This window comes from Eschrichtius robustus, chromosome 14 (assembly GCF_028021215.1).
Source record: "Eschrichtius robustus isolate mEscRob2 chromosome 14, mEscRob2.pri, whole genome shotgun sequence".
In the NCBI taxonomy this organism is placed as follows: Eukaryota; Metazoa; Chordata; class Mammalia; order Artiodactyla; family Eschrichtiidae; genus Eschrichtius; species Eschrichtius robustus.
This window is the reverse complement of record NC_090837.1, coordinates 26963353-27094931: the sequence shown is the minus strand read 5'-3', so window position 1 is coordinate 27094931 and position 131579 is coordinate 26963353. Positions and strand designations below refer to the sequence as shown.

General features: G+C 52.0%; 3 protein-coding genes and 1 pseudogene across 5 annotated transcripts; 1 reads left to right on the top strand and 3 right to left on the bottom strand.

The window, feature by feature from the left end:
* Positions 1-17741: 17741 nt before the first annotated feature.
* SNAP29 (synaptosome associated protein 29) lies at positions 17742-30984 on the bottom strand. The gene is made up of 5 exons (XM_068563229.1): positions 30634-30984; positions 25827-26023; positions 24958-25043; positions 23422-23520; positions 17742-20626 (listed from the first exon to the last, which is right to left on the bottom strand). Exons 1-5 carry the CDS (start codon positions 30868-30870, stop codon positions 20469-20471), a joined length of 777 nt encoding a protein of 258 aa, XP_068419330.1. The 5' UTR covers positions 30871-30984; the 3' UTR covers positions 17742-20468.
* Positions 30985-31234: 250 nt separating this feature from the next.
* PI4KA (phosphatidylinositol 4-kinase alpha) lies at positions 31235-127452 on the top strand. Of its 2 annotated transcripts, none has more exons than XM_068563728.1 (55): positions 31235-31428; positions 53711-53827; positions 56703-56796; positions 59361-59449; positions 61792-61864; positions 62401-62660; positions 63138-63204; positions 65628-65776; positions 67316-67381; positions 69421-69517; positions 70613-70804; positions 71153-71253; positions 71811-71940; positions 72671-72803; positions 73789-73884; positions 74245-74428; positions 74842-74945; positions 76749-76917; positions 78645-78695; positions 93687-93795; positions 94124-94260; positions 94434-94567; positions 96827-96909; positions 102221-102291; positions 102367-102491; positions 103542-103623; positions 103777-103860; positions 103957-104046; positions 104537-104656; positions 106264-106356; positions 106790-106946; positions 107172-107299; positions 111872-112030; positions 112305-112456; positions 113635-113742; positions 113874-114037; positions 114940-115059; positions 115152-115231; positions 115321-115514; positions 116384-116474; positions 116783-116950; positions 117154-117207; positions 118760-118880; positions 120374-120503; positions 121313-121383; positions 122466-122538; positions 122617-122687; positions 123281-123390; positions 123810-123914; positions 124004-124129; positions 124466-124586; positions 124761-124920; positions 125530-125619; positions 126079-126162; positions 127076-127452. In XM_068563728.1, exons 1-55 carry the CDS (start codon positions 31282-31284, stop codon positions 127125-127127), a joined length of 6336 nt encoding a protein of 2111 aa, XP_068419829.1. In that variant the 5' UTR covers positions 31235-31281; the 3' UTR covers positions 127128-127452. The 2 variants fall into 2 exon arrangements, with proteins under 2 accessions (XP_068419829.1, XP_068419830.1); XM_068563729.1 differs by having other exon boundaries at positions 31270-31428; positions 113910-114037.
* LOC137776854 (WW domain binding protein 1-like pseudogene) lies at positions 41519-42605 on the bottom strand (annotated as a pseudogene).
* Positions 82904-92272, bottom strand: SERPIND1 (serpin family D member 1). Of its 2 annotated transcripts, none has more exons than XM_068563591.1 (5): positions 92252-92272; positions 88627-89522; positions 85637-85910; positions 84055-84199; positions 82904-83649 (listed from the first exon to the last, which is right to left on the bottom strand). In XM_068563591.1, the coding sequence occupies exons 2-5, from the start codon at positions 89504-89506 to the stop codon at positions 83458-83460; spliced, it is 1491 nt and encodes a 496-aa protein (XP_068419692.1). In that variant the 5' UTR covers positions 89507-89522; positions 92252-92272; the 3' UTR covers positions 82904-83457. The 2 variants fall into 2 exon arrangements, with proteins under 2 accessions (XP_068419692.1, XP_068419691.1); XM_068563590.1 differs by lacking the exon at positions 92252-92272 and adding an exon at positions 90055-90174.
* Positions 127453-131579: the final 4127 nt, after the last annotated feature.

Genomic DNA, 131579 nt, shown 5'->3' with positions numbered 1-131579 from the left:
TTATGGGATTTCCCGAACCAGGGATTGAGCCTTGGCCCTCAGCAGGGAGAGTGCAGAGTCCTAACCACTGGACTGCCAGGGAATTCCCATGCCCTGTCATTTTAGGTTGAATTCACTGAGAAACATTATCAAGTCTGTAGCAAAAGCTAATTTCCAAGGCCATTAATTATTCAGTGATGATGGTTTAGAATGGTGCTCTGCTGTGAAAAATTTCAGCCTTGGCTCTGGACTGAAAAAAACTGCAATAAAATTTGACCACTGCTAAGCCATCAAACTGCTGTGTGGTGGGGCAATTCAGGCTATTCAGCTTCTAATTCTAACAAAAATTCACAGATCTGATGATGGATTAAAAATAACAGCAAAGGAAGTTTGCTGTGGGTAACTGTAGTTCAATAACACATGATAGATTCAAATATTTTCCGCAAATTAGCTCCTGATAAGTAATTTGAGTACAATGAATAACCATAGGCTCTAAACGCCTTACATTTTCTAGAGCTTTATAAATTTGTCCAAGTAAGCCTCTTTCTGCTTCACACATTTTTATCTCCAGCAAACGTAACACATCTTAGGAGATTCCCCTTCAGGTTGTGTCTAATTAGTGATTTCTCATCTTTTCTGAAAATATTCTTGCCACTAGTTCTTCCGTGCAGACTCTTCAAAGAGACTTTTTCTTTTTTAAAGATTTTTCCTGATGTGGACCATTTTAAAAAAATTTTTTATTGAATTTGTTACAATACTGCTTTTGTTTGTTTTTTAATTAGTCATCAATTTTATACAAATCAGTGTATACATGTCAATCCCAGTTGCCCAATTCAGCACACCACCATCCCCACCCCACCGCAGTTTTCCCCCCTTGGTGTCCATATGTCTGTTCTCTACATCTGTGTCTCAACTTCTGCCCTGCAAACCGGCTCATCTGTACCATTTTTCTAGGTTCCACATACATGCGTTAATATACGATATTTGTTTTTCTCTTTCTGACTTACTTCACTCTGTATGACAGTCTCTAGATCCATCCATGTCTCAACAAATGACTCAATTTCGTTCCTTTTTATGGCTGAGTAATATTCCATTGTATATATGTACCACAGCTTCTTTATCCATTCGTCTGTCGATGGGCACTTAGGTTGCTTCCATGTCCTGGCTATTGTAAATAGTGCTGCAATGAACATGGGGGTGCATGTGTCTTTTTGAATTATGGTTTTCTCTGGGTATATGCCCAGTAGTGGGATTGCTGGATCATATGGTAAATCTATTTTTAGTTTTTTAAGGAACCTCCATACTGTTCTCCATAGTGGCTGTATCAATTTACATTCCCACCAACAGTGCAAGAGGATTCCCTTTTCTCCACACCCTCTCCAGCATTTGTTGTTTGTAGATTTTCTGATGATGCCCATTCTAACTGGTGTGAGGTGATACCTTATTGTAGTTTTGATTTGCATTTCTCTAATAATTAGTGATGTTGAGCATCTTTTCATGTGCTTCTTGGCCATCTGTATGTCTTCTTTGGAGAAATGTCTGTTTAGGTCTTCTGCCCATTTTTGGATTGGGTTGTTTGTTTCTTTAATATTGAGCTGAATGAGCTGTTTATATATTTTGGAGATTAATCCTTTGTCCGCTGATTCGTTTGCAAATATTTTCTCCCATTCTGAGGGTTGTCTTTTCGTCTTGTTTATGGTTTCCTTTGCTGTGCAAAAGCTTTGAAGTTTGATTAGGTCCCATTTGTTTATTTTTGTTTTTATTTCCATCACTCTAGGAGGTGGATCAAAAAAGATCTTGCTGTGATTTATGTCAAAGAGTGTTCTTCCTATGTTTTCCTCTAAGAGTTTTATAGTGTCCGGTCTTACATTTAGGTCTGGAATCCATTTTGAGTTCATTTTTGTGTATGGTGTTAGGGAGTGTTCTAATTTCATTCTTTTACATGTAGCCGTCCAGTTTTCCCAGCACCACTTATTGAAGAGACTGTCTTTTCTCCATTGTATATCTTTGCCTCCTTTGTCATAGATTAGTTGACCATAGGTGTGTGGGTTTATCTCTGGGCTTTCTATCTTGTTCCATTGATCTATGTTTCTGTTTTTGTGCCAGTACCATATTGTCTTGATTACTGTAGCTTTGTAGTATAGTCTGAAGTCAGGGAGTCTGATTACTCCAGCTCCGTTTTTTCCCCTCAAGACTGCTTTGGCTATTCAGGGTCTTTTGTGTCTCCATACAAATTTTAAGATGATTTGTTCTAGTTCCATAAAAAATGCCATTGGTAATTTCATAGGGATTGCATTGACTCTGTAGATTGCTTGGGGTAGTATAGTCATTTTCACAATATTGCTTCTGCCAATCCAAAACATGGTATATCTCTCCATCTGTTGGTATCATCTTTAATTTCTTTCATCAGTGTCTTATAGTTTTCTGCATACAGGCCTTTTGTCTCCCTAGGTAGGTTTATTCCTAGGTATTTTACTCTTTTTGTTGCAATGGTAAATGGGAGTGTTTCCATAATTTCTCTTTCAGATTTTTCATCATTAGTGTATAAGAATGCAAGAGATTTCTGTGCATTAATTTTGTATCCTGCAACTTTACCAAATTCATCGATTAGCTCTAGTAGTTTTCTGGTGGTATCTTTAGGATTCCCTATGTATAATATCATGTCATCTGCAAACAGTGACAGTTTTACTTCTTCTTTTCCAATTTGTATTCCTTTTATTTCTTTTTCTTCTCTAATTGCCGTGGCTAGGACTTCCAAAACTATGTTGAATAATAGTGGTGAGAGTGGACATCCTTGTCTCGTTCCTGATCTTAGAGGAAATGCTTCCAGTTTTTCACCACTGAGAATGATGTTTGCCGTGGGTTTGTCATATATGGCCTTTATTATGTTGAGGTAGGTTCCCTCTATGCCCACTTTCTGGAGAGTTTTTATCATAAGTGGGTGTTGAATTTTGTCAAAAGCTTTTTCTGCATCTATTGAGATGATCATATGGTTTTTATTCTTCAGTTTGTTAATATGGTGTATCACATTGATTGATTTGCGTATATTGAAGAATCCTTGCATCCCTGGGATAAATCCCACTTGATCGTGGTGTATGATCCTTTTAATGTGTTGTTGGATTCTGTTTGCTAGTATTTTGTTGAGGATTTTTGCATCTATAGTCATCAGTGATATTGGTCTGTAATTTTCTTTTTTTGTAGTATCTTTGTCTGGTTTTGGTATCAGGGTGATGGTGGCCTCATAGAATAAGTTTGGGAGTGTTCCTTCCTCTGCAATTTTTTGGAAGAGTTTGAGAAGGATGGGTGTTAGCTCTTCTCTAAATGTTTGATAGAATTCACCTGTGAAGCCATCTGGTCCTGGACTTTTGTTTGTTGGAAGATTTTTAATCACAGTTTCAATTTCATTACTTGTGATTGGTCTGTTCATATTTTCTGTTCCTTCCTGGTTCAGTCTTGGAAGGTTATACCTTTATAAGGATTTGTCCATTTCTTCCAGGTTGTCCATTTTATTGGCATAGAGTTGCTTGTAGTAGTCTCTTAGGATGCTTTGTGTTTCTGCGGTGTCTGTTGTAACTTCTCCTTTTTCATTTCTGATTTTATTGATTTGAGTCCTCTCCCTCTTTTTCTTTTTCTTTTCTTTTTTTCCACTGCCGGCAGTGTTGGTTTATTTTTTTTTAATTTTTCTTTATTTATTTAAATTTTATTTATTTATTTATTTATGGCTGTGTTGGGTCTTCATTTCTGTGCAAGGGCTTTCTCTAGTTGCGGGAAGTGGGGGCCACTCTTCATCAAGGTGTGCGGGCCTCTCACTATCGCGGCCTCTCTTGTTGCGGAGCACAGGCTCCAGACACGCAGGCTCAGCAATGGTGGCTAACGGGCCCAGTCGCTCTGTGGCATGTGGGATCTTCCCAGACCAGGGCTCGAACCCGTGTCCCCTGCATTGGCAGGCAGATTCTCAACCACTGCGCCACCAGGGAAGCCCTCCCTCTTTTTCTTGATGAGTCTGGCTAATGGCTTATCAATTTTGTTTATCTTCTCAAAGAACCAGCTTTTAGTTTTATTGATCTTTGCTATTGTTTTCTTTGTTTCTATTTCATTTATTTCCGCTCTGATCTTTATGATTTCTTTCCTTCTGCTAACTTTGGGTTTTGTTTGTTCTTCTTTCTCTAGTTTCTTTAGGTGTAAAGTTAGATTGTTTACTTGAGATTTTTCTTGTTTCTTTAGGTAGGCTTGTATAGCTATAAACTTCCCTCTTAAAACTACTTTTGCTGCATCCCATAGGTTTTGGATCGTGGTGTTTTCATTGTCATTTGTCTCTAGGTATTTTTTGATTTCCTCTTTGATTTCTTCAGTGATCTCTTGGTTATTTAGTAACGTATTGTTTAGCCTCCATGTGTTTGTGTTTTTTACGTTTTTTTCCCTGTAATTCATTTCTAATCTCATAACATTGTGGTCAGAAAAGATGCTTGATATGATTTCAATTTTCTTAAATTTACTGAGACTTGATTTGTGACCCAAGATGTGATCTATCCTGGAGAATGTTCCGTGCGCACTTGAGAAGAAAGTGTAATCTGCTGTTTTTGGATGGAATGTCCTATAAATATCAATTAAATCTATCTGGTCTATTGTGTCATTTAAAGCTTCTGTTTCCTTATTTATTTTCATTTTGGATGATCTGTCCATTGGTGTAAGTGAGGTGTTAAAGTCCCCCACTATTATTGTGTTACTGTCTATTTCCTCTTTTATAGCTGTTGGCAGTTGACTTATGTATTGAGGTGCTCCTGTGTTGGGTGCATATATATTTAAAATTGTTATATCTTCTTCTTGGATTGACCCCTTGATCATTATTTAGTGTCCTTCCTTGTCTCTTGTAACATTCTTTATTTTAAGGTCTATTTTATATGATATGAGTATAGCTACTCCAGCTTTCTTTTGATTTCCATTTGCATGGAATATCTTTTTCCATCCCCTCACTTTCAGTCTGTATGTGTCCCTAGGTCTGAAGTGGGTCTCTTGTAGACAGTATATATATGGGTCTTGTTTTTGTATCCATTCAGCAAGCCTGTGTCTTTTGGTTGGAGCATTTAATCCATTCACGTTTAAGGTAATTATTGATATGTATGTTCCTATGACCATTTTCTTAATTGTTTTGGGTTTGTTTTTGTAGGTCCTTTTCTTCTCTTGTGTTTCCCACTTAGAGAAGTTCCTTTAGCATTTGTTGTAGAGCTGGTTTGGTGGTGCTGAATTCTCTTAGCTTTTGCTTGTCTGTGAAGCTTTTGATTTCTCCATCAAATCTGAATGAGATCCTTGCCGGGTAGAGTAATCTTGGTTGTAGGTTCTTCCCTTTCATCACTTTAAGTATATCATGCCACTCCCTTCTGGCTTGTAGAGTTTCTGCTGAGAAATCAGCTGTTAACCTTATGGAGTTCCCTTGTATGTTATTTGTCGTTTTTCCCTTGCTGCTTTCAATAATTTTTCTTTGTCTTTAATTTTTGCCAATTTGATTACTATGTGTCTTGGCGTGTTTCTCCTTGGGTTTATCCTGTATGGGACTCGCTGCGCTTCCTAGACTTGGGTGGCTATTTCCTTTCCCATGTTAGGGAAGTTTTCGACTATAATCTCTTCAAATATTTTCTCTGGTCCTTTCTCTCTCTCTTCTCCTTCTGGGACCCCTATAATGTGAATGTTGTTGCGTTTAATGTTGTCCCAGAGGTCTCTTAGGCTGTCTTCATTTCTTTTCATTCTTTTTTCTTTAGTCTGTTCCGCAGCAGTGAATTCCACCATTCTGTCTTCCAGGTCACTTATCTGTTCTTCTGCCTCAGTTATTCTGCTATTGATTCCTTCTAGTGTAGTTTTCATTTCAGTTATTGTATTGTTCATCTCTGTTTGTTTGTTCTTTAATTCTTCTAGGTCTTTGTTAAACATTTCTTGCATCTTCTCGATCTTTGTCTCCATTCTTATTCTGAGGTCCTGGATCATCTTCACTATCATTATTCTGAATTCTTTTTCTGGAAGGTTGCCTATCTCCACTTCATTTAGTTGTTTTTCTGGGGTTTTATCTTGTTCCTTCATCTGGTATATAGCCCTCTGCCTTTTCATCTTGTCTGTCTTTCTGCGAATGTGGTTTTTGTTCCACAGGCTGCAGGATTATAGTTTTTCTTGCTTCTGCTGTCTGCCCTCTGGTGGTTGAGGCTATCTAAGAGGCTTGATGGGAGGCTCTGGTGGTGGGTAGAGCTGACTGTTGCTGTGGTGGTCAGAGCTCAGTAAAACTAATCCACTTGACTGTTGATGGGTGGGGCTGGGTTCCCTCCCTGTTGGTTGTTTTGCCTGAGGCAACCCAACACTTGAGCCTACCTGGGCTCCTTGGTGGGGCTAATAACAGACTCTGGGAGGGCTCACGCCAAGGAGTACTTCCCAGAACTTCTGCTGCCAGTGTCCTTGTCCCCACGGTGAAACAGAGCCACCCCCCGCCTCTGCAGGAGACCTTCCAACACTAGGAGGTAGGTCTGGTTCCGTCTCCCCCGGGGTCACTGCTCCTTCCCCTGGGTCCTGATGCGCACACTATTTTGTGTGCGCCCTCCAAGAGTGGGGTCTCTGTTTCCCCCAGTCCTGTCGAAGTCCAGCAATCAATTCTCACTAGGCTTCAAAGTCTGATTCCCTATGAATTCCTCCTCCTGTTGCCGGACCCCCGGGTTGGGAGGCCTGACGTGGGGCTCAGAACCTTCACTCCAGTGGGTGGACTTCTGTGGTATAAGTGTTCGCCAGTCTGTGAGTCACCCACCCACCAGTTATGGGATTTGATTTTACTCTGATTGCGCCCCTCCTACCGTCTCATTGTGGCTTCTCCCTTGTCTTTGGATGTGGGGTATCTTTTTTGGTGAGTTCCAGCGTCGTCCTGTCGATGATTGTCCAGCAGCTAGTTGTGATTCTGGTGTTCTTACAAGAGGGAGTGAGAGCACGTCCTTCTACTCCACCATCTTGGTTCCTCTCTCTCCTTTTTTTTTTAAAAGTAAATATCTGCGTGGCGGCGGCTGCTTTCGGCCTCGGCGTGCATCACTTGGTGGGGCGACCACGGCGTGGACCGCGGGGGCGGCGGGCGAGCCGGGAAGCCGAATGCGTCGGGTGCCATCTGCTCCCACCCGCGGTCCCGTCGGTGACAGAGCCGCGACCTGCGTGGGCAGCGCCTCCAAGACCCGGCTGAGGTGCCAGCTCCGGCCGACGTGGACTCTCCAGAGCACTTGGTGACTCCTGCTTTTGTTTTTTTATGTTTTGGTTTTTGGTCTGCGAGGCATGTGGGATCTTAGTTCCCTGACCAGGGATTGAATCCACACCCCCTGAATTGGAAGGTGAAGTCTTAACCACTGGGCCACCAGGGAAGTCCCAAAGAGGCTTATTCTTTGGTGACATCAAACTCAGCAGTGACACCTCATCAAATAAAAGCAACTGGACAGTATTGGTGACATCTATCAACTCACTGATAATCAAGGAAAATCACTCACAATAATTTGTCTTGTTTTTTGTTTTTGTTTTTGTTTTTGTTTTGCTGCACCAAGCAGCTTGTGGGACCTTAATTCCCTGACCAGGGATCGGGCCCACGGCAGTGAAAGCGCCAAGTCCTAACCACTGGACCGCCAAGGAATTCCCTGTCCTGTTCTTTAATTGACCATTGATGGTGTTCCCAATATCCTCAAGTCTTTGAGCAACTTTCTCACTGAATGTCTAAAGCAAGTTTATTTTATCTGGATACCTTTCTTTGGCTGCTAAAATCAACACAATTCAATTAGCATCAGTAAGTGGCTCTCTCTGGCTAACAAATCAGCCACTTGGAAACCCACTTTGGTGGCAACCTCATTTTCATTTTTTATTTTTGTGAAGAAATTACAATGAGATATTCCATTTGAAATTTTCTATTTTTTTTAACTGTTGGTTTCCTCTGAGTTGGGAATACAGTGACGACTGCTTTAGTCTAAGTTGATGTATATTGCATTCTTTTAGCACAGATGGAGTGTCATTGCATCATCAACCCAATGTTTTGCTGTCGACTTCAATAACAAAATAATCTACACTCCACTTTACCTTAAAATTGTGATATTCAAAGTCTGATTTTCTTCTTTTGACCATGGATGTGCACTGGCAATAAAAAAATAAGATGCTGTGGGACAGTGATAACGTGGCATTCAAAACGCTGTTGAGTCATCACTGCAGAGGATGAGAGCAGCTCACCCGGCCTCTGTCACACTGCTCAGATCTGCCATTGCAGTGCAAAAGCAGCCACAGATGACATGTGGCTTTATTCCAATGGATGTGAGTGTAGCTTTTTTTTTTTCTGAAAATTTTATTTTATTAAAAAAATTTTATTGGAATATAGTTGATTTACAATGTTGTGTTAGTTTCAGCTGTACAGCAAAGTGAATCAGTTATATGTGTATATATATCCACTGTTTTTTAGATTCTTTTCCCATATAGGTCATTACAGAGTATTGAGTAGAGTTCCCTGTGCTATACTGCTATACAGTAGGTCCTTGTTGTTTGTCTGTTTTATATATAGTAGTGTGTATATGTCAATCCCCATCTCCCAACTTATCCCTCCCCCCCTTACCCCCTGGTAACCACAAGTTTGTTTTCTACATGTGACTCTACTTCTGTTTTGTAAATAAGTTCATTTGTACCGTTTTTTTTAGATTCCTCATATAAGCGATATCATATTTGTTTTTGTCTGACTTACTTCACTTGGTATGATAATCTCTAGGTCCATCCATGTTGCTGCAAATGGCGTTATTTTTTTCTTTTTTATGACTAATATTCCATTGTATATATGTACCACATCTTTATCCATTTATCTGTCAATGGACATTTAGGTTGCTTCCATGTCCTGGCTATTGTAAATAGTGCTGCAATGAACATTGGGGTGCACGTATCTTTTCAAATTATGGTTTTCTCCAGGTATATGCCTAGGAGTGGGATTGCTGGGTCATATGGTAGTTCTTTTTTTTTTCATTTCTTTCTTTTCTTTTTTCTTTTTTTTTGTCTGCACAGCACGGCATGTGGGATCTTAGTTCCCTGACCAGGGATTGAACCTTTGCCCCCTGCAGTGGAAGCACAGAGTCTTAACCACTGGACCGCTGGGGAAGTCCCTGTTTGTAGATTTTTTTTTTGATGATGGTCATTCTAACTGGTATGAGGTGATACCTCATTGTAGTTTTGATTTGCATTTCTCAATTAGTGATGTTGATCATCTTTTCATGTGCTTTTTGGCCATCTGTAAGTGTAGCTTTGTGCATGAAAACTTTATTTATGGGCCCTGAAATTTGAATTTCACATACTTTTGTTGTGTCATGAAATATCCTTCTTTTGATTTTTCTTCTCCAACCACGTAAAGACGTAAAACCATTCTTTGCTCACAAGCCACACAAAAACAGTCAGTGGGCTGGATTTGGCCCATGGATTTGCCATCTTTAGACCAAAAATCTTCCATATTGAATGTGTGCCTTTTGTCCTGCTCCCAGTATGACCCAGGATTTCTAATAGATATTCTTTTCCCTGAAACAGACCCCTGGTTACAACTACACACCCCTGATAAATACATTCAGTACTGGTTTGCTTCTTACTCCATCTCTATGTCTGGTCAGTTCTCTGTTTCACAGTATTTATCCCCAGACAGCCTGGCACATGATTCCTTGTTACATCCACAGCACCATCAACACTCATCCCAGACGGAGCTCCCTCATCCAGGTATAGGATTACATCCACAAGGACTGACTTGAGCTACCAGAGTTAGGTTCTAGAACACAGAGCATGGGCCAAATATTACCCACACCTGCAACACAAAACTACTTCTCTAATCCCTTGTTTCATCTGAGACTGAGGCAAAAAGCAGTGATTCTTAACTCTTGCTAACATTTCATCACCTGGGTGGCATAAAATGAAAAGCTCAGGCCTCATCTCAAGAGACTAATTTAATTGAATTGACATGGGGAGACCTGAGTACTGTATTTTAAAAAATATGTAATGCATTCATATGGTTCAAATACAAAAATCATACAAATGATATTCATTGAGAAGTCTTATTCCCGCCCTATCTATCTTGGAGGTCCCTGTGTTTTACCATTTAAAAAAAAAATTTTACTTATTAAGGCCACCCCAGGTCTTAGTTGTGGCACGCGGGATCTTCATTGTGGCATGTGGGATCTTTAGTTGGGGCATGCAGACTTAGTTGCAGCACACATGTGGGATCTAGTTCCCTGACCCGGGATTGAACCAGGGCCCCCTGCATTGGGAGCATGGAATCTTACCCACTGGACCACTAGGGAAGTCCCTGTTTTACCATTTTTATTTGCCTCTTGTGTATTATACGAGTGTTTCTTTATGCAAGTAAAAAGAAGAGTATTTTTATTTTCCCCCATTCTTACACTAAAGGAAACATTTTATCCACTCTTCTGGATCTGGCTTTTAAAAAAATCTAATAAGATATCCTGGAAATATTTCCATATCAGTATGTAGAGAACTTTGTTTGTTTTTACATTTGCATGCTATTCCATTGTGAAGATATACCGTAGTTTATGTAACCAGCCTCCATAGACAGATATTCAAATTATTTCCAAACTTTTGTTGTTATAAACAATGTCACAATGTATAACTGTATTTGTACGCCTGTAATTTCACATGTATACAGGTGTCTTAATCTGTTTGGGCTGTTAAACTACCGTAGACTGGGTGGCTTATAAACAGAAATTCAATTCTCACAGTTCTGGAAGCTGGGAAGTCAAGGATCAAGGTGCTGGCAGATTCAGTGTCCGGTAAGGGCCCACTTCCTGGTTCCTGTGTCCTCACATGGTAGAAGGGGCAAGGGATCTCTCTGGGGTCTCTTTGGTAAGGGCACTGATTCCATTCATGAGGGCTCCACCCTCATGACCTAATCACCTCCCAAAGACCCCACTTCCAAATACCATCATCATATTGGGGATTAGGTTTCAACTTATGCATTTTGGGGGGACACAAACATTCAGTCTATAAGAGCAGGTCTTTCTGTGAATGAATTCCCAGAAATGGGACTGCAGATTAAAGGATATATGCACATCCACAGATATGGTCAAATTGCTCTCTGTAACGCTTGCACTATTTTGTCCTTCAGTAGTAACAGAAGAGAACACCTGTTTCCCCACAGCTTCATCAGCAGTGTGTGTCAGACCAGGCTGGGTGTATGCAACAGTGGCTTCAATGGCTTAACACAAGAAAGGTTTATTTCTTTTTTTTTCAGTGAAAGGTTTATTTCTGACTTAGTCACAGACAGGGCATGTTCCTCTGAGCATCGACTCAGCAATCTAGGCTGCTGGAAGCACCACGGTCCCGAGGCTACACCAAGCACAACACTTGAACTTCTCACTATTGCTGAATTGAGGAGCAGAACTGGAGAGTCTCTTTAGCTGATGTTTCATCCCAGAGGAAGTCGGTTAATTCTGCTTGCATTTTACAGACGAGGATGAGTCACATGACACGCCTAAATGAAGAGAGAACAGGAATTGCATTCTCTCCATATTCTCAGAAGTAGAGGAGAACCGGATATTGGTGTAATTATATGTCCAACTTTCAGATTCTTGGAACCTGATAGGTGGAAAAAATGTTCAGAGTAGTTTAATTTTGCATTTCTCTTATTAGGAGTGAGGTTGAGAATCTTTTCATATGTCAGTATTTTCTGAAGCCCCTAGCTAATTCTAATGTGCATCCTGATTTGTACTTCCTGGAGATTTCCTGCTCAGTTTTGACTTTCCATCTGAGAGAAATATCTTTTCCCTTCCACAGTGAGTAGGACAATGGTGATTGACTTGTCCTGCAGCTGAAACCCTGCCTTTTAAGTAATAGTAGTAGTTTGATTCTCATTCTAAGATAACTTTCAATCCACAATATAGCATTTATGCCATACTTAGGTCCCATTACGGGAGGCAGGATGGCCATTCTGTAATAGTGAGAGCCAGAACTAGAGATTTTTGCCTGAAAAAAACTAGGACTCTGGCTTACCTGCTGCGAGAGTCTTGCATCACATCCTGGGATTACCACCTATATTTGAGGGACGAAGTTTCTTAAAATAGCTTTTCCTTGTGCTCTCATCTCTATACGGGAACATCCTTTTATTTTTTAATTTTATTTGAAGTTTTTGTTATTATTTTTTTGGCCACACCTCGAGGCTTGTATGTGGGATTTTAGTTCCGTAACCAGGGATTGAACCTGGGCCCTTGGCAGTGAGAGCGCAGAGTCCTAACCACTGGACCGCCAGGGCATTCCCAGGGAACATCCTTTTAATGATGTAGGCGGTGGACAGAAAACTTCAATCCCTTTCCTCACACAAAATGAAACCCTCAAAAGCTAGCCTGAAAGCATGAACACTTTTTTTTCCTACTCAGGTCCCTCTTTACACATTTTAGTTTCCTACCCATCATAATAGCAGTTCCTCTGAACATCTTGGCTTCTGAAAATGAAGACTTCGTTTTTGTTTAACACCCCAGATCACCTAGGATCCTCTTAATTCCCAGTGCAAATCCTATTAAAAAGCAGTGATGACTCAGCTTGGGGTTCAACCCTCCTGCGATTAGGCAATCAGATGGCTCCATTCCTGCAGCTCTAGAATGACTCAGTGACCTTAGGAGAATTTACTCACCATGGACTCATAACCATCTTTCCTAGGCCAGCTTTCTGCTGTGATGATTAGAAACCCTAATTCAAAATAGTCAAAGCAGTAAGGGTATCTGTCATTCCCCATAACACAAGGACTGTAGTCAGGCAGCTCAAGAACCAGGATGTCCAGACCCTGGGTGTGCTTCTCTGATTTTCTTTCTTCTTTTTTTAAAAATAGATTTATTTATTTTATTTATCTATTTTTGACTGCATTGGGTCTTCATTGCTGCACACGGGCTTTCTTTGGTTGCAGCGAGCGGAGGCTGCTCTTCGTTGCAGTGCATGGGCTTCTCATTGCGGTGGCTTCTTGTTGTGGAGCATGGGCTCTAGGTGCAGCAGGCTTCAGTAGTTGTGGCACACGGGCTCAGTAGTTGTGGCTCACGGGCTTAGTTGCTCTGCAGCATGTGGGATCTTCCCAGACCAGGGCTCGAACCCGTGTCCTCTGCATTGGCAGGTGGATTCTTAACCACTGTGCCACCAGGGAAGTCCTTCTCTGACTTCCTTGGTCTAAATACCTTCAGATTTTGGCTTCATCCTCTGGCTGGTGGCTAGGTGGCTTCAATTACCCCAGGCCTCACCCAATCCAGTCATGACGAGGCCCAGTGGAGGAAGGACTGTTGTTCCTTTGTATCCCTTTTTAAGAGCAAAGAGCATGTCCTCTGGAAACCTCCAGAGAGATTCCCCTTCCCATCCCTGACCCATGACCCATTGGGTCACATTCTCATTCTTAAAGCGACCGGGCAAGAGTGGGCCACCCTTGCCTGACTTGCACTGAACAAGACTGGGGCTTTGGCATCAGGAAGAAGAAAAATGACTTCTGGGTAGATATTCAAGCAAACCAGACTAAAACTGCCCCTTACTGGAATTCAGGAAAGAAGCCCTTTCTAAGATCCTGAGATAATGGACTTTTAGGGGGTGAATACACTTGGCCCATGTGTGCTGAGCATCTTCTGGGAGCTGGGGGGTGCAAAGGTGAAAACCACACAGCCCTGCCTGGTGGCCCTTAGTCTACAGGGAACTAAGCACCAAGAGATCTTCTGATTTTAACCTGGCTTCTCCAATAGCCTTCCTGCCGGGAGGGAATGGGCTTTGCAGTGGTAGTGAGAATTTCACTCCCCCTCCCCAGTTTAATTGAGGCATAATTGATACATAACCTTGTAATAGTTTCAGGTGTACAACATGTTTCAATATATGTATATATAGTGAAATGATCACTGTGATAAATTTTTTAAATTTATTTTTATTGGCATGTAATTGCTTTACAATGTTGTGTTAGTTTCTGTTGTACAATGAAGTCAATCAGCTATATGTATACCTATATCCCCTCCCTCCTGGACCTCCCTCCACCCGCCCCATCCCACCCATCTAGGTCATCACAGAGCACCGAGCTGAGCTCCCTTCATCATGATAAATTTGGTTAACAGACATCACCTCATATAAGTTTCAATTTTCTTTCTAATTTTTTTATCCCCTACTCCCAATTATCCCTCTCCCCCCATTTTTTTTCTTGTGATGAGAACTTTTAAGATTTATACTCTCAGCAAATTTCAAGTATGCAACATACAAATACACAATCCAGTGTTGTTAAGTACAGTTGCCATGCTGCCCATTACATCCCCAGAACTTAGTTATAACTGGAAGTTTGTGCCTTATGACCACCTTCACCCATTTCACCCACCCCCATTCCCCACCTCTGGCAGCCACCACTCTGCTCTCTGTTTTTATTTTGTTATTTATTTATTTGTTTTGGCTCCGCCACGTGACTTGCAGGATCTTAGTTCCCCGATGAGGGATCGACCGTGCCCCGTGCAGTGGAAGCACCGAGTTCTAAACACTGGACCACCAGGGAAGTCCCTGTTTTTGTTTTGTTTAGATTCCACATATAAATGAGATCATACAGTATTTGTCTTTCTGTCTTATTTTACTTAGCATAATGCCTTCAAGTTCCATCCACTTTATTGTAAATGGCAGGGTTTCCTTCTTTTTTATGGGTGAATAATATTCGGGTGCATGTGTATCTCACATCTTCTTTTTCCATTCATCTGTCGATGGATACTTAGGTTGCTTCCACATCTTGGCTATTGTAAATAGTGCTGCAGTGAACATTGGGGTTCAGATACCTTTTCGAGATAGTGATTTCGTTTCTTTTGGATAAATACCCAGAAGTGGAATTGCTGGATCATATGATAGTTCTATTTTTGACTTTTTGAGGAACCTCCACACTGTTTTCCACAGTGGCTGCACCAGTTTACATTCCCACCAACCGCGCACAGGGGTCTCCCCTTTTCTCCACATCCTCACCAACACTTTTTATTTGTTGTCTTTTTGATGACAGCCTTTCTGACGGTTATGAGGTGATATCTCACTGTGGTGTTTATTTATTTATTTTATTTATTTTCGGCTGCACTGGGTCTTCCTTGCTGTGCGCAGGCTTTCTCTAGCTGCGTCGAGCAGGGGCTACTCTTCGTTGCGGTGCGTGGGCTATCCATTGCAGTGGTTTCTCTTGCTGTGGAGCATGGGCCTTAGGCACGCGGTCTTCAGTAGTTGTGGTATGTGGGCTTAGTTGCTCCGTGGCATGTGGGATCTTCCCGGACCAGGGATCGAACCCGTGTCCCCTGCATTGGCAGGTGGATTCTTTTTTAAAATTTTTATTTATTTATTTATTTATTTATTATTTTTGGCTGTGTTGGGTCTTTGTTTCTGTGCAAGGGCTTTCTCTAGTTGCGGCGAGTGGGGGCCACTCTTCACCGCGGTGCGCGGGCCTCTCACTGTCGCAGCCTCTCTTGTTGCAGAGCACAGGCTCCAGACGCGCAGGCTCAGTAGTTGTGGCTCACGGGTCTAGTTGCTCCGCAGCATGTGGGATCTTCCCAGACCAGGGCTCGAACCCATGTCCCCTGCATTGGCAGGCAGATTCTCAACCACTGCGCCACCAGGGAAGCCCCGGCAGGTGGATTCTTAACCACTGCACCACCAGGGAAGCCCCTCACCAGCACTTTTTATTTGTTATCTTCTTGATGACAGCCTTTCTGACAGGTGTGAGGTGATAGCTCATTGTGGTTTTGACTTGCATTTCCCTGATGACTAGTGATGTTGAGCACATTTTCATGTACCCACTGGACAAGAATTTCACTTGTCTGTGTGAAGGCCCTTCTGGCCTTCGTTTTTTTTTAAAGCCATTCATTTACAGAAACCTGCTGAGTGCTTGCCCTGTGCTGGGCACAAGCTCTGGAGTCCCATCGACTTTGCAGCTTACACTCCAGCTTAAATTGTTTGACAATTATATTTCTTGTTGTAAATGAGTAATTATGGCCTTCTAGCTCATTTTAAAAGTCGTTTTGGGGAATTCCCTGGTGGCCCAGTGGTTAGGACTCGGTGTTTTCACTGCTGGGGCCCGGGTTCAATCCCTGGTCAGGGAACTAAGATCCCGCAAGCCGCGGGGTGCAGCCAAAAATAAATAAATAATAAAAAATAAAATAAAATAAAAGTCATTGTTACTTTGGCGAGTCTCTGTAAGAAACTGGCCCGCTCTGGCCTGTGGGCCTGGAACCCCGACTTGGGGCTGTGGAAGTGGTATCATGTGCTAGCTCCCCTAAAAGCACTGTTGTTGTAACCATGGTGGGAGCCAGAGCAGGTTTTTAAGTGGTGGGGTGGCATGATTAGCACCAGCCTGTCTCCAAGAACTGAAACTTCAAAGTAAAACGTTAAAAAAAAAAGTCAATCAAACCCTAGCAGAACTTGATTTTGACTTAATTTCTAAATGGCCTGGAGGTGCCCCTGGTTTGAGGTTTGTCTCTGGCCTCTGTGGGTCCAAAGCCCTAAAAGCCGCCTCTGTGGGGGAAGCAGTGTTGTGCATGTTCATGCGACTTGCTTCACTCCTGGCTCTTGGCCTACTTTCAAGTCGGGTCCTGCCTAGACTTCGGGAGAATTCTTCTGGGAGAATTTGAGGCACTAAAGTGCAAAGATCCACATCAGTCATCCTCTGCTCTGAGCGCCAGGGCCAGCGCCCACACTTCAGCCTGGTGATCCAGTCAAGGAGCCAGACCCTCTCCCGAGGCCTCAGGCCAGAGCTCTGGCTTCTCACTCGCCTTCTTCGGCTCTGCTGGCAGCCCCAGGCAGGAGGCCTGCTCTGGAACTCCAGCCACGAAAGCACCTGGTGACTCCAGGGCTGGAAACCCCACTATTTATAAAAGTCTATAGGGGGGACTTCCCTGGTGGCGCCGTGGCTAAGAATCTGCCTGCCGATGCAGGGGACACAGGTTAGAGCCCTGGTCCGGGAAGATCCCACATGCCGCGGAGCAACTAAGCCCGTGTGCCACAACTACTGAGCCTGAGCTCTAGAGCCCGCAAGCCACAACTACTGAGCCCACGTGCCACAACTACTGAAGCCCGCACGCCTGGAGCCCGTGCTCCGCAACAAGCGAAGCCACGACAATGAGAAGCCCGCGTACCACAACGAAGAGTAGGCCCCGCTCACCGCAACTAAAGAAAGCTCGTGCGCAGCAACGAAGACCCAACACAGCCAAAAATAAATAAATAAATAAATAAATAAATAAATAAATAAATAAATAAATAAATAAATAAAAGTCTATAAAAGGTGTTAATTACTAGGGTCCTTCTGAGTCCCCATCTCAGCTGGGCCTTTGACAGCCCTTCCCTGATGATCCACCTCTACCGTCCTCTCTCTCTGTTTCCGCCAAGAAGATAAAGGCTGTCAGATGTCAGGTCCCTGCCACCCCCCTCCACATTAATATGTTGAAGCCCTAAACCCCCAGAACCTCAGAACGTGACATTTGGAGACAGGGTCTTTACAGAGGTAATTAACTTAAAGTGAGGTCATTAGGGATGGACACAGGGAAGACGATGTGAAGATACTGTTTGGCCTGTGAGCCTAAAACATCCAATCTCTGGCCCTTGAGGGTGTGCCAAGCCCTGAGCTAGACAGCGTTGCAGAGGCGCCGGGAGGCAGGACAGATGGGTTGACAGGCTTTCAAGAAGCACGAGACGTGGCAGCCAGGACCAAACACCTGAGGACTCAACAAGGAGGGTCCCCCCCACAACCAGCTCTTTGAAAAGGACCTCACAGGAGGCAAAGCTCGATTAAAAAACAACTTCACATTTTATTTTAAGGAATATGGTCATTTGTGGAGTTGAAGGCATGAAGTACAAGAGCTGCTCTGACACACACTCTGAGCAGAAGCCCCTCCCGTGTGCACTTGTAACGACTCGCTCATCGTTTTGTACACATTTCACCCATCAGAGCTGAAGATGCTTAACGACATTGGTAACTTTAAAAATTCTGCAGAAAAGGCCTATGTAGGCAAGGTATAAGATTTTTACTAAATTGGTGTGGTGTACACTTAAAATCACATATTCACAAAAAGAAGTTAAAGAAAGAGAAATTAAAATGCACTTATGTACTTCCATTCTTGCCACCTGAGGTAAATTCAGGTCTCCTTTCCTATATAACGCAAAAAAGACGTCCACGAGGCAACCTGCCACTGTTAACTACAAATCACTACGTTAGAAAGTTCCTCCGAAGGAGAACGCGCTTATTGTTAAGTTAGGAGCACACTTAACATGTAACCAACCTTGAGTTAGAAAAGCCACTCTTTGGAAGGCACAATTTGTTTCCAGGTCGACCGTGGAATTCCAGATCTGTCTTCCGGACCCCATGCGGCAAGAAGGACAACCCCAGCCGGGCACCCCTGTGTCTCCCTGACACGTGTGTCCAGAGGGCAGAGTTTTCCTCTGCTCACCGTCACCACACGCAGGTCCTGGAGGCTCCTCTGGTCCTCCTTTGTTCTCTGAGAGTGTGAGCAGCTCTGCTGTGTGAAGCAGCAGCCACTGGCCCTCAGTGGGTGCGGGAGCAGGTGGGGACCCGGCAGAGATGCTGCCCAGCACGAGGATGAGACAGGCCCTTGGCCCAGGCCTTAGAATGAGGGATGTGAACAAGAACAGAACCAAATATACGGGGAGACGTGTGCGAGGGAAACGTTTCTAGATGAGTGAGGACAACTCTCCCTCCACAGCTTGGGATAAAAAAGGGGGTGGTGGTGATCGGCTTCATCAATCCAACAAAAGACACAAAATAAGGTGCTACTTTGCTTCAAATTGGTTAAATCACTAACTCCATTATGTGAGAGGAGGGCTGCAGACAGTGTTTGGCAGTGGCCTTTGTCTGTGTTTATTCGAACGGAGAAGCTCAGGTCTAGGTGTGCTGACTAATCTCCACGTGTCTATGCCCGAGGGTGAGGAGCAGGAACAGTTATCCTGACACCCGTTGAGGAAGGCGGCGTCATGGAGGAAAACCCGGGAACGATGCCGGGTGGACAGGCACCCCCAGGCTGCCCTGCATCCTGGTGTCACACTTCGGAGCAGCCTTTTTGCTGGAGGCCCTGTGAACTCATTCAGTGTGGGCCTGGTGGACATGTAAAATTTTTCCTTTTTCCAGTTACCAGGAGAACAACCATGATGGGCTCGTGATAAGCAGATGTGGGTCTGATTATCTTCCACAGCATCCGCACACCCTGTGACATTCCCAGTGATGTGGGTCAGACTCGCAGGGCGGCTGGAACATGACAGAAAGTTGTGTCTGCCCACGTAGGCCGTCATGTTTTTAGGAAAGTCAGGCATTATGGGATGGAACTTTTATATTTGAATTGCTACATAAACGCTGCTGCATTGCTGCTGCCCCTTAAAGACGTTCCTTTGCTTTAAGGGACTTTGTTTATATTCTACTGAACCAAAGTGGTGAAGGTCACTATGCCGGGGCCAGGTTTCAAGGTGAAAGGCACTGTGATTTTAAGGTTTCCAACCTAATCTGTCTTATTAAAATCAGTCCCTTTCACCATCTTCAAAATATTTTAATTTATTTGCTTTTAAAAAGACCAGGACCTCGTGGCTTCAATTATTTTGTTGGAGGTACCAATGTAAAGAAATTCTTTTAAGTACAGAAATCAATTTTAATTAGTACTTTTAAATGATTCTCTTTTTTTGTAAAATGAAGAGAGAACAAGCTAGGCCAGGTAGAATGATAACGTCTGGGCTTTTTTTAAAAGCCATATCCTTCTGTGCACAGTCAGCGTCATTAGTGGAGTTCCAGTCCTAAAACTGGGGCCAGAGAATCAAGTGATGGGTCAAGGCATGTTGCCAGCAGCACAGAAGAGTGGGTGGGAATCCTGGATGGGCCAGGGGACCCCAGGCACCGAGTAAACATGTTTGGATGGGGGCCTGGTCCAGGTGACCTGAGGGCAGAGAGCTTGGTGGAGCACGTTTGTGTGATGCTCCTCTCTCACGCTCTGCAGGCCTCAGCCAGCTGGCCAGGGAGCCTCCAGCCAGGGCAGAACATGTTCCTAACCCCGTGCAGGGGCAGCGGGGCTCACCCAGCTCCCTATGTGCTTCCAGGCGTCACAGTGAGCAGGGCTGGTCTGAACCCCCTCCTACTAAAATCAAACGCCTGCCAAGGGGCTCAGAGCATCACAATGTGCTTGTGGGGGTCGTGGGGAGTAGGATGCCTAAAAACGCGGGTCACATGGCCCTCAGTGCTCTGCCTCGCGGAGGCCTGGGGACGAGAAGCACAGCAGACGGAAGCAGAGGCCGGCATGACCACCACTCTGCCCGCACACCTCCAGTCAGGGCCCTCAGAGAAGTGGGGCACACGCTTTCTCTACAACAAAACCTCTTTTGAGACCCACTCTGTTACAACATTTGCAAACACATGTGAAATCACATTCTAAAGTAATAACTGAAATTTCTTGGGAGTTTAAAAGAAGACCTTCCAAATCTTTTCATCACGATGGAGTGGAAATCCGCCTCCGTCTTCAAAGCTGCCGAACTTTCCTCTCTGTGCTCTTGATGTTGATGTCTAACTTGTCCACTTTGGTTGTGAGGCGGTCAAGAATGTCGTCCTGCTCCTCAATCTCCGTCTGCATCCCCAGGGCGATGTGCTTCAGCCGGCCCAGGCCCACGGACAGCTCATCTGCGGGACAGGAGAGCACACACGGGCCTGAGCCAAGTCACAGCATCGGGACCTGCATCCCCAGATGCTCCCCCCATGGGCTTGGCAGCACTGTGGTCACTGACCCCTCCTCCCTAGAAGACAGGCCAGATGCCAGGGCGTTGGTTACATGTTCCAAAACATGTGCAAGTGAAGAGAAAGCAGTAGCGCTTAACAGGAAAGCCACTCCTCCCTGCTGCCCACCGGGACATCCACTGTTAGTACACGGTGTTTATTTTAGAAATTCATATAGAGCCACACACCTTTCAGCTGCCTTTGAACCTTACATCCCCAGCTCTCTAAAGCTGGGTAAAGCACAGGTCCAGAGTGGCAAAGAGGAAGATCCCCATTTGGAAACACATCTGAGATACACCTCAGGCTTTTCCAGTGTTTGTAATAAGTATTTCCCTTCTTTTACAAAAAGTTGTAAAAATCAATCTCAATTCATTTTTAAGAGGAATAAGGTCTATAAGGACATGGTCGGCCTCGAGTATGTGAAGCGCTTCCTTAGCACAGTGACAAAGAAAGAACTGACCATGAGTGGGGAGGAGACCAGCCGAGGGGCCCGGGGTCCCCTGATGGGGCTGTGCAGACCACAGAGGGGAGTCGTGACATGACTGACTCTGTCCAGATGAATATAAAGCCCCTTCCCTGGGTGTGTGTGTGTGCACGTGTGTGCCCTGAATGTGTATGTGCATGTGCACAGGGTGTGGGGATGGGGTCACACCCAGAGCTGCTTTCTGCCCTTTTACTAGGAAAGAGCTGGGGGAAAACAGAAGAGGTGGTGCTTTGTAAGCCTTTTCACTATGTTAAAGATAAAACATTAAGTGAAAAAGGTCAAAATACACAAATAGTTGGCAATGGCACCACAAATCTAAGCAGAATCAGATTTTTTAGAAATGGTCTTCCTGGGACTTCCCTAGTGGCGCAGTGGTTAAGAATCCACCTGCCAACGCAGGGGACACGGGTTCGATTCCTGGTCCAGGAAGATCCCACATGCCACAGAGCAACTAAGCCCATGTGCCACAACTACTGAGCCCGCGTGCCACAACTACTGAAGCCTGCATGCCTAGAGCCCGTGCTCCGCAACAAGAGAAGCCACCACAATGAGAAGCCTGTGCACCACAACAAAGAGTAGCCCCCGCTTGCTGCAACTAGAGAAAGCCGGCGTGCAGCAACAAAGACCCAATGCAACAGAAACAACAAAAAAAAAGAGAAAAAAAAAGAAAAGAAAGCCTGTGCCCATGTCCCATGGACACTGACAGCTGTAAGGCCGCCCAGGTCTCAGGGAGCTGCTGGCAGCGGGGACGGCTTGGGACCCGCAAGGAGCTGCATTGGGGTGAGAAGCTGGATCAGGGAGGGCCGCCTGGCAAGGGACCGCCAGCAGGGCCAGGCGTCCAGGAGGGAGAGGGACCTGCCCGGGGCGGTGGTGTGGCCCCATCAGCAGGGCCCGTGGACGGCCGTGCTGGGGTCCCCTGCGCTGCTCTGTGTCCCGCTCACCCTGCCCGCCCCACTGCACACTCTCAGCCTCTGGGATGGGCTGTCCTAGGTCTTCTTCCTGCTGCACTCCCTGCATTCCTGAATCTCGCCCCCTGCATAGGTCTTCCCCCCAGCAGGCACCAGTGCCAGCCTTTCTTGGTGGGGACACCTTTGGTGGGGAGGACGGGGGGCCCGCCAGCCCCTGTGTTTCTCTGGAGTCAGGCCTGGCAGATGCACCCTCTGCCTGACGCCTTCGGCTCCAGGGCCGAGTCCAGAGGACAAGGAAGCGGTGACCTCCGGGGTGCCCCTGGGCTCCGAGGGCAGAGAGCAGTTGGGGTTCAGGGTGGAGAAACAGAAGGAATGACACCAAAGCAGTCGTCACTGCTGGACGGTGGAATCTGGGTGTTGGTTTCCTTAGGGCACTTGCCTAACTTCACAGTTTTCTACAATGAGTCTATGTGCTGAGAAACAAAGCTTAAATGAAGGTTAAACAAAGGATGTGGGTCTGGCTCACGTGCTGTCTGTACCAGTGGCCCGGGCTGCTGGAGTGGGCACTGCCCTGGGAGAGCTGGGGGCCCATGTCCCCTGGGAGGAGGGAGCAGGGGAAGCATTCCTTTCTGTCTCACCCTCTTTGCCATCCCCTAAGGGGGAGGAGGGTTGACAAGTGACCTGGGTGGCCATGGGAGAGGTTTCCACACAGGGAGCAAAGGTCAGAGGGGGCTGCTGAGGGGCCAGCTCCTCCACCCGGCTGCAAATAACCCCCTCCTCTCTCCATTCTCGCCTTCTGGGCCCTGGGTGTAAAGTAGGGACAAAACTGAACTTCTCCTGTGTTTCTGGAGACTGGTTAGGGAGACACCAGAGAAGCCAGCAGGTATATGGTTACGACAGGGCGCCTTGGAGCCCGAGGCCCAGGAAGCAGGGGGCCTGGCCACGCGGCCAAGGTGCTGCTGGCCCCACGTATGCCTGACCTGCTGGGCTGCCTCCCGCGAGCCTTCCAGTTTTGTTCACCTGACCCTCCCTGAGCCCAGGGCACACGGAGAAGCGGGGTGGCACAGCCGGGTGGTGAGGGAGGTGGGCAGAGCCCAGGCTGCACGGGGCAGTCCCCAGACCCTGAGCCTGTCGCTGTCACCTCCCAGACAAGAGGTGGGGACGGAGACAAGCGGGCAGACCCCAGAGAGGGTGAGGGGCTGTGATGTTGCACACGCGTGTGGGGGTGTGTGTGTGTGTGTGCAGGGGTGGACACCGGGGGGCCCCGGCGCACGCAAGCCGTGGTGCTGGTGGTGGTGCTCTGGTCTTACCGAGGTTGCTGTCGATCCTCTGGTGACAGGTGCGCAGGTGCGGGTTCCTTGGGTAAGCCTCGGAGCTCAAGGCAGAATCGGCCCCTCCAGGGATGGAGTCTGAGTTGACAAAGAAACACCGGGAGGACGGTTATCTGACACACTTGAAATGCCGCTTCACAAAACTCATCTTTATCTGGAAAACGGGTGGAGGGACTAAGGCGGTCAGTTCTGAGGCCACCGAGAGAGGCAGGCGGGGGACGGGGAAGGGGCGGGAGGAAGACGCTTCCTGAGGGCAGCCCCTCGGAGATCAAAGAAGCCCAGTCTATGGGTCACCTGGTCAGACACGGACCCACGAGCTCAGGAAAGAGATTCATGCACGTAATGGTATGGCAGTTGGAGCAGCCACCATGCAAACCCACACAGGCTCCGGAAAAAGAAACGTTAAATGATGCACATTTGCCCCCAGAAATCTTCCCTGAACCTCAGTTTCCAAAGGCACACAGAAAAGCCCTGTCACCCAGGTTATGTCTTCTGGGGGCCATCTCTTTCTAGACTTGGGGTCTCTCCTTCAGCATGGCCTACGGAAGCCCCTCAGCGCACAGTCTTCTCCCGCTTCCTCCGCGGCTTTCGCCTTCCCAGATCAACCTCCGGGCCCTCCTCCGCCAGGCCTCCCCTCGGCTGTGCCCACAGGCGGCACAGGAACCATCTGGCTACTTCCAATGTGCCTGGCTCTCTAGGGGTCGACAGAGCCCCCAGGAGGCCTTGATTCCTTTCCAGATGAGGGATGTTTCTGGGCCCATCATTTGATATTAACGGGACGATCTGACACAAAACACCTCCTATCTCACACTCTTTGTCCACACGGCCGCTTCTGCGCCCACTGGGCCTCGGGGGCTACGTTAGCCTCCTTCTTGCGCTGCAACAAAATACCACAAACCATCCTTCGGTTCTGGAGGTCAGACGTCCAAGCTGGGTCTCCCTGGCCTCAGACCCAGGTGTCAGTGGGGTTGGTTCCCCTCGAGGCACTTAGGGAGAATCCGATTCCCGGCCCCTTCCAGCCCCTGGAGGTCAATCCTTAGCAGCAGCCCCTCCTCCACCTGAGAGCCAGCTGCCCGGCACCTTCAAACCTCTCACTCCATCACTCTCTCCTCTGCCTCCTTCCCACTTGCAAAGGACCTTTGTGATTTCACTGGGTCCAACCGGAAAACCCAGGATAATCTCCTCACCTCAAGTCAGCCGATCAGCAACTGTACTTCCCTCTGCGACCACGATTCCCCTTTTGCCACGTGACCTGACATATTCCTGGGGCCTGGGGATTAGGCCGTGGATGCCCGGGGGTTCATATCCTACTCAGCATAGGTGTTTCCCCGCCTGAAGATCTCAGAGCTATACAGGCCAGGCTCCCACTTCCTTATCCCTCCCTCCACGGGGGAGCAGGGCTGAACCCGCCATAACGCACACCCCCAGCTCCCTGAGAGAGGCACCGGGGCCCCTGACGCCCCTACCCAGTGCAAGGTGTCCCTGCAGAACCCGAGTGTGGGCAGGAGCACTGACCTGAGTCATTGAGCTTCCTGAGGTTTGGGTGGCTGGCCTGGTACTGTGCCTCCTGGTCTTTACTTGTACTTACGGCTTCTTTCAACCTTTGGATAAAAGTTACGAGAAAAAGAAAACTTTTAGAGAGGAAAACCACCTGTGACAGTGCAGTCTTTTCTAACAGTGCCCACGTGAGAAAATCAAATGCCTCTTCTGACCAAGATACAAAGCCAAATGAATATTCTAACTGCAATTATGAAAACACTGAATAAGGGGAGCAACCTACATTCTTTGTGTTACGGTAAGCAAGGTGTAGATTTTCTGTAATATGGTGATATTGTCTTTATAATAAAAGACAGATACAATGACCTGACATATGAGCAACAATCATGTTTTAGCAGAAGCTGAATTCTTTTATGTTTGAACACATGACATTTATATGCCGGCCAAAATTGCAGTATGATTTTATTATACCTCTAGCCAAAAATTTTGAGGAAAATAATCTCTAATTTTAAAATGATAATCAATGGGCAACTTGAATTAGATATGGGGAAGTTGGACATGAAGACTTTTTAAAGCAAAAATTCTGTGAAGTGAGTCACATCTATACTGATTAGAGTGAACATTCTCTCTTTCAAATTACCAGGAGCAGTAATTTACGGAGACCCAATTCACGCAGAGTTTGCAGACTGAACAGCGGTCACATCCACACAATCAAGAGCAGTGGAGAACGCTTCTTGTTTCAAAATGTCTTAAGACAAATCCCTCCCAGTGAGTAACTTTCAGGGTCCTTTGGTCCCTTTAAGGCATGAGAAGTGTCCTGAAAGGCTCGGCTACCCGCACTAAACCCCCCTCTGCTGCTTTGCTCCGGGCAGCTGGGCACCGCTCACCTGCTGCTAGGCTGGGGGGCGAGGGTGCCATTCTGCACAGGTGGGGTCTCTGTGGGTTTGGATCTGAAGTAATTGACGAGCCCCCCGAACACACTCTTGATGCTGTTGATGTGCTTCTGGCTGGTCTTCAGATCCTGCTCCATCTTGTCCACCATCTTCTCTGTGCGCTCCAAGGCCCCTCGCTGGCGCACGAGCTCCTGGGGAGGATGAGACGTGATGGAATTGCACCTTCTGTAGCTCCCCGTCACCCGCAGAGGCAGGCTCTCTGTAAATCCTCAGCCAGCACTTGGGGATGGCGCAGCCCCCACCCCAACCTGGGTCCCGCCCGAGCTCTGGAGGGGAGGTGCCGGCACTAAGTGTCTCGTCCTGATTGCGATTAAACTCTGGTTTTGAACAACCAGCAGGCAGAGGTCGATCTGGAGTCGATATGCTGAATCTAGAAACTTGAGATTTACCCCCATCAATGTCGCTCCCCTTCCCAGGGAGCATGACACACATATACACCAGCAGGGACGCAGGAGCTGGCGGGGAACATGCTCGAATGCGGGGCTCCGTCCCGGCAGGAGTGGCAGTGTAGAGTGGTCTTAAGTGGCAAGAGAACCACCAAGGGCAAAGGCTGGTGCCCCTAGCTGCATGTGCAGGCTGCCTGGGGCCCCTCACACCGTGTGTTCCCGAGAAAGGCCTTGTCTGGCTCCTTGCCCTCGGATTAGCCTGACGAGTGACTTTGCTTCCCTGAGTCCTCAGGCCAGCCTGACAGTCTGCACCAGCAATGTGGTTTACAGGGTGGGGGGCCTTGAGCCACACAGCGTGACCTCTGGAGGGGCTGGAGACTCCAGTCAGCCAGGCGGGCAGCTGTGCCTCCTGGATGTCACACGTCACCATGGGGGGAGTGGAGGCTGCGCACACAACTCCACAGAGAGGGGACAACGGGAAGCTGTGCTTGCTCTCCCGGACTCTGACCACCAGCCTGTCTCCCTTGAGGATTTTAATCTGCATCCTTTTGCTGTAACAAACCACAACCGTCAGTATAACAGCTCTACTAATTCTGAGTCCTTCTAGGGAATTGTTAAACCTGAGGGTGCTCTTGGGGACCCCACAACACCTCTAAACAGCACTTCTCACTCTCAGAGACAGAAGGCTGCAGAGCAGACAGCCCCTGGGCTTCCCCAGCACAACTCCTGGTCAGCAAAGCAAGGTCCCCCAGACACCATGGCGGCCACGGGTGGACATTTTAGGAAGGAGCAGCAGACATGGCCAGATGCCACGGCGCTGGTGTGGGATGTATGACCTGCCTGGATGGTAAAGACCCGGCCTCACAAGGTGCCTCGTCACAGCTAAGGAGCCAGCAAGTTTGATCCTAGAACTTTTCAACAGTCGAATTCAATCACTGATACTTTATAAAATCTACTGGGAATTACTTAACCGAGCAGCTGTCCGTCTCCCTCCGTCAGCTTTTGCTTCAGGATAGGGTTGTGCTAAGAACTCTGGCTGCATCAGAACCAGCCCGGGCTGCCTTGGAGTGGAGGCTCCGGTCAGTACAGCCCCTCACCTGGAGAGGGGAAGGGTCTGCCCAGAGGATGAGGGCACCACCCCAACTCACGGGGACACCCAGAACAGAGGGCTGCGATGGCCTCCGTTCCCAGGCTGGAGAGGTGTCCGTCCCCCTGTGGTCCACCTCTGAAGGCCCAGCAGGGTTTGGCGATTGTCGAGTGCTGGAAAGACTCAATGAGGTGAGGGGGCCCTGCACGAGACCGTGTGCAGGATGTGCTGGCCGGGCTGCTGAGAGCATCCTGGCCCGACTCCCTTTCCGCTGATGCTAACCAAGCTGGCCACTCAGGCCCTCGTCCAAGGTTTGTTGCTGGACTCCCTGAACTGAGACCCTGGGCCCCACAAAACGTCACTGGCGCGTGCTCAGCAGCCAGAGCGGGCAGGCGGTCTCCCTGGCCAGGGTGGTGAAAGGGCACATGAAGACTGCGTCCACATGGGACACAAACAGGCAAATGCCCAGCATTAGGGGACTGGCCGCAGAAACAGAAGTCATCCACTAGAGGGACCACGACGCAGAAAGAGCATGGGACTTCCCTGGAGGTCCAGTGGTTAGGACTCTGCACCTCCACTGCTGGACTGGGCTCAATCCCTGGTCGGGGAACTAGGATCCCACAGGCCACTTGGTGTGGCCAAAAAAAACAAAAGAGAAGCGCATCACGTGTTGCTATGGAATGCCCTCCACCTTGTCAAGCAACGTGCAGTGTGGAATATACAGAACACTTCTGCTTAAGTTAAAATAAAAAAAAAAACCAAAAACATAAGTATAAGCAGGTTTTTATACACAGAGTATCTCCACAAGGACACTGCAGGAACAGAAGGTGAGTGGCTGGGGGTGGGGAGGCAGCGGGTGGGAGGAGCCTTCACAGCCTTCTGTATCAACTCAATTTTGAACCCTGTGACTGGATAATCACTTCACAAAAATTATACCTTAGGGAAAGAAAAGAAGAAACAAATTAAGCCTGAGAAGTGGAAGAGCCGTGTGGCCTACAAGTCTCTATGGTTCTGCACTGTGCTCCCCAGGCCGGCCCACCTCTCCTCTATCCTGTGGGGTCAGGACCTGAGGTGAGAGCCTTCCAGAGAGGTGAACCCTACAAGTTTCTCAGGAGAAGGGCAGCTCTCCTTCACTAGAGGTGACCTGACTAAGTAACTTTCCCACTGCTGCCACGCTGGGCCTAAAAAAGTCAAGTCCTCACCGTCTAAAACATGTGTCCTGTTTCGGCACCTCTCAGCTGGGTATGTGACGGGCACCCGTCTAAGTTAGGAGGTTAGTTTAGCAGTGATTTGGGTCTGCTGGGACAGAGCTCACCACCACCACCCCCCATCCCCCAGGGAAATGAAAGAGCGATGAAAGGGATTCAAAGACAGTAAGACAATTTGGAGATTACGGGGTGGGGTGGAGACGGGGGTGCTGACCATTCCTGCCTCCCAGGGCCTCCAATAATTGAGAACTGATTCAATCCTGGATAAAATTCCATGTGTAATCACACTGATGACAGAGCCTGTCACCTGCTCAGTCATGATCATACCGTACCTCTCACAGCAACACCTGGCTTGGCCATGCCAAGCCTCACGGCCTGAGGTGCCACTCTGCCTTTGCTCTCATGATCCCCATCATTGGAAAGAAGGAACTTTGGGGGCAGCGTGGGGTTTGTCACCACAATCCTTATGAAACAACGTCATCCTCTGTGTTTTTGGCACTCCTGACCTGCCCTCTGACTGTACAGGGTCCTAAGCTCCTCCTCCAGGCCCTTTCCTGGAAGGCTTCCTGGGCGACACTTTCCTGCTCAGCAGCTGCGGCGCTGAGCCAGTGCCTTTGTGTGACTCTTCTCTTCCTTGGGAACGTCCCTCCTCCTCCTCCTATCTACACCTTAGCCTTAGTAGCCAGATTCCAGGGTATCCTCTGCCACAGTATTCTACTTTCTGTCACTCTGATTTCCTACTTCACCCGTTCTCAGTTGCCAAAGATGTCTTTTTTTTTTTTTGGCTGTGCTGCTTGGCATGTGGGATCTTAGTTCCCTGACCAGCGATCAAACCCACGTCCCCTGCATTGGAAGTGCAGTCTTAACTACTGGAACACCAGGAAAGTCTCCAAAGATGTCTTTTTAAACAGTTCTTAGTTGGCTTCCTTGGGCCTGGGACCCTTAATCAAGTGACCCCTCCACCTGGGCCCTAAGACCTCAGGCAATCCTCCCAAATCTAAGTCAACATTTTCCGTTTAGACTGGAATGTAGGAATCCAGTAGACACAAGCAAAACTTCCTCAGTGAGGCTAAAGACAGGCAGGTGGGCCACTGAGGGATCTGGTGATAAGGAGAAGTGGGGAAGGGAGATAACCCAAGGAAGTGGTAATGGGAGAATGATGGGACGGACCTCAAAACTGTCCAAGACTGTAAGTGACCAGGTCAGAGGGAACTTTGCCAGAGAAAAGAATTACGAAGAGACCCAGGGAAGAACATGATGCTTTAGCTTCCAGAACTACAAATGCTTAAGATGAATTATTTTTAGCTGATATAGCAATCACAGGTTATTACATTTTAAAAAACTTTCTAAAGAAATGCCCAACACAACTGTTTCATTAGTACGCTGAGGCGAGAATGTGGTGCCTAAGAAAGCACAGCTCTTACCCAAGGTCCTACTCTCTGAAACCATCTATGGACGTTAAGAAGAACTGCAGAAGCTGAGCTGGGACGGCAGACTGTCACAGACCGCCCCTGTCTCTCTAGGACATCTTCGTTGGGATCGGGAAGGAAACGTAAGGCCCTAGACTCGACCAGACTCGGGCTCCGGCGCACTCAGCAGTGTCCAGGCAGACAAGACCTTCACTCCCCTCCTGGCGAGGCGGAGGAGCGCTCAGTGCCAGGAAGAACCCAAGGCCCATCTCCTCGGACGCTTGACACCAGCAGGCACAGTCCTCGCTGGGTCACTCCAGGAGGAAGGGCTGAAGCCACGGGCCAGACTTCTGTCCAGGAAATGTGTAAAAGGAACAGACCCTCCACGTCCCTAACCCGGGGTCTGCTGTCTAGAATCCCTACTTACCTGGACCGGACAGCGTGGAAATGACCCCTGACGAGGCGTAGAAAAACAACAACTCTGTGGACTAAGCTCAGGAGATCGCCAGGGGCAAACTGCCCCTTTCGGGTGTGAAAACGCGCGTCTCTACGTAGCTAACAGATTGTTACCGACCGTCCAGTCACCAAAGTACAAGACCCGTCCTGGCTGACCGGTGGAGCCCCCAGGAGTCCCGGCGATCGCGGACTCACCTCGGAGGAGGCGACCCCGATCCTCTCGGACTCGTACATCAGGGACAAGGACCTGCCGGTGCTGGCGGCCGTGGCCTCGGCCCGGCGCAGCACCTCCTGCCGCAGGGCCTGCTGCCGGTCGGCGGGAGCGCCGGGCCAGTCCGCGAGGTCGCGCTTGTCCGTCCACGGCGCCGGCCGGACGCCCTCGTCCTCCGCGTCGTCGTCGAACGGGTTGTAGCTTCGGGTGTAGGCCGACATGGCGCCAGCGCTCGGCCTGGGGCAGGCGGGAGGAGCCGGGCGCGGCCGAGGCGAGGAGCGCTCTCTGACCACGGGGCAGCTACCGTACCGCAGAGAACCTACAAAAACTCCCGTAAGCCCGTAGCCGGCGCCGCGCAAACTCCTTCCGCCAGCCGCTCGCGGAGGCCCCGCCTCGGAGCCGACCATCGTGCCCCGCTGCGGGGGGGGGGCCACCCGGCGCGCGCGGCCGCCGCAGGCCGCACGGCTCCCGGCCCCCCCACCCCGGCGGTGGATCTGCCCGAGGCCTCGCCCCGCTGGCGTCGGCAACAGAGAGGTCACGTGGCGGGGAGGGCGGATGAGGCCGCGCCTGCGCCGTGAGCTCCGGCAGTCGCGATCCCGGTGAGGGAAGCCGGCGGGCGGTTCCGCGGGGCGATGATGGCGGCGGCCGCGGCCCGGGGAGGCGGTGGCGGCGGCTCCGGCTCGGGCTCCGGCGCCGGCGCGTCACGGGGTTTCTATTTCAACACGGTCCTGTCGTTGGCCCGCTCCCTGGCCGTGCAGAGATCGGCATCCCTGGAGAAGGTAGCTCGGCGGCTGGGCGCGGGCTGACAGGAGGAGGGGCCCGGGGCGCGGGAGGCGGGGCGGGGGTCTGCGGGAGGCCGAGGGGGTTCCGGCTGCTGGGGGCGCGGGGTGTTTTTGGGGGAGGAGCCGGCGTGGCTAGGTGCCGAGGGCCGGGGCGCTGGCAGGCGGGGGTCTGGGGCCCGTGTGGCGGGCGGGCGGGGCCGTGAGCTCGGGCTGGCTGAGCCGCGGGGCCGCCTGGTGACACTGCCGGGCGGGGGCGGCGGCGAGGGGCGCGGGCAGAGCCGAGGGCCGGGGTCGAGCCTGTGGTCGGCTCCCCACTCGCCCTGCCTTGTGTTTCGTGACTCGGGCGATGCCGTTCTCGGGGAAGGGGCGCTTTTCCGCGCTTTGCCCTCAGTGGTGAAGGGCGGGTGAAGCCGAGTATCTGGAAGCGGTTTCTGAGACGCACATCTGCTGCGCATTGTTTTTCTCTGAGACTAGAGGGGGCGTTAGACCGGCTGAGAGAGGGTGTTTGAAGAAAAGAACTCAGGCCCCGGGGATTCCTTATCTTGGGAGAAAAGTGAAAGGCAGCCTCAAGAGTGCCTGGGACGGTGGGAAAAACGCAGCTTTTGGAGTCGGAACGTCCCTGCACCGTCACTGTATGTCGTCTTAGACGTTCCTTCAACCCTCAGAGCTTCTGTGACCTTATCTGTGAAATGAAGCGGTTCTTGAGCATTAAATGAGTTCAAGTAGAAAGTGCCTGGCCCAGAGTTAGGCTCAGAGTAGGTGGACAGTAAAGGGCAGCTTTCCTCCCCCACCAGGGCGTGATGATGAGTGAGCACCGAAGGGATGGGATTATTCTTCCCCACAGCTTCCTGGCGGATGGAAAGAACGTTGTCTGACAGCAGAAGAGCGCTTGGGAGTGGTTTTGTGGCTCTGGTGAGGGAGGTGAAGCTGAAAGGCTGTTGCACGCACCTTGGCAGAGTGACCTGGTTCTTCCTTGGCTTTGTAGGTTCTCAGACTTGCACAGTGAGCAGGTCTTGGGAGACTGATGCCAGCCTGACTTCTAGTCAAAGGAGGAGTACAATAGAATGGAAAGAATATGGATTGTAGCCATAAGATCACCTGAATTTAAATTCTGTGTCATTCACTTACATTCGTGTGAGTCTGGGCAGGTCAGTTCGCCAGTCTGATCCTCTGCTTTCCCCTGCAAAATACAAGGGCCATACTTGATAAAAGTATTGCAAAGATCGACAGAATGACATGAATAAAGGGAGGCAGGTGGGTGCCTAATGAACGATCACTGTTATCACTGCATGAGCCTGAGTGATGGACCATAGTGCTGCTTTATGGAATCAAATCCATGCCAGCTAGTCAGCACATTCTCTTCTTAGGAGGAGGACCAAAAGTTGTATCAGAAGTTTGCTTGCTGGACTTGGAGAAGAGGGTGCAGGGAATTGGATGATCTTGAAGAAGAGGGTCCTGCGGCTCTAGCAGTGGCGGCACCCTTCCTCACTCAGTAACTGAAAAATGCACCTTCAGCTCAGCTCGCCTTCTTCAGTCTTCTTCACTAGTCACAAGAACATTCTGTAACTGCAGCATAGTTTTGTATCTTATGGTAATGCTTGGGTAGTCAAGATTACACAGTGTTTTACAATTAATTAATGCAGCTTTTAGGTTGGGCTCCCTAATACCATTCAGTTTCATTGGCTCATTTACAAACCACAGCAGCAAAGAGTTAACAGAGCCCGGGCTGCTGTTTTTTTAAAAATTAAAACTAGGCTATTATTGCCAGTTTCTTTATTTTTTTTTAAAAAAAATTAATTAATTAATTAATTTATTTTTGGCTGCGTTGGGTCTTCGTTGGTGCGTGCAGGCTTTCTCTGGTTGTGGCGAGCGGGGTCTACTCTTTGTTGCAGTGCGCGGGCTTCTCACTGCGGTGGCTTCTCTTGTTGTGGAGCATGGGCTCTAGTCGCATGGGCTTCAGTAGTTGTGTTGCGCGGGCTCAGTAGTTGTGGTGCACGGGCTCTAGAGCACAGGCTCAGTAGTTGTGGCGCACGGGCTTAGTTGCTCCACGGCATGTGGGATCTTCCTGGACCAGGGATCGAACCCGTGTCCCCTGCATTGGCAGGTGGATTCTTAACCACTGCGCCACCAGGGAAGTCCCCGGGGCTGCTGTCTTCAAAAGGGCTTGCTCGCAAGGTTGGCCCTTGGCTGGCATCGGGAACTTTGCGCTTGAACTGTTCCTTCCATTCTTTAACTGATCAGGATGGTTCACTGTGTCTGACTCTGTGTAAGCAGCATGGTTTACGGTGAACACCTGCTTTCCTTTTGGGAATCTGGAATTTTGATGGTTGCTAGGCAGGCAGTGCGTAAATGACCAGCCCCCAGTAAAAATCTTGGCACAGACATCACTCTCGTGTTACGGCGTTGCTTGCTGCTGTAAGGGGTGTGTGCTTGGGGTGCACCCTCACAGGAGGGAGAGACAAGAGGAAGCCCTTGCACAGCTTTCTCCAGACTCTACCTGTGTCTGTTTCCCTGGCTCAGATCCTTTCACTGTAATGAAATTTATCTGCGAGGATGACTATGTATGTGTGTGTGATCCTGAGGACCCAAAACTACTTCTTTCTCAAGAGGAGGTTTCTGTAGGTGGCTGATTGCATCGGAAATATGTAAATTCCTCTTGTCCTCATCTACGATTTTGAGACTTGATTATACTTGGGATCACTGTTACTATTTAGTCCTATACTGTATGTCTGCTTGCTGCACTCCCCTACTTTAAAACAGTTGATGAGAAGCCCTTAGCATTCCTAAGGGAAAGATTCTTGAGGTTCTTAAGAGTAAAAGAGTTTCTGAGTACCCACCTGGGATAAGAAAGCTGGAGACTTAAGCGGGGAGATGAGTGTTGAAACCCCCCACCCATTTCTTTGTTTTCATTTCTCTTTCTCCTCCCGTTTTCCAGAGAAGGCAGAGGACTGAGTGGGGCCTGATGCAGATAGGGTTGACCCGAGGAAGGCTGTTTTCTGAGCTAGACCTGACACCTCAGCTCAGACATGGGAGCTCAGGCAGCCTGGCATGCTTTCAGTGGCACTGGGACACATTAATGACACAACTTACCCTATCTTTGTCCCTCGGCATGCCACAGTGGGGTTGACTTATTCCATTCACCCACCCTAACCCCAGGCCATGAAGCCAAGCTTATCACTACTGAGTGCATTTTACCTGTCCTTAATGCCTTAATTTTTCTCTTTCATCCAGAAAACATTTATTGAGCACCTATTGTTAATTGGTATACATTAGGCCAGGTAAATAAGAAACTCCTAATTTGGTTGCTCAGGTGACCAGCAACAAGTCAGTTTTGCTGTAAGTCCCCCATGTGCTCTTGTGCCCCAGGTCTGGTGACCAGACTCTTGCCGTGTTCAGGTAGCCAGACCCAAGGGCCCTGGTCATCTATTCTAGGATCCTTATCTGAGCTTTGACCTTTTCCTGTTAGGCTGCCTCTAAGACTGGAGTCCCAGCCCTGAGGCTCTCCCCTGGGATTGCAGCCCACCTCTGAGCACACCCTCCGTGAGGCCCACTCAGGCCTCAGTCCTCTCCCTCTGGGGGAAAGAGGAGAGGAAAAAAATTGAGGAGAGTCCTGCCTACATTGAATCCATCTCTGATTTCCATCTGCCTGTCCATCTTTTGCCCTGCTTTCCTGGTTCTTGCCTGTCTTGAGAATGTTGCTGAGCCGCCCCTGCTGAGCCTCATCCTGGCTCTGCCTGGTCATACTCCTCTGTACCCTGGAAGTCAGGGGACCTGTTCCTGCCTCTTCTCGCCGGGCCTGTGCCGTACTAACGGACCCTGAGCCCAGGACGTGGAGAGTTCTAGGCAGAGCTGCAAACCAGGCAGCATTCCGTGCCCTCCTGCTCCTCTTCTCACCCTCAAGAGGCTTTGATCAGACTCCTTCCCCATTTCTGAAAATACTCTCTCTCTTCTTCAGTTAGGGTGCCAGAATCTTGAGGTGTTTAGCTAACTATTGACCTGATGTTTAAAGGGCACTGCGGCGTTAGGGACGGGCTGGACTCTCCCTGGTGGACAGGTGTGCTTCAGGAGATGCGCTGGGTAACTCCTATAAGTAACTGGAGGAATGTGTGGCCAGGTGCTTAGGACAGTGGGCTTTCTGGAGTTCATGGTTATCCAGTTTGTCCTTTAGAGTGGTCTGCTGTGGAGTGAAAATCCTAGTATTGGCATTTTTTCAGCATCACGAAGCTGAAAATTTCCCATCCTGCTCCCATTCCTTTGTGAGGCCATGTTAAAAAACAAAACAAAACAAAACAAAAACACGGAGAGGAGAGAGAATAAGCTTCGGCAGAGGATGTTCATGTTGCTAGAACCAGTGTTATTAAATCAACTCTAAAATATTTTAGGAAGAAATTGGAAGAAGAAAAATATCTTACCTGTAATCAAGCCCCATTAACTGTATTAGTTTTCTGGGGCTGCCATAACAAAGGGCCACCGTGGCTTAAACAACAGAAATGAATTTTCTCACAATTCTGAGGCTGGAAGGCCATGATGACGGTGTCAGCAGGGCAGGTTTCTGTACAAGCCTATCTCTTTGGCATGTAGATGGCCGTCTTCTCCCCGTGTCTTCACATGGTCTCCCTCTGTGTCTGTCTGTGTCCTAATCTCCTCTTCTTAAAAGGACACCAGTCAGATTGGTAGGACTGGCCCTCCCTCATCACCTGATTTTAACTTAATTACCTCTTTCATGACCCTATGTCCAAATACAGTCACATTCTGAGGTACCTAGGCGTTAGGACTTCAATATATGAATTTGATGGAGGACACGATTCAGCCCATGACATTAACCCATCAGCACTGTCATTTCTTAAAGCTCTTTTTTAGTTTTTAACCATATATAGCTATGTTCACTTTATTGCTTTTTGCAAAAGTAGCCCATATTTATTATTTTGATGGTGGCAGGTCATTTTTTGCGTTGGCAGATCATACTTAAGCATTTCTCTGTTTAGACTTTCTAGTTTTTCCATGTAAAACAACATGTTTGTACACCTAGCATGTTGTCTTCTTCTGAATTACATCCTTGTGTTAAATCACTGATGGGTCTTGATGTTTACTGCCCACCTGTTTCCAAAGGATTGTACTTAGTTGTGATAGCATCAGCAAGACACCTCGTGCATGTTTATCTGTAGCTTCACAAGGTTGGATTTTGCTGTATTTTTTCCTGCCAACTCAGTCAGCCTAAAAGGTACCTTATTCTTTTGCGCACAAGATAATGATATTGACCGTGGTTGGCTATTTATATTGTGAATTAAACAAACAGCTCCCAAGGCAGAATTGCTAGGATCATGTGATGTTGCCGTGTTCTTGTTTTCCGTTATGTGGAAACTTGAATGTTCTGTGTTCTCTTCATGCTTGCAGTCCTGCTGCTTGAGCACTGACTCCTGGCTGTGCCCACTCTGGGTCTGCTAGGTGTGCACACAATCCTGACCCTCAACTAACTTACAAATTAGTAGCAGCAGTATTAGGTGCAGGGCTGGCCAGTGTCTGTCCAGAAAGGAGCTGGTGGTGAACTGTGTAGCTTTTCAATAAAAATACCCTGGGAGGATACTTAGCTGTTTTGTACTTTGCTGGGGTGGGAGTGGGAGGTGCAGATAATTTCTGATTTGGGCCCCAAACCTTTTCTCCATGGCTCTTAATAGGTTTGTGAAGAATGTAATAGAAGGTAAAAAAGTGAAAAGTGCTCCGAGAAAGCAAAAGTATTGGGAGGTTACCCTCAGTTGAGATTTTAAATAGGGATGGCTTGGAAGCCATGAGGATGGGCATTTGCAAGTACTAAGCGCATTGGCGAGGGAGGGTCATTTCAGATGGAGAGAACAGAGAGCACAGCACAGAGGAGAATGAGAAACAGCAGGTGATAGTGTTTGGCGGAACAGAATCTGTTTAAAGAGAAGAGTGGAGATGAGGCTGGAGAAGAAAGCAGGTGACCTTGTTTGTGGTCCTAGACTCAGAGTCTGTATCTAATTGGTGAGACAAGGAAGAGCCCGTGGATGTTTCAGGGCCTGAGGCTGGTGTGCATTAGGAAGCTGATTATGGCTGCGTTGTTTGTGTCAGTGCCCTAGGGAGAATCAGGAGTGATGTGTCACTAGCTGTCTGCTCCCCCAGAGGGCAAAGATGTTCTATTTCTGACTCCTCACTGTGGATTGTCTTTTCTGCTGTCAGTGTTTGCCGTTTGCATCCAGTGAAAATGTGGTTGCCTCCAGTCCCTTCCACCAGCAGCTGTTCCCATCATGGATTTTAGTTGCTGAAATGTTTCTGTGTACTTATTTTCCTGGTTTCTTTTTTTTTTTTAATTTATTTTATTTATTTATTTATGGTTGTGTTGGATCCTTGTTTCTGTGTGAGGGCTTTGTCTAGTTGTGGCAAGCGGGGGCCACTCTTCATCGCGGTGTGCGGGCCTCTCACCACTGCGGCTTCACTTGTTGCGGACCACAGGCTCCAGACGCATAGGCTCAGTAACTGTGGCTCACGGGCCCAGCTGCTCTGCGGCATGTGGGATCTTCCCATACCAGGGCTCGAACCCTTGTCCCCTGCATTGGCAGGCAGACTCTCAACCACTGCGCCACCAGGGAAGCCCTTCCTGGTTTCTTATTTATATATTTTTGTATTTGCTTCTCTCATGAAAAAAGCTTGGCCTTTTGTGAACATTGCCAAGCCAACCAGAGCCCTACTTTCCTTTGTGTGAAAACCTGATGCGTAAATACAGGTTTGAGGCAAAACCCCTCAGGTCTCACTTGCATTTATTCGTTGAGTCTGAGAGGCTCTATCTTTGCTGTGGAATCCATTCTCTTTTGAATGTTTCCGTTTAGAGCTGGTCTGGAAGCCGGGATTCAGGACAGCCGAGGGTACACCATTATGAAAGCAAAAGATGGTGACCTCATCCATCCATTCATTCATGCACTAAGTTTTTGAGTGCCTGCTGATTGCCAGGCAGTGTGCTGGGCCCTGGACGGGCGCCTTGGAGGGACAAGTAAATAGACATGATCTTGCTGTCATGGCGTTTACCATGGAGAGAGACAAACAGCCTTAAACAAAGAACTACAAGTAAATATGATTTAAAATGGTAACAAGTGCCATGAAGCAAAAGTAAATGGTATAAATGGTATAATTTTTTTTTTGGGGGGGGGATTGACTTTATTTGGGCTTCTCACAGTGGTTAGAGCCACTCCGTCTTCAGAACAATCACAGCACAGGAAATGCGTCACCGAGGCTGCCCAGAAAAGTCTGACCAGCTGAATCTTATTGCTTAAAATACACATATTCACAATAACTGATAAAGGGTGATGTGCCTCACACGGGAATGTGTATTTGCAAATCTTCCGAATGTAGCACCAAACCCTCGACCAGCCCCTTTCTTCTCGTTCACCTGGAACATCAGACTCCCTCAAATCTCCCTGGCTCCCTCACAAGTCCTTCAGCTCCCTACTTGCGTCTTTCGTCATGCAGGGCAGCCTCATGTAGCAGGGGCCAGACTGTGACGCTGGACTCGAGCCCAGCTCCACCCACTGTGTTTTCTCCTCGTGCCTTTCGGGTTGGATGCTGCAGTGAACCCAGCATTAAACACATGGACCAGTTCCCCACTCTGACTGGAGAAGGAATCCTGAGAGGGCCAGAATCCATCCCTTCAACCAGTTAACTCAAGCAGGATTCATTTTGGTAAAACTTGATCTTCTTTGAGACACTTCAGTGAGTTGTTTGGGATAAAAACAAAAAACAAAACAAAAAAAGGTGGCAGGAAAAGCATCTGAGGGCTGCTGGCACACTCCTGCCCACTCTTCACCACACACCGGCCACGCACTGGACCTCAGCAGAGGGAGGTAAGCCCTACAGCACTGCGGTGGCCACCAAACCCTCTTTGCAATTCTGGGCAGGGCTGATGTCTGGGCCACAGCCAGTCTGAGCTTGACACTGAAGATCTAGTCCAGTTTCTGTCTGAGGTTCCACCTTGGCCTTCTGTCCCGAGCAGTTGTGGACACCCCCGGGGGCTGACGCCGAGGGCCAGGAGCAGCTGAGGGAGGCAGACAGGCTCAGAGCACGTTTCCGTTTACAGGGAGCAGAACACAGGCCTCTGTGTGTCCATGGAGCAACGTGCAAATTGCAGTGATGGGTAGAGTAAAACCTCTACTTGGAGCACCACATCTCTGGCAAACGTGGGGACTGCCGCCGACAGCGCTGCTGAGTACACCCAAGTGCACAGACATTTGCTCAGTAAACAGTAAATGCATAAAATAAATTACCTTGAGAGGGCTGCGCCTGCTCCAAATGTGTGGGTAATGTGAGCTGAGTGGCTGCTGTTCAAAGTGTATTCACAGGAAAACAGGGCTGGGGGCTCACACACAACGGACAGACACACACAGGTTATCCAAAAAGTCACTGTATACGGACTGCACTTTGTTCAACGTGGATTTTGGTTTTGTGGACTCCAAACTCAGACACTCGTTCACCTCACAGCCTTGGATTTGTCTATTTTGGGTATATGTATATATATATATATATATATATATATATATATGTGTATGTATGTATGTACGTGTGTATATATACACACATATATATACATGTGTATTCATATATATACTTTCCTTTCTTACCGTAACATCAATGCCTAGTCTGAATGTCATCGTTCAAGAGTGGGGGAAGAACCAAACTCTTCATATGAACAGGGCTGGACAGGGGAATGTTAGCTTCGGCAGTTTGCTTTTTCCATTCACATTATTCCTGTCAGAGCTCAACTGGTTTTTGAAGCCAAACTACAGTGATAAGAATCCTGGGGCCCTTCAGGATGGCTGCCTTCACCCTCCTACCTGGGCCACTTAGACACTTGACATAGGCTACAAAAATTAGTTACCCCATTCAAGGCGGGGCAGAGCAGGGAAAGGGCAAGAAAACCACAGATAACCAAGGCATTTTTTCCAAATGGTCAGTTTGAAAAAACAAACAGATAAACAAAACAACTTATTGAGAATCAAGAGAAAATACTGTGTGAGTCAGGCTGCGGGACCACCCTTTCTCAGGACCCACAGCCTCCTCATTTGTTCGTAGAGAACAGTGAGATGTGAAGGCCGGCAGATGTGTGCTTGGGGTGGGGGAGGGTACTGATCACCTGTGGGCACAGATCAAAGGGCAGAGATACGGAAAGTGCACCTCTATCTGCTGCCACAGTGCGGGGCCTCCTGCTCACCCACAGAAGTTCCAGAAATAGCCCCCACCCAAGCCTGCACACAAAACATCTCCTTCTGGCTCAACTGTAGCCAGGATTTTGAAGGCCAAGTTGGGAAAAAGCCACAAATTTTCCTTTTCCAAAACAGAATTCTTGCCTGCCCATTGGTCAAGTTCTTATTTTCAGCTCGCTTTTGTTGTTTTTTTTTTTTAAAAGAAAAAAACCAAAGAGAAGGCAGGTGTAATATTCCACACTTGAATCAGTCCGCGGCCAGCCAGAACCTGCTGGGAAGGGATCCCTCCAGGATGCATCGTGCCACCTCGATCTCGTCACCTGGAATTTGAGAGCACAAGCCCTTTACCAACCCACCATGCAACCGCCGGTCAGCTCTCATCCTCCCACAGGAGGAGCCTAGTTCCGGCTCCAGAGACACTGGCAGCAAGGGGCGACAATCCCCGGACCTCTGGGGGCTTCACCCAGGGCTGAGACGTGCCACCTCTCTTGGACTGAGATGCGGCAAGGTTCTCGTAAACTCACACCAGAACATGAATCCACTCCATCACCAAGAGTCGCCTCAGGGCACAGTCTCATCCCCTCCTTGGGGGCTTCTGAAACACACATATCTCTGACCCAAGCAGGTAGTGAGACATGATGTAAAGGGGGACAGGGTGGGGTATTAGGAATGAGTCACAGGACAACTTCTCGGCCCTCCACGGCACTGTGTTTCTATGGGGGCAAGGCACCCACACCCCAAACTGTACCCGGAGATGCAGGAAAACGCAGGCGCAGAGGGGAAAAAAAAAAATTAAGGAACACAGTCACTTAATGCTTCTCTCATGGTTCTCCTGTACCCTGGTTGCGTCGCCAAGTTCTCGAGTGCAGGCAGGGCCTGCTCTAGCTGGGGGAGCTGCTGCTCTGGGAGTCTGGGGAGTCCTGCTCATTGATGGTGTTCAGCAGCAGGCAGGCAGGCAGCCGCGGCAGGTGGGGGTGCCCGGCCAGGCCTGCTCCTCAGAGGGCTGGCAGAGCCCTTCCTCCTCGTCGCCAGGGAGCCGCACGTGGCAGCTGTCGCAGAAGTCCAGGGGCCCGTCCAGAGCATCGTCGATGAGCACGTTGAACTCTTTGAGGTCGTCATCATGGTGGCCCCAGTTGTACACACACACCTCGTTGCCCGAGTCACCTGTGAAGCCGTGTTTTCTGCCGGGTGTCTTGTCTTTGCTGTCAGGGAGGGCGCCGCCCTGCTCGGAGCTATACTCTTTCAGCAGCTCCTTCTTACATTCAGAATCCTTGTCCAGGAAGGTCCCAGGGTCCACCTCCCCCAGGCCGGCCACAGAGCCGCTGGGCTCCATCCCAGGGGCTTTGGTGGCTGCTGGGTCTGCTGGCATGTTGGAGGGCTCAGGGTCAGCGATGCTCGGGGGTCGCGTGCTGCTTCTGCTGGGCCTGACAAGGGGCTGCTCTGAGCCTCCTGGGAGCCCCTGGTGGGATTGGCGCCCGGGGGGCTGCCGCCTGTAGGGCCACACTGTGTAGGCAGCTGCTGCTGCTGGAGCTGGAAGGCACTGTATGGTGGGGGAGGAGTTGGAGGTCGGTTCACCACTTCCTCATAAGGAGGTAGTAAATAGTTTGGCAAAAACCTGAAATAAAATGGCAGCGCTGAGTAATTGTGGGCTTCCCAGTAGGCTTTCAGGTTGATTTCAGGTTGCTGCTGTTGGGCCTGAAGGCGGTGCTTGGCTCGGTGGTGGTGGCACCCGCAGCAGTAGCTCAGGATGATGATGGTCCACACGAGCCAGAACCACCAGAGTTCATAGTAGTAGTTGCAGCACTGAGACTGTTCACAGCAGTGTCCTGTGTCACAGATGTAGCTTTGATTGTTAGTACCCACGCAGGTTTCCTTATCCTGCAGGGGTTCAGCCCTGGCTGACAGGGGGCTGGACAGCGCCTGGAGGAGCAGGTGCGCCATGCCACCCAGGAGCCTTCTCCTCTCCATCCCCCTCCCGCTCCTGCTCCTCCACCACCACACTGCCACCTCCCTCCTCCTCCTCCCTCTCCTTCTCTTCCCTCTAAATGGTATAATTGATTTACAATGTACACCTGAAACATTGTAAATCAATTATACTTCAATTAAAAAAGTAAATGATGTTGGTGAATTTTATCTCAATTTAAAAAAAAGGTAAATGGTATGAGGAGAGGTAAAATGGGCTCCCAATTTATAGGGGGACCAGGGAAGACTTTATTTTTTTATTTTTTAAAAATATTTACTTATTTTATTTATTTATTTTTGGCTGTATCGGGTCTTAGTTGTGGCACATGGGCTCTTCATTGCGGCATGCTGACTTCTCTATCTCTAGTTGTGGCGTGCAGGTTTTCTCTCTCTAGTTGAGGCGCTCGGGCTTAGTTGCCCCTCAGCATGTGGGATCTTAGTTCGCCAACCAGGGATTGAACGTGCGTCCCCTGCATTGGAAGGCGGATTCATTACCACTGGACCACCAGGGAAGTCCCTCAAAGAAGATTTTAAACAGAGCTGAAGGAGGTAGCTGATGAAGTGTGTACAAAGGAATTCTCCTAGCAGAGGATACAGATTGTGCAAAGGCCGAGAGGTAGGAACATTTTTGACTCATTTGATGACGTTAAAGTAGGCTGTAGTGGTTATAGCTTGGGGGTGGGGGTGGGCAGGACGTGAGCACCCAGGACAGGTCGTGGAAATGATGGTTGACTTTATCTTAAGAGCAGTTTAACAGTTTAATAGCCTTTAGGGGATTGGTGCAGAATTTAAAATACTAGTAATAAGTAAAGTAAAATGTCACGATTAGCCTGTAGATGGGAATATTTGAGACCAGTTTAAATAGATTTGTGAAAATTACATTTAGTATGAATATTAAATATTGTTTTTTTAGATGTCTTTTCTCACTTAGGAAAATTGTCTGTTAGATCTTTTGGGGGGACTTATATAACTATGGGATCATAGGATATTGGACCTTTTTTCTTTTCTGTTGATAATATAAGCCTTTAAAGATATAAATTTCCCTCTAAGTGCTGCTTTAAAAGCATTCCACAAATTTTAGTATGTTGTGTTTTCTTTTTCATTATGTTCAAAATATTTTCTGATTTCCCATAGGATTTCTTCTTTGACTCAGAGGTATTTAGAAGTATGTTGTTTAATTTCCAAAAAATTGGGGAGTTTTATAGATGTTTTTCTGATATTGATTTCTAAGTTAATTCTGTTGCAGTCAGAAAACATACTTTGTTTGATTTCAGTTCTTTTAAATTTATTGACTTGCTTTAAGAATCAGCATAGGTAAGATATATCTTGGTGAATTTTCCAATTGTACAAGAAAAGAATGTGTATTCTGCTTTTGTTGGGTGGAGTCTCCTATAAATATCCATAAGGTCAAGTAGGTTTTTTAAGTCTTCAGTATCTTTACTGATTTTCTATTTGTTCTATCAATTACTGAGAGAGGAATGTTGAGGTCTCCAACCATAATTGTGGATCTGTCGATTTCTCCTTTGAGTTTTGTTAATTTTTGCTTCATGTATTTTGAAACTTGGTTCTCGGGCTCATACACATTTATGATTGTTATGTCCTTGTCATCAATTGACCTCTTTATAATCATGAATAGCAATATTCCTTATTCTGAAATCTACTTTGTTATTAATATAGCCACTCCACCTTTCTTGTTAGTGGTGTTTGCATAGTATGTCTTTTTCCATCCTTTTACTTTTAGCTTCTGCCTTTACATTTAAAGTGATTTTCCTGTTGACAGCATGTAGCATGCTTTTCCAGTCTGAAAATCTCTTCCTTGTAGTTGGATTTTTTAGACCATTTACATTAATGTAATTATTAATATGGTTGGATTTAAATCTACCATCTTGATATTTGTTTTCTATCTGTCCCATCTGGTTTTTGTTCTCTTTTTCTTTTCTTGCCTTCCTTTGGATTAATTCAGCATTTTTTGGTATTCCATTTTATCTTCACTTTTGGCTTATTAGCTATAGATCTCTCTTTTTAAGTGGTTGTTCTAGGATTGAAATATGAATCTCTTTAATTTATCATAGTCTACCTTCAAATAACATTATACCACTTCACTTATAGTGTAATAACCTTATAACTGTAATTCGATCTGGCCCCATTTTTTTATGATTGCTGTCATAGATTTTTACTTCTATGTTATAAACTCCACAATACATTATTATAATTTATTTAAATAATCATAAAATATGAAAAATATGTGTATTCATATATACAGTATTTTCAGTTCTCTTCATTTCTTTATGTAGATTGATGTTTACACTTTATTGATTTTTTCTTTTTTTTGGGGGGGACACACCATGAGGCATGTGAGATCTTAGTTACCCGGCCAGGGATTGAATCCGCACCCCCTGCAGTGGAAGTGTGAAGTCTTAACTACTGGACCACCAGGGAAGTCCCCCTTACTTTATTGGTTTCAACATTTCTTATAGTACAGGTCTGCTAGTGTGATTAAGTCTCTCAGCTTTGTCCTATTTGAAAAAGTTTTTTTTTCAGCTTCATTTCTGCTGACTATAGAATTCTAGGGTGGCAGCTGTTTTTATTTTAGCATTGGTCTATATATCTGTCCTTACCCTAGGACACTGTCTTGATTACTATCACTTTGTAGTAAGTTTTGAAATTGGGACGAGTGAGTCCCCAAACTTTGCTCTTCCTTTTCAAGATAGCCTTGTCTGTTGTGGGTCTCTTGAATTTCCCTGTGCATTTTAGGATCAGCTTATCAGTTTCTGCAAAGAAGTCACCTGGGGTTATAATAGGGATTGTGTTGAATCTGTAGGTCAATTTGGAGTATAATTGCCATCTTAATATTAATTCTTATCATCCATGGTCATGGGATATCTTTCCATTTATTTAGGTCTTTACTTTCAGTGAGGTTTTGTAGTTTCTAGAGTGTAAGTTTTGCACTTCCTTTGTTAAATTTATGCCTAAGTATTTTGTTCTTTTGATGTATTGTAAATGGAATTAATTCATGATATAAAATTCACCATGGAATAATTTCTTAATATCATTTTCAGTCTGTTCATTGGTACTGTACTGTATAGAAATGCAATTGATTTTTCCTCTATTTCCTTTATTGTGGTAAAATATACATAATTTAAAATTTGCCATCTTAATCACTTTTAAGTGTACAGATCAGTGATATTAAATACATTCATAGGGACTTCCCTGGTGGCACAGTGGTTAAGAATCCACCTGCCAGTGCAGGGGACACGGGTTCGATCCCTGCTCCGGGAAGATCCCACATGCCGTGGAGCAACTAAGCCCCTGTGCCACAACTACTGAGCCTGTGTGCCACAACTACTGAAGCCCGCATGCCTAGAGCCCATGCTCGCAATAAGAGAAGCCACTGCAATGAGAGGCCCGCGCATCGCAATGAAGAGTAGCCCCTGCTCGCCGCAACTAGAGAAAGCCCGCGCACAGCAACAAAGACCCAACACAGCCATAAATAAATAAATAAATAAATTTATTTTAAAATAAATAAATACATTCATAATGTTTTACTACAATCACCACCATCCATCTCTAGAACTCTTTTCATCTTGTAAAACTGGAAGTCTGATTAAAGTTGATTTTTCTATATTGATTTTGTATCCTGCAACTTTGCTGAACTTATTTATTAGGTCTAATTTTTTTTTAGTGGATTATTTAGATCAGCGGTCCCCAACTTTTTGGCATCAGGGACCAGTTTCTTGGAAGACAATTTTTCCACAGACCGGTGTGGGAAAAGGGTACGGTTTCCGGATGATTCAAGTGCATTATGTTTATTGTGCATTTTATTTCTATTATTATTACATTGTAATATATAGTGAAATAATTATACAACTCACCATAATGCAGAATCAGTGGGAGCCCTGAGCTTGTTTTCACTTGCCACTCAGTGATGGGGTCTTGATATGAATCTGCGAGCAATTGATTTATTATGGTCTCTGTGCAGTCAAACCTCTCTGCTAATGATAATCTGTATTTGCAGCCGCTCCCCAGCACTAGCATCACCGCCTCAGCTCCACCTCAGATCATCAGGCATTAGATTCTCATAAGGAGCATGCAAGCTAGATCACTCGCATGCGCAGTTCACAGTGGGGTTTGCGCTCCTGTGAGAATCTAATGCCGCCGCTGATCTGATAGGCGGCGCTCAGGCGGTAATGCAAGTGATGGGGAGCGGCTGTAAATACAGATGAAGCTTCGCTCGCTTGCCTGCCACTCACCTGCTGCTGTGCCACCCGGTTCTGAACTGGCCACGGACTGGTATCGGTCCATGGCCTGGGGGTGGGGTACCTTTAGCTCACGTCATCTGCAAATAGAGATAGTTTTTTCTTTCCAATCTGAATGGCTTTTATTTCATTCTCTTGTCTAATTGCCCTGACCAGACCCTCCAGCACAACACTGGGTAGAAGTGTTGAGAGTGAACGTCCTTATCTTGTTCCTGATCTTGGGGGGAAAGCTTTCCATCTTTTACTATGTACAATGTTGGCTGTGGGTTTTTGATAGATAATCTTTATCAGGTTGAGGAAGTTCGTAGTTTGTTGAGTGTTTGTTTTTTTCTTTTTTTGGCCACACTGGGAGCATACAGGATCTTAGTTCCTCAACCAAGGATCGAACCCGTGCCTCCTGCCATGGAAGTGTGGAGTCTTAACCACTGGACCACCAGGGAAGTCCCTGTTGAGTGTTTTTATCATGAAGGGTGTTGAATTTTTTCACATGCTTTTTCTGCATCTATTGCAGAGCTGGTTTTTAAACTTTGTTAGGGCAGGTCTGAAATAGCTTTTGCGACAGGGGTAGTTTAGCCCCATTGCTGAGGTGTGGCCCTTCGAGTTCTCCACTGAATGCTTTGCGGGTTTTTTGCTCTGGCTGGGAGTAACTCAGACTCCTCTCAGCTCTGTAAGAACCCAGGAACCATTCATCTCACAGTTCCTTGGTTGTTTTTTGCCCAACATCGTGGAGTATTACCCTATCCTGGTCTGTCTTAGTATATTCATCAAAGACTCAGGGGAACTCTTGCAGATTTGTGGAGCTTTTTTTCTGTTGAGCTCTCTCTTCTCCAGAATTCCCAGCTGCTTTTAGACTTCCAGTACTCCCATTTCTGTCTCCTCAGCTTAGTGAGACCAGCATGATCTGCTTGGAATGCCCTTCCCTGTTTTGTGGTCCAGGATGCATCTTCTGGCAGAAAATCAGGGCAGCAGGGCTCACCTTGTTTCCTCTCCCCCAAGCATTTCAGTCCTGTGCTGCTTTCCCCGTGGACGAAACCAGTGGTTTCATGTATTTGTCCATTTTTCTGTTGTTTTATGGTAGGAAGGTAAATCCAGATCCTGATGTTCTCTCATGGCTGCAGGTGGAAGTTCTTGGCTCACCGGATTTTATTGCTAGAGCAGACATTGCAAAATTCTATCTGTTCATCCTTTTATACCTGGGAAAGCTGAGGCTTGAGGGAGATGATTTGTCAGTTTGCCAAAATCGGCATAGTTTTAAGACACAAGCATCATGTCACAATCACCTTTGTCTATCATGCTCGCTCTGAGTCACTTAGAAAATGTTGACTTATGTTCAGTGTTCTCTAAGGGGGCAGGGCGTAGGAGAATGACAATTAAGAAACAGATTTAACAACAACAAAATACCACTAATACTTAAAGCATAATCTTCAGTTCTCAGGGACTTTTGTTTCTCCAGGAAGACTATTCCCAGAGGTTTCAGATAACAAAAGTTGCATACTTAAAAGTTTAATTGGCCAGCTTATAACGCTATTATTGTAGCTTAATTTTGACCTACATACCCGACCTACACCCACTCTCATGTTGAGTTCTCATCTGTGGTGTTCTGCCCACTCATCCAGACTTGTGAGGGCATCTTATTTTCTCTAACTTGGTTCAGCATTTCCTTACTTTGGCAGTAAATTCACCTCAAGGCATCTCTCTTAACAGCCTTGGGTTAAAGTACTGTCAGGGCTTCTCACAGTCTAAGGAAGTAACCTCTGTTGCCTCCTGTGGTCTGTTCCTTACTGGCCTCCTCAGAGTGGTGTGCAGAGCCAGCCCCTCTGGATCCTTTTCGTAAATGGGAGCAACCCCAGCCGTCTCTTTCAGATTTTGAGCTTAGTGACCTTTTATAATGACAGGCTCTTCCCCCCATCACCCCAAAGAAAGAAAACTACTTGTTAATTTGTTGTAAACTTCTGAAGAAAATTATTCAATGTTATTTTTTCATTTTTTCTTCATTATAGCGTTCAAGCTTTATTCTGCATTAGAACTTTGACCTCTCTGTGCCTCACTTTTGTAAGCCGTAGAATGGGGATAGTTAATGGGGATGTGGTGGGCACGTGACCAGGGGACACAGTCCCGTCTGCAGGGGGCGGAGGGTAAGTACACAGGGGCTCCAAGGTAAGACATGAGAAGGGCAGGCATCTCAGCCCAGGGTTCTTGGTGGGCTCCTGAGAGGTGTGAGGGGACAGACCTGATGTCCAGAGCAGCTTGACAAGCAGGAGAGGGGGAGCTGTGTCTTAGAATGATGGGAGGGTTTTGTGGGGAGACGAGGCAGGTTGAGAAATGCTGCAGACAGTGGAGACCCTGGAAGCGGCCTGACAGAGGTCCAGGCTGGGTGTCGGTATGTGGGAGGACCTCCCTTGCCAGGCTGCACATGTGCGTGGAGTTTGTGTCGGAGTTGGGGGCCAGCGGGGGTGCATGAGCGGGGGGACAGAAGTCGGGGGGTCCAGGGAAGTGCCTGCTGCCTGAGATCATACTTAACCCATCAGGGCCAAGTTGCCCAACCTGTGAAGCAGGATGGCACGTGATCTCCTGAAAGTGGGCGCTTGGCAGCCGAGGCCGCGCCCTCCCCCGGCCTCTGCCTGGGACCCTGCCTGTGATTGGGGGTCGTCAGTGGCCCTCAGGCCTGGGGCCGAGCGTTCTCTCAGTGTGGGGGTTGGGCCTGTGTGTGCTGCGTGTTTCCTTAGGGAAATTTTACCAAGGAAAGCTCAATGTCACAGTCCAGTATTTCCGTGATTTTTTTGCTAATGAAGTAATTTAATCAATTTGGTTTTCGTTTACACAGAGCTGTGGAGCATTTTCAAGGCTGCTTTGTGAGATTGAGCTTGACGTGCCTGGGCCTCCTGTCCCAGGTGGCACCGGCCTGGGTCCCCACCCAGCCATCCCTCTCACTGCAGCCACGCGCCTGCGTCAGGGCCAGATAGCTGCATCACCTGCTTTTTAAAAACCTTCCTACTTAGACTGAGACTCTTGGGAAAGTTATAGTTAAGTAGCAGTTGCTTTGCTGATATTAAGATGTTAGAATTAAAGAAGTTGTAGCAGGACTGTTGTATGCAGAAAACATCTACTTCGTTTAGTTGACCTAGATTTTCTTTCGGTTTTATGTTACTTCTTTGTTCTTGGATTACCCAGATTCTATCCATTGAAATATTATACACTCTTCACTTATTTTCTGAGCTCTAAGACTATAAGTATTATTGTCCTTTTAGAAATAAGATTTGCATTAGTGGCAAAATTGTTTCTACTATTTAAAAATTTTTTTTTCTGATTCTGCAGTTAACAGTATTCCTTACAGAAAATACAGAAAAGAGTAAAGAAGGAAATAAATATTGCCTGTAACCTGATTAATTTTTATATCTTTCTAGATAGGCAGTCCAGGTTTTGAGTTTTGTTTACAACTCTGTGACCAACTGTATTAGTTTCCTATTGCTGTTGTAACAAATGCCCACAACCTTAGTGGCTTAGAACAGCGCAAATTTATTGTTTTATAGTTGTTTAGAAGTCTCACTGGGCTAAAATCAAATAAGTGGGCTTGTCAGCACCATTTGTCACACATAGTTCATGCTAACTACCTGGTAACTGGAGTGATCGACTGTGTTAGCTGATTGGCTTCATCCTCCCACCTTTATGACAGGAGGTGGTTTTGCAACTTGGAGCCTGGAGCCCATGGAACTTAGGCTCCTGTCCTCCCCAGAGATGGGGAGATGGGCGCTGTCTCCCTCGATGTGTACATTCCAAAGAGGTGGCTCCCCAGGTCCTCGAGAAGGACATTCCTAAGTCATAAAGCTCGCAAAGTGCCAATCTAGTCTTCAAAACAATTTATGCACCGTTCCAAGAAAGGAGGAAATCCTTCCTTTGGCAAGTCTTCTAGTGTGAGTTCTCAAAGAAAGAGAAGGAGAGGGACAGCTCTTCCCTTACTTTCAACCAGGAGAATTAACGCCTCTTACATGACCTCATCTCTGGTCCTCACCTGGGTTGTCTGTCCCCCTCTGGAACGAGGGCAGGGCCTGGTCCGAGGTTCACTCTGCATCCACAGTGCCCAGGGTGGCGCCTCCCTCAAGTAGTGCCCAGTGAACAGTGAGTGAATGAGTTAGAGGCGTCCTGCTTCCATCGACCCTCATAGGAGCCATTCGAAGGCCGTTAACTGATGCACAGTGGCGTGGACTATGCCCACCACTTGCCGTGGAGCGAGTCCTGAGCCCAGGTGAGGGCTGTGCCTCCGTACCTGGCCCCACGGGGACGCTGTATAGATGGGAAGCTGAGGCTCGACGTGTCGCCTGGTGACTCTGGGTCTAACTCCAAAGTCCAAGTGCATTTCACTTCCACAGAAAAATACAGCATGATCCTTACCCTGCCCCCCCAAAAGCCTCCAGGGACAGAGGACAGGACTGAGAGCACGAGCATATAAAGTCTTAGGCTTGTCTGTGTTGATGTGTGGGACTGTTGAAGGGTCATCTTTTCTGTAGTTACAGCTTTTCCATATTTAGTAATGAGGTTGGGCCAGTCCTGCCACGTTTCTGAGTCTCACTTTGTCCTCCAGCCTTGGGGTCCCCCCCAGGTCTATGTTGCCCGGGGTGGGGCCTGTGGGAGGGCTTCCACAGGCCTCGGGTCAGTGCCGGCTCAAGGGTCAGCTCTGGATCTCAATGGCTCCTTCTGATATAATCCACCTTGTGGTGGATTTCTTATTTGCAGGCGTGTTTCTTGAGAGACTTGACTGTCTGTTATGTGAGTGTGAGTCTCTGCAATGATCACTCTACCGTGCTTGGTCTGCAGCTCCTTCGTGTTTTATTTCCCCTGATCGTAAAGCATGTTCTCCCAGTGACGAGGGGGAAGTTCGACTTCCGTTCCTCTCTTGCTCGTTGCTGTGTGCTCTTTTGCCTAAGCATTTAATCACACAAGCATGGATTCCCCCTCATGTGTATATATATATTTTTTTTTTTAAAAAAATAAATTTTACACTTTTATTTATTTATTTATTTATTTATTTATTTATTTATTTATTTATTTATTTATGGCTGTGTTGGGTCTTCGTTTCTGTGCATGGGCTTTCTCTAGTTGCGGCGAGTGGGGGCCACTCTTCATCGCAGTGCACGGGCCTCTCACTGTCGCGGCCTCTCTCGTTGTGGAGCACAGGCTCCAGACGTGCAGGCTCAGTAGTTGTGGCTCACGGGCCTAGTTGCTCCGCGGCATGTGGGATCTTCCCAGACCAGGGCTCGAACCCGTGTCCCCTGCATTGGTAGGCAGATTCTCAACCACTGCACCACCAGGGAAGCCCCTATATATTTTTATTTTAACCTACTGTATGTTTTTTCTGATTACACAAGAAATATTTTCCTTTTGAACATATTTTGGCAAATATAAAAAAGCATGAAGAAGAAATGTCTCACCTCTGGTCATCCTATCTCTCAAAACTATTAACACTTTGATTATATATATATATACACACACATATATATACAGATATACATATATGTATATTTTGGGCCACGCCTCATGGCTTGCGTGATCTTAGTTCCCCGACCAGGGATTGAACCTGGGCCACGACAGTGAAGGCACTGAGTCCTAACCACTGGACCACCAGGGAACTCCCTGATGTATTTTCTTCCAGCATTTTTTCTGTATGTAATTCAGATCATTCCTTTCGTGAGCTTATAGAATTATAGAACATTTAGAACGTTGTTCTGTGTCACTGCTTAGTCATAGAAAAATGCCATTTTTAATGTCTGTAACTTTAGGTTAAACTTTACAAAAGCATTGTTTTTGTAGGTCAAAAATGGTTGAATATCAGCAGTTAGGGTTTAACCTAATATTTGATCAAGTGGTTGATCATGATTATTTTCCTAAATGTTAAGTGTTTAGATTGTTTCAGAGTTTCAATTAGTATACACAACACTGGGGTGAAAGTATTTTACATAATCTTTGCCAGTTTCAATTTGTCCTCTTGTATTTGCCCCTTTAAAATCTGAAGGGAACAACAGCAAATTACTTTCTATAAAAAATTACAGTGGTAATTGACTGATGCATTTTCAGGGCAAATGGCAATCACTGGCTTCCATTTCCTTTGCTATTAGAACATCCCACCAGACCACGTGAATGTCAGTGAGAGACTTCTCATTGGGTCCATGGGACAGCAAGGTTAGGGCCTCCTGGTGTATCTTAAAGCTCTCTTCAGAGCTTGCTCTGGCAGAGATTTTCAAGATTGGCATCACCTGATTTCCTTTTCATAATAAATCCTGATTTTTAGTTCTTTTATGACAGACATTTACTGTTGGTTTGTTCTGACGATAATCCTAGTGTTTCTGTTTATTCAGGAAATTGCTGACTGCCTGCCTGCTGCCCTCTGCCTGCCACCATGCCACGTCCAGTAACAATATATATTGTTTACTGAGCACGTACTGTGTGCCCCGCACAGTTCTGAGTGCTTTACACACATTTAATGTTTAAAGAGCCCTAAGGGGAGGCCTTGTGACTATAGGTAGCTTACCTGTAGGTTTTCATAACCTGCTCATGGGCACCACTGGGAAGTGGGGACCCTGGACTGCCCTGACACCTAAGGGCAGACGTTAGCCATCGTGCTTTACCGCCTCCGTGGACACAGCCTTTCAGCTCTTGGTCCAGGTTCCTTGGAGGGGTGTGTATACCATCATTACAGAGGCTGGAGGTGTCCTTTTTATGACCTTTTGATTGGAAAAAAATGACTTATTTGTTGTATATATTCGCTGGGCTTTTTGGTACTGGTTTATCTGAGTGTGGGTTTATATATTTTTAAGCTATGGGCTTTGTTTGTTTGTTTGTTTGTTTGGTCTCATTTTCTAGGTCCAGAAGCTGCTGTGTATGTGCCCAGTCGATTTCCATGGCATCTTCCAGTTGGATGAAAGGCGGAGAGACGCGGTGATTGCATTGGGCATTTTTCTCATTGAATCTGATCTACAGGTAGGACTTGGCTAAATTAAAAGTGTTTCTGCGTGCAAAAGAGGGTGCAGTTAGGGTTTAAGTTTGTGCCTACTTTATTCTCCTAAATCAGGCCTAGAGGAGCGCTCGCGAACCTACCTGGTGGAAGTGGTCAGCTGAGGGCGAGTGATGGGGAGGGGGCAGAACTGGTGGGAATGAGACCTCTATGGACATGTCCTCAGGAAGGTGCGGTTTTTGTTTTCGCCAGAAAGTTAGAGTGCTTTGTGAAGTAACCACGTACCCTCCAGAGTAGACTTGATTTTAAACCTCAGGCAAAACGCTCGGAGACTCAGAGTAACCACTTCTTTTCCTTCCAAAAGGACAGTGTTCTTTGAGATAATTGTGATATAACAGTCTTTTTCAAAACTATGATAGATATAAATTGTTTTAGAGCACATGTTAATGTGCCTTTTAAAGGTGATTTACAAACCAGTGTTGTCACTACAACAGAAAATGGCCATTTTTTACCAAGGCTAATTGAAGCAAATGCTCAGTCACTGGATACAGAATCTTTTATCTGTTTATTTTCATCATTGCCGAAAATCATTTTTTAAAATTCTAAGTTTAATCGTCCTATGTTAAAAAAATAAAGATGTCAGCTATTTGAATTTTTATTCATCTAAAAAAGTTAGCTTGCATGTCCTGGAAATTTTACTTCAATAAGAATTAATATTTTTGACAGAGTATTTATACATTTGAAAAAAAATAAGCATTTTAATTTTAGAGAAGTATTTCAAAAATTAAATAGGTTATCTGATCAAGGCCACACGAAAAACCAAGATTAGATGCATAAGCTGCATTTTAATTCTTCTTCTTCCTATTTATTTATAAATGTGAAAATAAAGACAATCATTTTCTATTTGCCAGGTCCTATTTAAATTTAAATATAAAAATAAAGGGAGGAAAATAAATTTTCAAAAAAAAAACCTGTGTAAGAAACTACTGCTATTCGAATGAGTATTACTTGAAACTATCTTTGGCAAACACATCACTTGCTGGATTTACCTGTGAGCCCCTAATATGTGTATCGGGTTTTTTCAGATGGCAGGGAAGAGATGAGTACAAGTTACTTTTGTTGTGGTTTGGGTTCCGGGTCAGGGGTTGGCAGGGGTGGCAGCGGCTGTCCCATGGGACTCACAGTCGGCCTGATCTTCCCAGGAAGCCGGGGGCCTCACGGACACCAGGAGAGGAGCCCGGTGTCTGCCGGCCCCTGCGCCTAGGGACCAGCTTTCTCGTGATCCACCTGAAGTTTGTGTTCCTTTCCTCCATCCCGGGTGGGCGCTGGCACTGGCCTCCTTCGTGCCCAGTTAGTGGGCTGCCCTGGCGGCAGCCGTGGCCAGAGTAGCAGTGGTGGTGACAGCATTGCAGGGTGTGTGGGGAAGAGCCTGGGCCGCTCCCTCTCTGCAGGGTCTTGGTGTGCGGCCCCTTTGGGGTCTTGTGTGTGTTAGTACACCAGTTCCCTGGGCAATTGTTGCACAGGAAAAATGGTTTTGTTTTCACTAAAGAAGGTTCTCTATTTATTTTGGTTACCTGCTGTGGCATAAAAATTACCCCAAAGTTGGTGGCTTAATTACCCCAAAGTTAGTTGGTTTTGTTTGGCGGAGGTTTTTGCTCATGAATCTGCAATTTAGCCAGTGCTCAGAAGATCCCAGTCTCTGCTCCATTTGGTGTCATCTGGGGTGTCTCAAAGGCTGGCCCTGGAGTCACCTGAAGGCCCCTCCCCCACATGTGTGGGGTGATCCTGGCCGCTGGCTTTACCTTCTCTGGGGCTCTTGGCCAGGACCCTTCTATGTGCATGGCCTCCCCGTGTGGCCTGGGCTGTGTCACTTTGTCACAGCATAGTGTCTGGGTTGCAAGAGTGCGTGTCCTGAGAAAGAGCCGGGGGAAGTGGCTCTGCCACCTCTGAGCTAGCCTGGGAAGTCAGGCTCGTTCATTCTACTTTCTACACGCAGCTATCCCTCGGCATCTTCGGGGGATTGGCTCCGGGACCCCTTGCAGGTACCACAGTCCGAGGATGCTCCAGTCTTCCATATAAAATGGTGTAGTACTGTCGGCTCTTTGTATCCACGGACGTGGAACCCTCGGATACAGAGGTCTGACTGTACACTAGAAGCAAGTCACCAAGGCAGCCCTGTTTTCAGGGGACGCGAATTTGACTCTGCCTTTTGGTGAAAGGAGTGTGGCAGAATTTGCAACCATGTTTTCAAAGCTACATGTTTTTTCAGCGTTTCAGAACATCAGATAGTGTCCCCTTCTCTGGAGCACACTTGTCCTTCACGGGGGCAGCCGCATGTAGGGAGATAGCCAGGAGAGCTAGTAGTGGAAGGTTATGAACTCTATGCTGATTGGCTAGTTTGGAAACTAGATGAAAGTAATTTTTCCATTGGCTAACATTGGCTATAAAGTCTAATGCTCAGTTTGAGAGGAGCAGAAGGAAACATGAAGCCGAAAATTTAAGAAAGGAAGGGAAGAGCACAAGGGCCGTGAACAACAGAAAGAAGCATCACCAAGTTTGTAAGCTGCTCTCCAGTCTGGAGGATGTGGTCCTGAGGTTTGGGTTTGGGGACTTTAAACACCTGGCAGGAGGCAGTTCTGAGTGTGTGCACACGTGTCTTCTTCTGGAGGCCAGAGCCAGGCTGGACACTGAGCAGCAGAGGGCAGGTGTCGGCCTTCCTGTTGGCCGGAGGGACGCTGCCCGCCATGTGCAGCAGGAAGGGTGCGACGCTGTGCAAACGCCCTTCTCTGAGATGATCAGGATGTGGATGTGCTTTGTTTTGGGCTCAGTCTGTGCTAAAAAGCTACCAGTCGTGTACTTAATTAAATGTAATTTTTTTTTTTTTTTTTTTTTTTTTTTTAGCACAAAGATTCCGTGGTTCCTTACCTTCTTCGACTTCTTAAAGGTCTTCCCAAAGTGTATTGGGTAGAAGAAAGCACAGCTCGGAAAGGCAGAGGTAGTTTTGCTTAAAGTTTCCCTGAATGCGAGGAAGCGTCTGTGTGTTCCCCGTCTGTGAGGATTGAATGTTTAATCACACTAACGCGGCAGTTAGGATGCTTCTAGCTGGTTCCACTCCTGTGCCTGCAGCACTAGCGCTTTCTCACGTCGCCCAGAGCCCTGGGCGGGACGAGCGGGGCTGAGCAGGACCACAGGGACCCTCAGGAACCTTTGCTCATGTCCCATTGGCTGCCCTGGGTCCCCTGCTGTCCCTGAGCTGGTCTGTTGCCTCAGATGGAGAGGCTCACCCTGCAGTGAGATCAGTTCTCCAGATGGCTTGGTGGCTGCCCAGAAAGGAGGGCTGAGATGGGAGTTTGGGACTCAACCACCATGTCCACTGTCAGTAGTTTTATCACTTTGTCGATGTTGCTAAATTTCCACTGAACTTTGCATCTTTGCAAATGGAATAAATTCATGTGTATTTCTTTTTAACTTGTGTTTGATACTGATCTCTCTTTAAGGTCAAAGAGAAAGTTAGATAATCTTTTCTCTCTTCCCCTCCACTGCCCTCCCCTCACTTCCTCCCTCCTTGCCTTCTTCCTCCCGTCCCTCCCGAAGTATTTACATAGGTCCCCTACATGCCAGGCATTGTGCTAAACGCTTATAACACTCATGATCTTGTAAACGGATTTCCCAAGACTCCAAAATCAGCTTGGAAGATCTCCAACATTTCAGAGTTCATGACCCATGAGACTGAAGTTTCCTTGTAATCTCTCTCTCTGAGGTCCAAGGCCCCCACCTTCAGATCTAGCGGGGGGTTGGTGCCTGCAAAGAAGGCCCTTGTCCTTTCTGTTGGTGGCATGGCCTGAATTTGTCAGGTGGGCTCAGTCTGCTGGAGACTGGGCTGTCCTTATGAACATCCGCTTGTGCCTGCCCGTGTTCCTCTTGCCCTTTGGGTTTTCAACATTTCTGGTGACTTAACTGTACCTAAAGCTGACAGACCCCAAATTATGCAGGTGTCCTGGAATTTGAAAGACTACAAATTAAATAGACCATTGCTGAAAAGTGAAACATCTGTGTCCACCATTGTTATCTAATTTGGGGAGAAGTAGAATACTAGAAAGTGTTGATCCTATTTCATTTCAAAACAAATATCACTTCTATATACTTGGACTCATTCGAATGAATTTTTTAGCATTATTTAAACATTGTTAGGGACTTCCCTGGTGGCGCAGTGGTTAAATATCTGCCTGCTAATGCAGGGGACACAGGTTCAAGACCTGGTCCGGGAAGATCCCACATGTTGCAGACCAACTGGGCCCATACACCACAACTACTGAGCCTGCGCTCCAGAGCCCGCGAGCCACAACTACTGAAGCCTGCATGCCTAGAGCCAGTGCTCCGCAACAAGAGAAGCCATCACAGTGAGAAGCCCATGCACCACAACGAAGAGTAGCCCCCACTCACCGCAAGTAGAGAAAGCCCGCACACAGCAACGAAGACCCAATGCAGCCAAAAATAAATAAATAAAAAATAGATAAGTTTATATAAAAAAAAAAATTGTTAGAGATATATAAATTTCCAATTATTGGGTAATATTTCAGTCTCCTAGTTTCTATTAAGGCAATATCACTTATGCTTTGATAAACCCCATAGCAGTAGTTCTTAAAGGGCCATCCCTGGACCAGCAGCATCAGCACCCCTGGGAACTTGTCAGAAGGTAGATTCTCAGACCCCACATTGGAGCTACTGAGTTAGGAACTCTGGGCCCGGGAGTCAGGCAGACTGCATTTCAGCAAGCCCTCCCGGTGGTTCCGGCGACACTCAAGCTTGTGAAGGACCTAGAGCTGCGTCTCAGAATCACATGTGTGGAAGTAGACACGCAGCGGTCGTCTGCTCTGTGTGTGTGTGTGTCTTTGAGTCAGTGCTCAACTTTCAAAATTGGTTAAATGTTTAATAGTGATCGGACCTCCTTGGCAGCAGGTCTAACCTTCCCAAAGTGCACTTGACAGAAGAGGTGCTTCACTTGTGGTCTTTTGTAGTGCTCCCTTCTTGACCTTGAGGCTCTGCTCCTGAGAATCTCCGTACTGGCAGGCTCAGTCGGGGAAGGGCTTAAAAACCTACGAGGAGTAGAGCACATCTCTGGGTGCTCTTCTGAGGATTTTCTCCACCTGTCAGAAGAAAAAAGGAAAAAAAAAACATTAATTCAGTTTAAAGTGATAGTAATTGGTATTTGACAGTTAGCCTCCATGAAACATCTCCCATAGTCTTACCAAGATTGATTTCCCAATTTTATTTAGGTCGGGAATAAAACATGGAATCTGTCATGTTGAGAGGCTCTGTAATCTCAGACTATAAATTGGCTCAGCAAACATTTCAATTTCTTGAACCAAAACATTTTATTACAAGGAAGGCAGGGGTGTTTCTCAGCAAACACGTTGGGCCCGTATCTGTTCTCTGGAGGCTCATCCTGAAGAGGGCGGCCTCCACTGTAAGCAGGTCCTTGGCAGCCGTGTGAGAGGGAACAGCCAGATGGGGTGGCTGGTCAGTGTGATGATCCGATTCCTGTCTTTCTGCTTCCAGGCACCCTCCCGGTGGCCGAGAGCTTCAGCTTCTGCTTGGTCACTTTGCTGTCTGACGTGGCTTATAGGGACCCTTCCCTCAGGGATGAGGTAAGTGTGCGTTGACTCGGTGTGTGTTTCTGTAAGATCCGAGGGTCCCAAAGTGATGACAGGACAAAAAAAAAAAAAAAAAAGGGATTGGATTGTTTATGTTGATTTATTTCATACTGTTAGTAACACACATGAGAAATGTTAAATCCTGCTTGCAGTGCTTAGTCCCCTGCTGACCTCCTGAGTCTTATCTCGTTCAGCTTTCCCAATTGCCCTGTGAGGTGGGCAGCAAAAGGCCACGCGTCCTCCTGCCTCCATGCTGGGGACTGCCGTTCATAGGAGAAGATTTTCTGGAAAGCTGGAGCCGTTCCTTCAAGTGCTCCAGTGTTTTTAGTTTTAGTTTATTTTGTTGGAAATGTTACTTAAATGTATTTCATATTTCTCTCCTTTTATTTATTTATTTATTTTTGGCTGCATTGGGTCTTCGTTGCTGCAAGGGGGCTTTCTCTAGTTGCAGCGAGCAGGGGCTACTCTTCATTGTGGTGCGTGGGCTTTTCATTGTGGTGGCTTCTCTTGTTTTGGAGCATGGGCTCTAGGTGCACGGGCTTCAGTAGTTGCAGCACGCGGGCTCAGTAGTTGTGGCTCGTGGACTCTAGAGCGCGGGCTTAGTAGTTGTGGCACACGGGCCTAGTTGCTCCACAGCATGTGGGATCTTTCTGGACCAGGGCTCGGACCCGTGTCCCCTGCTTTGGCAGGCGGATTCTTAACCACTGCGCCACCAGGGAAGCCCCCCTGTATCTTTTTTAATTTTTAAAATCTCTTTACTTACTATCACACTGTAAATTCTGTGTCCCTATTTCTGCCATTATGTTGGTCTCCACCCTTCTTTCTTAGTTTAGGTTCTTTATTTACTTGTGGGTTGGCTAAAGAGGTAACTAGATATGTTAGAATCACATAGTATTTAAAAAGCTAACAGGGGGCTTCCCTGGTGACGCAGTGGTTGAGAATCTGCCTGCCAATGCAGGGGACACGGGTTCGAGCCCTGTTCTGGGAAGTTCCTACATGCTGCGGAGCGACTAGGCCTGTGAGCCACAATTGCTGAGCCTGCGCGTCTGGAGCCTGTGCTCCGCAACAAGAGAGGCCGCGATAGTGAGAGGCCCGTGCACTGCGATGAAGAGTGGCCCCTACTTGCCGCAGCTAGAGAAAGCCCTCGCACGGAAACGAAGACCCAACACAGCTATAAATAAATAAATAAATAAAAATAAAAAATTAGAAAAAAAAAGCTAACAGGGCTTTTCTACCAGTAACACCTATTGAAATAGGTCACCACAGAGGATGGTGGCATAACTTTAATATGTGAAATGGACAAAACATTGCTTTCCAGGTCCTCACTGTTCCTCATCATTTGACACTAGCAAAACGTGAGCAGTTTGGTGATGAACAAGTCACCTCAGACCAACTTCATTTTTCCGCCTGGATTCCCCAAGACTGGAAGCGGGGGAAGTGAGAGGGACTCGGTCTGGGTGCTCTTCATCAGGGCCTGGACCACGCCTCTCCTGACATCCTTGGTCAGCAGTGTAGCCGAGGGCAGGGTTTGCAGAGCCACCTGAAGGACCACCCCAGGGGCACCCGGCAGGAGTCTCTGGTTGCCTGCCCCCTGCGGTGGAAGCTGAACAGCTAGGACCAGCCAGGACCGGGGATGAAAATCCTGAAAGCAAGTCAGTCTCGTCTGTAGACGATTTGGATGCCAAGCTGGGAATCGAGGACCCTCGCGGTGAACTAAAGCTTATGCCCTGAGCTTTTGTGGGGCTCAGTGACAGGCAAAAAAATAACAGCCCTGTGGGTGGAGGGGCACAGCTTGAGGCAGCATGTATGAGAGACACTTAAGGATTTCATTTCTCTGTGAGTTCATGGAGCCAGCAGTGTGAAGGGCTGCTGGAAAGCCAGTGTCACGTCCACAGACGTCTGGGGTCCGTGCTGATTCTGGTGATTACTCGGAGATCCCCAGCATCCCTGGAATAGTAGTGTGTTTTGTCTGAACACTGCAGTTGGAGATGGCTTCTTACACACTGAGCTACAGTGAAGTCAGGCAGGCCGTCAGCAAGGACTTGAATCATAAGGAACGGATGGAAAGAACCAGGGGTGTTGAGCTGTGAAGAGAGATTGGGGGCCTGTCACCTGTTTCCAGAGTTAGGCCTGTGGACCAGCCAGAGAGGGAGGGTTCTGTCCGCAGAAGGTCTGTTGCCTGACCCCTCGGCAGAGCTTCCGTGCAGGGGGTTATGGATCAGGTATGAGGTTGGACAAGAGAATGTCTAAAGCTTCCTCTAGTTCTGAATTAATTTTGTGATATTTATCTGATTTTGTTTATAAGTTTGTGTGTTATGTTTCCTTGGCTATTCCAGATTTTAGAGGCGCTTTTGCAGGTTTTGCATGTCCTTTTGGGAATGTGCCAGGCCTTGGAGATTCAAGAGAAAGGTATGTTTTTCTTTTTATTGTTTGTGATTTTCCTTCCCCTTGCTTTTCCCAGTCTTCAGATTTTCTGTTCTTTGCAACCAGTGTATCTGGTGGACGTGACCTTTGCTGCATGTTAGCTGAGAGGCCGCGTGGGGTCGTGAGCACAGCTCTGCTGCCTGAATGCTGGGCCACTTCCCCCTCTGGGGCTCGGTTTCCTCACCTGTAACATGTCTGAAGGTCATTTTTCCTCTGGTGTGAGGCTACCAATCTGCTCCCAGAAGGACTTAATGCCCTGATTAAATCCTGTGAGGGAGCCTGCTCAGGTGACGTGGCTGAGGGACTGATTTGGAGGTGCTGTGCGTGGTTAAGACCTCCCGCCCACGGGCCGTGTCTGCAGCCGTGGTTGAGGATGGATGGAAAATACTGCCGGTCAGCGCCTGGGCTTGCCCCTGTTGCCATGGCTAGTTCTGGCCCTTGGTCTTGCTGGTGGGGGGGCCCTGAGATGGGTGGCCCCAGGTCCCCGGGCGGTGCCGCCACGGCTTCCCTCTGCCTTCCAGAATACCTCTGCAAGTACGCGGTCCCGTGCCTCATAGGAATCTCCCGCGCATTTGGGCGTTACAGCAACACGGAAGAGTCCCTCCTGTCCAGGCTCTTCCCCAGAGTACCTCCTCATTCCCTCCACGTCCCCGAGGAGCTGGAAGGTGTGCGGAGGCGGTCCTTCAACGACTTCCGCTCCATCCTCCCCAGCAACCTGCTGGCGGTGTGTCAGGAGGGCACCCTGAAGAGGAAGGCCAGCAGCGTGTCCAGCATCTCGCAGGTGGGGCCGTGCACCCAGGCGGACAGGGGACGGGGGCTTGTTAGGTGCCCACTCGCATGTAGTTTGAGGGAACTTGGGGAACGTGAAAGGTTCTCATTAGAGTTCTCTTTAATACAAAGGTTCCCTTGTCCTTTTTAAGATTTATAAGTGAGTCATCTCCTGGGAGGTGAAGTGTTTGGGCGCCAGCTCTTTTCTGAGCGCAAGACAGTTGGTGCCTGTAGAGAATATGTAATTGACTCATGGAGAAAGACAGGGACACGAAACACTGAGAATAATCTGGCTCAGTCATCGGGTGTAGAATATATGGCTAGACACAAGAATTTAGAACTACAGTAGAGAACCTGTAGCCAGGGTGGGCTTCAGCGAGGAGGTGGGGCTGAACCAGGGCTCTGGCCAGCAGAGGGAGCCTTGTCTGAGACGGATCTGACTGAGGTCTGACTGGCCTTTCTTACCTGTGCGTGTGGTTGTGTGTTTCAGGTCAGCCCTGAACGAGGGGTGCCCCCTCCCAGCTCCCCTGGAGGATCCACCTTTCACTACTTCGAAGGTGGGCTTCGCCTTTCTGCTGACCGAGCCCCCAGCGGGGAGGTCCACAGGGCCTTCCTGTGCTGTGAGGATGCTAACACAGACACTGCTGTTGTGCATCTTGAGTGTCAAGCTTTTAGAAAGCATTTATTTTCTATTTTTGATTAAACTTCTTAAACTTGAATCTAAAAATATTTCAAACAGAGAGAAAAGTGCAGACAATACTATACAGGACCCCAAATGCCTGCCATCTGAATCTTAGTACATTAACCTGTGAAAGCACTGCTTTTCAGGTGGAAATACTAATGGTGGGTCCTTCTCTTGTTTCTTGTTGTTTAAGGTCATTAAGCGCATGGATAATGTTAAAGAACATAGTAATGAGACTGCATGTAGTACCTTATGTTTAATGAGTAATACTTTCTTTAGAGCTTTGCTGTTCACAAAGGACTTTCAGGTAATTTACTGAATTTGATTCGTGTGACAGCTCTGTGCAGTGTCAGACACTTGTTACAATAGCCTTCACTTTCTCCTCGAGGGAAGTAAGATGCAGATTGTGGGTAAGAAGTGGGGAAACAAGACCTCCACGCCTCATGGCACTGTCCGTTCCATTGTCAGTGACACCCCTGCGTAAATCCCAAATCTTACACCTGTGGTCCCTGCAGCTCCGCCTTTTGCCTCCTTTTGTGTCCACCACGCACTGGGTCAGCCATGCAGGACGTCATCCTCATGTCGTGGTGTGTGTCCGGGACACAGACTTCTTGCCTTCTTTTATGACTATCATTATTTTTACAATAAACTGGTATGTCCTTAAGGTGAACGACATGATGGTTTGATATACATAAATGTGGTGAGATGGTTACTGCAGTCAAGCCGTTAACTGTACATCTCCTCACATAGTCACCATTGTGTGTGTGCGTGTGTGGTTAGAGCACCTCCTCTCTCAGCGCATTTCTAGCATCCAACATGGTGTAATTAGCTCTCTGGATTCAGCCCGCATAACCGTCATCTCCGCATTTCCCCACCTCCCACCCCTGGTCACCACACTCTCTGCTCCCATGTCTTTGAGTTTTTTAGATTCCACGTATAAGTGAGATTGTGCAGTTTTTTTCTTTCTGTGGCTGGCTTCACTCAGCATAATGCCCTCCAGGAATATTATTCAGCCTTAGGAAAGGAGATCCTGCCATTTGTGACAACGTGGATGAACCTGGATGTGATGCTGAGTGAGATAAGCCGGTCACACGGGTGCATATATAATGGAAAATACATGGAGCATGTGTGTTCATGCACATTGTATATACACATGTTTTATGTAGTTTTCACACACATTTCATGCACACACACACACCCTCTTCCCACCTTCTTCCCACCTGCTCCCTTTAATCTGGCCTCACCGCACCCCCTGTCCAGCTACCTCTGTGGCTTCACCGTGTTGGCCTCCAGCGTCTCAGCTCCTCTCAGTATTGTTGCGCCCCCCCCCCCCCCCCCCCCGTTGTAAGCTGCCTCCCGCTGTCATGGCTCTTAACCTGTAAAAAGGTGTAATTATTTTTTTGTTGTTGTTCTCACATGTCTGGGTGGAAAATATTAGGACATGATTCTACCTAAGCTTTGACCTGAAACACCCCAGTGAGAGGCAACCCTCCCCATGGATTTGCAATCCAGCTTTTACTTCTTTTTTTAATTGAAATATAGTTGATTTATAATGTTGCATTAGTTTCTGATATATAACACAGTGATTCAGTTATACATATATATTATATTCTTCTTCAGATTCTTTTCCATTATGGTTTATTACAGGATATTGACTATAGTTCCCTGTGTTATTCAGTAAGACCTTGTTGTTTACCTATTTTATATAGAGTAATTTGTATCTGCTACTCCCAAATTCCTAATTTATCCCTCCCCCACCCCCTTTCCCCTTTAGTAACCGTAAGCTTGTTTTCTATGTCTGTGAGTCTGTTTCTGGTTTGTGAATAAGTTCATTTGTGTCATTTTTTTTTAGATTCCACATATAAGTGGTATCATAACGATATTTGTCTTTCTCTGTCTGACTTACTTCACTTAGTATGATGGTCTCTAGGTCCATCCATGTTGCTGCAAATGGCATTATTTCATTCTTTTTTATGTCTGAGTAGTATTCCATTGTATGTATACATACCACATCTTCTTTATCCATTCATCTGTCAATGGACATTTAGGTTGTTTCCATGTCTTGCCTATTGTGAATAGTGCTGCTATGAACGTTGGGGTGCATGTATCTTTTTGTATTAGAATTTTCTCTGGATGTATGCCCAGAAGTGGGATTGCTGAATCATATCAGGCTTTACTTCTTAATTAAAACATGGAATTTGAGTATAATCAAAAGCAAAATCGATACCGTTGTTGGTTCTTGAGGGAGTATCTGGGTTGCATGCTCCCGCGACTGACTTTCTGGTTTTGCCCCGTCAGCCTCTTACTTACCTGATGGGAGTGCCCCGGAGCCCGACTACTACTTCTCCACCATCAGCTCCAGCTTCTCCGTTTCTCCTCTTTTCAATGGCATCACTTACAAGGAGTTCAGTATTCCCCTGGAGATGCTCCGGGAACTCATAAACCTGGTAAGCATAGCCTTGATGGATAGATGGACCACGGGTGTATCAACCAGTGGAATTGCTAGTTGTGTCAGCCTATATTTCACAGCACAGCTTGGTAGTCACAGTTTTCAGATTAAAGAGGGAAGGAGGGTCACATCCTTGGAGTTGCTGTGCGGCACGTTCTCATTTGTCCCTGCAGCCGCCACGTGGGGCGCGGCCACGCGTCCCCTTGTTAGAGGTGAGGAAGTTGGTGTTAAGTACCTTAAGGGCTAAGGGCAGGGCCCAGGCTCAGGCGGTGGTCCTACCCCAAGCCCACTTGCTCTTGCACTTGACCCAGCTCAGGGGCTGCTCTGTTTGGATTAATACAGAGCTAATGTTTCCTGTCTGGGGACCTTTGTGTGACCTTTGCAGTCGCGTCAGAGATGCCGTTGTCTGAGTCCTGGAGTGGCTGGGCCTGTGACCCACCCTTGAAATTGCCATGCTCGTACCGGGGTGCTGCATGGTGGGTTCGGGTGGGCCAGGACAGACTCCAAAGACAGGGCTTTCTGCTTTGGAACGAATGAGAGAGAAGAAGAAGGTCGGGGTGAGGCGGGGGCCGGGGGCATGGCTCTTGCCTGTGAGGAGTGTGAACAGAAATGGCCCAGAGATGGTGGCTTTGGGTGGAGAAGCAAGAAGATGGCCCAGTGTCAGCGGGCAGGGTGGAGCCAGGGTGAGCTGCTCAGTAGCCGGCTGTCCTGAGACCCCCCCCCCACCCCGAGCTGGCCACGCTGTCAGTGTCCCGACAGGACAGCAGCTCTTTACGGTCATGTCAAGAGATTCCAGTTGAAGGCTGGATGTCTTGGGTCGTTCAGGGGAATTTGTTTTTCAGTATATTTTAACTTTCAAGGTTAGGTTTTCTTCTAAACCATTTTTAAATTTCTTCTCCTGACATGTCATTTATCATTATCCATATGTTTTAAAAATAACCTTAAAGCACTGTAATGTGGTGGCAGTTTTCTCAGGCGGTTCTCGGTCGGCAGAACAGTTCTTCCTGTCCCGAGCACTGGTACAGAGTGGGGCCGGGGTGGGGGTGGCCAGTGCTCCTGTGAGGAATTCGCAGTGTGCACTGTAGCACCCGGAAGAGCCAGCGCCCTGGCCCGGGAAGGGGGCGTCGCTGGCGCCTGGGGACCGGCTGTGACGGGGCTCTACCACGTCCGGGAGGGGCCTCGGGGGGGAAAAGTCAGTCTTGCCTGGAGTCTCAGTGCTTTCGCTTCATGGAAATGGAAACCTCATGTCCCCAGATTTGAGGGAGTTGGTTCCTTTTCTGTTTTTATTTCATTCCCATCTATGGTAAGAAAGAAGTTCTAGGCGATGGCAGGATTAGGGACATTTTGTGTGTGTATTGGAGCCTTGGGGCTCCAGTGATGTGCTCATTGTTGACCTCTTAATTTCCATCCGTTTTTCACCGTGAGCTTGTGATGTGGTTTCATCCGTCAGCACGATTTGTTCTGCAGTGGAATGAGCTGGCACTCCTGTCTCCCCCCGTGTGTGCCAGGTGCTCACGAGGTCTCGTTTCCCTTGCAGGTGAAGAAGATCGTTGAGGAGCCTGTTCTCAAGTCCCTGGACGCAGTCGTAGCCAGCGTGACAGAGGTACATCCCTCTGAGGGCATCACGCCGAGATCACCTGCCGGGCACACCTGTGCGGGGGGAGTGGGGAGGGTTTGCAGTGGGTGGGGTGGGGCCACTGGCGTGAGTGAGAGGCTCGCCCTGAGACTTCCAGTGACGACAGCACACCTGCCGCCCAAGGGCTCACCCTGTGCCTGGCTCCTTTAGATGTGTCCCCTACCAGTGCCCCGTCCTGGCCCCTGAGCAGCGGTCAGGGTCTCTACTTCACAGGTGAAAGCAGAGGTTCGGGGAGGACTAACTGGTGCCCGCGTCCCATGGTCAGCATGGAAGCTGGATTGCGGCCTGGGCCCCGACTCTGCTCCATTGTGGTCCTTGCCCCCATGGTGCCTGCAGAGCCACTGCCAAGGCTCGGTACACACCCCTCATCAGTCCAGGCACTGCAAGCCCTGGCTTGTGAGTGTGAGGGGTGTGTACTCAGGCATCTTCTGTCCTTAGCATGTTCGGAACCAAGGCCCACAGCTTTATTTATAAAATCATTAAATGTCGCTGCTGGGAGACCTCAAAGTCCCTGGGAACATTTGGGTCAGCCCCCTTTTGTCAGGGTCCAGAGAGATCACCGATTTCCAGGCTGATGACTGCTGTGGCCATGTGCTGGGCTCAGATTCCTTGTTAAGCCTGGCGTTCTTTCTCTCATCCGATTATAAGACATGCAGCGCCTGGCACCACCGGGCTCAGTTATGAAGCGGGAAGGGAACCACCAGGGACCTCCCTGTGCTGCAGGCCGCAGCTCCTGCCCTGCATGCGCTCCACCCCGCTGTCTGTGGGCATTAGGTGTGTGGCCGGTCACTTGCCAGCTGGTCCGCAGCCCTCCTGCCCGTGTGCCTGAGCTCTCACTGTGCTTGCTCTCAGAGGTGTCCTGGTGTCCTTTGTCGGTGTGGGGTCGTGTGACCCTGGGCAGACCAGGAGGCCAGGGCCAGAGCTGGGCTGGCAGGCACAGCAGCCAGACGTGTTGGGCCCGAGTGCCGTCGTGGTGAAGAGGTGGCTTGGATCCTGAGGGGAGAGGAATGCCAGGAGCATGGGGCTCTGGGGCCCTTCTCCCCATGGAACAGAGCAGTTTCTCATATTTTGTTTCATAATTTGGACTTTAGTGTAAATGTCCATTTGAAGAAATAGTTATGTGGCTAAAAAAAAGCTCGAACCCGAGTCACTGCAGGATAATCCTCTTCCTCATCCACCTTCACTGGCAGTGACCGTGCTTATTATGTGCCAGATGTGACTCCCTCTCCTTGAACCCACGGCACACCAGCTCTCAGCCAGGGAGACAGAGGCTGGCAGGGCCTTCATCACACAGCTCTGGGGCCCTGGGGCCGGGCTGCACCGCCCGGGTTCCTCCCTCCTGGCTCTGGGGTGGGACCTCTGGTCACCTTAACCTCAGCCAGTGTCACGTCTGCCCCGCAGGGAGTTATGAGGACTGTGCCTGTAGGGCCATTCACGGAGCGCCCTCTGATGACACCGGTGCCCATGGGACACGGCCTCCACCAGCCTCGCCCCGCAGGCCCCTTCCAGCTGTGGATTTGCCTCCGCATCCGCCTTACCCGTGCTTACCTGTGTCAGAATTTTTGTAAATCGTGCCTTTCCATTGCACTAGACTGAATATGCAGAGAAATTAACAGCATCTTACTCAACTCACTAGACCTCGGATGAATTTTTTTCCCCAGAAGAAAACTAGCGTCACATTTTAGATGAGATTGCTAAAGAAAATTTAAAGTGAATTTTAGTTACAAAACGTAGGCTGAATCCGAAGGTGCCCCAGCTGTCATGTCTATCACTGAGGGGGACAGGGTGCAATGTGGTCTTGTGGCCCCATGGCTCCTGCACCCCCACTCTCCTTGTTCAAAGATGCCCGGAGAGGGTGAGCCCTCAGTGAGAGAAGGTGGTCCGTCCTCCAGGGGCCCGGGGCTGCTTCCCGCAGGCGTCTCTGGGCAGTGTGAGCGTAGGAGGGAGGAGGGAGTCACTGCAGTGACCGGCGGTGCCAGTCACGCGTCCCATGCCTCTACCCGCAGGCCAACCCCAGCGCCGACCTCTACTACAGCACGTTCAGCGACCCCCTCTACGTGGCCACATTCAAGATGCTGCGGGACACTCTGTACTACATGAAAGGTGAGCGTGGGGTCCTGCCCTTGTGCCAGGGCTGCTTCACAGCGTCCGCAAGGAACGTGGACACGTTCCCAGGAGAAGCAGGTGATGAGGGACATGCACCTGTCGTCCTGCCCCCAGTGCTGCCAGCAGCGCAGCCTCTTTGGTGGGTGTGTCTCCTCGGCTGATGTCTGACACGGACGTGTGGGGTCGTCCTGATCCCCTGGTCAGGCATACAGTTTAATGTGTCTGCGTTACATGTTTCAAAACATTAAAAAAATGAGAAAACGAGGCAGTCGTGATCTTACAACTCAGAATAATTTGTAAGTAGCGGAGCTCACACACGGAGTTAGCAGTTCCTTCCAGGCTCTCTTGTGTGTTTTAAACACAGTTTTCCTAGGCTCTTCCCTTAAGTTGCTGAATGTGCTTCATAAACAAGAGCTTTGATGACCACATGGTGTCCTGTGGGTGTCCCATAATCTCCTTAGCTGTTTTCCTGATCTGATTCCAAGTGCTCCTGAGACCTGAGCCTGGTTGGGGCCACCATGAGGGCTAGGTTCCTGAAAAGCGGCAGGTGCTGGCTGCTCGGCCTGACCCCGGAGCCTGCAGCCTCCCCTAGCCAGGCTGCTGCTGGTCTTCTCGGCCAGTCTGCCCTGTGCCTGTGCTGTCTCTCGGGTCTCCTGCACTGTCCAGGCCCGAGGACGAGAGCTGGGAGAGGCTGCAGACTGGGTGCCTTCCTGTGCAGGGAGTCCTCCTCGGGCTGCATCCAGCTTTCCCACATCTGATAACTGACGCCCTTTTTAGAAAGTATCACAGGAGTACTTTTCGTTAATCGGACCAGTTCTGGTGATGGCACTCCCCAGGTTGTGTCTCGTGTTCAGGTTTGAGTGTATTGACAGCTTAAAACAAAGCATGGCTCGCATTTCGCTGGGAGGTGACCATTCCGAGTGTCAGGTAGCATGTGTGCGGGGCTGGCGTGCGTGCCCGTCCCGGCTCGCCCCAGGCGGCCTTCCTGGAAGCATGGTAGCCAGCAGCAGCGCCCTTTCCCTGGGTGTCTGTCACAAGGGAAAGACCAAGGCTGCTCACAGCCTGAATCTGTGCCCGCTCTCCCTCCTGCAGACCTGCCCACCTCCTTTGTGAAGGAGGTCCATGACTTCGTGCTGGAGCAGTTCAACACCAGCCAGGGGGAGCTCCAGAAGATCCTGCACGACGTGGACCGGACCCACAGTGAGCTGAGCCCCCTGAAGCTGCGCTGCCAGGCCAGTGCCGCCTGCGTGGATCTCATGGTGTGGGCTGTGAAGGACGAGCAGGGTGGGTTCCCCGTGCCACTGCCTGGCGCGTCCTCTGCTTACGAGGAGAGGAGGGGGCTCAGGACGGGAGATGGTGCTGGTCCAGGAAGGTGGGGGTTCGGGGGGAGCCACGCTCAGGACACGGGACAGGGTGGGGGCTGGCAGTGGAGGGATAGGCCACCCCGCAGGATGGTGTCATCACAGCAGCAGGAAAGGAGCAGGGACGCCCACCTCCGACACTTTGTGGTGGAGCCGCTTCTCAGAGTTAGTGAGCCCGGGGTTTAGTCACGTTCTATTATGACTGGTGAAGGCGTCTTTGTGACCACTGGCCTTTGCTAAAGGTCCGTACCCTCCTCTGTTCTGAACTTAGGTGCAGAGAATCTGTGCATCAAGCTGTCTGAGAAGCTGCAGTCCAAGACATCCAGCAAGGTCATCATTGCTCACCTGCCCTTGCTCGTCTGCTGTCTGCAGGTCAGTCTCACAGGCCCCGGTGGGGGTAGTTGGGGGCGCAGTGCTGATGCCCGTCAGCAGGGCCTTCTTGCCATGGCCAGGCTGTGGCGGGCACCAGCAGCGAGGTCTGAGCTGCTGCCTCTAGGAACTTGAACTAGAGTCTGCTGTGGACAAGCTCAGTGCTGGGAGGCCGCTGCTGACGGCCAGCAGGCTTTCTGCGAGTGGGGTCCAGGCACAGCCAAGTCCTGCGTTGTGGAGGCTGCCCTGCATCTGCCGGGCGTTCCCAAGGCCTCGTGCCAGCCTGCTGTGCCGAGACTCTGACCTTGTCCCAACCCCACTGACTTCACGTCTGCCGTTGTGTAAAAGTAATGCTTGGTGCCCTTTCTCCCCTAAGGTTCTTCCAAAAGAGATGGACACACTTTAACAGTGAATCTCGCCTTTGGGTGGAGAGAGTCCCAATCACCCCCTTTCTGTCTTTGTGCCCCATGGCCGGGTGGCCCTTGGAAGTCTGATTGACTTGGTGTCTGAGGGGGTGGGCACCTCCCCCGCGGCCCCTGATGGCCCGCTGTGCGTTGCAGGGCCTGGGCCGCCTGTGCGAGAGGTTCCCGGTGGTGGTGCACTCGGTGACGCCATCCCTGCGGGACTTTCTGGTGGTCCCGTCCCCCGTGCTGGTGAAGCTGTACAAGTGCCACAGTCAGTACCACACAGGTAACTGGCCGAGAGGCCACCATCCCTGGGCTGCTCCTCCACCTTTTCCCCGCAAGTCTTCCCCTGCACAACCCCCTGGGGTGCCAAGCCTCCCTCCCGCTGCCACTGCCCCAGGCCCCACTCCAGGCCTGCTCTTTTTGGCACCTGCTCTCTCTGGGGCATCCTGCAGTGTGCGTCCCATGTCCCGACGCCGGGCCTGGAGCTCCGTCCCCTCCCCTGCCACAGGCCCAGAGCACGTCTGGTGACCGATGTTAATTAAGTACCCTGCTGCGCGCTCAGGCGCTGAAGTGGTATCACCATGCTGCCCCCAGTCCCACCAAGGTGGGCGTTTTGTCCTCTCCCTTCAGGTGGAGAGACTCTGAGGGCCCTGCTCTCACGCTTGCCCACCCTTCCCGCCTTCCTACACGTGAGCTGGATGCCCTCAGGCCATGCCCTTGCCTTTCTGCTGGGGCTGAGCTCCTAGGGGCCAGGACTTCTGAATCATTTCTTAAGACGTTGCTGTTTTATGTATTCATTGCTTTGTAACCTAAGTGTGCTTCCTTGATTTAAACATTTGTTTCATCCTTTCTGTTCTCCGACACTTTTGATTCTGAAATGCTTGGTGAAGTCTTTGTAAAGTGATTGCTTTTATAGCTAAAGATGATTACATTTGATTTTGGTTTTGAATTTCAAACACGGGTATGGAAAGTGACAGGCATAACCAGATACATATTTGAATATTTACTTCCAGTTGCCGGCAATGATATAAAAATCAGCGTAACCAACGAGCATTCCGAGTCGACCCTGAACATGGCGTCGGGGAAGAAGAGCCAGCCGTCCATGTACGAGCAGCTGCGGGACATTGCCATTGACAACGTCTGCAGGTGGGTGGCCTCGGGAGGTTGGGGAGACGGGGGCGGGGTGTCAGGCAGAGCCAGAGACGTTATTGCTCAGGGAAGCTTCTAAACCTGCACTGGATCCGAAAAGGGAGATTGCTACATGTTAAAGAAAAAAAAAAAATTTCCTGCCTTTCTTTTCCTGATCATAAACGTAATAAAAAACAGAGAAAACCTGTGATGTGTAGAAAAGTAGACAGAAAAGAATTATCCCTTAGCCCATCATCCAGAGAGATGACATGTGGTCCTGTGTCATCTTGTTTTCCGTGTGATTTTTGGTATAAATGAGAGGTTTTATGTGCCCTAGTGTCCCTTCGACACCAGCTCCATCTGTGTGAACTCTTGCTGTCCACACTTGGGGACCAGATACATTCTGATTTGCAGGAGATGTACCTCTCCTTGTCTGAGTCCTGGCACCTCGCTCTCGGGGCCATGGGGCTGGAGCCCAGCTACTCTGTCAGACTGTCTTCTCTGACTTTGTGGCCTGGGAGCCAAATGTGTGGGGAGCGAGAGATGCCTGTAAGATTTCATGCTCCTCAGGGCTGTTAGGTTTCCCCTTCTCTAGAGCATAAGCATTTCTCCATATTATTAAAACCTTGATATGTAATTTTAACATTCCCTCAGCCACTGTGGGACCATCTGTCTTTCGAATCAGCTATTGGGACTTTTGTTGAGAAACAGGGAATTTTAAATTGGAATTGGCATGAGTATGACACCCTGAAGGAGACCGTTCTGGGCAAGATAATGAAGTTACTATTTTTAACTGAGATGCTTGTCAAGAGGTGAAATCTACAGCTGTTCTTTGAATTCATTCTGTGTAATGATGTTCATTCAGATTTCTGGGGAAAGAGTATTCAGAGCGGGTCTTTAAACCTTGCAGACCCGAGACAGGAAAAACTCAACCAAAATCAAACACAAAATGCTCATCTGGTTATTCTGATGCCTCATTCTGCTTGGCCTCCTCCTTGCTCAGGTGCCTGAAGGCTGGCTTGACTGTGGACGCAGTGATCGTGGAGGCCTTCCTGGCCAGCCTCTCCAACCGGCTCTATATCTCCCAGGAGAGCGACAAGTACGTCCTGTCCTGTCCCGGGGGTTGGGGGCGGGGGCAGCCGGTCCTGTGCAGGCTCATGGGGCCACTGGCATTCGCGCGTCTGTGCCGCTTTCTGGCACGGAATGGCGTCGGGCATTGAGTCTGTCCCGCGATGTCTGCTGAAGCCCACCTTGGAACGTCCACCCTGGACACTGGGGGAAAAGACCTCTGTCTTCCCGCCTGGTGCTGGTGATTGCAGATCCCAGGCTGTCACTGTCAGATGGACGCTTCCTCTGAGAGACTGATGACCCTGGGGTCCAGGTCCTGGCTTCCGGCTTCATTTCCCTGCTGCGTGCTAGAGCACCATTCCCAGGGCACGTCTGTCCTTCCCTCCCGTAGGGATGCTCACCTGATTCCGGACCACACCATCCGAGCCTTGGGCCACATCGCAGTGGCCCTGAGGGACACCCCAAAGGTCATGGAGCCGATCCTGCAGATCCTACAGCAGAAGTTCTGCCAGCCCCCCTCCCCCCTTGACGTGCTCATCATCGACCAGCTTGGCTGCCTGGTCATCACCGGAAACGTAAGCACGGCCGGGAACCCACTCTCCCTGGGCACGCTTCGGGAAACTCCTTGATTCCCAGGAACGTAAAAATACAGATTAAACTTACCCTGCAGAAGAGTTAAATGCTCCCAACCTTCTTACCACCGAATGGTGAGATTTTTTTCCAAGTAAAGGAGAATAGTGTAATGGTTGCAAGAGTGCCGGAGAAAGAGGTTTAAACTATTTTCTTGCTGATGTTAATAGAATAGAATGGAAATGGAACCTATTCCATTCTTGGTGTTTAAGTTGAGGTTTGCATAAACCTTTAGGAAGGGCTGGCCTTGATGCTGTTTCAGGCCCCACTGTCCCTGGTCCCCAGTGTGTCCCCTCTGGGTGTCCATGGAGGGCGCTCCCAGAGGAGATGTGGTCACGTGTCCCTCACTCTTTTCCAGCAATACATTTACCAGGAGGTGTGGAATCTCTTCCAGCAGATCAGCGTGAAGGCCAGCTCTGTTGTGTACTCTGCCACCAAGGATTACAAGGACCACGGCTACAGGTAAGTCTTCCCAACCTCATTGTTGCTCTCGATCCTTCAAAAATGTGAGATGTGGGGACTTGTCTTTTAAATAAACATCTCTTCTTACAAAAGCACTACATGTTAGAAATACATGTACCCAGGCGGGAATGACCCGCACAGGGCCGCCCCTGAGCTAGCACCTCTGAGCTCCTCACCCAGTGGGCACAGTGCCCCCGGGTGACCGTGTTCTCACAGAGCAGCACCAGCCTTCCTGCCTGTCGTCACCTTGGATGTCAGCATGGTGTCCATCAGGTGGCAGCACCACAATCTGTCTGGCCAGCCCTAGGCTGCACATTAGGTAGTTTTCCAGTGTTTCTGCTGGTCGGTGCTGCATACCTGTGCGGTCTCGGATGCTCGCCTCAGGGTGGATTCAGAGGGCAAGGGAGGAGACGTTGACAGCCTTGGGTGTATGATGTTTGCGTGAATCCTTGCCCTCCCCAGGGATGCCCCAAGGACGAGACGCGTCCTTCTGTGTTTGGAGGATCTCATGGACTTGGTCAGATGAAGTCAGGAGGGTGGTGGGCAGGGCGGAGGTTCTCCTCTCCCCTCCTGACCACTCCACCCAGGGGAGGGGGTGGGAGTGCGGCTGTGTGACCTCAGGACATGCTCACCTTCTCTGTGCCTTAACTTCCTCACCAGCTGTGTGGGTGTATGAGGCTGTGTATATGCATGTGACAGCTCTGAGCACAATGGCTGCTTCTCTGCCTTCTCACTGCCGCTCCCACGGGAGCCCCGGCCACTGGAACGCAGGACTGGCCTTGGGGGGCCGCCAGCTCACCTCCCTCTCCTGTCTGTCCATTCTGGTCTCCGAAGTGACACCGACACACAGACCAAAACCTCTTCCCCTTGCATCTCGCTCCTAGAGCGGCTTCTGTGCCTCCTCGCCCCTCCCCTCCCTGTCTTTCCTTCTGACCTCTGACCACGCCTCTGCCTCGCTGCTCGGCCTGTGCCATGTACGGACTTACCAGTTCCTCATCTTCTGCCACATTTCCTTCCTAAAGCACTTTCTGACAGTGCCACCCACAGTGACTGGTCTCCCGCCGGAGGAGGCATCCACTGCCATCCGTTTCCCCCCCAGAGATTTGTCTGGGAAGGGGTGCCTTTTGTCCCAGCTGCCATTGCCCTGTGATTTCGGGGGCAATGTGCTACGTGCTTCACAGGGACTGTTTGATTCCCCCACGCCCCACGAGGAGGGAATTATTATCCTTGTTTACTCAGGAAGAAACTGAGCCTTAAAGACTTGAGCTACTTGGCACAGCCCGGCTGCGGCAGCATCCAGCACTCAGAGCCCGGCCGCCCTGCTGGTGTGTGGTGTCAGCTTCCTATTCAGGGTTTACGTGGGGTGACGGGGTCGGGGCAGGTCTTCAGGACCACTGAGCACTTCCTGAGTGTCTGGTGTGAGCTGACCCTAACCTCAGCCCCAGGTGGAGGAGGAAGTGTCGTCAGAGTTTCCCGGGTGGTGGTGATGAAGGGAGATTGTAACTGGAGGGGAAGTGGGTCCCCTGGAAGTGCCAGGGAGCGACATGCCCGTTCTCAGCTGCATGGCCGCCCGGGCACTTGGAGGAAGTGTCCCGAGACAGTCAACACGCCCCAACGCGCAGGCTCCTAGAAGCTGAACAGTCCCTGGGCCCCCAACTTGTCTTGGGGGAGGTTGGGGTCTCTTCCACAGCAGCTGACTTTCCTTCAGGGCTGGTGTCCTCTGGTGGCATGTCCCTCGCCTTGGGGGTCTTCGTTCACAGTAGTGGGGGCCCGCACTGTGTCCACGTCACTTCTTTCTCACAGGCACTGCTCGCTGGCTGTGATCAATGCCCTGGCCAACATCGCGGCCAACATCCAGGATGAGCACCTGGTGGACGAGCTGCTCATGAACCTGCTGGAGCTGTTTGTGCAGCTGGGGCTGGAGGGCAAGCGGGCCAGCGAGAGGGCCAGCGAGAAGGGGCCGGCCCTGAAGGTAGGGCTCAGCCCCGGGCACCGCCTTGAAACCCTTGCTTTCTCCAGTTACCTGGTGACGTCAGGAACGGGGGACTGGTTCCTTCCCGGGGTGCTGGCGGGAGTGAACAGACAGACAAGGGGCTGCCCCTGCAGGCTTAGCAGGACAGGCATGGGAACAAAAGAGGGGCGTCGGGTGGTCTCAAGGCCTCTCTGAGGTGGAAGCGAGTGAGCAGCAGCCTTGAGTGAAAGTCTCAGCTAGGAGGGAGGGGCTGGTGCAAACAGGGCCTGAGACCCTTTGCCCCGCTCAGCCCTGCCTTGCTCCCCGCCACAGCAGGCTGGGCCACTGTTCCTCTGGTCTCCTGAGTGGGGCCCAGCTCCCTGTGCACAGGAGACGGGGGCTCGAGGTGTTGGGGAGGCACCCGGAGCCCAAGGAGGCTGAGGCTGTACCCTGTTGAGGGTTCCAGGGCCCAGCTCCCCCCCACCCCACCCCCGCCACTCTCACTGCATCTCCCGGGCTCAACACTCAGGTGTCCTGTTTCGTTCCCCGGCTGGGGTAGGGGCTCCCTGGGTGCCGAGCTGAGCTTGCCCATGCACCCACCCCCCAACGCAGTGACAGACCAGGTGTTGTGGGGCAGCACTGGGGGGTGGGGTGGGGTGGGGACTGGCCAACACGCTGACCACCAGGAGCTGAGGACAGAAATCAAGAGCTGGGGGGACACCAGCTTAGGACTCTGTCCCCACCCCTGCGCGGCCACGGGGCCTCGGCAAGCTGTCCCGACCCTGTTCATCCCTGAAGATGGAGCAGCCCTGCTGCAGTGGGCAGTCGATGCCCTCATGGTCAACTGAGCGGCTGGGCTTCCCGAGCCGGGCTGCTCCTCATGTGTCTGGCCAGGTGGCTGACTTTTTACTTAGTTATTCTTAAGTAACCCCCAAATTTTCCCAGACTTGGAAAGAATGTGTATTCATTGTAGAAAAGATACAGAAACCTATAAATAGTAGAGTAAAAATTTCTCTCAGATACAATCGTCGTTAACCTTTTGACAGATTTTCTCCTAGGTGTTTTACGCAAATCTATTTATTGTACGTAGTTGGCATTGTGTGAGAACATTCTTTCTTTCTTTCTTTCTTTCTTTATTTATTTATGACTGTGTTGGGTGGGTCTTCGTTTCTGTGCGAGGGCTTTCTCTAGTTGTGGCAAGTGGGGTCCACTCTTCATCGCGGTGCACGGGCCTCTCACTATCGTGGCCTCTCTTGTTGTGGAGCACAGGCTCCAGACGCGCAGGCTCAGTAATTGTGGCTCACGGGCCTAGTTGCTCCGCGGCATGTGGGATCTTCCCGGACCAGGGCTCGAACCCGTGTCCCCTGCATTGGCAGGCAGATTCTCAACCACTGCGCCACCAGGGAAGCCCAGAACATACTTTCTTACATTTAACGTTTGATCTGGGCACTTTTTAAGGTGACAGTGCTTTTCAGAGCGCCGTCTCTGTAACAGCTTGTGATATTTGTGCAGAGTTGCTGCGGTTTATGTAATCCTCCTGTTTGACATTCAAATTGTTTCCCTCTTTTAAGATTTTCCCTCTTTTAATCTGTTAAGATTATGCGTCTTTATACATGTTTCTCTGTATATCTTTTTCATTGTTTCGTGTAGATTAAGGAATTTCATGACACTGTGTCAGGTTTTTTTTTTTTTCCTTTTCAATGAAAGAAGCGCAGGCTCATCAGTGACTCAGTTCTGTTCTCCTCCAGGCCTCCAGCAGCGCCGGGAACCTGGGCGTCCTCATCCCTGTGATCGCTGTGGTGAGTACCCGCCCATTGGTGTCTCGGACTCAGGTGTGGTGCTTGTGCTTTGTGCTGCCCAGAGACCTGCAGCGAGTTCCCTGAAAGGTGCTGTTCTGAGGCTGCAGGGATCCTGCATCTGTGGCTGTGTCTCGGAGCTTCTGCGACTGGCCCGTGGGCATGTGCCTGCTGTGGCCTCGCTGTGTCGCTCCCTTTTTCCATGCCCGGCCGAACCCCTGGCCAGCTGACCAGGACCCTACTGCCCGTTCCTCGGGTGTGGGGGTCTGACTTAGGTTTTCCCTGAGCTCCCGCCCGGCTCAGGTGCTTCTGACAGTGGCCCACCGGTGCTGCTTCCAACCTCTCCCCCGACCCCCAACCCCCCATGGTGAACCTGGGGCCTCTGGTTGGTGCCTGGGCCTTGGGGCTGCAGCCCTTGGTGCCCTGTCGGGGATGGCTCAGGCCTGTCTCTGCCGCAGCAGTGCCGCAGTCAAGGGCTGGTGTCTGTCTTGTCCTGTCTCATCCTGCGGCCACTTCTTCCCAAGTGGCCCATACGGATGTCACTTTTCCTGGCCCAGGCGTTCCCAGCTGCCAGACCTGAGCCAGGCCCGCGTCCGGCTTTGTTTCATTGGTGATTCTCGAGCTCCCACTTAGCCTGCCTTCTGCTTAAGCCCCTGCTTCCGCCTCCAGTTCTCCCTCTTCGTTCGAGTCTCGAGCATTTACGTGGGTGTCCCCGCACGTGGAGGGGTTGACCTCCGGCTGCGTGGTGACCCAGGGACGTCGAGGCCCGGTGGGCGGTTGGGGAGCCCTCTCCTATCTCTGCAAAGTGGTTTCAGTCCCTGCTTCTGTGGGCATTCGTCATTTGAGTCTGGGGACCGTTGGGGGTCCGGTGTCAGCGGCCAAGGCGGATGGAGGCCAAGGTGGATGGGAACTGGCAGCTAACTGGCTTATGTTCTTGGCTCTGATAGTGAGACTGATAGTCGCAGGCTATGTCCGGGGAGGGTTCTGCCTCAGGCCACCCCCACCCTCTGCCTGTCCCCTCCTCCCTGCCCCGAAGGTGGCTGACTCAGCTGGGCTCCAGGACAACATCCTCTCCCCAGGCGTGCTGTAGGGTTGGAACTCGGGCTTGCCTCATGCCTCCCACTTTCCCTGGGAGCCCTCCCACCTCTCCGTGCGGTCAGGGCCCCCACAGCCCCTTGAGGGCCTGTGGGTTGCTGGGACCCTGACGGTTTATACCAGCACCCACAGGTCGGTTTCTAAAGATGTCATGGTTGACGTCGACTCGCTCACAGTGCGTTGAGAAGCGCCACGAGGACACTTTGTTGGCCTGGAGGGAAGGGCGAGGGGCATGAAGTCCTTGGCCCGTGGACGGCTCCATGGAGAGCAGGTTTGGCAGACAGGGAGCACGCCTGGGGGGCCTCTCAAGTTAACGAGTTCTGGGATATTTGAGCCCCACAGTTCTCTGACCCGTATGTATGCCTGTGAGCTTGTAAGTGTGCTTGGCGGTTGTTGTTTGGAGTTTAATAAATGCACGGAAGAAATCTATAGGGGACACTTCGCACTTTTGGGGAGCGATGACTTGTAGGTTTGGTTGGGGGCACACCAGTTTTATGGTCACTGGGGCTGGGGTTGGACTCCTGGCCCTGCATGTGGGGTCCTGGGAGAGTGTCCCAGTCTCTCCGTGCCTGCTGTGCCAGCAGAGTGTCTCAAAAAGATGGGGTGACCCTCTGCGGGGCTGGCGCGTCAGGGCAGGCAGATATGTTAGCAATGATAGGCTAGCACACGCTCACCTGAAACACCCGTGTCTCCTCCGATACCGTGACCTTTACTTGAACGGAATAAGTATCGTCGTGTCAACAAGTTAATGGTTATATTGTGGGGGAGGAAACAAATATTTGATTCTGTTGCTCAACACAGCCCAGACGCCATGGTTCTTGCCTCTGCTCTCTGGGTCTAGCCCTCACCCTAACCCTGGACCTTCTGGGAGAAGCTAACTTCCATAGTTTTTTTGTTTGTTCGCTTGAATGTTTTATACTTCTTTTTTTTTTTTTTTTTTTCCTAAATTTATTTATTTATTTTTGGCTGTGTTGGGTCTTTGTTTCTGTGCGAGGACTTTCTCTAGTTGCAGCAAGTGGGGGCCACTCTTCATCGCGGTGCGCGGGCCTCTCACTATCGCGGCCTCTCTTGTTGTGGAGCACAGGCTCCAGACACGCAGGCTCAGTAGTTGTGGCTCATGGGCCCAGTTGCTCCGCAGCATGTGGGATCCTCCCAGGCCAGGGCTCGAACCCATGTCCCCTGCACTAGCAGGCAGATTCTCAACCACTGCGCCACCAGGGAAGCCCCTATACTTCTTTTTAAAAATTTTTTATTTTAAAGAAAAAGATACTCTGTTTTGGATTTTTCGATGACGCAGTGTCTTCAATGACTTAGTTGAGTGGACGTGCCGGTAGGTCTGGGCAGGAAGCATGGGTTTCTGCCCTAATGCAGCTGTTCCCTTATCAGTGATCTTGGGAGCCTGGGGTGGGGGCGCCAGCTCACATGGCCTCCGAGGCTCCTTCCTGCCTGGGTTTGGTGGTCTTTGTCCTGTGACTCTGTGATGCTCTTCAGAAATGTCACTGATTCCATTGCTTGAACCTACAGCTGGAGACGTAGTTGCCCCGCTGTCACGAAGCGCGGAAAACGTCCGTGCACTCCGCTCGGCCGGGCACCCGGGCCACTTGCAGCTTGTGTGGCCTTGGACAGGTCATTCTCTTGGTGCCTGTAAAAGGATGTTTGGGGACTAACACTTTCAGGTCATAGACCTGTGTGAAAGCTGCTCCCTCTTCCTCGTAGAGACGGCGTCTGTCCTCAAGGGTTTGCACTTCACCTCAGGAAGGGAAGGGGGAGGGGCCCAGGTAGGCCCCCAGTTAGGGACCCCTGGGCTGGAAGTGGTAACCCAGGCACTGACCTGAACCCCTTTGAGACAGTAACCCACTTCATCCTCACAACAGCCTGCAAGGTAGGGACTGTGTTATCCCCGTTTCACAGACGGGAGACTGAGGCACAGAACTTGCCTCAAAGTGCCGGAGCCGGGAGTGGAACCCAGGCAGCCTGGTGCAGACCTGTGGTCTGGGTTCATATCTGCCGCATGGAGGCACCTGGTTTCTGAAGGGGATCCAAGGGCATTCTGAGCAGATTGAGGGGCTGGAGCACTCTGACCCTTGGGGGTCGAAGAGGAGCCTGGGCCACGTGTCTTCATGCCTTCTGGGTGGGGGACGTGGGGAAGGGCTGAAGGTGGAGTCTTGAGATGCGCATGGGGGTGTGGGGGAGGAGCCAGAGGAACCAGCAGCAAGACCAGAAGTGTCAGACAAGCCCAGGACAGGACAGTATTGACTCAGAATAGAGGAGGACTTGGAGAGGGTGGTCAGCAAGCCCAGGTTCCCTGAGAGGGCAAGAGGGATGACAGGGAAAGGCCCCCCCTGCCCTGGGTGGCAGACACTGGACGGGCCCTGGCTCAGGCAGTGGGGAGGGGGCAGGGGGAGAGGGTGAGGGGTGAAAGCAGGGCCGGGGTGGGACTCAGGCCTGCAGCTGAGCACGCCCCCTCTGTAACAGTGGAAGCCCCAGGTTGGTGTGAGGATGGGGATAACCCAGCCTCCAAATCGGGGAGCACTCGTGCACCCCTTTGCTGCCTGTGACTGTATCAGTCTCGCTGGGTCAGAAGCCCTCTGTGGAGTCAGGCCAACCAGGCTTCGACCCCAGCCCACTGCCCACTGCAGGCCCGTGGGGTCCCAGTCTGACGGCCACACGCGTGGCAGTTGTGAAGCCCCCGGCGCTGTCCCCCGCCCCGCACTGTGGAGGCCTTGCACTCTTCTATCTGAGCAGCCTGTGTGGATTCCACTGGTCTTGCCCCGGAATCAAGGGTCCAGAAATATAGTCCTTGGATGTCGCCTGTTTTCTCGAACCAGACCCATCACAGGCACGTCTGAGGGTCTCCGTGTGTCTGGGGATGGAAGCTGGAGCGTGTGCCGCACATACAGACTGGTGTTTCCGGAGCCCCCAGGCAGCTCCATCCACGTCCCCCCGCCCCCAGGATGCAGCAGCACTGCCACGTCTGAGCCCGAGGACGTGCCTGCTCTGGGTCACTGTTGGGCACTCAGGTCACTCTGTCGATGTCTAGCACTGCTGGGGTGTCAGCTATTTTGAATGTGGCCTTTTTTAGTTATCTGACCTTATAAAAGTAGAATTATACCCAGTAAAAGTGGCGATATTTATTTATCTCTAGGGTGGAAGGCATGGCTACGGATACATGCCGTCCTCTGGGCGGCCGTGAGGTGAAAGCAGGTGCAGAGACATTTAGCCTCAATTCAGGAGGTTGGGCCTTGAGAGGACTGAGCCCGAGGCCAGGGCATCCCGGGCCTTGGGGAGGGGGCTCGCTGTCAGCACTCTGGGGAGGGGGCAGCTCCTGCCCGTGTTCCCTGTCAGGTGGGAAGCCCTGGGGGGGAAAGGCTTTGGGTGACAGAGTAGGGGAGGGGGGCTTCTGGGCCCGGGGAGGGGTGTGCTGTGAGAGGTGGAGGGAGCCGGTCTGTCTGGCGCCGACACCCTCTAGGAGACAGCCACCGTGCTGCAGCTGCGGTGACCTCTGGGCTGTGCAGCCCTGCTGGTGGCAAGCATCGCGGTCCTTCATCCATGTCTCCCAGAAAGGTGGCCTGAGCCACGGGGTCACCGCCCCAGCACCTCGTGGTCATTGTTGGAAGGGAAATGGAATTGCGGATGCCCCAGAGCACTCGAGACGCCCCGGCCTCCACCGCTAAGACCTGGTGGGGTTGGCAACCCGGCCCAGGAAGAGCAGGCAGCCCGTGCGGTGCTCATAGACAAGGAACAGGAAGGGCCGGTCGACGCTGAAGCGGACCTGGGTAGACAATGGCATGAACCCCACGGCGGTCACGGCCGCAGCCTGCGTGCCTTCCTCGTCCACCATGATGGTGCCTTGGTGCTTGAACTGCGTCAGGACAAAAGGGAAGCTGTCAGATGGTGGTGGTCACTCACAGACGGGCAAGTGGGGGGAAGTGTCGTGTTCTTCAGGGAAGGGACCAAGCGACTGCAGGGGATGCGTGAACATGGCTGGGCAGGATGGCCCTTGGGACTCGGTCCTCACGCATCAGCTGAGTGTGGTGTGAATGGTGTCACCTTTGCACTGTGCACCATGACCACTCAGGGCTGCCCACAGTGCTTTGCGGGCAGGATCGTGGCCCCAGGACCCCCTGCTCATGCTCTGGGGCCTCTGCCATAGCAGGCCTGCTGGGCCGGGGTGCTCCCGGGCACCTGCCTTCTCTCTGGTATCAGCAGGGGCTCCAAGGGGGGCAGACCCGGGGCGGGATGGGGACGGGCAGAGGACGGGCATTACCAGGTCGATGACGATCCTCTGGTCCGAGATCCCTGTCATATTGCTCTTCCTGTCGAACAGCGCTGTGACCCCCAGGGACCGCAGGGCCTCCACCAGGTTGTAGTCTTTTTCTAGCTTGAACTTGGGCAGGAGTACCTCCCGTGTCCTGGTCAGGGAAGAGAAGGGCCGGTTCTACTAACTGCAAGTTGCAGAGGAATCACATTTCCCCTTAAACGTCCATAAACACACACACCTGCCTCCAGTCCATGTACCACAGAATTGACACAACACTTCTTAAAATGCATATCCTCGTCCTGCCATTGGAGGATTTTGGAAAGACCATCCCATTGTAATCCCAGCACTCAGAATTGAGGCATGGTTACTGCTGTGCGGTCATGTCCTCGGTACTGTATGGTTTGTGTCCTGCCAGCCAGGCGGCAGAGCTGTTACTGGCTCATGGCTCAGGCATCTGATATCATTCTCTCACTAGGGTCCCTGCTTTCAGGCATTTGTTATTTTACTATTTAAGGAGCTGAAGTGCAGGTCAGTGCACTTAAAAAAAGAGTGCTTTCTGTACCAGCCAGCGCTAGCGATCTCCATCCTTGACGGCGCTTGTGGGGCTAAGACGCCAGACGCACCCCCTTCTCAGGAGCTTCCTTCCCTCTTGGTACGCCAGGACCCCACACGTGAAGCAGCAAAGCGTAAAGACCGCCTGTTAGCATCCGTGTGATGAGAACAGGCCTAACCACTGGGCCATCCTGGAGGAGGGGGGACAAGATCTGGGGGCCCTGAGCAGGGCCTGCTGGAGGGAGCGCAGGACTCCGGGCAGGAGGGCAGGGAAGAGCAGAGCAGCGTGTGGACCAGGCTGGGCAGCGAGCGGGCTGCATCCTGTGGGTGGGGGTCCACAGAGAGTTCGCAGGAAGAGGGAAGTGGGGACGCTGCCTGGTGGCCGGTGCCAGGTAGACGGAGCTTGGGACGACAGGCTGGTCAGGCCCCTGCTGGCTCAGGGCGAAGGTCGTGGGCATTGAGGTTAGGAAGGAGGCGGGTACAGAAGGGACAGGTTTTAAGGAGAAAGTGACAGGGCTTGATGCCTGCCCAGCTGCCTGGGCAGACCTACCCCTAAGAGCCTGCCTGTCCCTCAGTTGCATTTCCTTGTATCCTGGTCCTGGAAGGAGGCCCAGACCAGGTTCAGTTGATAACTCGGGCCCGGTGGGATCCAGGAAGACAGGGAGGTGACATGTGCGTCCTTCCTGCCCTGATCCAGCAGCGCAACCTGTGGTCCTGACTGTGAAATGGTGAGTGACGCCCTGAGGGGATTTGGAGGACCTCGGGGCTTCTCAAACTGGGTTGAGGGCTCGTCTTGGTTCTAGGCTCACAGCAAGTGACCCCAGGGGGTCAGGGCAAGTGTGTGGCAGAGCCGGGTTGCTCCTGCCCCCACATCACAGAGTACAGGTGCATTTCTCACCAACGCTCTCTGGTCACCTCTCACCAAGTGGAAAGTTTGGGCTGAAGTCACAGCGGCCCAGGGGGCACATGCCCCTCTCCCTAAAGTGACTGCAGCCCCAGCATCTCTGGGCCCCCATTCCCCTGGCCCCAGAGGCACCTGTTTGTCATGCTCTTCTGCCATCTCTCCACCACCTGGGGCTTCAGCTGGGCCTCGAGGGTCTTCATCCCGGACAGCTTGTGCGGGACCACCACCAGCATGCTGATGCCCCCCATGTACTCCAGCCGCAGGACGTCGCAGTCCAGCTCCTGGTCGCTTGCCGCCAGGAAGGCCCCCTTGGTCTGCATCATGGGGACCTTAACCACCTCTCGCTCGTTCAGCCGGAAGTTGTGGTTGTGTGTCATTTCCGCTGGGAATTTGTTCACCCAGGACCCTGTGAGGTCAGCAGAAATGGGCTTTTGTTTAAATGCTCTCTTAGAGGGTTTGTTCAAACAGGCTGCATGGCCCACCCCCACCGTCTGAACCCACAGGTCTGGTTTGGGCCAGGAGTTTAAGTTTCTCACCGGTTCCCAGGCGATACTGATGCTGCTGGTCTGGGGACAACACTGAGACCAGTGTGCCAGACCAGTGTGCTGGTCTGGCCCGCCCACCACACTGAGAACCACTGTTTTAGAGGCTTCTCGTAGGAAGCGGATGAGGGCAGATGGGGTGAATAGACCAGGTGAATGCTGGGTTAGATCCTGGCACTAAATAGCACATCACCTGCCTTGCCTGGGCCTCTGCGTGTCTCTCTGTAAGATGAGGGCCCTGAGCTCCCATCAGCTCTATGGGGACTGACTGGACGCCTGGGGAGGCAGCACTGCCATTGCCACCTTCACTTTGGATTTCGGGGCAGGTTCGTGTGCCCGAGTGGGAACGTGTCTGTGTGGCTCTAAGATGCTAGTAACTGGAAGTGAGGGCCACCCGCCCACCGGTGAGACTGGCCTTGTGCCAGACCTCCAGCCCCTTCCTGTGCTACCTCGTCTCCTAGCAACCGTGAGGGGTGGTGCTTTCACCACCCCCATCTCACAGATGAGCAAGCAGAGGGAAGAAGCCAAGTGACCTGTTCAAGGTTTCCAGCTGGTGGGTGGGGCAGGGGGTCAGAAAAGCAGGAGGCTCCTGGGGGAGGCGTAACAGCAGGGCCTGCCCTCCTCTGATCTGGGTCCTTCTCTGGAGCCGGACTCCGCCCAGGGCTGCTCAGCCCTGTGAGTCATGCATCTAGGCAGCTCTCTGCGGGGGGCCACCCTGTGCATGGTGGGTGTGAGTGGTGTCCCTGGCCTCTCCCCTCCCCCAGATTGTGCCATTTGCCCTGGGGGAGACCCCCTTTCCCCTGGGCTCCAGCCACGGCTTTCCCAACTCTGCTGTAGCTGCCCCGCCTCTCCCGGGTTCTCTCCTTCCTTTGCTCCTGAGGCCCAACCTCTGTTTTCACTGTGTTTTACAGAGTGCTCGTAACATTTGAAATTAAAATCAAAGTAGTGACAGAGATTTGGGAGCTAGAGCTAAGAGTTACACATTCAGACTCTGTTGTGATATGCACCTGTAAGAGCTGGTGCTGCTGGCGTTTCTCTCTGACTCCCAGCCCTGACCCAGCAAGCCTTCCGGTGTGTGGGCAAGGATTCATGTGCCCTGCCGCCACGTTTGCCATCTGCGTGACCCTGGTTCCTGTGTTGGGACGTGTCCCTGCCTGCTCTGAATACTGACTGCGCTGAGGCAGAGGCTCTGGAAGTCGGGGCGCCCACACGCTGGCAGAGCTGAGGGCTGAGGGCCTCGGTGCCACCCAGGGGTCTCCCACTCACTGTCAAAGTCACCCCTGAACACAGGAAATTGCTCTTGAGTGTCACTGGCAACATCAAACCCACTGAGCATGTAACAGTGGGACTTGCGAGGCCACACGGATCAGGGAGTGAGACCAGGGCTGACCTCCAGTTTTCATTCCCAAACCTGTCCCGCCAGCCAGGGATGAAAGGACATGTGTGTGTTCACTGAGTACGTCCCATGTGCCTGTCACGGGCCTGTTGGAGCCTCGGCCTGGACCCACCCACCGCGAGGCTGACGTTGTGCCTGGCGTCGGGGGAGCCAGGGGTCTGGCTCAGCCTCTGAGCCCTTCCTCCTGTCTTGGCTGCCTCCCCCTGCTTTGCCCTTTGGCAGCATTCCGCACAGCCGCTGGGGGCCTCGGCTTGGGCACGGAGCGGGTGTCCCGGCCGGTGGATGCTTTGGCCCCACTGCCCCTGAGCCACTTCCAGGAGAGGGGCTCCCTGGACCCCCGTAAACCATGCTGGAGCTGACCAACCAGGGAACGTGGCCTCCCGGGACTGACCTGGCCGGTGCCCACTAGTCCTTGGTGGCAGAGGGGAGAGTGGTTGCGTGTCACTGCACTAGTGTGCAGTGACCCCGCTCCTCATGTCTGCCCTTGGCTCGCTGGGCAGGTGGAGGGCAGTAGAGGTTTCTCCTGGCTCAGGTCTCACCAGGGCATTTTAAAAGCGAGGCCTGGTATTTACAGACCCGTGCCTATTTATCTCTAGGGTCCCGGGGCTCTGTGTGTTTGTGTGTGCGCGGGTGTGGGTGGTTGGCGGGTGGGGGGAAGTCCTCCTTAGGAAGTGCCTCGGTGCTTGGTGCTGGCCCGGAACAGTTGCTCTAGACATAAGGGTTGATTTCCCCGCCCCCACCTGCCTGGAAAGGAGTGGGGGTGTGAATGTCAGTTACTCAGGGTGAACCTGTCTTCAGCCTTTTGTCCATTGGGAAAGGAAACCAAAAAGCTCAGATCCAGGTTGACCTGATGCTGGAAAGGTTTTTTGCATTATTCTGATCTAACAGAGGCTGGAGCTTGGCTCTGCCCCTTACCGCCACCTCCCCGGAGCAGCGTTTTAATTCCCTGTCTGTAAAATGGAGACACTCATAACAGTGGCAGTCTCTCAAGGCTGTGGCGAGGCGTAAAGCGCAGGGTTTCTAAGTGTCAGCCGCCCTGTCACCTCATCAGGACCTTCCCTGTCCCTGCGAGCTGACCCCATGTCTGGGTTTCCCAGGGGAATGGAGGTAGAGTCTGCAGTTCGGCCCACCTGTGAGCTGAGAGCGCCCGTGCATCTGCCCTGAAAAATGTCGCCGCCTCTTACCTTTAAAGTAGATGCAGTTCAGGAGCATCATCTGAGTCGCGGGGTCCGTGTCCTCCAGCACGTCTCTTATGAGGCCCTTGGTGAGCCGCGAGATGTGCTGGTTGGTTTGGGAGATGAAGGCGGGATCAGAGAAGTCAGCCGCCCGGACCTCGGCGAAGTAGTACTGTCGGACCTTGGCTCTGAAGTCGTCCAGGACTGGAACTTGCTTCTGAATGTACAGGTCGCTGACGGACCGCAGCGTGTACCCGAAATTCCTCCGGAAGAGGCGGTGGGTCAGCTTCCGGAACAGGTTGTGGACGGTGCCCAGCTCGTATGTGGTGCTGGCGTTGACAAAGTCGGCGAAGCGCAGGGCAGCGTGTACCTGCTCGTGGGTGTCCCCCCGCAGGCCCAGGGAGAGCATGGCCATGGCTGCGGACACACCTACAGGCGCCAGAAAGACATTGTCCGAGGCGCCGACCCGCTCCTTCAGCGCCCGGTAGAGGTCTAAGGCGAACTTGGCATTGAGGAGGTTGAGCCGCTGGATGCGGCTCTTGCCCGGGAAGAGCTGGAGCACGCTGCCGGCGCCAGTCCCAGGATCCACGGGCGAGACCGCGTCCACGATGTCGATGTAGTCGTCATCCTCCCCGAAGATCTTCTCCAGGTCCAGGTAGTCCTCGTCCTCTTCCCCGTCCGTGATCCACTCGTTGGTGACTGTGTTCTCCTTGTGGAAGTCGGCAGGCAGGAGGGGTCTGCTCAGGTTTCCACTCTTCAGCTGCCCCCACCGGGGGTCCGCAGACTCGGGGTCTCCCCCTCTGCCATCAAGCTGACCCCGAGGGCCGAGGTTCCCACACACGGATGCCAGGAGGAGGGACACCACGAGAGGGTGCAGCAGGCGCTGCATTCTGGCGGAGCTGGAGCTGGAGGGAGAGCAGGACGTGGTGAGGGCAGCCTGGCAGACTGCCCCCTCCCCACCCTACACACACACACACACACACACACACACACACACCTCTGCAGGCCCCCGGCCACGACCCAGGAGGGGCCCCGAGGGTGCTAGTCCCTAACCATTTTAGGATCTGCTGAAGATAAAACAGACGCCTGACATTTTGTGTGGCTTCGTGAACCTGCCTGGAGGACCCCTAGGCCCAGATCAGAACCCCTTGTTGAAAGTGTGCAAACCCATAGGGCTCAGGGGCCCCAGGGAGTTTCCTTTTCATTCATTCACTGAACTTTGTGTCCCTTCTTCAAATGACATATTGGGTGGGCCCTGGAGGCACACAGGTCCCCCAGCCGGATGGGGGCCCAAGTGCAGTAAAGCATGGCTCACAAGGACACTGCCGGGGGGCGGGGGGGGGGGCAGGCAGGCTGAGGCTCCGCCTCCTGTGCTAGCAGTTATTTGGAGTGGTTTAATCTGTGTGATTTGGACTGTGTCTGCAGTGCAGGGATCACCTGGGGGCCCAGTGGACATGGTGGATGCCAGTCTTCATGCAGCCATGGGGGATGAGGGTACACCTCGCCGCAGGTGTACGTTTTCTCCTTCAGTCGGCTCCCACTGCTGTCAGGAGGGACCAGAGCTCTCCCACTGAAGTGTTTCTGGCTGGGGTTACAAATAGTCTCACCAGGTGTATAGGGTCTGGGTCAGGGTGCTGTCAGAAAGCTCTTACTGAAGGCCTGAGGGGCGCGCCCTCTATTTAAGTAAACGAGGCATGTTTTTAACAGATACTGTGGGATGAGCCGTCTGTCTCCCATCCCTCCACCTGTCACGTCAGTTTGGCTGCCAGACGGCTTTGTCCTTCTCTTGCTTCCTTCCTGGTTGTGAATTGCATCCTGGGAAATGAGCTATTATTCAATGCTTCTGTGTCTCCAGGACAGTGACAGCAGGTGTTTATACTGGGATCAGTCATGCAGGATCTCAGCATCCCTTCTAATCACCTCAGAAAGAGGAGAGTGTCTTGTCAGGTTTGTCATGTGTGTGACAATCTGGTACGTTTTTGAGGACCAGAATGTCTGCTTCCCCTCCAGGCCAGGTAAGAATCACTGGCTCCTGTTAGGTAAATATCGGGACTTGTTAGGCCTGAAGATGGTGTGCTGGCGATGGCAGTGACTCTCGGCGGAGCCTCTTCTGGGTGCCAGTGCTGGACCAGGGGCTTTGGTGACTCAGCTCCCCGCACTGAGCATTGTGCGTATCCGGGGTGCTGAGCCTGCCTGAGTGTGCCAATGGCTAGATTAGACCCAGGTTAGTGGAGCCCCTTCCCTGCGTCCAGGGCTCCGCCTGTTCGGCCTGGAGTGCCAGCACCGTTGTCCCTGCCCCAGTCCCCACCTCGGCTCTTCCCTGCAGCACTGTTAACACAATCAGCTTGCACACTCCTCTAGTCACGACATTTTGGAGAGGGAAAGTCACATGGTTTCTGACTTGGAACCGTCTGTTGTCTTTTCCTGTCCCCTTCCCTCCCCCCAGCCTGTAGCCAAGGCTGCCACACACATTGCCTGCACTCAGGACACAGTGTCTAATGTGTGTGGCTGCCAGCGGAACCGGGCCCAGGTTCTGGGTAGAACTGGGCGTGGGTATTGATAGCAAGACACTGAAAAAGTGAGAAAAGGAGAGGTCTTCTTGCTAGGCTACACTTGAAAGTATCCTTCTCAGGTTAAAATAAGCTTAAAAAAACCCAACTTGAATAAACAAGAGTTCAGGAAAAGGAATCTGAGACCAGATAGGGAGGCAGAGGTTGAAAACATTCGTGTCTTTCTGCTCCTGTATTCAGATAGTACGTGTGGAAGCTTCTTGTACTTGCTTCTTCCTATTCCTGTATTATACGATGAAAAGCCCAAAACACTTTGCATTATGCGCTCATCAGAGGAAGCAGAAGGTATCTCATAATATATCTCGTTTTATGTGGTAAAAAATTAGGTACCTGAAAGGTAAATCTTCCTGTTGTTTTGCCATTTAGTATCACAAGAGTTAAAGAAGATACTTTAAAATTATCACTAGGTTGTGTTTAAATCCAGATTACTATCTTTGAAGAGAAGCAGTATTTTTTAAAGGGAAATCATTCAAAAGTTTGTTTTTATGGGCATTTCCTGTGGCGCCTTCTCAGGCTGGCTGCGTGGAGCGGGGCTGGGCTTTGTGGTCCCTCGTCCCTCCTGGCTGCTGTCTCCCGGCCCAGACGGAGCGGGGGTAATAGAGCTGTGGACACTCTTCAGGTTGAAATAACTTCAGGCTCACAAAAGAGTTGAAAGCACAGCACAGAGAACACCCGCCCTGTACCCGCGTCTCCAGACTCGCCAGGTCTCTCTACGTACACTTGTGTGCGCGTGTGTGACACACGTGTGTGCGCGTGTGTGACACACGTCATTTTTCTGAACCATTTGCGATGCCCCAGAACTAGGGTGCCCGCCCACAGCCCCCAGCACCATTCCCAGTTCAGGTCCTTAACCTAGCGCAGTCCCTCCTCCCCGGTTGGCTGACAGTCCCACTAGTGTAACTGACAGAATGTTATCATAGGCAGCTTAACAAAACCTCTTACCCTTTCTAAGACGGTGTAGAGAGCATTTGAATGTAGCTGGATAGAGAAGCAAACCAGTTACCCATCTCTAACCACCTCAAATAAGAATTCATAATCGGCAGAAACGTTAGAAACCTACTTACCTCTGTGCTGCTGAGAACTGGCTTTGCAGGGACAGAATCGGCCAAAGTCACCAGCAGGCTTCAGTGTGACCTTTGGTGCCGGACTGCTGTCGTGTTTTCCAAAGTAAATACATCCCAGATCAAACACCGCTCAACTAGCTTTGTCAGCACAAAGCCCTCATTGTGTCTTTGGTCACCGCCGAGTGGCTTATGACTCCCAGTGTTTGGAGGCCTGACCGTCTCTGTGTGGATGAGCTTACAGGAGCAGCCAGGACACTCTGCGGCCCAGGGCTTGGTTGCGTCGGGGGCGGCAGCTGTGATGCTCCCCTGGACATGGGGGCCCCTCTTGCATCTTCCAGCTCCGAGTTCTTCCTCTAAGTGATCGCAGCTCCCGACCTCGTCCTGGGCTCTGGGGTGACGTGCCTGCTAGGCAAGGTGTCCCCACCCTCCTGTGAGCTGTCCCTCCATGGACAGTGGAGGGGAGGGTGCAGGTAGAGACTCAGAGCACAAGGAGACCCTGGCCCGGGCCTGTCTGCCATCTACAGGACATGCAGCCCCGCTCTGCTGTCCATTGTGGGATAGCCAGGGCCGTACTGTGGTGCTTCCCATGCTCACATCCACTCAGGTGTTCGCAGGAGGCCGTGGCGCTGTGATCATTTCTATTTTTAGCTTGTGGTGGGTTTTTTTGGGTTTTTTTTGGTCACGTCGCACTATTTGCAGGATCTTAGTTCCCTGACCAGGGATGGAACCCGGGCCCCGGCAGGAGGCAAACCCTGGCCAGCACCTAGCCCATACTTGGCACTCATAGATCATAAGCATTTGGACCGCTGAGCCCCCCTCGCTGCAGGTTGGTTAGCGCTGTGTGGGGGCTCGACCTCCCCTGGGGACTCTGGAGGGTCCACCCGTCCCCCAGGCGTTGTGCACACATGTAACCATTTTCCATACCGGAGGCGACTCCCCCTGCCACGCACTGGGTGGGACACCATGGGGACAGGGACGCAGGGACTCCAGCCTCACCCCTGCCCCCGAGTACTCTGCTTTTACCTTCTTCACACCCTGGGGCTCTGCCCAAGGTCACTGTGCCGCCCGCCACGGTTCCGGCCCTTGGGCCTGGTGCTCCTGTGGCCAGGCGGCTACTCCCTGTTCCCTGCCCGCCTGTGAACACCAAGCGCCCCATCCCTGGGTCCCCAGGAGCTCTGGGATGCTGCTTGCCTGCCTCCCGACGAGGCCAAAGGGCTTTTCCCTCCCAGTGCAGAGCCTGCCCGGCATACAAGAGGCTCAGGAGCGTTTCTGGGCGAGCTCTCTGAGGGTTGCTGGTTACTGCGCCCCGTGCCTTCTCCTGCCCAGTCTGACCGATTCTCTGAGAAGAAGCCTGGAGAATGGGTCTCGAGCTTACACTTGTAGGTGTCAGGTTCATATGCAGGTAACCACCTTCTCTCTCTCCTCGGCCCATCAGCTCACCCGGCGGTTGCCGCCCATCAAAGAAGCGAAGCCACGGTTGCAGAAGCTCTTCCGGGATTTCTGGCTCTATTCCGTGCTGATGGGATTCGCCGTGGAGGGGTCAGGTAGGGGACGTTTGCTGCCCCAGGGAGGACAGTGCAGAGTAAGGACCAAGGTGAGAAAGGGCCCGACCTAATGGTGCCTGTGCCCACGCACAAGACAGGCCCAGCGCGGCTGCCACCTCCTCAGGGAACACTTCCCGAAGTCGTTTAGGGTTCTGGGAACACCACATACCTTAGGGAAACCTGCCCCCGTTAGGAAACAGACTCATTTCTGTGCCACATTTTTGGGACAGTGGCTCAACCAAAGGACCCACGACTCCAGAAGCTCAGCGTGGGCCCCGCCGGAGCTCTTCTCGAGACAGGAGGCACCTCAGCCCGCGCTCTCTTGCAGGACTCTGGCCGGAAGAGTGGTACGAGGGCGTCTGTGAAATAGCCACCAAGTCCCCCCTGCTCACCTTTCCCAGCAAAGAGCCCCTGCGGTCCGTCCTCCAGTACAACTCAGCCATGAAGAACGACACAGTCACCCCCGTAAGGATGCCCGCCTGCCAAGGATGGGTGGTACTGGGCAGGGTTTCGGGAAGCCCTCTGGGACAGTGAGGGCCAGTCCTGCGTGTCTGGTTCACGGGCACGGCGCCGGGGTTTGCATCTGGGGGAGCAGCCACGCCCACCCGTGCCCACACAGTCCTGGCATTCGTCCCCAGGCCGAGCTGAGCGAGCTCCGTAGCACCATCATCAACCTGCTGGACCCGGCCCCCGAGGTGTCTGCCCTCATCAACAAGCTGGACTTCGCCATGTCCACCTACCTTCTGTCCGTTTACCGGCTGGAGTACATGAGGTACGTGAGCTTCGCCACCCACACCCTCGATTGAGCTGGTTTTACGTTTGTGTTCCTGCCAGGCTTGGGCTTTTCTCAGTTCCTCCTAACAAGTAAGCTGTCTTAGAAAAACCAACCCCAATCCCTTCTGCTCTTCTCGTGTGCTTCTCCTTCCTGATCACTGGATGCCACGTGTAGTAACATACCAGGGGTCTGACGCCGGTGCCACCTCCCCGAGGGAACAGGTTCTGAGCTGTCACCAGAGCTGCCATCAACTCAGTGCACTTGACGGGTCAGAGCCTCTGCCGGGAACCAGCCCTCGCTGAGACGCTCTAGGGCACCCCCCGGGCTGGTTCCAGGACCACATTGGAGCACAGACAGCAAACAGGAAGTGGGGGGCTGCTCCAAACAGTCCTCCAGGGCACCTGACACTCGGGACGCCTCTGCAACCACAGGGAGCTGACAGCTAGAAGCACTAACATGGATGGAGCGCCGGCCCCACAGACGCTGCACGAGCTCCGTGTGCTGACAGGCCCCCCCAGCAAGCCCACAAGGTGGGCACTGTACACCCCACTTCACAGGAGGGAACCAGGGCCCAGGCGCTCAAAGAAGCTGCCCAAGGTCACGGTCCCTGATTTGGCCTGAGACCCACATGGTCTCCAGGGCAGTGCCTGCTGCCTCCCTGTAAAGGGAGACTGGAAGCAGCAGCAGGATGTCCAGAGCCCAGCCACCCACCCTGTGGACCCGCTGTGGGGGGCTGCAGGAGGACATTTGTTTAGGTCACAAGACAGGTGCAGTTAGATATAGAATAAAGTCTTTCTCAAACCGCTTAAAACGGAAAGTATTGATTCTTAAAGTGAGGGATATTTGGACAACGCCCCTATTTTAACCTTTATTTGGTGCCACGAGACCGTCCGGTAGATTGGATCTTGCTTGGAAGCTTGACATATAAACCATATGGAAGCTGTTTTGGGTGAGTGGGAGTGAGTCCTCCCCGCCTCAGTCCCCTCCTCCTGGCAGTCCCAGAGTCCCCACAGCCAAGGGAGCTTTGACTTTTCTTTTTTCATTACACATTTTTTTTCAGTTGTATAAGTAATAGGAGAACATTATACAAAACCGTGGAAATAGTTGAGGGAAGAAACCCACTCTGCTCACCAGCACCATCTGTAGTGGTTAGTATCATTCCTTCTGGTCTTTTTTTTACAAAGAATATATTTTCAAAGAAAAACCAAGCCAAACCAAAACAGCAAAAGCCTGGGTCTAATCCTGGCACGTGTAGCTCCAGGAGAGGCCTCTGGGCCTGCTCGGCCTCCAGCACCTGCAGGCAGGGCTGTGGGCTGTGTCCACTCCCCGGTGTGCCCCACGGTGACCCAGGGCTCTCGGGTGGGCTCTGTAGTTGGCGGGCAGTTCTGAGAGCCCAACTCTCGCCCGGGGCTGCCTGCCAGGTCCCCTGGACTCCTGTCAGCACCAAGAAGCAGCCCGGAAGCCTTTAGTCCAGAGCCTGGCTTGGATCTCAGCCACCAGTTATCAGGAGAGCTTTCAGACAACAGCACACATTCTCGCCATGTGCACGAGGGCGCTGGAGAGTGTCTGTGCTTGAGCCCCCGGCGCCCGTGGAGCCTTAATCTGAGAGGATGGGTGCGGACGTCATCCACGTGCACTGCTGAGCGCGCACCTGGCTGTCTCAGTGGAGCCCCAGATGCCAAGCGCCCTGCACCGGGGCCCTGGTTCAAGCACATGCCTTCCTTTTCTTCCTCTTCCTTTCTTCCTCAAGGGTAGGGATATTGTTTTACTTGTAAAAATGTCCATGGTGCGTAAAATAGAATAGAGAAGAAAAGCATTGGATGGTAGAAAAGATGCTAAGGAGGAGAAATGCATGTCTCCGTTTGCTGGCCCTGAGTCCAGAGAGGCCCTCTGTTGCCATCTCTTAGCTTTCCCTTCTAGAAATCAGCCACGTGCTCATGCGTGTATCCCACCTGCACACAGCGGGATGTGGGATCATACCTGTTCACACCTGTCCCGCTGCACCTTGCCCTTTCCTCCCAGCCGAATGTCTCGAATATTCTGTGGGAGCACAGAGAGCTGCCTCTCATTTTGGTGACTGCCTGATGCGCCGTTGACCGATGGACATGCAGCCGGTGCTGTTAGGACCCTGTGCATGTGACCCTTAAAACCCCTGGCTTGCAGGGGGCGGCTGCCCTCACAGCCTCATCTGCCCAGACAGCATTCCATCTGCTGGGGGGCCAGAGCTTCAGACTCACTCGGAGCTGTTCCCTCTAGGGTCCTGCGCTCGACAGATCCTGACCGCTTCCAGGTAATGTTCTGCTACTTTGAGGATAAAGCTATTCAGAAAGACAAGTCTGGTAAGTTGACTCCTGTGGGCTTCTCGTAATGAACTGAGATTTAATAGTGTAAAAAAGAATACTGCATCCTGTTTTCTGTCTGTGTCGGGAAAATAGTTTCATGAGGCTATGTACTACGCTGGAAAGATCAGTATAAAACATTTGACCCTAAAACATATACATCTTTCTGGCTCTGCCTCTGCTGCCAGGGGCCCGAGAGCAGAAGCACTGATGCTCAGATGTGCTCCAGCCCCCAGGTTTCAGTCCCAGATACCGTCCTCTGCTGAGGAACCCTGGGCTCCTCGGACGGTCTGGATGGACCTGGGGCATCTTGTGGCCAAGGAGCAGTAGTGCCTCTCAGGCGTCTGAGGCAGGCTGAGAGGACTGAGAATCAGGCTACAGGGGCTCCCAGCTAACAGATTGTCAGAATTCGAGCATGGATACAGTATTCCTATTATCTTGCTTAAAAGAAGGGCAAATATACTAGGACGTATATATCCAAATACATTAGGAGATTACATATATATTATATATGCTTATATATACGATATCATAATTTTGTTTCTTCCACTAAAGTGTTTGTGAAGTAGGGACGTGTAGTTGTTTTTCTCATGCAATCAGGAAAGAGGGAGCAGCAAGAAAGAGCCACATGGTCCAGGGAGAGGCGGGGCACCTGTGTAAGGTCACACCTGGTCTCAGAGTGACCAGGTAGGAAGGGCGCCCAGCAGGTGATGGGCAGAGACGTCCCGCGAGCAGCCTGTTAGAGGCGCTCATTAGCGGAGAGCAGAGAGCTCGCTGGGGGGCATCCTGCTCCTTGCCGTGGGGGCTCCACGCCTCAGCAGGCCTGCTGCCCACAGGGAGACCCCACTCGCTACCCCACGTTTCCAGCAGGCCAGGACCTGTGGGCCACATCTAATTTAAGACTGCATCCTTCTTTTCTGGGAGAGTTTCGGGATACAAGAGTCTGTGTGGAACATGAGGACTTGCAAGTCCCAGGATGCAGTATCCTCAGACCCTGGGCTCACAGGGCCTCGGCGTGACCAGTTCCAACAGGACGACACTCCCAGGGAGACAGAAACAGAATTAACCTCTCTAGGGTATCAAAATGTGCCCATCACCAAAACCCTACTGAGGCGAAACTAAGATAAGAATAGGAATTAAAAAAAAAAAAAGAATAGGAATTAAAACATGAAGAGATATTAAAATTGAGGCAGCAAAGAAAAAAAATTAAATGCATGGTACTGGCACTGTTTGCCAGTTTTAGTATAAGGACACTGATAAATTGTAGCATCATTGTGTTGGTCTGTGTGCTGATTTATAAGGTATTTAAAAATTGAAGAGACTCTGAAATATTAGACCTATGCTTTAATTAAATGCTTAGAAGAATATGATGAAGTTTATAAATGTGTTTAAATATTTGATGAAATTTAGTATGCTCAATCCACAAATTTTTTAATGTATCTCATGTAATAATGCATTTATTCAGTAAACGGTATTAGCAATCATTTCAAGTATTCTCAGAATAAAAGTTTTTAAGAAACTAAACTAGTTCCTAAAATGTTAGGAAGAAATTATTCATGAAGTTATGTTACAGAATCTTTTTAAACAAATATTGTTTTTATTGATTGACTGCAAAAAGAAATAGCTTTTCAGATTCAATGAACAGTGTTTTACTATTCTTTTTTTTTTTAAACTTCATACCATATTTTATTTATTTATTTATTATTTTTGGCTGTGTTGGGTCTTCGTTTCTGTGCGAGGGCTTTCTCCAGTTGCGGCGAGCGGGGGCCACTCTTCATCGCGGTGCGCGGGCCTCTCACTATCACGGCCACTCTTGTTGCGGAGCACAGGCTCCAGACGCGCAGGCTCAGTAGTTGTGGCTCACGGGCCCAGTTGCTCCACGGCATGTGGGATCTTCCCAGACCAGGGCTCGAACCCGTGTCCCCTGCATTGGCAGGCAGACTCTCAACCACTGCACCACCAGGGAAGCCCTGTTTTACTATTCTTTTTATTTTTTTTATTTTTTATTTTATTTATTTATTTATTTATTTATTTTTTATTTTTTTTTATTTTTTATTTTTTTATTTTTTTTATTCAAGACCCATTTATTCTCTAGTTCTGCCCACATGGAGACACCCTCCTTGAAAAGGGGTTGAATCCTTCCGTTCACTTCAACACCCTGTGCTGAAAACATGTCTTCCAAGGTTTCAACTCAGAGATCCACAGTCTTAAAGCACTGATTCTTAAACCTCATCTTGATTTCTCCCCTTGGATGGGGGGAGATGACCCAAACACAGAGAAGAACAGCTCAGGACTGTGGGCTCTGCTCGCCCAGAAGACCTTGCAGCTCCCCTGACCAGCCGGCTGGAGCCAGGATTAGGGCCCTGAGACGAGGGGCGCCTGCTGGGCTGCCGCCCCCGCCCCTAACTCCCGTCCTCTTCACTAGGCTGGCTGTCACCTTTAGTTTCCCTGGAGTCTGGGGCTTCCAGACGGTCTCTGCTCACACTTCTGTATCCCGCCTGCTGCCTCAGCACTGCTGATTCACACTAGGGGGGAAAAGCACACAGAACTGCTTTTCAGCACACCAACGTTCCACACCAAAGTTATTTGATACGCCTGCAGGTTCTTTTTCATCACAGGGCACTCCCAAGGCCATGACTTCCTCCGGCTGCCCACTGCCCTTGCCAGCAGACTGGATGTGCGTGGCCACCGTGCTGAGTCAGGCACACCCCCTGGCTCCCCTCCGGCGCACTCTCCTGGAGAACTGAGGGCGGTGCCCTGGGCGCATCAGCAGGATCTGTCCTGAAACCAGTCCTAGAGTGACAAGAGCCACACCTGCAGGTCTATTCCACTGACCAGACGCACAGGACCGAGCTGGGCCCACGGACCTTGGTCTGGACTGTGTCGGCTGGTCATTCTTGCCTAGGTTCACAGGCCAACAGCCGCTGTCCTTCCTTTCTTGCTCATCACTGCACCAGCGGGGTCACTCCTACCTGCTGCCGTCACACACCTGGCAACCTCGTGTTCCGGGGCCAGCCAAGAACTGAGACCCCAGCAGGCCCCTAGTTCCCAGCAGGCAAACTCCCCATTAAACTACTGCTGCCTAGCCGTGTTCTCGAGGCTTCAGAGCCGGGAAAGTGCGGAGAGGATAGCAATCTGCGGCGCCCACAGCCCCAGACCCACGATGATCCGCGGAGGCGCCGGAACCTTGCCGCACCCACCCCGGCCAACACAAGGGACCTCTGCACCCGCCTGTCCCGCGGACCCGGGCGCACATCCGACCACAGCGACCCACGATGGAGATGCGGGGGGCAGGCGCTGGGGCGGGCGGGGCCGCGCGGACCAGCAGGCTGCCCGCCCTCCCTCCCCGCCCACCGCCGGGAAACTGTTTTACTATTCTTAAAGGCATTTTTTTGAATCATGCTTTCTGAAATTTCCTGGAGTCAGTGGACACATACCTGCAGATATTCCCCAGTCTGAACAGATTATTCAATGGATTTACTCTTTTTTACACATTCTCCTAATTTACTCTCCAAGTGCCCTTGGATGGATGATTTTTTTTTTTTTTACAAGCATCCTTGATTTGCTAGATCCACGAGGTCTGGTTGACTAACAGTGTGGGAAAATGTTCTGAGGAATGCTGAGTGATGATTCTAAGGTTAATAAATTTGGCATTGATACAGTTAGTAGTGAGGAGTCTTGGGACTTCCCTGGTGGCACAGTGAATAGGACTCCGAGCTCCCAGGGGGGAGGGGTTCGATGCAGGGGGCCCGGGTTTGACCCCTGGTCAGGGAACTAGATCTTGCATGCATGCCGCAACTAAGAGTTTGCATGCTGCAACTAAGGGGCCTGCCTGTTGCAACTAAGGAGACTGTGAGCCGCAACTAAGGAGCCAGCGAGCCGCAACTAAGGAGCCCAACTGCTGCAACTAAGACCCAGCGCAACCAAATAAATAAAAATGAATAAATTTTTAAAAAAAACAAACAAGTAGTGAGGAGTCCTTCCCACGCCAGCGCCATCAGCACACTGACGACTCGAGCAGCTTGTTCTTGCCAATGGAGAACTAATTCCCAGGTGTCTTGGGTACCATTTTTTTTCTTCTGTTGAAAAATCAGTCCTTGGAGAAATCTTTTGAGAAATCACCCCAGGGACTGTGAGGTGCTGCTCCATGTGACCCTGCACAACAGTCCAGAGGTCGGTTTGACTCCTGTGGGGCTGGTGAGGAAGGACAGTGGGGGGCCCGGAAGCCCCCTCCGCTGGCAGCGCAGGGATGGCCACCAACTGTCCTAGCTTCACAGGGTGTGTCGTGGAGGACGCGTTGGTGTTTTCTCACAGTTCTCTCGCCAACACTATGGTTCTCCCGCTGTTGTTTTTAAAACCCTGCTCTACCCCAGCAGCACTGAGCACACCCAGTGCCCAGATTTTGGTCTCAGAACACTGTTCTCCAGTAAAAGGAACCCGGGCTCCGTGGAGGAATGGTGACTCTAGGGAGAGCTGGGGCAGGGAGAGTATAGGCTGAGCCCAGGGCACCTTGCAGGGCCAGAAAGTAAGGTCATGCCGAAACAAGAGGAAAAAGAGAAGGAGAAGGTGCGGAGGCGTGTCGCAGGGCCCAGGAGCCGACCAGAGGGAGCAGCCACACAAATGATGAGCGTCTGTGAGTCCCTACTGACTAGACGGTTGAATAAATAAAACACAGGGAGGGACACGCCTTCATGTGGAATTCCAGTTGCTAAAAGGAAAAAGAATGCGGAAGATAGGAAATGTCGACAAGAACCAGAGGGACAGCTGCCGCAGAACACACTGATGGATGGTTTCCAGGAGAAGTGGGGGGCTCTGCACAGCTTGACGTGTACAGGTTCTCGGGAGCCGCTGCCCCCCCCTCCCTGCCCCAGAGTGAGGGCTGGACCTGGGGACTCGCATCTGAGGGTAGAGGGAGCATTCAGGGCCAGCCCACCAGTGATGGGGGCACCGACTTCACCCTCCCCCCGATAAGATGCGACCAGGAGGGCCTTTCACCTAAAATCCCACGAGCTTGGTCCAGGCATGAACAAGCATCACACACACCTTGATTGAGGGACACCCTACAAGATGCCTGTGCCCTTCAGAAGTGGGGAGGCCAGAAAGACTGGAACAGCCCAAGGAATCAGCACAGACTACTGGGCTCAGAGCCGTGCTGAGCGGATGCCAAGGGGTGCCCTGGACTGGGTCCCGGGACAGAAAGGGGGCCATGGGGGGGAAATGCAAGTAAAGCCAAGAGTTTGGGGGACAGTGTTGTATCAGTGACAGATGAGACGGTGGTCCCCTCCACTGACACCCTGCCTTCCTGTTGCAGGGATGATGCAGTGCGTGATCACCGTTGCCGACAAGGTGTTCGACGCCTTCCTGAATATGATGGCAGATAAAGTAAGCCTTGTTGGAGAGCCAGCGCACGCCTGCCTGGGCCGTGCGGGGCCTGCAACCTGTCTCTTTTGAATCCAGGCCAAGACCAAGGAGAACGAGGAGGAGCTGGAGCGCCATGCGCAGTTCCTGCTGGTGAACTTCAACCACATCCACAAGCGCATCCGGAGGGTGGCCGACAAGTACCTGTCCGGGCTGGTGGACAAGTGAGCTCGGTTTCCTTCTGGTGCTGTGCGTGTGTTCACGTGTGTGCACATGTGCATGTGTGTGCGCGTATGTTTGTGCACACGTCTAGATTTGGGATGCAGGGAAGGGTCGACCTTGCATCATCAGTACAGAGAAAAGTGGGCTCAGAGTCACAGCTCTCAAAGGGCGGGGCAGCCCCCACAGGATGTTGGCAAGTGAGGAGTCAGTGGCCTAACCCTCCCCTGTTCAGAGTGGTCGGTGCTACTTAGAGCACATCTCCTGACCGGGTGTCACGTCCCTGTTCTCGGGATCCCACCCTCCCTGCTTCAGGGCTCTGGGCTCGCTCTGGGACGCTCATGGCCATCCTAAGTGCTGTCTCCCAGCCCAGGGCCTGGCCAGAGGACCTGGTGGAATTAGTTTCTCCCAGGCCCTCAGGAGGAGGGGAGCTCACCCTGAGCTGGTTCCACCCTGGGCTTTCCTTGCTGTGTTGGGAGGCACGGCAGGCTCGTGGAACGGGCCCTCCCAGGTGAGGGCACTCACGGTGGGCTGGGCCGGCCTCAGTGCACTGCCATGCCGGGCCTGCCTGCAGCTCCCGCAGGCGTCCCTGGAGCCTGCAGCAGACACCATGTGCCCGTCCAGGTAGGGCTGGAGGGCGTGTCTGAGCTAGGCCACCGAGCCTGCAGCCTGCTCCAGGGCCACCTGCTTTGAGCAGCAGGGGGTTTTCAGTGGTAAACACTGCAGTGCTACACAAGCCACGGTTGTGGAACTGCGGAAACGGCGGGCCGGCTATAAGTTACACGCAGATTTTCTATTGTGTGGAGGGGCAGCACCCCCAACCCCCCATTGTTGGAGGGTCACCTGTCCTGCCATGTTCCACGTGAGGGTACAGGGGCCCTGGTTGAAAACAGGGAGGATCCCTGTGGGGAGCAGGGAGTGGTCTGGCCAGCGCATAACCAGGATGATGGGGCCGGGGCGGCCGGGGCTGGGCAGCAGGAGGGGGGAGGGGCCTTAAGGAGTACAGCTCCTTGGACAGGTGGCTTCTGGGCCCTGAGAGGTGGCTCTGGGTGCAGGTTCCCCCACTTGCTCTGGAGCGGGACGGTGCTGAAGACCATGCTGGACATCCTACAGACCCTGTCGCTGTCGCTGAGCGCCGTGAGTACCCCGCCCACCCTTCTGAGCCTAGCTCATGCCACAAGCGGTGAATGGGGGGTTGGGGGGCTCCCATCACAGATGGGAGGGGTGGGAGGAAGGGAGGGAGGTGCTGCGCAGGGACCTGCTTTGGAAGAGGGACCTGTGTGCTTTCAGGATATTCACAAGGACCAGCCTTACTACGACATTCCAGACGCCCCCTATCGCATTACCGTTCCCGACACCTGCGAAGCGCGAGAGGTGGGCCGGGGGTTCGAACTTCAACACAAGGCTCTGGGGGACATGGTCCAGCCCTGTGCTCACTAAGCTCTGACAGCCCGGTGCACCCTCTTCCAGAGCATCGTCAAGGACTTCGCTGCGCGCTGTGCGATGATCCTGCAGGAGGCCATGAAGTGGGCACCCACGGTCACCAAGTCTCACCTACAGGTACTTTCTTGAAATCATCAAAAAACATCCTGGGGAGCTCCTTCCAGCCGTGCAGAGAGCTGTACCCAGACAGCATGCTGGAAATACCGACAGCACTGGTGTGAACTAGCAGACCAGGAACACTGGTCCAGGCCTAGGGTAATGGGACACCCTGTTGGATGAGCATGCTGGTCAGGGGCCAGGAGGGCAGGTGCGGTGGGACTCGGGGGGCGGGCCCAGGGGAGCCGACCGCTTATGGTAGGCAGGACTAGGGGTGCATGCGGGCTGGGCGAGGGTGGCATGGCCAGGGGCCCGGCAGGCCAGCAGGAACAGTGGCTGGCTCTGGCTCTGGCTCTGGTCCCAAGGGAGTGGCAGCCCAAGCGGGGCCATCTCTTCAGTGGATCAGGGCGGGCGATGCCAGCCTTAGAGCCAGGGTTCCCTCCCTCACCTCACACGTGCTGCACAAGGCTTGCTTTTACCTTTAAAATAACACGGCGCTTCCCCATCTCAGGAATACCTGAACAAACACCAGAACTGGGTGTCGGGGCTGTCGCAGCACACGGGGCTGGCCATGGCCACCGAGAGCATCCTTCAGTTTGCCAGCTACAACAAGCAGAACACCACCCTTGGGGTACGTGTGCCTCTGGGGAGCAGGGTCTCCATCAGCCGTGGGACAGCGGCGTCTGCGGCAGACCCCAGGCTCGGGGGAGCTGCTCACCGTGTTTCTGACGGATCTCTAAGGTTGGTCCTTTATCAGGATCAGGTCCACGACGGACGAAGTGTCCTACTGGACACGGTCAGCACGTTTTATGGTCGTGCTGGCCTGGCCGTCCATTGGACTGAGCAGCACCCCATGTCCTTGGCTTCGTCTCGTTCTGCTCGAGGTTCGTTTAGGGGCAGCACGTGTGCTGAGGGGTTCCCTCTGAACCAGATCAGAGACTCACCTCAAAGCTGGTGGTTGGCAGCAGTGGCCTGTCCGGCAGTGGTGCGATTTGGCATCTCCCAACCCTGGGGCCCAGTGCAGGGCCTCTGCGGTCCGTGGGAGCCCAGGTGACCACATGCACATCTGTGCTGCCCGCTATGGGGTCAGGGGAGGCCAGGCGCCCGGGTGGGAAGGGAGCCGCCCCTTAGGCAGGCTGAGGACGCGGGCAGAGGCCAGCGGGGCTCGGTCCTGGTCCGAGGTGATGTTGCCTAAAAGATTTCGGGATTTTTCCACAGAAAAGTAGATTTAGGTTAGGTTTTTCCCTTTCCTGTTGCTCAGGAGGGAAGGACCGTTTTTAATCTTGTGTTTTGATCGCTGGTTGTTGGGAGACCCCGGCCCTAGAGCCCCTGCCCTGCAGAAGGTGCAGCCTGTGGCCTGGCTGACCTCTCCACCCAGAGGGGAGTGGGCTGGGGGCTGATTTGGGGCACAGGAGCGGGGTCAGAGAGATGCAAGGGAGGGTCTGGCAGCTCTGGGTCCCTCAGGACTGTGCTCAGCCTGGCGAGAGGACCCCATGTCCCCACTTCCTGGGGAGCAGGCCGAGGTCAGGGACAGTGAGTGGCAGAGCCAGTTTCCCACTCATGCCTGCTCCAGGCCACTGTCTCCAAAAAATGTAATGCAGTCTCAGGTCACCTTTTTAAAAATGAACCAGCTTAAAATTTTTATGAGAAAACCGCATATTTTTTGTTTGTGGTTCAGTTTTACTCAGTTTATATCTTTTCCCCTGACCTTCTTTCCCCCCACCCCTACCACCCCAAAATAAAAAGTTGCCCAAAACCCCAGCACCTGAGGATTGGTTGTCTCCAGTAGTGTCCGTGTATGACGACTGGCTGTGCTGGTGTGTAGGGAACAGAGCTGAAGGGACAGTGTGAGGTGGCCCTGGGGACACTGGGCAGGTCCAGCTGGAGGAGGGGCCTGGAGGGGTGGGCGGACTGGAGAGGCAAGGCCAAGGCAGGGGAAGTGGGGGCCGTGTGAGCCGAGGTCCCTTCCAAGTGTGGGCAGGCACACCAGTGGGGGGTGAAGTAGCTGGTCATGGAGCAACGCTGTAGTCCCAGCTGCCTTCCGGAGATGTTTCAGAGTAAAATGTTTAAAACGCTGTTTTTCCATGCGACCTGGCAGACCCCAGAGCATGTTTAGAGGTGTTTCATTTTATTTACTTGCCATCGCTGGAGATTTTAATAACCCGGGTCTGAGCGTGACAGCCTCACTGCACTGGGCTTTGGCCACGAGGGTGTGCAGTCACTGTCCCATCTCTGCAGGCGACTCAGCTCACGGAGCGGCCAGCCTGCGTGAAGAAGGACTACTCCAACTTCATGGCATCCCTCAACCTGCGCAACCGCTACGCAGGCGAGGTAGCCTCCTGCCGGGTCGGGGCCCTTGAGCATCCTCTCCTTCCTGGTGGGGGCGGGAGGTCTGTCTTGGGGGGAAGGTTTGGTTCTTGGAAGGAGTGGGAGCTCCTCTCTAGTCAAGTCTTTTGAATAAGAGAGCAGCACCTTTCTTGGGAAAAAAAGTAATGTCCGACTCAAGAAGCACGCAGCTGACCTTGTTTAGCCCACATGCAGGCAGCTCTGCTGTAGCTCAGTGTTGGATTCAGACGTCAGGGCCGGGTCCCCGCCCTTGGGGACTGTCCAGAATGGTGGGAGCAGCACTCGTTTCTAGAGGAGGAGTTCCGGGGCACCATGCGTGGTGGCAGCAGCACCCAGATGAGCCTGTTACTCCGCGTGGGCAACGAAGCCCCGTGGTCGGGGTGGCCAGGCCACATGCGCCTCCGCTGACCTTCCACAGGTGTATGGGATGATCCGCTTCTCAGACGCCACAGGCCAGACGTCTGACCTGAACAAGATGATGGTCCAGGAGCTGAAGGCAGCATTGGGCGCGGGTGACCCTCAGCACTACACAGAGGCCATGTTCAAGCTGACGGCCATGCTCATCAGCAGCAAAGGTACCGCCCAGGCCTGGGCCACCTTGCTATCCCAGGGAGCGAGTCCTGGCCACGCAGAGAGCCTGCGCTCCCCTGGGGAGATCCCTGCGGCATCACGCACGGGACTGGGGTGGGGCTGTAAATAAAAGGCCAGCGCTGTTCCGGCTGGTGCCAACTGTCCTGCTGACCCAGGGAGGCTGTGGGTCGACCCGTCGGGGCCTCTGAACAGCATGCATTTGGTTCCAGACTGTGACCCGCAGCTCCTCCATCACCTGTGCTGGGGTCCCCTCCAGATGTTCAACGAGCACGGCATGGAGACGGCCCTGGCCTGCTGGGAGTGGCTGCTGGCCGGCAAGAACGGAGTGGAAGTGCCGGTAAGGCGCCGGCTGCAGGTGGCTGCGGGGTGAGAGGTGGAGAGCCAGTCCTGGCCCCTTGGATGACGAGCGTGGAGACCCCGGGCAAGCCCCTCACCCTCCAGGGCCTCATATGTAAGCAAGACTGTGATATTAAAGCCTGCCCACAGGACTGTCACTGGGACCAGAGGGAGTGTGTTAAAGGACCCAGTGGTGCCTGAAGCTGTTATTTTTCCAAAGCTCGGCAGGGGGAGCCATTTCTCCGCTAGTGGACGCTTGTGTTTATCCACAGTGACCCGCGTCCTACCTGCCGACTCTGGCACAGCAGCCCTCCTGCTGGAGGGGGCCCACGGGGAGGGTCTACACATCCTTTCAGCTGATGGGATGAACACCTAAGAACAGATTTATTTTTCAAAGATCCCATTAATTTTCACGGTAATGGGATTTGACATGTTTTTTCTGAGTTTCTTAAGATAAGTTGAGATATGTGTTCAGAAGGAGTGTTCTGTGTTTTTTGCCCCTGGGGGTCAGCTGGATAACTTCCAAGGATGGAACTGGAGTGTTCGAGGCGTGGAGGTGGCCGTAGTCATACCTCCTCACGGCGTTTGTGTCCAGCTCACAGTGGTGGGCGTCTGTGGAGGGGCCAAGTCGGGTGTGTGGGGAGCAGAGGCACTGGCCCCTGCCCCCCAGGAGGGAAGTCGGCTGGGTCTGGGCTCTCGCCCAGCTGGCTGTGCTGTCTTCAGGTTTCCAGGGCAGTTCCCTGCCTGTGTGTCAAGGATGACGGCAAGGGGTCTGCGCAGAGTCTTTGTGAGGATGAGCCGACCTGGCCCACCTCATGGCAGCTGTTGTCACTGCAGGGCGGGGGCTCCTCAGTCATAGCTACGTCCCGCCCCGTCAGGACCCGTGCGTGTATTGTTTTCATCTGTGTTCATTGCTGTGTGTGATACACGCCTTGTAACAGTGCTGTTTGTGTTGTCAAACGCTTTTCCTAAGCCTTATGGGTGTATCCAGACCGTTTCCCGTCCTCACATACCTCTGTAAGCCTGGGTCTGTAGTTCTCCTCAGCGCTTCCTGGGCTGCAGGTGGCGGGAGTGAACTCGCAGCCTAGTTCACCTTCATCTCGTGCTTTGGCTGTTCTTCCTGGGTCTGTGGTTCTAAGTTGCCTTTGGCATGTTACACACATCTATCATCTGTTGGCTTGCATTGTTCCTGGGGAGAAATCCGCAAATTACCATCCTTTCTCAGTATGTGCTATTGTTTGTTTTTCCTTTTAGCTATTTTTAGGTTTTTTGTATCTTTGATTTTTAATAGTTTGACTCTGTTGTGCTTGGGTGTGGTTTTCTGTGTATTTTATGTTGGGATTCCTTGAACTTCCTAAATTTAGAGATGTCAGGTTTTTCATCAGACTTGGAAAGTTTCAGGCCAGTATTTCATTAAATATATTTTTTACACGGTTCGCCCCTTCTCAGTTGGGCTCCAGGGACGCCTGTGGTGCACACGTTGTGACGATGGCAGTGTCCGAGGTTCGTCAGCATTCCCTTGGGTTGTTTTCATTCTCTCGCTTTGGTCCATTTTCATTGGCCTCCTTCCAGTTCCCTGGTACTTCCTCCTGCCTTATTCATTCTGTTAAACCGTTTTTAATGTATTTTATTTCAGATATCGTAATCCTCAGATCTAGGATTTCAGTTTCTTTTTTATACTTTGTATTTCTTTCCCGAGAATCTCTGTATCTTCACCTTTTCTTTCTATCTTTTCTGGTAAATCTCTAAACATATTTATGATAATTACTTGAAAATCCTTATCTGGTCGGTTAGTTCTAGCATCAGGGTCATCTATGTTCAAGTTTGTGACCGTGGACCTGACACTGTGTTTAGAAAAACAGTGGAGACTGAGGGGCCCTGCTGCTTTATCTTCTTGTGCCTGGTGGCTGAAGTGAAGGCCGCACCCCCAAGGGGCTCATCTTGGCAAGAAGGGTGGGTTCTTCCTGCTTTACATCACACCTTCACATCCTTTTTTTTTTTTTTTCTTTTTTTGGCTGAGTTTGGTCTTCGTTGCTGCGCGCGGGCTTTTCTCTAGTTGCGGTGAGCAGGGGCTACTCTTCGTTGAAGTGCGCGGGCTTCTCATTGCGGTGGCTTGTCTTGTTGCGGAGCATAGGCTCTAGGCGCGTGGGCTTCAGTAGTTGTGGCATGCAGGCTCAGTAGTTGTGGCTTGCAGGCTCTAAAGCACAGGCTCAGTAGTTGTGGCGCACAGGCTTAGTTGCTCCGCAGCATGTGGGATATTCCCAGACCAGGGATCGAACCTGTGTCCCCTGCATTGGCAGGTAGATTCTTAACCACTGAGCCACCAGGGAAGTCCCCAAGGAGGGGTTTTAATGCCAAGCAAATTGCTACGTCATTTGGAGTCTGTCAGACTCCAGTCTGTCCCCTGCCTCTGCCATAATCAGTAGCTCGGCTGGCTTGAGGTTTCAGCCTTGGCAGGTCCGTCCACCACTCATGCCAGACCTAGTGCTGGCCCTGGGCTGTCGGGCTCATCCTTCCCAGGGAAATGTGATCTCTCTCTGGAAAGCAGCTCTTGGCAGCTCTTCACCTGCCCTCCTCAACAGCCCGACAGCTATGTGTGGGTTTGGTGTCGCCAAGCTCTTGCTGTTGGCTCCTGTCTCCCTGCTCCTGGCCTCTGCAAGGACCTGCTGTCCTGGCCCACCTATGCCCCACACCCCAAAGTGGGGGCCGTTCCCCTGTACTTCTATGTCTTTAGTATCATTGCATCCTGGTTTTTCATTTTTTCTATTATCTGGCAATGTTTGCTGGTTATGGAGCAGTTGGAAGGTATGAGCACAAAGAAGAAAACAAAAATCGTCCGTAGCCCCAACTCAGAGGCGGGTGCTGCTGGAGTCTTTTGCATTTGTGGGGAGATAAAGCGTGAGCAATCTTATTGGTCTCGTATAGTACGAGGGTCTGGGCCTTCGTTCCACTGAGACAGGAAGGAATTCTGGTCCCCTGGTTCTGTAACCCGTAACAAGTGCACAGGCCCAGACTGGCCCCCACCGTCCTGCAGTCTGTAAACGCCCAGACAAAATCCTCATGGCCCTCTCTGCCCCCCGACACTCCACGGTGAGCCTTAGCGAATTCTGTTAGGTCTACCTTTTATCTTTAAAGCATCTTCAGAATCTGACCACCTCCCAGCAGCCCGGCCCAGCCCCCCGTCTCTCCCCTGCACATGGAGACAACCCAGCTCCTGCTTTCCCCCCGAACCCCTCCACCTTCTCTACACAGAGGAGCCAGGAAAATGGGTCAGATCAGGACCCTCCCCCACCCGGACCTGTCCATGCTGCTTGTGCTCATACAGAGCAGAGGCGGACAGTGTCTGACCAGCAAGGCCCCTCTGCCCCCTGTTGCCACCAGGCACCCTGCAATCCCTGCTGCCCCGGCCCCGGTGGGCTCCTGCTTTAGACTGCGGGTGCCGGTCCCTCCCCAGCAGCGCTGTCCTCAGACAGGTTTTCTCCAGGGCTGGTCTGAGCTGTGCCCTCCGCCTGGGGTCTCCCCAGCCGCCCTGCCTGAAACGCCACCACGCCGTCCCCACTTCCCTTCACGGCTGTTTGCCCCCAGTGGAGAGCGCCATGCAGTCTGTAGGCTGCTTCTACTCGGCCTGGATCTGAGTTGTGTTTGTTCACACTCGTGCCCCGAGCCTGGAAGGCAGGCCCTGGCCAAGGTGGCAACCAGGACGGGGGGACAAATGGTGGGCAGGCAACCTGGCGGGCTGCTCCCTTACCCTCTATCCTGCAACACGTTTGGCTGCAGGGGCGACCGCCGGGAGTCCATCCTTGTGTCATGGACGGGCTCCTGTCTGTGCTGGACTCTGTCCTCACCTCATGGCCTCCAGATGGCTTCTGTGCCTGCAGGCAGGGAGGAGGGCAGAGGCGAGCGTCACCTCCCTGCCTTCTTCCTCAGGGCTCCCCCGACTCCCACTGCTCACTGCTGCTAATGAGTGGGCGAGGGGACCTGAGACTGGCCTCTCGGCGCCCTGAGCAGCCATGGAGCAGGAGGAGGGGTGGGGTCCCCGCGTCCCCGCAGGGGCTCTGGATGCCCTGGAAGGAGCCGCTGGCTGTTGTCAGGCCACAGAGGCTGCTCCCCTGCGAACCCCTCGCCCAGGCTGGTGGGGTCACAGGCTCCACTCGGCCCCCACAGTTCTTTCTCTGAGCCTGGTTAGCGGCATGAAGGTTTCATGCAGGGTCCATGGGAGTGGAGAGGAGGAACTAGGTTCTGGAGCCCGCCACGCCCCTGCCACTGCCAGCCCGGAGGCACTGAGCAGGCAGCCTCCCCTGGGTGGTTTCCAGGCAGTGCTGTCACGGGTGGGCTGCACCACAAAGCAGGACACACTCCTGGCTGTGGTCCAGGAGGGGCTTCTGGTGAAAAAAGGCTGGAAAGTGGGATCATGGGGAGATCTTAGTGATTTTTTTTTCTTCATACCTCCCTCGGTTTTCTAAATTTTGTTCAGTGAGCATATATTCCTTTTATGATTAAAAAAAACAAAACAAAAAAACCAGCAAGCCTCTTTCTGCGCCCCACGGAGGGGCTAACGCCTGCATTCTTGCAGTTCATGCGGGAGATGGCGGGGGCCTGGCAGATGACAGTGGAGCAGAAGTTCGGCCTGTTTTCTGCGGAGATAAAGGAAGCAGACCCCCTGGCTGCGTCGGAAGCCAGTCAGCCCAAACCCTGTGCCCCCGAGGTGACCCCTCACTGCATCTGGATCGATGTACGTGCCCCCCTGGCTCCCCTGTGCTCCACCCACTCTTCCCCAAGGTCGGGGGCTGCCCTGGGACTCCAGGTTGAAGACTGCCCCACCTGGGGGTAGATGGCCCATCTCTCCCCCCAGGCCCCACCGGTCTCGTCCCACTGCCCCACAGACCCCACCTGCCCTCCTGTGGGCCTGAGCCCCTCCTTGGCAGGCAGTGGTGGCTCGAGGGTGGGGGGCCACCTGGCCCCGCCAGCAACATGGCCCCGCCAGCAGCGTGTCCCTTTCCGTCCAGTTCCTGGTGCAGCGGTTCGAGATTGCCAAGTACTGCAGCTCTGACCAGGTGGAGATCTTCTCCAGCCTACTGCAGCGGTCCATGTCTCTGAGCATCGGGGGCACTGCGGGGAGCATGAACCGGCATGTGGCGGCCATCGGGCCCCGCTTCAAGTGAGAGCTCACCCCAGGGCCTGCTCCCCCGGGTTTCCTGTGGTTGGTCACTTGTTCACCAGAAACTGACAGAGCCCCCAGTACATGCCTTTCCCTGGGAAAGGGATCCGCATATGATGGCCGGGGCCACCACGCTCTCTCGGGGCTGGGGACATGGGGCAGCGTGCTGTCCACGGCAGGGAAGTGTGCAGGAGGTGCTTCACGTGGGGACCCGGCCAGCCAAACGCTCGGGGTGGGCAGCAGCAAAAGGATTCTGGTGACACATTGGAGAGGGAAAAACGGCCAGCTGTGTGGCAGAGCCTGGTGTGACAGCTCAGGCCCATTACCCTCTGAGGCCGATTGTGCCAATTGCACACCAAGCCCTGTGCAAAACCAGCCACACCGGGGGAGGGCACACACCCCCATAGGCAGCATGTGGCCCAGTGGGCCTCAAACCAGGTGCGGTGGTCAGGGGCGCTGTGGACACAGCAGGAGGGCCTGGCCTGGCATGGGGAGGGCTCTTGACTGGGCCTGCAGATACCTGGGGGGTCAGATGGAAGGAGGGTGAGGGGCCCCTGCATGTGGGCACCACTCCCCCTACCTGTTCCCCTCCCTGAGCTCTTGACTCATGTTCCTGCAGCCCACTGGGCACCCCCTCGGGCCGTGCTTCTCAAACCAGTACCCAAGGGCTAGTTCTCTTTTTCCCTAATTTCCAGTCTGTCATGGACCTATACTTTTACAAATTGCAACGAGAATGGGTTAATAGGAGAGGATCCATGCTGGACCGTCCCAGCCATGGGAAGTGGCCATGGAGACGAGCAGGAGGGCTGCCTGTTCCTGACCAGCGCGTCTGTGGATGCCTGCAGGGCAGCCCTGATCTTGCAGAATCCAAGCAGATTGTTCTTAGAACCCGAGTTCTACCTTCGTAGTCACCGTAGGTGATGGTACCTCAGGGAGTGGTTTGCAGTTCGTGGGACCAAAGCTTCTGGCCGAGGGGCAGAGTCACACACGTTTTCCCCCCAACAAAAGTGAAGGTTTAAAAAACCTTTCGTAAGGCATCAGGGTACAGTAATCCGAGACAGGTGACCACCTGCCCGATCCACAGCCCTGGCGGGAGGGCTCTGCCGCCCGCAGGTGGGCCCTGAGCTCAGGGAGAGGTTTGCAGGGGGCACCACTCGCTGACCGGGGCCCTCTTGCAGGCTGCTGACCCTTGGCCTGACCCTCCTGCACGCGGACGTGCTTCCCAATGCGACCATCCGCAACGTGCTCCGCGAGAAGATCTACTCCACTGCCTTCGACTACTTCAGGTGCTGCCCCCACCCCCTCCAGCCCCCAGGCCTGGGTCACTCGGCCTGCTGGGTGCCAACCCCCCGCTTAGCGGCCCGACTTGTCATTAGGAGGCTGCGCGCCCCACCTCGCCGCGCTTCCTGACTCCTAGGCCCTGGCACTCACCCTCGTCCCTGGCTGTTTGCAGTTGTCCCCCAAAGTTCCCTACGCAGGGAGAGAAGAGGCTGCGTGAGGACATAAGCATAATGATTAAGTTCTGGACCGCCATGTTCTCAGATAAGAAGTACCTGACCGCCAGCCAGCTCGTTCCCCCAGGTGAGCCCCAGCCTCAGCCGTGCTGCATGGTCACCGGAGGCCCACGCCTGCCCGGTCACCTCTTCTCTGGCGCTCCTGGGGAGTAGAAAGGAGGGCAGGGTCTCTAAGCAGACAGGCAGACACCCCTTGGTGTAACTTCGCAGCGCCGGGCCGTTCACAGGGTCCCCCTGCATGCCCGACGGTCTGTATTGGACTACGGCCTGTGTGCTGGGAGGGATAGGGCACGGTCCATTGTCACCTGGTGGGGCCAGTCTTACCGGCAGGCGACTCCAACATGGGGGTCGTGGGAGCGTCCCCCGAGGACAGGCACTTGCCCTGCAGCAGTTGGGGACCAGGGGCAGTTTTCTGGAAGAGGTGACGTGTGAGCTGCATCTCAGAGCATGGAGGGTGGACGGGGTCAGGGAAAGGCGCTGAAGTGGGAGCCGGCAGCCGCCCCACAGGAGGAAGCCCTGCTCTTGTTTCTCTGAAGCATGTAGCTGGTCACGCGCCCAGGCTGGGGGAGGCGCGTCTCTGTAGGCAGACCCACGCGGCCAGCCTGGCCGCCAGGAAAGGGAAAAGCAGGCACAGTGGTTGTAAGCAGCTCTTGGCTCCACTCAGAGCAGGGCAGGCAGCCCTGCCGTCTGTCTCCACGGGTCCCCGAGTCATCACCATGTAGGAGGACACTGGGAGGTCAGTGCCATAATTGATCAAGGCAGCTCCTCAATTTGCTTTGATTTGGGCTCAGGGGAACGTAACACACTTTAGAAAGCTTCCATCTGCAGTGGTTCATGAGGAACTTTGCAGACACCTGGTTCGTCCAGGGAAGCCGTCACCGGCCGTCTCCCCCACCTGCTCCTCTACAGCTGCCTTGTCTGTGGTGAAGGTCCAGGCACCTCTTTCTAGAATGCCGTGTCTGCCCACAGATAACCAGGACACCCGGAGCAACCTGGACATAGCGGTCGGTTCACGCCAGCAGGCTACACAGGGCTGGATCAACACCTACCCGCTGTCTAGCGGCATGTCCACCATCTCCAAGAAGTCAGGTCGGTGGGGCTTTGCTGCCGGGTCCCTTGGGTCCTCGGGGTCATGGAGCAGCTCCAAGGGACACTCTGTGCCCTCCCCCCTCCGTCCCCAGGCATGTCCAAGAAGACCAACCGGGGCTCCCAGCTGCACAAGTACTACATGAAGCGCCGGACGCTGCTGCTGTCCCTGCTGGTGAGGCCCGTGCGCCATGCCTGCAGCGCCGGGGTGGGTGAGGGGCGCGGGCCATGCAGAGGCACATCCGTGTCTGTGTCCCTCACCAGGCCACTGAGATCGAGCGTCTCATCACGTGGTACAACCCACTGTCAGCCCCGGAGCTAGAGCTGGACCAGGCCGGAGAGAGCAGCGTGGCCAACTGGAGGTCCAAGTACATCAGCCTGAGCGAGAAGCAGTGGAAGGACAATGTGAACCTCGCCTGGAACATCTCTCCTCATCTGGCCGTGCAACTGCCAGCCAGGTGGGCTGCCCGAGAGGCCCTGCCAGAGGTCCAGCACAGGGCACCTGGTGGGGGGAGGGCACGTGTCACAGCCAAGGACTGTAAGGGGAGAGCCAGCATAGCCCCAGACGCTCCCCAGTCCTGTGCAGTGGTGGGGTCTATCCTGCCAGGGGCCCAGCATCCTGGAGCCCGAGGAGATAACATCAGGGCACCCCAGGGCCTCACCTTGTTTGATGAGGAAAGGAAACACCTGTGGTTACTCTGGGAGGTAGGCCTGGGAGGTCTGGGTTGGTTCCTGGGTGGCATCTTCAGGCAGCAGGCTACTCAGAGGGGCGGTTGGCAGCCGAGTGTCCTGTGAGCTGTCCTGAGGCAGCTCTTAACAGGGACAGGACTCAGGCTGGTAGGTGCTGAGAGGGGCTTCCCAGGCCCCCTGTGCTGAATCCCAGTATACTCCATGTGCCTGCGTGCAGGGTGGGCCTTTCTTCCCCGGAGCCCATGCTGCATACTTACTGCTTCCTTCTTCGGGTCCTAAGTCCTCCTCAGGACAGGATTGCAGCCTGATGGCATTTAGGCAGCAGCTGCCTGCCTTAGCCTTGGGCGGTCACACCTGAACACTTTGCACCCACCCTCCCACCTGCTAGGGTGCCTTCTGGCCCACAGGTGCCACACCGTGGATGAGCTGCTTTGGGGGCCAGGCCAAGGGAGGTGTCCTTAGAAGGATCATTCCTGCTCCAGGGAGTTCTGCCCTTGGGTCACAGCCAGTCACAGTCAACACCATGTCAATAGCCCCAGTGCTCAGATGTCACTGGGTGTTGGTCCACATCCCTCAGTCCAGGGCTCCCCTAGCCTCCGTGTTCGGTGTCTGCCACCCACACCCTCTGTGCCTGCAGGTTCAAAAACACAGAAGCTATCGGAAACGAGGTGACCCGTCTGGTTCGCTTGGACCCAGGAGCCGTTAGTGACATCCCTGAAGCCATCAAGGTAGCGTGGCGGGTAGTGTGCCAGGGCCTGGTCCTAAGCGCACAGAAACAGAGCTGCCTCCAGGGATGCCTGGAGGCGAGGAACACAACCAAAACCCACTGACCTCAGTGGTACCACGATTTTTCCGATCTCTTGTGTTATCTGCTCTTCGGATGAAACATTTACTGTGTTTACAGTAGAAAAACGTTGAGTGTATTTCACCCTGGTTGAAGTTGTGCTGTTGTATGTAACGTGTCAGAAGCTGTTACAAATGCCTTGCAGTTTTCACTCCTTGGGGCCATCCCTGTGACTCCCTGCTTCCTCCCCAGTTCCTGGTCACCTGGCACACCATTGACGCCGATGCCCCCGAGCTCAGCCATGTGCTGTGCTGGGCGCCCGCAGACCCGCCCACAGGCCTGTCCTACTTCTCCAGCATGTACCCGCCACACCCGCTCACAGCGCAGTATGGGGTCAAAGTCCTACGGTCCTTCCCGCCGGTGAGCCCATCTGCTGGGTCGGCCTTGGGGCGCTGCCCGGCCCCACGGGGGGATGGAGGGCAGGCCTGATTGAGGGTGAGGACGTGTCCTGGGGGTGGAGTGACAGCAGGGCCAGTCCAGGAGGGGTGGAGCCCTGGGACCCCCGTCCTGCGTGGTGCTCTCACCCCTCCCTGAGTCATGGCTGCTCCTCCCCCACCACACAGGATGCCATCCTGTTCTACATCCCCCAGATCGTGCAGGCCCTCAGGTATGACAAGGTAAGGCATGCAGCATGGGCCGACCAGCCTGGAGGGCCGGGCGGGATGGAGCCCAGGAGCAGGGCCACTGAGCTGGGACCTGGGCCCAAGGTCTCTCACCCCAATGTGGTCATCCAGCGCCCGAGGCCCAGTCCTGCTGTGCTGGGTGAGCAGGTTCTGGAAACATTGCCGGCTGCTTCCTCAGGGTGGGCGACCTGGCCTGGGACCCGTACCTGCTGAATGGGGGTCTCAGCAGGTCCCCTAGCTCCCAAATCCAGCTCCCTGTCTCCTGGGGGGAGTGGCCAGGGGGTTGGAGGAGACAGCGTGTGTATTAGTGAGCTCAGGCCACCCTGGCAAAGTACACAGATTCGGTGCTTAAACTACAGGGAGCTCCTTCCACACAGAGACGTCTGGATCTCAGATGTCTGGAGGCTGGACGTCTGAGATCCAGGTGTCGGCAGGGCTGGTTTGCCCGAGGTCCTTTCCTCGCCGTGTAGACGGCGGCTTCTCCCTGTATCCCCACACGGCTGTCCCTGTGTCTGTGTCCTAATCTCTTCTTAAAAGGACGTAAGTCAGATTGGATCAGGGCCCCCTACTGATCTCATGTAACTTCATCAGTTCTTTAAAGGCCTATATCCAAATACAGTCATATTCTGGGGCGGGGGCGGGGGGGGACCGGACTTCAACATATGAATGGGGGGTGGGAGCAGATAATTCAGCTGTAACAGTGTACATGCACATAGGGGCCTGGCACAGGGCCTGGACAGAAAACACCCACGGGGTGACCACAGCCCAAAGCCCTCACCACCCGCGCTTCATCCTGGTGCCACCCCCAAGCCTGCATCTGAGGGCAGCAGCGTCTACCACTCCTGCTCCTGCCCATACACTCCCCTGCCCTGGGCCCACAGGGCCCCAGAACACCCCATGCCCCAGCCAAGCCTGGAGACCCTGCACTGGAGGTTGCACATTCATGGTTCATCTTTAGATATAGTTGCTGGGTTAGAATTGGGTTATTTGAAGTTTGACCTGTTTGGGAAGCCCACCAACCCAAGTTGAGGACATCTGTCCAAGGAATACTTTACCAGATGGGCCGCAAATGACTGTGGGGAGGGAGAGGCTGCCCCCCAGGAGTTTTCCAGAAAGGCCAGCTGCCTTTGTAACCTAGGACATGAGAATTCAGCCTAAGCTGGGAGTGACATAGGGTTTTCTGGGGCCCGTCCATCACTGGGCAGCGTCTTCTAGACACCAGTCCACAGGGGCACATTTGAAACCCACCCACCCATGCATCGTGCTTGACGACAGCAGAAGCTGGTTAGAGTCCGGGGCTTAGAGTCCAGAGGAGGGAACAGAGGAGACAAAAGCTGGCGTGTGCCTGCATAGACAAAGACCCCGGCGGCTGGCCAGCCCGCTGGACTCGGGCTGGACTCCGCAGCCCAGGAGACGTTCTCACAGCCAGCACCGCTCGACCACACTTCTTTCTGGGTCTGCCAAGCGTGGAGTCATTGCTGCTTGGGTGAGAGCGGCCTCTCTTGGTGGAGTGTGGCCAGCCTGGGCTGACCTTGCTTTCCTACAGATGGGCTATGTGCGGGAGTATATTCTGTGGGCGGCATCCAAGTCCCAGCTCCTGGCACACCAATTCATCTGGAACATGAAGACGAACATCTATGTGGATGAAGAGGGGCACCAGAAAGACCGTGAGTGCCCGTCCCTCGGGCCCCACCCCGTCCTCACCACCTGCCCAGGGTCGTCATTCCTCCACTCCCACCTCTGACCCCTGCCCGGCCCCCAAGGCCCTGTGGCTCCGTCCTGCAGCTCCCCGGGCAACGCTTCCCAAACCAGGTCGTCCCAGGACCCTCACACCCTTGAAAACTACAGAGACCTTCAAAGAGCTTGGGTTTATATGGCCTTTGGCCATCCGTGCTCACCAACATTAGAAATTTAAAATAGAGGGCTTCCCCGGTGGCGCAGTGGTTAAGAATTCACCTGCCAATGCAGGGGACAAGGGTTCGAGCCCTGGTCCGGGAAGATCCCACATGCCACGGAGCAACTAAGCCCGTGCGCCACAACTACTGAGCCTGTGCTCTAGAGCCCGCGAGCCACAACTACTGAGCCCGCGTGCCACAACTACTGAAGCCTGCGCGCCTAGAGCCCGTGCTCCGCAACAAGAGAAGCCACCGCAATGAGAAGCCCGCGCACCGCAACGAAGAGTAGCCCCCGCTCATCACAACCAGAGAAAGCCTGCGCGCAGCAACAAAGACCCAATGCAGCCAAAAATAAAAATTAAATTAAAAAAAAAAGAGACCCATCTCACATAAACATAACTTTTAAAGAAGTGAGCGAGAAGAGTGGCATTGCTTAACACGTTTACAGGCCCCTTTAGTGCCTGTGGGAGATGAGGTCATCAGTGTGGTGGGAGATCCCCTCACTCTGCCTCTGCATTTCATGTCAGAATATGCTGTTTGGCCTGAAGTGGCTACAGAAGATTGGGCCTTGCTGACCCATAGTTGGAAAGGGAGGAGCGTCTGGTGTTCAGGCCCCCATGGGTGCTCCCCGCTAACGCTACCAAGCTTGGCGGGACGGTTTCTCAGGGGTTCAGTGCAGTGAGGGGTCTGAACCGTGTTGTGAGCCTCGCTCTCTGTTCATCCAGCCCCTGCTTGCCCTGCACTCGCCCCTCGCAGGACCTGTAACACCCACCATGGTCACACCCAACGCGCAGGGCAAGGTCTCCAGTGCTGACGCATTTCGTGACGCAGTACTTAAAGATCCCGTGTGTGGAGCCCCAGCTGCCTCACAGGACAGAAACGTTTCTGAGTGCTAGGAAACTGTCAGGCTTTTTTGTCAAGTTTAACAAAGTATTGTAGTTGTTTTCCTTAAATGGCAGATTCATTTTATTCATTTTCAAGAAAATATCTGCCATAAGTCTACGTCTGAGTGACTTTACCTTGTCTCTTAGTCACTCTTTCAAGTAAAAATGACGTTCCCTGGAAGAGGGGACAGTCAGATGCAGGTGCTCCCCTGAGACCACCACACGCTTCAGGTGCGGCCCCCTTGAGCATCCGTGATCCTGGGGCCCTCCACTCACCACAGCCTCACGGGCGTCAGCACCCTGAGGAGGGCAGACTTCCTCTGGGTGGGGTCTGGAGAGAGGGTCCCCAGGACTGCAGGCTTACCCTCGGTTTCTCTGCAGCTGACATTGGCGACCTCCTGGAGCAGCTGGTGAAAGAGATCACAAGCTCCCTGTCCGGCCCGGCCAAGGACTTCTACCAGCGGGAATTCGACTTCTTCAACAAGATCACTAACGTGTCAGCCATCATCAAGTAAGTGGCATCTTCTCCAGGCCGCACTTGTGGGAGTTGCCCAGGGAGCTTTGTAGACATGGCCCCTCGACGTCCCCCACTAAGGAACAGCCAGACGGGGAGTCTGCTCCCACCATCCAGGGCCCCCGCGGGCATAGCAGATGCACAGAAAACAACATCTCAGGTTCACTTTGGGTCTTGCCCAAGCCTGAGGACATCTGCTCTCCAGGTTCTGATGGTCCCTGTGGTGTTAGGGAAACCAGACTCCTTTGCAGCCCCAAGGTCCTTTCTTGATTCACCTCCTGGGCCGCCATTCACATGGAGCAGACGCCGACCTTGGACGTCTTGGGCCACCCATTTGTGCAGGATGGGGCCCCGGAGTTGTGGATGCTGGCCGGGCGCCTGGGGAGGCAGCAGGGGAGCCCTAGTGCCATTCCTCCAGGCGCCTAGTCACCACACTGTCCCCAGTGCTCAGGCTCAGCCCCCACCCCATCACTGCGGGGCACGTGTCCCATGGTCCTCTCCTGGCCAGTTCTAAGCAGAGCGGCAACGTGGCAGCAGAGATGGAGGATCAGGGTGGACTCCCTGGGCCTCTGCCACGTGAGAGGCATGATTTCATTTCACTCGCCTTGTCGTGGGGCGCAGAGGTCTGAGGGCCTTGCCGAAGCCACACTGCCAGTAAACCACGGAGCCCGCAACCTGGCCCCCACAGCAGCGCACACCCCCTTCTCCTGCCCCAGGTGGCGGAGCGCAGGGCTAGGGCCCTCGGACAGGAGGGCCTGTCTGTGCCCTGAAGCCACAGACACCAGCGTCTGTGTCTTGTTCTCCAGGCCCTACCCTAAAGGTGACGAGAGGAAGAGGGCTTGTCTGTCGGCTCTGTCTGAAGTGAAGGTGCAGCCTGGTGAGCAGGGCTCGAGGCCAGTGAGACGGGGATCTGGGGGGCCCTGGGTGCCCGGCACCCCTCTCCAGAACCTGCCCCTGCCAGTGGTCACTCTTGGTTCTCCTAGCTACTGCTGTTTTCTGAAGGCCAAGGCCCTGTCCTTGGCAGCTGTGGTTCTAGAAGGTTCCTGAGCTCCAGTGTAACAGAAGCAACGCAGGCCACACAGTGGGCTTAGGGAGGAGCGGGGGCGTCCCAGGTGTGTTAGGGCCTGTAGGATGAGGGGGCCCATGCCCCCCTCCCTGGTGCTCTTGCCACGTGGTCAGATCCGTGTCTTTCCAAGACAAGACGGGAACCCAGACGTCACCGCACAGCTCTCCGTTCTTAACTGTCTCACACACTCGTTATTCAAAACCCTGGCCTTGCACACTTGCCCACTGCCTGCCTCAGTGGTGGGCACCAGTGCAGGGCCCTGGGTAGGCCTCTCCTGACCGTGCTGAGCCCTGCCCAGCCCCGCCCCAGAGAACACTCAGCCTCCCAGGGGACACCATGCTGCCGGGTCGTGTCCCCGAGGCACTGGGGAGCCAGCTGGGCTCTAGAGCAGAGTGGAGCTTGGGCTGTGTGAGGGAGGCTGGGCTGGCGAGGGAAGGAGGGCGGACGAGGCGGGGGACCACATGGTCCCCAGGGGCCCAGTCCCTCCCACCAGGACCCCGCCTCGAGCACCCCCACCTCCGGGGGCTTGGGGAACTGTGGTCCGTGACCAGGAAGGGCCTTCTCTCGACCTGCCCTGACAAGGTCGAGCTGGGGGTGTCAGGTGGGTGGGCGCTGGGGCTCCTGTGTCCTGTGGCACTGGCAGCCAGTGACCTGAGAAGCTGAGGGTTTAGGGTGTCCTCTTGGAGAAGCGTCTGCGGGAGGCGGTGGCCCCATGTGGAACGTCAGGATGGGTCCAGGGAAACAGCACAGAGTCAGGGACGACGGCCTTACCGGCCTCGGAACAAGGAGTCGGCGGTGCCGCAGGCAAGGCCCTCAAGGCCTCAGCACAGCCCCGTCTGCTAGGAAAGCCTCATCCTGCTTGGGCCCTGGGATGTCCCTTCTGTCCCTCACAGGCTGCTACCTGCCCAGCAACCCCGAGGCCATCGTGCTGGACATCGACTACAAGTCCGGGACGCCCATGCAGAGGTGAGGCACCCCCCGCAAGCTCCCCCTCACGGGCTCCCATTCCCTGTCACTTGCGCCCCATTCTCTGTTGTTTTCCAGCGCTGCAAAGGCCCCGTATCTGGCTAAGTTCAAGGTGAAACGTTGCGGAGTTAGTGAACTTGAGAAGGAAGGTCAGTGGGGCACGTCCGATGTAGTTTGGGGTCCCCATGAACGGTGACGGCCTCCAGCCAGTCTGTGTGGGCACTTGTCTGGGGGTGGCAGGCACGTGTGCAGTGACAGAGGCCCCAGGGAGGACTGGTCGGCTTGGCTGCCGTGCGAGTGACCGCAGGCTGGCAGCTTCCACAGCAGGAGTCGATTCTCTCCCAGTCTGGAGACCAGGGTGTCGGCAGGGCCCTGCTCCCTCCTGAAGCGCTGGGAAGGATCCTTCTGGCCTCTTCCCGGGACAGGGCATGGTTGTTCCTCAGCTGTGGCTGCCACATACATCACACTCTGCAGTTCTGGGGGGGCATGAATGTGGGGAGCACAGCAGCACAAGGGTGTGGCCCTGGGTCCTTGCTCCTCAGCTGTTCTTAGGAAGAGACCCTGGCCCCGTGGCCCCACCCACTGACCCCCGGTGTCTGCTGGGCCTCGTTGGCCTCCTTAGGGTTTTGCAGAGATGATCCCTAAGGTTCTGTGTTGCTTCAGGCACATGATCAGGGCTCGCCCCCAGCATCCTCAGAGGGCCTCTCTGCCCGCCACTGACAGGAAGCCTCTCTCTGTGCAGGTCTGCGGTGCTGCTCAGACTCAGAGGATGAGGGCAGCACACAGGAGGCCGATGGCCAGAAAATCTCCTGGCAAGCAGCCATCTTCAAAGTGGGAGACGACTGCCGGCAGGTAGTGGGCTGGGCAGGCAGGGCCGGAGGTGGGCGGGGCTGGGGCAGGCCCGCCTCTGTCCAAGGCTCCAGGCACACTTCTCAGCATCACACAGAAATAGGAATCCTTGGTTCCCCATTTGATTCTGTTGCCTTGGAGTACATCAGGGCTTTCTGCTAAACCCAGAGGCCTCTCCAGTGGCGCCCCCTCCCGCTGTACACCCTGGCTGCTCAGGGGGAACTGCCCCGGGGGGATGGGTGCCCCTTACTCACACCCACCGCCAGGCAGTGCATCCTCGCAGTCTGCCCAGGGAGCAGTGGGCAGTCAGGCTCACCAGGGCCTCCCTCCGTCCTACCCCTCCCCCTCCCCCTCACTGGGCAGGGCCGCAGGCACCTGGAGCCAGCAGCCCACTACCACCCTGAGTCTCTCCCGGTTCCCAGGACATGCTGGCCCTGCAGATCATCGACCTCTTCAAAAACATCTTCCAGCTGGTTGGCCTGGATCTCTTCGTCTTCCCGTACCGGGTGGTGGCCACCGCCCCTGGGGTAAGTTCCCCAAGCAGTTGCTTGGGCGCTGCCCCTGTCCCTCACCCTGCGGTGTGCCCGCAGCCTCAGCCTCGGCCCTTCCTCCCTAGTGCGGGGTGATCGAGTGCATCCCTGACTGTACCTCTCGGGACCAGCTAGGCCGCCAGACCGACTTTGGCATGTACGACTATTTCACGCGCCAGTACGGGGATGAGTCCACGCTGGCCTTCCAGCAGGTGGGCAGCAGGGCGGCCCCACTGCCCCCCAGCCCCAGCTCCCGCATTGGTCAGCACCCTGTTTTCCAAGTCCTCGTATGTCTGGGGGTAAAACCAGGGCATCTGTAACCTTCCTTGGGATGAAAGGCATGCCTCGAGAGGGGCTCCCCAGGAGAAAGCTGTCAAGAGTTGAAGGGGGGAAGGGGCCACCACCCTGCACCTCAGGTGCACCCACTTGTCACTCCGGCTACCAAGGTTTGGCTTGCTGATCTAAGCGCAGGCCCAGGGGTTCCAGGGTGCCCGCAGGCCCAAGAGGGCACAGCTCCGGGGCGCCCTGAGCATGCTGTCTCTGCACAGGCGCGCTATAACTTCATCCGCAGCATGGCTGCCTACAGCCTCCTGCTGTTCCTGCTGCAGATCAAGGACCGGCACAACGGCAACATCATGCTGGACAAGAAGGGCCACATCATCCACATCGGTGGGTGGGCATCCTGCCGCGGGGGCACCGGGGCAGGGGCTCTGGGGGTTGGGGAGCTGGGCTTCCTTTCCAGCCGCTGCTCCCCAGCGTCCCCAGGAAACGGCAGCTACAGGGCATCCACCCGGCTTTGCCCTGCAGCTGATCCCAACACGATGGCTCTTTGGGGTATTGCAGACTTTGGCTTCATGTTTGAAAGCTCCCCGGGTGGCAACCTCGGCTGGGAACCAGACATCAAGCTGACAGACGAGATGGTGATGATCATGGGGGGCAAGATGGAGGCCACGCCCTTCAAGTGGTTCATGGAGATGTGTGTCCGTGGCTACCTGGCCGTGCGGTGAGCCCTGTGGATGGGGCGGGGGGCAGGGAGAGGCTTCCATACTGGGCCCGTTCATCCAGCAAGCCCCGCCCACCCCTCAAAGCTCCCCTTGGGTCATCTCAGGCCTTTGGTGGACACAGAACTGGGGTTGGGGCGGGGGTATGCACGGGAGGCCCCCTGAGGCCTCGCCTTCCTGTCACGTCTCTGCCACCTGTGCCAGCAGCATCTTGCTCCAGGCATCAGTGACCCTCCATGTTCTGCATCTCCCAGGCTTGGCCTCGCCTGCCGACGCCTTGGGGCCCCTCTGAGCACCCCACCTGCCCTTCCTCCCTAGCCTGAGCCCCTGCACCCCCAGGCTGCGTGCCAGGGACTCAAGTCCTGGCTTCCAGGTGTCATGTGGCCAAAGCCACAGAGCAGTGTGGGGACATCTGGACTCCAACCCGAGTCTGCTGAAGCCTGCATGGCGCGTATGCGGTTCCCTTCAAGAAGGGAGGATCCCTTCCTCAGCCGGGCACAGAACCACGGCAGGGGCCGAGGGCAGGCCCTGGGCAGGGGCTGCATGTTGACCACAGGCAGGGCCCCCACCCAGGCTGGCCTCTGTCCACCTCCCTCCCTGCCTCTCCCCAGGCCCTACATGGACGCCGTTGTCTCTCTGGTCACTCTCATGCTGGACACGGGCCTTCCCTGCTTCCGCGGCCAGACAATCAAGCTCTTGAAGTAGGTCCGGCAGGCAGGCCACTTGGGGGCGGCTGTCCCCTGAGATGGGAGCCCCTCGAGTGCTGGTAACAGGGACTGTTATCGAGGCCAAGTGCTCCCCCTTGGACGCCCAGACAGACGGGGTCCTGGGTGAGGCACTGTCCCCAGACCTCTCGTGTGTGAGGTGCCATGGCTTAGGCGGAGGACGTACCCTGCGGCCCTTCGTCCCTCAAGGGTGTGTCTGGGCCAAGCCCCGGGGCTGCAGTGGCTCAGCCCCCTGCCAGTCCTACCCTGGCCGCAGGCCCCTGGGCCTGGGAGGTGCTGGGAAGGGGCCCAAGCCCTCGAGGCCAGCTGGGAACCGTGTCCCCACAGGAGGCCAGGCCACTAAGTGCAGCCCACCAGCCAGACCACGTCCCTGCAGGGAGGGCAGCCTGGAGCCCTGGGGGCGGCAGCCCTGACACGGTCCTTCCCCCCCGCCAGGCACAGGTTCAGCCCCAACATGACAGAGCGAGAGGCCGCAAATTTCATCCTGAAGGTCATTCAGAGCTGCTTCCTCAGCAACAGGCAAGTCACCCTGTCCTGCCCCACCCACGCACCCGTGTCACTTATCTAGTGTTCAGTGGGCACCTGTGCAGGCCCACACCTGGGCCAGGTGACAGGATGCACTGCCCCGAGACGCCCAGCCCAGTGGGGCAGGAAGTGAGTTCTGAGAGGCTTCAGTCCCCTTCAGCTGCTGTGGGGGCCATGACAGGAGGGGCCTGGTGGGGGAACTGGGGCCACTAGAAGCGGTGGGGCCAGGCCTCAGTGACAGGCCTGGGGCCAGGCTCCCAGGGGCTGTGACAGTCGAAGGTGGCCTTGAGGTTTCTAGGCTCAACAACGGGGTGAGCGAGGGGAGTCCAGGCCCCAGGAGGTGCAGAGGCCCCAGGCCCACACCCTGGAGACAGAGAACTGGCTCCGGTGGACCCGCCGAGGTCCAGTGGCACAGGAGCACCACTTGGTTTTGCTGACTGGGGAGCAGAGAAGTGGGGTGGCTCAGGGTAGCAGGAGGGGTTTGGAGGGCGGCATGAGGCAGGCTCTCCTGATGGTGATGTGAGGCGGGGGGGTGGGGGGCGGGGCGGAGGGGGAGCGCACAGACCCCTTCCAGCCACATGCCAGGCCCCAGCGCTGGGAGTCAACTCCTACAGACGCACCCCCGGGCCACATCCCGGGCCCCAGGACCGAGGGCAGGCGTCTGGCTGAGGAAGGGCATCCTCTTGAGCCCACTTTGGGGCCCATGAGCAAGGAGGAGATGGGGCATAACAGGGAGGCTGTGGCCATGGGTGAGGGAGCAAGTGTCCCAGTGAGAGAGGGGCTGGCAGGCAGACAAAAAGTCCGCGATCGGGCACTCGGCCTCCAGGGGTGTAGCAGGACGGCTCAGGGGGTCGAGTCCCCAGACCAGCACAGGCCCCTCACAATCCCCTCTGCTCTCTGCTCCCAGGAGCCGGACCTATGACATGATCCAGTACTATCAGAACGACATCCCCTACTGAGGGGCAGAGTGCCGCAATCACTGCCTGCTGCTGCACACGGCCTGCCACTTCATCCGATGGACAGATGGGCTGAGATGCCCCTGCAGAGCCCGGCAACCCGCTGCCTCCCGAGGTGTCGCCTACATGGCCCGTGTGGCTGGAATGACAATCAGAGCCAGTCTCTGCACAGGTGTGAGCTATGCTTGCACTGGACACATTCCCTGCCTGTCTTGTCTCAGAGGTACATGAAGTATTTTCTTGTGTATAAAAAATGGAAAAATTATATTTAACCTAAGATTCAACCAACGTAAACAAAATAAAAACAAAAAAACTGCGTTGGAGCCAATTCAGTCCTAAGTGCACATTCAGCTGGGGGTGGGGGCCGCCCGCCCAGGAGCCTCGCAGCCACGAGAGGCCATCCCCAGTGCCCTGGCTGTGAGCTTCACAAAGACGACTCACCACAGCATAGATGTACCGAAAATAACACTGTATTTTCCCTGATGGCTCTCAGGGCTCCCGCAGAGGCCACCCGGCCACCCCATTCTCGTCTCTCCTCCGCAGGCGTTGCTCTGCGTCCTGCCTCTGCTCCGGTCCTTCCCGGTGTCCCTCTCGACCACCTTCAGGTCCTCTACTCCAGGACACCGCCGTCCTCATGCACCAACCTCCCCGCAGTATCCATCCCCACCCGCATGACCCTCCAAAGACCCAAAACTAAAAAAACGATGACAGAATATCTAGAAATAAGTCACACAAAAGATGATTGATTGGTTAAAAAGCAGGTAAGGACTTCCCTGGTGGCGCAGCGGTTAAGAATCTGCCTGCCAGTGCAGGGGACATGGGTTCAAGCCCTGGTCTGGGAAGATCCCACATGCCGCGGAGCAACTAAGCCCGTGTGCCACAACTGCTGAGCCTGTGCTCTAGAGCCCACGAGCCACAGCAGCTGAGCCCACGTGCCACAAGTACAGAAGCCCATGCGCCTAGAGCACGTGCTCCACAACACAAGAAGCCATTGCAATGGCAAGGCCGCGCACTGCAACAAACAGTAGCCCCTGCTCGCCACAACTCGGGAAAGCTCGCACACAGCATCGAAGCCCCAACGCAGCCAAAAATAAGTTAATTAATTTAAAAAAGTAATTAAAAAAAAAAAGCAGGTAAGATACAGGTGAAGAGACAACCAATCAATGAAAGGCAGAACAATGAAATTACCAAAAATGAGGCATAAAGAAAAGGAGAGTTGAATGAGACGCTTCAGTCACCCACGACAGGATTCCAGAGTTGGTGAAAAACACCCACTCAGCTGCAGGAAGCACAGTATAAATAAATATAAAGAAGCAGCCAATATGTAAGTTAAAAGAACTTTTTAAAATATTAAATTAATCCAAAAGAAGGCAGGAAAGGAAGAAGAAAAGAAATAACATGGGACAAAAAGTTTTGCAATAGCAGACGACAGTCCCACTGCATCATTAACTCTGTTAGGCATGGACAACTAAGCACTCCAGTCAGGAGGCAGGAATTATAAACATGGATAAACGTGAGACCCAATTATATGCTGATGACAAGCAGTGCACTTCATAGTCATGGACCTGACGCAGAAGTAGAGGAAATAGAAAGATTCACCATCATCGTGTGTACATATGTTTCCGAAGCAAAATTTGACAGAATTCAGGGGAGAAATAAACTAATAGAGTTGGAGATTTTAACATCCTTCTCTGCACAAGTGATTGATAGAACACAGGATGCCGTCACACATGTAGCCCTGATGGCGATTATGAAATGCAGTCCGTCAGCAGCAGCACCCCATCTGTACTTGTTCACCACGTCAGGCTGATCCCACGGAATTGTTAGGAATCAATAAGATATCTGGAAGAACCCTAAATACTTAGAAATTGAAAGAGTGGAACTGAAACACCAGACAAAATACACGTAAGAGCCAAGGGGATGATCCGAGTTAAATGCTTTAAGGTCGTGTTTGGGGAGGTGCGTAGAGGTGAGCCTGTTCAAGTAGAAAGGAAACCAGAATATCAGGTGTGACTTCCAGAAAGATCAAACAGAAGACCAGGAAGAGGGGGGAGCATAGGAAGTGCAGGACAAACACACTATAAAATGTAGACACACACTCAAACACAGTAGAACTGATTTGAAACCACAATACTTGGAAAGGAAGCCTGTCAAACTGGCTTTAAAATGAAAGTCAATTGAATGGCACGTCCAAGACTCCGGCAATATGGCAAATTATACATCTTGAAAAGTTAGAAATGCTATTTATAGTACTGGGTAGAAAAATCTAAATCCACAAGCTGACAAGCAAATAGGTTTCTTTAGAGACAAAAAAACAAAATGAAATTTAAAATCTTAAGAACAATCAAGTTCCTCTTTCGATTACGCAGGAGACAAAAGACCAACCCAAGAGCCTGATACCTTCGAGGAGTTTCTGGGGAAGCTTGGTCCACACTCAGGACGGGGTGTACCCAAAACATCACTCCCTTGATGTGAGTGTCTGCGAAAAACTCTGAAATTCTTAAAGGTGATATACTGACAGCTGTCCCCTTAGACAATACTGTGTTTCACCACCTCTGTTCAGCACTTGGCACTGGGGGCCCTCGCCAGTCTAGTCAGGCCACAAAAGGAAACAGTGTAAGAATCTGGAAAGGAGAAATAAAACTCAGAAATGGCCTTTGTGTACATAAAAATCCAAAATAATCTGAATATATTCTATAGTCAAGGTTCAGGATACAGGTTAATATACAAAAGTCAATTATGTGTGTGTGTGTATGTGTGTACATATATCTTACAACAACAACAAAAATGAAAACAGTACCATTTACAATTGCACCCCAAACATCAAATACCAAGAAAAAAACCTAATGACCTATTCATAAGAAGTACTGAAAACTACAAATGTTGAAAGAAAGAAGATCTAAACAAATATTCATGGGTTGGAAAACTCAACATTATACAGATGTTTGTTTCTCCCCAAATTGGTCTGTAGTTTCACTGCAAATGCCAATCGAAATCCCAGAAAGTTCTGTAGTGGAAATTGGCAAGTCTAAAATCTATATGGGAATGCAAAGGTCAAAATATAGCTATTTGGATCTTGAAGACCCACAAGCTAGATATCAAGAATTATCCTTAAGCCATGGAAGTTAAGACACTGTGGCTTCCTGATTCAAGGAAAGACAAGTGAACAGTGGAAGAGATGAAGTCCAGGGACGTATACCCACATACATGCAGACACTGCAGAGCAGTCAGGGAAAGATGGTCTTTGCAATAATGGTGCATTAACTGGATAGCAGTATAGAAAATAACTCAACCTCGACTGCCTACCTCACATCAGACATAGAAATTAATTCCAGGTGGACTGGAGAAATGTACGTTAAAGGTAAACTTTAAAGGCTTTTAGAAGAAAATACAGAAGCATGTCTTGATGACCTCAGAACACACACAGATTTCTTAAGCAGAACCAAAAAAGCACTAATTATAAAGGGGAAAAAATTAAATTGGACTCTATGAAAATACATGCCACAGACCTGGGAAGATATTTGCAATTACCTATATCTGTTCAAAGGACTTACAGCCAGAATATATAAAGAACTACTAAAAAATCAGACACAACTGAATAGAAAAATGGACAAAAAACCTGAGCAGGCATTTCACAAAAGACATTGTCCAAACAGCCAATAAACATAGTAAGAGGTGTTCAACTTCATTTAGTCATCATTGCAAATTAAAACCACAATGTGATACCCACTCACCCCGCTGCCTGTCTGAAACATAAAATGATACATAATGTCAAGCATTGGGGCATGTGGAGCACCTGGAACTCTTAAGTTGCTGCTGCTGGGCGTGAACCCTCCAGCAAGGCTGAGCAGCTCAAGCCAGCAGTTCCCCGCCTATACACATACCCGACAGACATACGAAATCTGTGCAGGAAATAGTGTCCTGAGGTCACTACTCCTAACAAACAAAACCTGTAAATGACCAAAATGTTCTTAGACAAGAGAGAAATCATTGTGGTTATTCATGCAGAAGAATACAGGGCAATAATGGAAATAAATGAACAACTGCAGCAGGCAGTGTGGACGCTGCTGAGCAAAAGGTACTCGCTGAATGACTCCATCTGAGGTTCCAGAACAGGCACCATTATTTGATGGTGTTAGAAGTCAGGACACAAGTTAGTTTTGAAGGAGGGAGCCACTAGGAAGGCAGGGGGAGAATCAGGTGCTGGTAACATTGTTTCTTATCCTATGGAAATTCACTGAGCTACATACACTGATGACTCATATGTTTTTCTGTGTTAAAATTATTGAGGTGTAATTTTTTTCATCATAAAGCCAAGATGGGTCTCAATATGTAAGGAAGCAATAATGCCAGTGTTACACACTATCCTTCAGAAAAGAGAGGAACAAACACTTCCCTATTCATTTTTTTATGAAGGCAGCACAGCCCTGATATTAAAAAGGACCTTCTGGGACT

What these genes read in the sequence shown, in the direction of transcription:
- SNAP29 (XM_068563229.1), bottom strand. Translation starts at nt 30,870, where the DNA reads ATGTCGGCCTACACCCGAAGCTACAACCCGTTCGACGACGACGCGGAG. An exon ending in GCCCCCCAGCCTAGCAGCAG is followed by an intron (nt 25,044 to 25,826) that starts GTGAGCGGTGCC and finishes TTTTATCCAAAG; the next exon opens with GTTGAAAGAAGCCGTAAGTA. An exon ending in CAGGAAGCTCAATGACTCAG is followed by an intron (nt 23,521 to 24,957) that starts GTCAGTGCTCCT and finishes TTGTCAACTCAG; the next exon opens with ACTCCATCCCTGGAGGGGCC.
- PI4KA (XM_068563728.1), top strand. Translation starts at nt 31,282, where the DNA reads ATGATGGCGGCGGCCGCGGCCCGGGGAGGCGGTGGCGGCGGCTCCGGC. An exon ending in AGAACGGAGTGGAAGTGCCG is followed by an intron (nt 107,300 to 111,871) that starts GTAAGGCGCCGG and finishes GCATTCTTGCAG; the next exon opens with TTCATGCGGGAGATGGCGGG. An exon ending in AGGCCCTCAGGTATGACAAG is followed by an intron (nt 117,208 to 118,759) that starts GTAAGGCATGCA and finishes GCTTTCCTACAG; the next exon opens with ATGGGCTATGTGCGGGAGTA.
- SERPIND1 (XM_068563590.1), bottom strand. Translation starts at nt 90,092, where the DNA reads ATGAAGACTGGCATCCACCATGTCCACTGGGCCCCCAG. An exon ending in CATGTCCACTGGGCCCCCAG is followed by an intron (nt 89,523 to 90,054) that starts GTGATCCCTGCA and finishes CTCTCCCTCCAG; the next exon opens with CTCCAGCTCCGCCAGAATGC. An exon ending in CAGAAGAGCATGACAAACAG is followed by an intron (nt 84,200 to 85,636) that starts GTGCCTCTGGGG and finishes TTCCCTGACCAG; the next exon opens with GACACGGGAGGTACTCCTGC.